The 140,858-nt window shown below is 38.8% G+C and overlaps 2 protein-coding genes across 5 annotated transcripts; one reads left to right on the top strand and one right to left on the bottom strand.

Annotated features, from left to right (window-relative positions):
- Window positions 1–25,022: 25,022 nt before the first annotated feature.
- LACTB2 (lactamase beta 2) lies at window positions 25,023–59,356 on the bottom strand. Of its 2 annotated transcripts, XM_030937529.1 has the most exons (8): window positions 59,135–59,356; window positions 51,896–52,059; window positions 47,850–47,976; window positions 35,274–35,452; window positions 32,475–32,623; window positions 30,425–30,506; window positions 29,691–29,779; window positions 25,023–25,210 (listed from the first exon to the last, which is right to left on the bottom strand). In XM_030937529.1, exons 1-7 carry the CDS (start codon window positions 59,254–59,256, stop codon window positions 29,736–29,738), a joined length of 867 nt encoding a protein of 288 aa, XP_030793389.1. In that variant the 5' UTR covers window positions 59,257–59,356; the 3' UTR covers window positions 25,023–25,210; window positions 29,691–29,735. The 2 variants fall into 2 exon arrangements, with proteins under 2 accessions (XP_030793389.1, XP_030793388.1); XM_030937528.1 differs by lacking the exon at window positions 25,023–25,210 and having other exon boundaries at window positions 29,141–29,779.
- A 180-nt stretch (window positions 59,357–59,536) lies between these two features.
- On the top strand, window positions 59,537–123,656 carry XKR9 (XK related 9). Of its 3 annotated transcripts, XM_010384246.1 has the most exons (6): window positions 59,537–59,677; window positions 63,484–63,565; window positions 66,758–66,868; window positions 69,831–70,380; window positions 100,627–100,847; window positions 122,789–123,484. In XM_010384246.1, exons 4-6 carry the CDS (start codon window positions 70,109–70,111, stop codon window positions 123,415–123,417), a joined length of 1,122 nt encoding a protein of 373 aa, XP_010382548.1. In that variant the 5' UTR covers window positions 59,537–59,677; window positions 63,484–63,565; window positions 66,758–66,868; window positions 69,831–70,108; the 3' UTR covers window positions 123,418–123,484. The 3 variants fall into 3 exon arrangements, with proteins under 3 accessions (XP_010382548.1, XP_010382530.1, XP_010382539.1); XM_010384228.2 differs by lacking the exon at window positions 66,758–66,868 and having other exon boundaries at window positions 59,579–59,677; window positions 122,789–123,656; XM_010384237.1 differs by lacking the exon at window positions 66,758–66,868 and having other exon boundaries at window positions 59,586–59,613; window positions 122,789–123,656.
- Window positions 123,657–140,858: the final 17,202 nt, after the last annotated feature.

Raw genomic sequence — 140,858 nt, 5'->3', positions numbered from 1 at the left:
TTATATTCTTTTTCCTGAAGAATTGCTCTCCTGTTTACCCATGAGCCAAATGTAGAAACCAAAGTCATGCTAGATTGAGCCCGTTCAGGGCCCTTCCGCATCCGGTCATCACCAACCCGGGGCAGTCCTATCACCCGGCTTCTCCACTGCCACAGTCCGAGGGGACTTGCCTCTTGCCTACAATATTACAACTCTGGTGTAACCACTTAGTGGTTTAAGAATGTGGCTTGTTAAATCAGAATTCTGCCACTTATTACTTGTATGATCAAGGACAAGTTACTTAATCTCTATAGGACCCCATTTCCTCATTTTAAAAAACGTATTCATTTATGTACTTACTGGGGGTTGACTATGCCCTGGGCACTGAGGATATAGAACTGAAATACAAATTAATTTATTCTTATGGGGGAGAGAATCTTTAAACAAGATTTCAAAAGTGAAACAGATGTTAAATTGAGTTGAGCATCCAGGAGAAAAATAAAGCAAGGGGAATAGGAAAGTGTGAGGCACTTACACTTGCCTGAAGACCTGCAGGAGGTGAGGGAGCAAGCCCTGTGGATATCATCTGTAAAGTGGGGATAACTATAGTGCTCATTTTAGCAATTAAATGAGATGATTAAAGGAAACTGCTTAGCTGGGAGTTAGGGCTTTGTAAATTTAGTCAGTGATTATTATTTTCCTCCTTCTGGGCAATCACTGGTTTCACTTCCCTTCAGATCACCTTTCAACGTTTATGCTAGAATGATGCTTCTAACTGACAGAAAGTTTTTCCTTTTCCTTCATGGAAAGCTAGCATGATGAAGTAGCCCTTTCTGATTTGGTCCTTGCCTACCCTGACAGACTGGAGCCCTGCATCTGCAGGCCATAATCTCTGTACCAGCATTATTGACTACACACACTATACAGTTGCCTCTCTGTATCTGTGGATGCTGCATACACTGTGGATTCAACCAACCTGGAGTAAAAAATATTCAAGAAAAGAACTGTATTTGTACTGAACATCTACAGACTTCCACCCCATGATTATTCCCTAAACAATATAGTACAGCCAACTATTTATGTAGCAGTTATGTTGGGTTCGATATTATATGTAATCTAGAAATGATTGGAGGTCTATGGGAGGATTTAGGATATTTCTCATCAGAATATTACATCATCTTATATAAGGCATCTGAGCACGGGTGGATTTTGGTATCTGCGTGGGTCCTGGAACCAATCCCCTGTGAAGACTGAGGGACGACTGTACATGCCATGGCATGCTCTCTTCCCATGCTCTCCCCTGCCTTTGCGTGTGCTGCTGTCTCTGGAATGTTTTCTCCTCTCCTCTCATAGACACAGCAGGCTCCTGCTCTTCCTTCATATCTCATTTACATATAACCTCTTCAAAACCTTCACTGAATTCTGTGAGCTAAGCAATTTATCTTTTATGATTCAATTGCATTTTTGAAATAGTTTTATTGTAGTACAATTTGTGTCATATACTTCAGCTATTTGAGATATTCAATTCTGGTTTTTAGTATATTTACAAAGTTGTGCAACAATCACCATAATATAACTTTAGAACATTCTTGTAATCTCTAAAAGAAACCTTGTACACATTACCAGTAACTCTCCATTTCCCCTCATAGTCTTGGCAGCCCTTGGCAACAACTGATCTATTTTCTACCTTTCTATATTTGCTTTTTGTGGGCATTTCTTTTTGTTCTTTCTTTGTTTCTTTTCTTTCTTTTTTTGAGATGGGGTCTTGCTCTGTTGCCTAGGCTGGTGTACAGTGTTGTGATCATAGCTCACTGCAACCTTGGACTCCTGGCCTCAAGAAATTCTCCCCCCTCCCAAAGTACTGGGATTACAGGTGTGAGCCACCACGGCCAGCTTGGACATTACGTGTAAATGGAATCATGGTCTTTTGTGACTGATTTCTTTCACTGAAGATAATATTTCCAAGGTTCATCCATGTTGTAACATGTATCAGTGCTTCATTCCTTTTTATGGCCAAATAATATTCCATTGTATGGATATAGCATATCTTACTCATCAGTTGAACATTTGTGTACAAGTTTTTGCCTGAACTCAATTCCTTTGGGTGTATACCTAGCAGTGGAATTGCTGATCATAAGGCAACTTTATGTTTGACCTTTTGAGGAACTCTCACACTGATTTCCATAGTGAATGCACCATTTCCCACCCTATTAGCAACGTGTAGGGGTTCCAACTTCTTCCCATCCTTGCCAATACTTGTTATTTTCTGTCTTTTAATCTTATCTATCCTAGTGGGTGTGAAGTAGTATCTCATTGTGATTTTGCTTTGCATTTCCCTGAGCACTAATGATGTTGACTACTAGCCTGTCAGGTGCTCGGGAGCCATTGTATATCTTTTTTTTGAAGAAATGTCTATTCAAATCCTTTACCATTTCTAAGTTGGATTAATTTTTTAAAGTTTATTGAGTTGTAAGGGTTTAAAAATATCTATTCTATATGTCCATGTTGTTCTGTATTTTAAAAAATAAAAATAGATTCTAGATCTTAGCAGATATATGATTTGAAAATATTTTTTCCAGTCTGTCTTTTTACTTTCTTGATGGTTTTCTTTGAAGCACAAAAGTTGTTAATTCAGTGAAGTCCAACTTATCTGTTTTCTCTTTAATCACTTGCTATTATTGTCCTATATAAGAAATCAGTGCCTAACCCAAGATTCCAAAGATTTACTCCTGTGTTTTCTTCTAAGAGTTTTATAGTTTTAGCTCTTGCACTTGGGTCTATGAGGACTCACTTGTCTTTTGTGCATAATTTCATTTTAGCAGTAATCATACTATCTTCTATTGTTTGCAAGTCTGTGTTCCCACTAGACTGGTGCTCCTCAGGAACTGGGAGTCGTTTCATTTTTCCAGCTCCTACTACCTAGTGCTATACTGTCAAATATTTAGTGGTCAATATTTATTGAGGGAATGAGAAGAAAAAATACCACACATAAACGAGAATAAAACCTTAAGATAGTTTAACCAAGAAACAAATATAAAAATGATATATGACTCTACAAAGTTACTCATTTTAAATATATTTTAAGAAGATTTGCAATGCACCAAGCAAGTCCTGAGTTGTAGGATATAATTATTAACAAGACAGACTTAGTCTTTGTTCTTGAAACTCATGCCTGAATAGAAGACAGACAATAAACAATGACCAATGTGGTGGATATTTACAGAGACAGTGCAAGGTGCAATAGAAGTGTTCTAGGGCATTTGGAAATGAATTGCTGTACTAATGTCAGTTTTTAAACTGAAATTGGTCCTTTCAAACCTTAAAATCTAGTGATTTTTCACTCCTTTGTGAGAAGATCAAATTGGTCTTCTTTCAACTGCTTAAACATATCACACTCTGGCCAGCCATAGGACTTGAGATGACCATTGGGTTTTTTTGTTCATTTGTTTATTTGTTTTTGAGATGGAGTCTTGCTCTGTTGCCCAGGCTGGAGTTCAGTGGCATGATCTCAGCTCACTGCAACCTCCACCTCCCAGGTTCAAGTGATTCTCCTGCCTCAGCCTCCTGAGTGGCTGGGATTACAGGCAGGCGCCACCAGGCCTGGCTAATTTTTGTATTTTTAGGAGAGATGGGGTGTCACCATGTTGGTCAGGCTGGTCTTGAACTTCTGACCTCGTGATCCACCTGCCTCAGCCTCCCAAAGTGCTGGGACATCTAGCATTACAGGCATGAGCCACTGTGCCCAGTGATCACTGGGTTTGGTAAGATGCAGGTTGTTTGGTTATGTTAGTTTGGGTTGTCCAGGAAATAGATGCCAAGACAGAGTTAGAAGCATAAGAGACTTATTGGCAATAACATTTGTGAAAATTAAAGGGGAGGAGAGTCAACAGGGAAAGCCTTCAGACTGTAATGTAGATCTGATCCCTGTGAAAGGAAGGAAGAAGGATCAGGCAGGAAGAGCCTCAGACTGAGGTGCCGCTGAGAAAGTTTTGGCCAGCCTTGTGTGTGGAGCTCCAGCACAGAGACTACCCATTGAGGATTTCCACATTGGATGGAGATGATGAGTCCTTGGACTGCGACAGTGCCTTCATGCACTGTGGGCTCCTACCCTGCACTCTTGCCATCTTTTGCAGAAGGTCCTTGCTTCTGTCAGGAGACCCTCTCTCCACAAATCTCTCTTGAGCTTTGGTAATTATCCTTCTGGCTCCTTCAGGGACCCTATTGTTTATAACCTTGGGGTGCTGCACTATCATTCATCGTTTTCTTACCTGTACCCACGTACCCACACCATTGAAGGGAGTGCCTTTATACAAATTTCCCCAGATCACCCAATTTAAACGTGCCATTTGCTTCTGCTAGGACCCTAACTCTTATGGAGTCACTAGTGACCTTGAAGAGAGTGTTTTCTGTGGAAATGGTAGAAACAAATGGCTGACTGGAGTGGGTTGAAGAGAGAATGGGAAATGGCAAGATGGAGGCATAAGTATAAGCAACTCATCTGAGGGGATTTCCCTGCAAGGGAAGGCAGAGTAATGGGCACATGGTGAAGAGAGGTCTAGGGAAGGGTTTTGCTTTTCTTTTTGGATGAGCTACATTATGATGTATTTGCATGCAGGTGAGAATGAACTATAAGAAATATTTATTCTACAGGAGTTCCTTGCAGAAGCAAAGTCCTTGAGCAGCTCGGAGTTGATGGCATCTAGTGCACAGCTGACCACAGTGACAAGATAGGGTGCCCAGAGCAACCAGAGAGAGGGCAGAATTTAGGGGTAGGCTGATAACGGCAAGATGAAGTTGTCTGCTTCTGATTGTTTCTACTTTCTCAGTAAAGTAGGAAACAAAATCATCAGGAGTGGAGATAGTGTGATGATATTTGAAAAGAGAATGGAGTAAAACTGTGGTGGGTGAGTGGATTAAAGGGATGTAATCAGACAGCAGGGCCCACTTGAGATTTGGGGCCATACATTTAAAGTGAGACTAGTAAGCAGAGCCACATAATTTCCTCTAGGCATATCTCCCTGTTTGGATACAGGTATGGAGAAGGCAGAGTTGGGCTTTGCCAGGCCAGTATGACAAAGGATGTGGAGGATGTGCAAGGGTGAGGGCAGGGGTGATGAAGTGAAGGCCATGAGGTGGTGGTCGTGCTTGTTATACTGTCACCCTCTGCCCTGAGAGTCCACCCTTTGCTGCTGTGAAAGGCAAATGTCTGCAGACTGCAATACTGGGACTCCCTTGCCCTTGACTTCCCATTGGAATGGGACTGGAAGTCTGTGGAAGACACTAGCCAAAAATCAGTGGGTTTGGGGATTTCTTTATACTCCCATCATCCCTCCTTGCCTTACTGTGTTTCCAACAGTGACTATGTTTGTTCTCCTGTGGTCACTGCCGCTGTCAGGTAGCTTTTCTGTTACTGTTTCAGCTCTAAGTGGGCTCCAGGGACCTCATTCTCTCCCCCGCCACTTCAGGCTGTTGGTTGTAATAGCTTTCCATGCTCTTACTCCCCAGATACTTCACCATCCCTTGTTGGTTCATTCAACCTGCTACTCCTCTGTGAATAAGCCCTTCATTAAACGCTCTCCAGCTAAATTCTTTTGAATGGGCTATCTATTCCTTGCCAGTTCTCTGACAGAGACAGAGGACAGAGAAATAGTGCTAGGGCCTCTGAATTGGAGGCACCTATGGGGCTGAAGAAGTGTTGTGGAGGCTAGCTGGCTGAGGAGGAAGTGATGAGAGAGTGGGATGCTGGAAATGATTTCAGAGGTTGTGCAGTCACTGGCAATGAGATGCACAGGGTAGAAAGGTGGGAGTGGTAGCTGAGGTGGATGGAGAAGGAGAGCTTTGAGAGTAAGAAGTCGAGACAGTAGGAGGCTAAGGTGCTCAGCACACACTTCACATGGATGCTAAATCACCAAGAATGACTGAAGGAGAAGAGTGGAAAGGGAGCCACTGAGGGAGCTGGGCACTAACATCTGCTGCAAATGAGGAAAAGCCTGAGAGACTGGCAGATGATTGCCACAGGAGGGTAGTGGGTAGTATTGTTTCAGGGCATGGACTTCCAGAAAAGCTGAGGTTTTTGAGCAAGGGAGGAGAATTGTCTGTCAGCAGCATTGAGGACTATGAAAGACACCCACTCCAGCCCTAGGCTCTGTGGTATGTGGTGCGTGGGAGGGAAGAAACAGCCACCTCTTGAGAAGGCTGGGGAAGCAGGTTTCAGTTTTCAGTTAGAGCTGCCTCCAGGTTTCTGAGCGAGAAGGTGAAGAAAACATTCAGAAAGAGGCAGAGGGTGTTGGGGATTTGGTAGATGGCACACCTGGAGCTTTGGGGGATACAGTGTAAGAGTTTGGGGACTGGAAAGGGGCTTTTGGCTTAAGCAAAATAAGGGGATGAACAGAGCCTTGTGGGGAGGAGATTGTGGTGATGATGGATAACAATGGAGGTTTGACTCTGGAGGTGACAAAGGTGGAAAGTTTTGAAGCATTGTGGAATGATCCTGAGGTCTTTTAGGGGAAAGTGAAGGTTTAATAATAATTTTTGCTTCTTTTTTAGGATTGGCCTTTTAAGTTTATAGTGAAAGGCGGCTGCCATTACCTTCTCCAAGGGTGGATCATGGTGGTGGGGAAAGTGGTCCTACCAAGACACATGGGTTCTGGAGGCCTCCCTCAAGCAGACTTTTTGTTTTGTTTTCTTTTAGAGATGGGGGCCAGGCTGGTCTGAAAATCCTGGCCTCAGGCAATCCTCTTGCCTCAGCATCCCAAAATGCTGGGATTACAGGTGAACCACCCCACCAGGGACCCCTCAAGCAGATCGATTGCTTATGTGTGTTCAGCTCTGGAGGCCACATTCTAAGTAAGTGAGACTTTGGCAAACATAGCCTGAATCCTGAAATTGTCAGGATTCTTTTAATGATTTTAGGATAGAAGGCAGTTTATTTGGGATTAGGTCTATCCAGGAAAATTTGTGGTACAAGGTTGCTGTAATTATGAGAAATATAAAAGAACAGAAATATGATCTTTGCCCTCAATGAGGTTGTGTTTAGTTGGCCTTACAAGACATGTATAAGAATCAAAAACCTGTTCTGAGATGATGTGAAAGTAGGTACAAGAAATTACCTAATAGAAATAAGTTAGAACTAAAATGGGGCTGTTTGATTTCAACCTCTCCTTGGGGACAAATTGATGAAAAGTAAGAAACAAATGTTTGTTGCATGCTTATTAAATTCCAGGCATTTTGCTTTCACATATATCATTTGGTTTTCACATAAATCTTATAAAATAGGTGTTGTTATCTTTATTTAAAGATAGAGAAGCTGAGGCTCAGAGATGTTAAGTAATTTGCCCAAGGTCATAGGTGCAGGTGTCTGTGTGCCTGCCAAGCCCATTCTTTTTAATGTTTTTTTGAGACAGGGCCTTGCTATGTTGTCTAGGCTGGCCTCAAACCCTTGGGTTCAAGAGAACCTCCCAAATAGCTGGAACTACAAGTGTGCACCACTGTGAAGCAAAAAAACCCATTCTTGTTTCATGTAAACAGTCCTGCAGTGTGTGTACTTGCCAGAAAGACTCTGACTTTTCAGACAGCAGTGATTCTCAATCTTATCTCATTCCTGATCTGTTCAAGAGACTGGTTGGTGCCTACGTAGAAACATAAAGCCCATGAAAAAGACCCCAACAGATCATTTTTCTGTTTACATGTTATTGCTATATCATGCTATTGTTATATCATGCTAATGTTATATCATGAGTTTAAAAACATAAAACTGTACTCATCTAGTGAGGAGGAAATTGTATTTTCATGAGGAAGCAAAACCACTGCATTAATATTTAGAAATTATGTGATTTCCTTGAGTATAAATTTGCTGCTATGGAAACGAGAAAACAAATTTATAATACAGTGTTGCTACTAGTACGTAAGACTGGCAGGAGATGGCATGTCACATTTAGAGGTAGATCTGGCAACTGGGAGAGAGCTGTTTGATAACGGCTATGAAGATTCTGTGACCCATCCTGACCACTACCTAGGTGTCTCTCTAGGGGTAGAATGTAATCCTGTGACCTATAGAAGCTTAAGGAGCCCAAGCACAAGGTGGACTTTCTCACCCTATTTACCAAGCACATCAGGGCCTGAGTAATACTTCTCTGATAAAAGAGAGCTCAGTTTCAGTAAGTGGTGAATGTAAAGTGAAAAATGGAAACAGGAAGTAGAATATTTTCAAGAAGTTTAACTTTGAAGGGGAGAAGAGAGCAGGGTATGTAAATAAAGAAGAATAAGGGAGTCAAGGTAGGTTTTGTTTTTGTGTTTTGAGTGATATCACAGTTGAGCATGTTTATTAACAGATGGTAAGGAGGGGAGAGATGAACAGGCTGAAGACAGGGGGAAGAGGTGGGCAAAATGATGGACAGAGGTCTCTAAAGTTTGGAATCCACTAGAACTTTACATAGGAAGGGACACTTCTTTTTACACCGAAAGGATGGAGGGAGGAGGAAAGGCTAGTAGAGACAGCGCAGTCACAGAATGACAGTGGATGTTCTTCCATGTGGATGGTGAACTCAGGAAGGGCACTGCAAAGAGAACTGTGAGCCAAGTTTCTGTTTTGAATTGTTAAAAACCACAGGCAAAATACATTTAACAGAGTTTACCTGAACATTAAAGGATTCATGAAGTAGGCAGCACTCAAAACCAGAAGAGGTTCACAGAATTGTGTTTCAGCTATGTGAGCAGCAGGCTTTTATAGGTGGAACAGGTAAAGAAATTACCTGACCAGGCACAATGGTTCACACCTGTAATCTCAGCACTTTGGGAGGCTGAGGCAGGCGAATCACCTGAGGTCAGGAGTTCGAGACCAGTCTGGCCAACATGGTGAAACCCCATCTCTGTTAAAAATACAGAAACTAGCTGGGTGTGGTGGAGCACACCTGTAATCCCAGCTACATGGGAGGCTGAGGCAGGAGAATCACCTGAACCTTGGAGGCAGAGGTTGCAGTGAGCCAAGATTGCGCCACAGCATTCCAGCTGGGCGACAGAGTGAGACTCGGACTAAAAAAAAAAAAAAGAAAAAAATGAATTACTTGATTGGGTCCAGCTAAACATTTCCATTATTTGGGTACAATCTGATGGAAGTCCTTAGAGGTAAGTTGGTGGTTTGTGACTGGTTAAGCTTAAGTGTCCTTTTACTGTTTATATGGAATTGGGTTTTAGTTCATTTGTGTAGGAGCCTAAGGTGCTCATTGGCCTTGTTGATGCCCAGTTACATATTTTTAAAAAATTTTATTTATTTTTGAGACAGATTCTCGCTCTGTCGCCCAGGCTGGAGTGCAATGGTATGATCTTGGCCCACTGCAACCTCCGCCTCCCGGGTTCAAGTGATTCCCCTGCCTCAGTCTCCCAAGTGGTTGGGATTACAGGCACCCACCACCATGCCCGGCTAATTTTCATATTTTTAGTAGAGATGGAGTTTTGCCATGTTGGTCAGGCTGGTCTTGAACGCCTAACCTCAGGTGGTCCACCTGCCTTGGTCTCCCAAAGTGCTGGGATCACAGGTGTGAGCCAGCGTGCCCGGCCAATTACTTATTTTAACAGAATGATTGAATAATAAGGGCAGAAGGAAACATGTCAGCAGGAACAGGGATTTTTCAGGCATAGGGAGCACTGAATGGTTTGTAGAGGGAGAAGGCTATTAGCCCCACCTCAAGACATACAATGTATGACAGAAGAAAGATGTTCATTCAAGAGGGCTGAAGGGGACTGGTGTTTTGAGGGGAGAGCCTGGTATATAGTTAAAACAACCGGTCACAGGGAATGTTTGGTGCAGTGGCAGAAGTTGTAGATAGTTTATATATAATGGAATTAATTATATTAGTTATAACTCTTTTAGTTGCAAGTGACTGAAATGGGAATATAGTGAACCAAAAGTTAAGAGAGTCAAAAGAAAAGCTTCAGGAGCCAGGGCGCGTTGTGGATCTTAGGAACTAGAACCAGGCACTTGACTTCATTAGATTCTTTCTCTACCTTTCTCTCTCTCTCTTTATTTTTCTTCTGTCTTCTGTTTCAGCTTGGCTTCACTTTTTCCAGACTTTATTTACATGGCAGAGAACATGGTCACTTGCTGGTTCTATCAGAACAATTCCAAGGAAAGACCTAAAGTAGGCTAGTTTAGGTTGAATGATCATTTCTGGGTCAAAAATTGTGGCCCATTTTGGCCACATGCTTTTTCCCCTGTGGGTAGGGTGAGTTTAGTACCAGAAGATGTGGAGGAGCAAGTACTAGACAAGTAAGAACACAAACCACTATTGGTGTCCTAGAGAACATGGTAGAAAGGATCTGGAGGTAGAGGAACAGTGGGAGGTGGTTTGATCAGGGAAGAAAAATCCAGCGGTAATGTGAATGTGAGTGAATGAGAAGAATGGATGGAGTGACTTGTGTTTGAGGCACTGGCCAAGGACTGTGGGGATATCTAGTAGGGTGATTTCTAAAATAATTTCAGCGATCACAGATAGAGGAAAGACTTGAGTTTGAATTTGTTGTGTTTTCAAGAGGGTTCTAGATCTTAGGAACAGACAGGAAAATGGTGTCAGGTAATTGGTTCCTGGAGGCTGGCACATTCTGGAGACAGCAGCAGCTTCTAGGGGTGCTTCATAAGGTTATTATGCACTGACATCTGCCAGGAGTAGATCATTTTCACCTCATGAGAATTAAACATTGAGAGCATCATTTTGTGCAAAATGCCTTCCCCAAATTAGAAGGACTTATGCCTCAGGGACTTTGTGACGGATGGAACTGAATAGATATCTTGTAGCCATCAAAGACTGGTGTGTGGCTCAGTGCCCAGTAGAACCCAGGTCTTAGGGTGATGGCCAAGGATTCTTTGGAGCTCCTTCCTTGTTTGCATCAGTCCATGTGCTCCAAGACAAAGCTTATGGCACAAATAAAAACAACTACAATGTATACAATTCTTTGCAGTCCTCCAAGCACTTCTGATATACATTACTAATTTTAGCATTATCTAAACCCAGAACGTAATGTTATCTCTGTTTCAAATGAGGAGATAGAGGCTCAGAAAAATAACTTAAGCTTTCACAACTAAGTTTTAACTCCCAGGATGAAGAATGTGAATTTTAGCTTATAAAATTATGGTAAGATTATACTAAAGACTAAATATGGTACTTTGTGGCAATTAGTTGGTATAAGTCAAAGTGAAATAATCATAAGGGAATATGTGAATGTACTGTTAATAACATCAAAATAAAATTAATATTTATTGGATGCCAAGTGCTATGCTAAACACTACAAACTACTCATTTAATAGTGACAACTCATTGAGTCAGATCCTATCACCATTCCTTTTCTACAGATAAAGATTGATTAGACGAATATTACTAAACTGTTAATATCACCACCATGATAAGTGGAAATAGGAATAGGCTGCATACAGGGAAATCAACTAATAGTAGTTGATTTTAATTAGGAAATGAGCACTAGGCTAGGGAAAGAAGAGAAAGGAATAAATCCTTGAGTCTGTCCAAGACAAATGATAGGTTTTCTCCCTGTGAAGCAAGCCACTTTTATTTCTTAGGCCATTTATTCCTCCTTCTGAGTACACTTATACCAATCAGCATTTTCTTTGGTTCTCAATCTGCCTTCAAACTACCTCCTCAAATTATAGCATAAATATTTCCCAGTTAAGTGGAGTGGGGCTAAAAAGAAACAAAGGTGACAAAGGACTAATTCAGCTTGGGACATGGGAGAATGGTAATGCCATTTACCCACATGGTGTGTAGGGAAAGGGAGGTAATCAGGAAATTGTGCAGTAAGCTGAAAAGTTTGGTTTTAGATGCATTGGGTTTCTTCAACACATGGATGTCTGCTCTTTGGGAGACAGCCAAATAAAGGATCCTTACAGACAGCAAAAGATTCAGGCCTGGGGCTTTGGTGAGTGATTCAAACTAATCACACATTTGGAAATTATTCAGCATGGTGGTAATGTTAACAACACCAAAATGGATTAGCTTGTTGAGGTGGTGAATAAAAAGAAAAGAACAATGCATTTAGTCTTGGGGGTGTCCATATGAAAGAGGCTTAAGGGGGATCAGGAATTTAATTATGTATATGTCATTTTAATAGCAAATTTCAGAGTCCTTTTCAAATGATAAGTTTCTCACAGTCTCCATAAAACTGAATGAGGAAATTTAAAAAAGTCCATAATATTCTTTCACTGTATAATCCTAGTAACTGATTTATTTTAGGCTTAAATGCTATTGCAAGGAATGTGCTCGTCTAAAAGACAGTACTATTAGGTTATTTCCTCCCATGTTGAAATGTATTAAAAACATACTAAATGAGTCAAGTAATATAATAGGGAAAGAAATGGAGAATAGTTACATTAAATAACTGAATTCCAAGAATAATTGCTCTAAGACTAGCTTCCAGGAAGCCAAAGCAAAAACTGATCATGGCGAATTCACTAGATAATATCCCATGTAGAGTTTTGGAAACATGGCTAACTATCATTATTGCAAGGGCCGTCCCTCACCATGAGAGTCCAGTGAATGGTCTTACAGCTGAGAAGCTGTGTTGTTTTAATTTAAAAAGTCCCCAGGAAATTCTGAGAATTAATCAAATTTGACAAGCACTGCTCCAATAAAGGAAACATACAAGTTCACAGGAGAGACAAACATTTTTTCTAGCTCTGAAATGAGAAAAGATTTTGTTCCATTGACATTGAAGAACATTCAATAATAAAACAGACAATGTCTTCAATTGAATTTAAAAAAACAGGTAAGATTTTATCTATTTTTTTTTTGTTTGTTTTTTTTTTTAATAGAGACAAGGTGTTAGTGTCACCTGGGCTGGAGTTCAGTGTTTCTAATCATGGTTCACTGTAACGAACTCCTGGGCTGAAGTGATCCTCCTGCCTCAGCCTCCCAAGTAGCTAGGACTATTGGTACACCACCATGCCCAGCTAATAATTTTTAATTTTTTTTAGAGACCAGTATCACAATGTTGTCCAAGCTAGCCTCGAATTCTTGGCCTCAATCCATCCTCCTGCCTTTTGCCTTCTAAAAGTCTGGGATTGCAGGTGTGTACCGCCACACTTGGACTTTTATGTCTGTGTCTTTATACTGACTTTTGACAAAATAAAAACCACCAACATAATATTAAATTACAATTCTGTTGCTGTAGTAAATAATCATCTGGGTCAGTTGAAAAAATCTATACTCCTTTGGGGTCCAGAAATTTGCATTTGTAATAAGTCACCAGATGATACAAATGGTCCAGGAATGCATTTTTACACTGAGAGAATGGATGGTTAACAACAGTCCTTAGCATTTTAGGTTTAGATATCAAATATTAAGGTGTACTATTTGTAATAGACATTTTCACCATTTTTGAAAACTGAAGCAGGGTTAATCTACTTCTATAAGCTGGAAAGACGTCTGTGGTATAAAACCAGAACACTTCTAGTAAGACTTTTCTTCAACACTCAGGAAAATATTAAAAGCATGGTTTGCTTTATATGCCAATAGAGTAGATGTTAATCTCACACTAAAAAGAAGAAATTCATACTCAATGGATTAAAACCTTTTAACCTCATGGCATAAAAACATGGGAAAACGAATTTCCTAGTCTTTTAGTAGAGATGCACTTCACTCAAAACATTAAAGAGCCAAAGACATCACTGTGTTGATACAACCATACATAATATAAGATCATATATACGGTCCTGAATTGCTGCAGCCCAATATATTTGGAAACATCTGATTTGTAGCAACACAATTTTCAAGATTGGTCTTTATTTTCAAAACATCAGGAAAAAATATTCTTAAGGGGAGTGCTTCTTTATGGTCATAGTCATCCCACACTTCTTAAAAACACTAGTAAAAATAAGTAAGGGAATCTGCCATATAAATGTTAGCATTCATACAGATTTAGTAGTAACTTGACCACACACAGAGAAAATGTGGTGTTGGCTGAAGACTAAGGGATAGAGGCAGGGACCTTTTTCTCTTTACTAGTTATTGAATCTAGTTACTAGTTATTGAATCCTAAATTCAATTCAACTCTCAGTGAGAGCAACTTGAACTGTCATAGATTTTTAATACTCTAATATATTGTGACTAAAAAACAAAGTTGGGATCTACCATAGACATATAAATAGCACCCTGCTGGATTCAGGTAACTTTGGATCTAGTTATCTTTAGATGGTTTTCATACTGCAGTAAACAAAGATCATAAAGGTCTGACTCCAATTCACCTTAATTCTCTAGGTCCTTAAGTCTAGATACTAGGTGCAGGATTTATTTTTAGGGAAAACTTTGTGCTTCAGAACAGTATCTATGAAATAATATGAATTTGAAAATTCCTATTTTTAAACCTAAGTGAGCAATAAATAAGCATATACCTTTCATTGTTTCTGATTCCTGATAGGTTTTGCAGAATAAGAATTCTAGGACAAAAATGCTTATTCCACTGAACTAAAAAGTTGGAACCCATCCATTGCATACTATCAGTATTTTGACATTAAAAATTTAAATTTATACCAAACTAATAAATAGAGCTAATTTAAATATTAAATAGTAACAGCAGGAAAAATATTTCTCCATTCTCTCTCCTCCCACTCCCACACTTCCCAAAGGCAACGACTAAACTCTTTTAGACATTTTTGTTCTAGTATTAACCAATAAAACACTTCTACTACTTCTTGATTTGCCAATTTTAGGCTTTATTGACTTTCTATTATCATAGGTGATGATTTAGTATTCTTAACCTCCCACTTCCTATCTTCTGTTATCCTATATCACTATTTTTTGGTCAGTGTTTACACTATTTCCTACAAAAAAATGCAGAGGCAGAAAATATTTCATGATTATTTCCTTCCTTGCACTACTTTAGTTTTTTGGAATAAACAATTGTCTCATATTTTCTACTTGCATAGTTTTCTATGAACTCATTATTTCAGTTGTCCAACTAGAGCTGTTGTATGACTAACAGCAGTTTTTTTAACCCCAGTGCTCAAATATATCAGATAATGTATTGGTTCGTTTTTTCCCCCTGGATATCTCTCTCTCTGAAGCTCTTCCTTCTTCCTGCTCCAATCTGGAGAAGGCTTTGGGCACACCTTTGTCTTATAACTTCCTTTTGGCATTTTTCTGTGGTGGATTTACTATTTCAATTTTGTGCTTTCCTTTTTCCCATTTTTCTAGAGTATATTATCCTGTAGTTCTCTAAAGAGAGTTGTATGGCAGATACACTTTTTAAGTCCTTACATTCACACATGATTTATTGGTTGGTTATGCATTTCTAGGATGCAAATAATTTCTCCCTCAGATTTTTAAAATTTATTAGTTATTTGAGATGGGGTCTTGCTATGTTGGCCAGGCTGGTCTCAAACTCCTGGCTTCAAGCAGTCTTCCCATCTCGGCCTCCCAAAGTGCTGGGATTACAGTTGTGAGCCACTGTACCCACCCCTCCCTCAGATTTTTGAAGGCCTTCTGTCCTGATACCTACTCAGCACTGAAAAAGTGAGTGCCATTTTGATTTGTGTTCCCTTCTAAGTGATTACAAATTCCTAATCCTACCACCACACCTACAACCTACAATCTCTTAAGAGCTTCTCCTTATTTCTAATGTTCTGAAATTTGACAATAGTATGTCTTGCTTTGGGTTGTTGTATCTTTTTTACATTGTTGAGTATTAAGTAGACCCTTTCAATTTAGACTCATCTTGCAGGTCTGGGAAATTTTCTTATATTTCTTCTTTGATAATTTCTGCCTATTTTCAGTTCTTTTTTTAGGGGGACTCACTACGTTAATATTGTACTTCCAGCTTGCCTCCTAAATTCTTCTATCTTTTCTATTTTCCATTTTGGTTTTTTGTTGTTCTATTTCTAAAAAATGTCTCAACTTTGTTTTTCAAATTTCTATTTATTTTGGTTATATATGTTTTTATTTTCCAAAGCTTTTTCATAGAGCTATTTTTCTTTTCCTTTTTTTTTTCTGCTTTGAGACAGTTTCACTCTGTTGCCCAGGCAGGAGTGCAGTGGCATGATCACAGCTCCCTGTAGCCTCAACCTTCCAGGCTCAAGGGATCCTCCCACCTTAGCCCCCGCAGTAGCTGGGATTACAGGTGTGCCACCATGCCCACCTAATTTTTTTTTTTGAATTTTAGTAGAGAGGAGGTCTCACAATGTTGCCCAGGCCTCTTGTGAACGTCTGAGTTCAAGTGATCCTCCTGCTTCACCCTCCCAAAGTGCTGGAATTACAGGTGTGAGCTACCATGCCAGCCTCTTTTACTATTATTTTAATATATACCCCTATATACTTATTATTTTTTATTGGGTTTGGGAAAGGAGTAGCAATAATAATATGCATTATTTCAAAGAATAATGCTTAATGTTTTAAAAAACTGTACATAATGTTAATGGCTTTTAATGTGGATTGTTGGGGATTCAGACTGCTTAAAATTTAGCATTATGAGTAATTTATCTGGATAAAACTGGTAACAAGCACTTTGTTGATCATTTATTGTTATATCATCCAATAATGGACAAAATAAGCTTAAGCAGCACATAAAATAGAGTCCTCATTTACTACTGTTGACCTTCCTTTTTCAGACACCTCTCTTGGCTGGTAAACACTACTCCCCCAGTGACTGTCCTGTCCTTGATTCAATCTTTCTAACCTTTGGCAGCTTCTTTTCCTGTATACAGTAGTCCTCCCTTAACTGTTGGGGATACATTCCAAGATCCCCAGTGGATACCTGAAACTGCATAGCAAATAACACCAAACCTTATATATACATTGCTGTTTTTTCCTATACATACATGCATACCTATGATAAAGTTTAATTTATAAATTAGGCACAGTAAGAGATTAACAATACAGTAGAACAATTAAAACAGTATCCTGTAATAAAAGTTATGTGAATGTGGTCTGTCTCTCTCAAAAAATATCTTATTGTTCTGTACTTACCTATTTTCAGACCCAGTTGACTGTGGGTAACTGAAATTGCAGAAAGTGAAACTGCAGATAATGGGGGACTACTGTATCCACCCCTTGGTTGTCCACACACTCACTCATTGCTTCAATTGCAACCTCAGTGCTGATGACTTCCCAATCTCTATCTCTAACCCAGACCTCTATCATACACTCCTCACTGCAGACTAGTTCTCATTAGTTCCCAGATTACTTTAATATCTTAATCCTGTTATCTTCGTAAACTGAGAATGTACATCACCTCAGGACCACTATTGCATGAATTGATTGTAAAATATGTGTGTTTGAACAATATGAAATCAGTGCACCCTGAAAAAGAAAAGAATAACAGTGATTTTCAGGGAACAAGGGAAGATAACCATAAGGTCTGAATGCCTGTGGGGTCAGGCAGTATTCAACCATATTTTTCTTCTTGCAGAAAGCCTATAGATGAATGAGCGAGTAGGAGAAACATTGCTGAATTCTTTTCCCAGCGAGGAATAACCCTGGGGAAGGAATGCACTCCTGGGGGGAGGTCTATGACCGGCCACTCTGGGAGTGTCTGTCTTATGTGGTTGAAATAAGGACTGAAATATGCCCTGGTCTCCTGCAGTACCCTCAGGCTTACTAGGATTGGGAAATTCCAGCCTGGTAAATTCTAGTCAGACCAGTTGTCTGCTCTTGAACCCTGTTTCCTGTTAAGATGTTTATCAAGACAATGTATGCCCAGCAGGACATAGACCCTCATCACTAATTCTAATTTTGCCTTGCCTTGTGATCTTTATTGTCCTTTAAAGCATGTGATTCTTGTGACCTACTCTCTGTTCATACACCCCCTCCCCTTTTAAAATCCCTAATAAAAACTTGCTGGTTTTGTGTCTCGGGGTTGTCATCACGGTCCTACCAATATGTGATGTCACAAATTTCTCTCTTCGTACTCTTCCTCTTTATTTCTCAGACTGGCCGACACTTAGGGAAAATAGAAAGAACCCACGTTGATATATTGCAGGCTGGTTCCCCTGATACCTTTAATTTTCATTAAAATGTTTTATTATTTATACTTTAAATAGGCAATACATTCAAATAATTCAATTCCAAAAGATATAAATGGGTATACTGTAAAATTTCCAGTCCTATCCTCCATCCCTTAGCCACTTATAAATTCTCCTCCTGGGAGGGAACCAATATTATTGATCTTTTAATATTTATGATATCTTTTCTGCATACACAAGTAAGTCCACTTGTATGTGTCCCCTCCCCCACTACTCACTTTAATTCCAAATTTGTTTTGCAAGGCACCAATGCAGGTGGAACCAAGACTTTCACAACCAATATTTCTTTTTTTATTATTATTATACTTTTAAGTTCTAGGGTACATGTGCACAACATGCAGATTTGATACATAGGTATACATGTGCCATGTTGGTTTGCTGCACCTATCAACTTGTCATTTACATTAGGTATTTCTCCTAATGCTATCCCTCCCCCAGCTCCCCACCCTCTGACAGGCCCCAGTGTGTGATGTTCCCCACCCTATGTCCAAGTGAGCTTGTTCAATTGTTGAGTTGAACAATTCCCACCTATGAGTGAGAACATGTGGTGTTTGGTTTTCTGTCTTTGTGATAGTTTGCTGACAATGATGGTTTCCAGCTTTATCCATGTCCCTGCACAGGACATGAACTCATGGATTTTTATGGCTGCATAGTATTCCATGGTGTGTATGTGCCACATTTTCTTAACCCACTCTATCATTGATGGACATGTGGGTTGGTTCCAAGTCTTTGTTATTGTGAATAGTGCTGCAATAAACATACGTGTGCATGTGTCTTTAGTAGAATGATTTATAATCCTTTGGGTATATGCCCAGTAATGGGATTGCTGGGTCAAATGGTATTTCTAATTCTAGATCCTTGAGATATCGCCACAATGTCTTCCACAATGGTTGAACTAATTTACACTCCCACCAACAGTGTAAAAGTATTCCTATTTCCCCACATCCTCTCTAGCATCTATTGTTTCCTGACTTTTTAATGATTGCCATTCTAACTGGCATGAGATGGTATCTCATTGTGGTTTTGATTTACATTTCTCTGATGACCAGTGATGATGAGCATTTTATCATGTGTCTGTTGGCTGCATAGATGTCTTCTTTTGAGAATTGTCTGTTCATATCCTTTGCCCACTTTTTGATGGGGTTGTTTTTTCTTGTAAATTTGTTTGAGTTATTTGTAGATTCTGGATATTAGCCCTTTGTCAAATGGGTAGATTGCAAAACCTTTCTCCCATTCTGTAGGTTGCCTGTTCATCTGATGGTAGTTTCTTTTGCTGTGCAGAAGCTCTTTATTTTAATTAGATCCCATTTGTCTATTTTGGCTTTTGTTGCCATTGCTTTTGGTGTTTTAGTCAGGGAGTCCTTGCCCATGCCTATGTCCTGAATGGTATTGCCTAGGTTTTCTTCTAGAGTTTTTATGGTTTTAGGTCTAACATTTAAGTCATTAATGCATCTTGAATTAATTTTTGTATAAGGTGTAAGGAAGGGATCCAGTTTCAGCTTTCTAAATATGGCTAGCCAGTTTTCTCAGCACCATTTATTAAATAGGGAATCCTTTCCTCATTGCTTGTTTTTGTCAGGTTTGTCAAAGATCAGATGGTTGTAGATGTGTGGTGTTATTTCTGAGGCCTCAGTTGTGTTCCATTGGTCTATATCTCTGTTTTGGTACCAGTACCATGCTGTTTTGGTTACTGTAGTCTTTTAGTATAGTTTGAAGTCAGGTAGCGTGATGCCTCCAGCTTTGTTCTTTTTGCTTAGGATTGTCTTGGCAATGCGGGCTCTTTTTTGGTTCCAAATGAAGTTTAGTTTTTTCCAATTCTGTGAAGAAAGTCATTGGTAGCTTGATGGGGATGGCATTGAATCTATAAATTACCTTGTGCAGTATGGCCAATTTCATATTGATTCTTCCTATCCATGAGCATGGAATGTTCTTCCATTTGTTTGTGTCCTCTTTTATTTCATTGAGCACTGGTTTGTAGTTCTCCTTGAAGAGGTCCTTTACATCCCTTGGAAGTTGGATTCCTAGGTATTTTACTTTCTTTGTAGCAATTGTGAATGGGTGTTCACTCATGATTTGGCTGTGTTTGTCTGTTACTTGTGTATAGGAATGCTTGTGATTTTTGCACATTGATTTTGTATCCTGAAACTTTGCTGAAGTTGCTTATCAGCTTAAGGAGATGGGGTTTTCTAAATATACAATCATGTCATCTGCAAACAGGGACAATTTGACTTCCTCTTTTCCTGACTGAATACCCTTTATTTCTTTCTCTTGCCTGATTGCCCTGGCCAGAACTTCCAACACTATGTTGAATAGGAGTGATGAGAGAGGGTATCCTTGTCTTGTGCTGGTTTTCAAAGGAAATGCTTCCAGTTTTTGTCCATTCAGTATGATATTGGCTGTGCATTTGTCATAAATGGCTCTTATTATTTTGAGATATGTTCCATCAATACCTAGTTTACTGAGAGTTTTTAGCATGAAGGGCTGTTGAATTTTGTCGAAGGCCTTTTCTGCATCTATTCAGATAATCATGTGGTTTTTGTCTTTGGTTCTGTTTATGTGATGGATTATGTTTATTGATTTGCATGTGTTGAACCAGCCTTCCATCCCAGGGATGAAGCCATCCTGATCGTGGTGGATACGCTTTTGATGTGCTGCTGGATTCAGTTTGCCAGTATTTTATTGAGGATTTTCAAATCGATGTTCATCAGGGATATTGGTCTAAAATTCTCTTTTTTTATTATGTCTCTAACCAGGCTTTTGTATCAGGATGATGCTGGCCTCATAAAATGAGTTAGGGAGGATTCCCTCTTTTTCTATTGATTGGAATAGTTTCAGAAGGAATGGTACCAGCTCCTCTTTGTACCTCTGGTAGAATTAGGCTATGAATCTGTCTGGTCCTGGACGTTTTTTGATTGGTAGGCTATTAATTATTGCCTCAATTTCAGAGTCTGCTATTGGTCTATTCAGAGATTCAACCTCTTCCTGGTTAAGTCTTGGGAAGGTGTATGTGTCCAGGAATTTATCCATTTCTCCTAGATTTTCTAGTTTTTTTTTTTTTTTTTTTTTTTTTTTTTTTTGCGTAGAGGTGTTTATAGTATTCTCTGATGGTAGTTTGTATTTCTGTGGGTTCAGTGGTGATATCCCCTTTATCATTTTTTATTGCATCTCTTTGATTCTTCTTTTCTTCTTTATTAGTCTTCCTAATGGTCTATCAATTTTGTTGATTTTTTCAAAAAACCAGCTCCTGGATTCATTAATTTTTTGAAGGGTTTTTTGTGTCACTATCTCTTTCAGTTCTGCTCTGATCTTAGTTATTTCTTGTCTTCTGCTAGCTTTTGAATGTGTTTGCTCTTGCTTCTCTAGTTCTTTTAATTGTGATGTTAGGGTGTCGATTTTAGATCTTTTCTGCTTTCTCTTGTGGGCATTTAGTGCTATAAATTTCCCTCTACACAATGCTTTAAATGTGTCCCAGAGATTCTGGTATGTTGTGTCTTTGTTCTCACTGGTTTCAAAGAACATCTTTATTTTGGACTTCATTTCGTTATTTACCCAGTAGTCATTCAGGAGCAAGTTGTTCAGTTTCCATGTAGTTGTGCGATTTTGAGTGAGTTTCTTAATCTTGAGTTCTAATTTGATTGCACTGTGGTCTGAGAGACAGTTTGTTGTGATTTCTGTTCTTTTACATTTGCTGAGGAGTGCTTTACTTCCAATTATGTTGTCAGTTTTGGAATAAGTGTGATATGGTGCTGAGAAGAATGTATATTCTGTTGATTTGGGGTGGACAGTTCTGTAGATGTCTATTAGGTCTGCTTGATGCAGAGCTGAGTTTAAGTCCTGGATATCCTCGTTAATCCTCTGTCTCCTTGATCTGTCTAATATTGACCGTGGGGTGTTAAAATCTCCCATTATTATTGTGTGGGAGTCTAAGTCTCTTTGTAGTTCACTAAGAACTTGCTTTATGAATCTGGGTGCTCCTGTATTGGGTGCATATATATTTAGGATAGTTAGTTCTTCTTGTTGAATTGATCCCTGTACCATTATCTAACGGTCTTCTGTGTCTCTTGGGGAAGTTCTCCTGGATAATTTCCTGAAGAGTGTTTTCCAACTTGGTTCCATTCTCCCCATCACTTTCAGGTACACCAGTGAAACACAGATTTGGTCTTTTCACATAGTCCCATATTTCTTGGAGGCTTTGTTCATTTCTTTTTACTCTTTTTTCTCTAACCTTGTCTTCTCGCTTTATTTCATTAATTTGATCTTCAATCACTGATACCCTTTCTTCCACTTGATTGAATAGGCCACTGAAGCTTGTGCAAGTGTCACGAAGTTATCTTGCCATGGTTTTCAGCTCCATCAGGTAATTAAGGTCTTCTCTACACTGTTTATTCTAGTTATCCATTCATCTAACCTTTTTTCAAGGTTTATACCTTCCTTGTGATGGGTTCGAACATGTTCCTTTAGCTCAGAGAAGTTTGTTATTACCGACTTTCTGAAGCCTACTTCTGTCAACTCATCAAAGTCATTCTCTGTCCAGCTTTGTTCTGTTGCTGGTGAGGAGCTGGATCCTTTGTAGGAGAATAGGTGCTCTGATTTTTAGAATTTTCAGCTTTTCTGCTCTAGTTTCTCCCCATCTTTGTGGTTTTTACCTACCTTTGGTCTTTGATGTTGGTGACCTACAGATGGGGTTTTGGTGTAGATGTTGTTTTTGTTGATGTTGATGCTATTCCTTTGTGTTTTTTAGTTTTCCTTGTAAGAGTCAAGTCCCTCAGCTGTAGGTCTTTTCGAGTTTGCTGGGGGTCCACTCCAGATCCTGTTTGCCTGGGTATCAGCAACGGAGGCTGCAGAACAGCACATATTGCAGAACAGCAAATATTGCTGCCTGATCCTTCCTCTGGAAGCTTCATCCCAGAAGGTCACCTGCCTATATGAGGTGTCTGTTGGCCCCTACTGGGAGGTGTCTCCCAGTTAGGCTACATGGACCCACTTGAAGAGGCAGTCTGTCCACTCTCAGAGCTCATATGCCATGTTGGGAGAACCACTGTCTCTTCAGAGCTGTCAGAGCTGCAGAAGTTTAAGTCTGCAGAAGTTGTCTGCTGCCTTTTGTTCAATTAAGCCCTGCCCACAGAGGTGGAGTTTAGAGGCAGTAGGTCTTGCTGAGCTGTGGTGGGCTCTGCCCAGTTCGGGCTTCTTGGCTGCTTTGTTTACCTAATCAAGCCTCAGCAATGGCAGATGCCCCTCCCCCAGCAAGGCTGCCACCTTGCTGTTTGATCTCAGACTGCTGCGCCAGCAGTGAGCAAGGTTCCGTGGGCATGGGACCCGCCGAGCCAGGCACGAGAGAGAATCTCCTTGTCTGGCAGTTGCTAAGTCCTTGGGAAAATTGCAGTATTTGGGTGGGAGTGTCCCATTTTTCCAGGTACAGTCTGTCATAGCTTCCTTTGGCTAGGAAAGGGAAATCCCCTGACCCCTTGTGCTTCCCATGTGAGGTGATGCCCCACCCTGCTTCAGCTTGCCCTCTGTGGGTTTTACCCACTGTCCAACCAGTCCCAATGAGATGAACCAGGTACCTCAGTTGGAAATGCGGAAATCACCTGTCCTCTACATCAATCATGCTGGGAGCTGCAGACCAGAGCTGTTCCTATTCAGTCATCTTGGAACGGATCCCCCAATATTTCAAATACTGAACATATATCCCCTAACAAAACACAAGTATTGGCTGGGTGTAGTGGCTTGTGCCTATAATGCTAGCACTTTGGGGGGCTGACGCTGGTGGACTGCTTGAGTCTAGGAGTTCTATTTTTTTTTTTTTTTTTTTTTTTTGAGATGGCGTCTCGCTCTGTCGCCCAGGCTGGAGTGCAGTGGTGCAATCTTGGCTCACTGCAAGCTCTGCCTCCTGGGTTCACGCCATTCTCCTGCCTCAGCCTCCCAAGTAGCTGGGACTACAGGTGCCCGCCACCACGCCCAGCTAATTTTTTGTATTTTTTAAGAAGAGATGGGGTTTTATGGTGTTAGCCAGGATGGTCTTGATCTCCTGACCTCATGATGCCCCCCTGTGCCTCCCAAAGTGCTGGGATTACAGGCGTGAGCCACTGTGCCCAGTCTCTATTTTTTAAAACAAAAATTAAAGCAAAAGTCTTTCCAAAGATAAAGCTATCTTCCCAAGCACCCCCAAAAATAGAATAGGAGGGAAAGACTGATAATAATGAGAGTCCTCCTTCTCCACCATTCCCTGGAAATTGGCGGCAGGTCTCATTTTGATGTGTGTTGCATTATTATAAGCACAGACTTCGGAGGGGGCACTGATAAACAGCACTAGCAGAAATAAGACTATCTGCCCTTGAATCTTTTCACATGTTCTCCAGGATTCTACCTTCCCTGCTACCAGCCACTTCACCAACTTTTTCTTGAAGTGACAATCTGGAGAGATGACTTCAAAATACTCAAAGTCTCAAGAGAAATACACAGAAACGATTAAGGTTGCACAGAGATGACCCAGTCATTCTTTGAGTTGCTGCAGAAAAATTGGATTTATTTATTATATATTTTACACAAATTGGAAAGAAGGCAAAGTTATTCAGTAAGGTAACTATATTGGTCCAGAATCTTCCTGTTACAGTCTTCTTCTGGAAACAGATTTCACTCACTCCAGCCACAGGAGTAGCTAGGCTAAATACAGAACCTAATGTTTCCTTGACCACAGGGACTGGTCTAAGGGATGGGTAATGAACCAGTATAAATCACTGAATTCTTCCCCTAGGATTTTTCATGTCGAAGCTAGACAAATCAGCTTTTTCTGCTGGTTATAGAGTGGTGAGAATACGAGCCTAGAGGCCAGGTATGGGGGCTCATGACTGTAATCCCAGCACTTTGGGAGACTGAAGCAGGAGGACTGCTTGAGCTCAGTTCAAGACCAGCCTGGGCAACATGGCAAGACTTTATCTCTACAAAAAACAAATACATAAATAAATATTAGCCAGGCATGGTAGCCTGCACCTGTGGTCCCAGCTACTGGGGCAGTTAAGGTGGGAGGATCACTTAAGCCTGGGAGGTGGAGGTTGCAGTGAGCCATGTTTGTGCCACTGCACTCCAGCCTGGGTGATATAGCAAGATCTCATCTCCCCCCCGGCCAAAAAAAAGGTAGTGGGAGCCCAGAGGTCCCATAACCATGTCCATGTCCTTCATCATGTGAAGAACCCAGTTGAATGTAGGGTCTCTTACCTGCAAAGATAAATAGAGGTGAGAGGTTTGGGGTTGTATTGATGGGAATGTAAACATCTGTTCTTGTTCACAGGCTTGGCTTTGCTCTACCCTTATTCTTCTCAGGTTGGTTACATGTGCCAACCAACTTCCCCCTTTGCTTAAGCTTGTTGAAATAAGTTTCTGTTACCTGTAACAAAATATATCTTATCTACTTAGGTCCAGTTCCATATATCTGAGTGCCTACTAGGTGTCTCCCTTTGGATGTTTCCTGGTACTTCAAACTTGTATCTGTAGTAAAACGCACCTTTCTTCTCTTCTGTACTCTACCTGTCCCATTTCTTCTATTCTCTCAATCTGGTTACCAACATCTACCCAGCTGCCCAAGCCAGAAATCTATAGCTCTTCTAGACTTCTCTCTGTCTACCTGATCCCCCATCTCTCAATAACTAAGAGGTTTCTAAGTGCTATTCCTCTTCTTTAATATTTATCCTGCATCTTACCCCCCATTCTAGTATCCTTGATACCCCTTCTGTTTTTTTCCTTCCCCCATGATACTGAAAACATCAAATCTCAGAATGCTTATGCTCCCCACTGCCTCTGTTCAATGGGGTCCCTGTCCCCTTCTGATAAAACTTCTGGTCCCTGATGATTGGTCCAGAGCAGTCAGCATAAAGGCTGGTCAGTAACATATAAGAAAGTGTGGCAAGAAAATTCTCTCAAACAGAGAACAAATACACCAATCAGATAATTTTCTATGAGGAGATCAGTACCTGAGACATGAAGAGGGCTACTCAGTTGCCAAACAGAGGCTGAAGATATGCAGAGAGAAGGCAGAGGTGACAACAAGCAGGCTTTGGAAACTCTTGAATAAACAGAACATGAGTAAGCAAAAACTTCCGGGTGCTGTGAATGGAAGGTAAAGTGATTGTCTGAAGTACTGGAAATGAATAGAGGAATGAAATCACCATAATAGAAGAGGACCAACTCTTGCTGTGAGGATACAACAAAACAATACTAGAACTGCCCCAGAACCTGAACTGCTTTCCAATTCCTAAAGTATACATACCCAACCTGTATGAAACACGGCTGGATAACAATACGTTGCTTCCTGTGTGATTTCTGTGTTCCCCTGAGATTCTTGTTATCCCTATGGCCTCAACACACAATAACATAAATTCTAGTTGTATAAATTAGTTCCCCAACCAAATGATGCTCTGCCATATCTATGTGCATACATGATTTCCCCCAATTGGAATAATTCTCCCATCTCCCATATAAAAACCCCTAACTTTGCCTACCATGTACCCATCTTTTAAGACTGAGCTCAAGGTCCTCTAAGCAGCTTTCTATAACTCAGCCAGGTAAGCTCCTCTTCCTTTACTCTAGCACATGGTAATTGTATGTCTTCATAAATAAAATATGAGCTTCTTTTGTTTACCTTTGTATCCCCGGGCCTGGCCCAGTACCCAGGACAAAGCAGACATTTAATGAATGCCATTGTTTTGGTTAAAGCTCTCAGTTGCTAGACTCTTTCAATAAACAATAAATGTACTAGCCTTCCATTATCACCCCTCTTCCAATATATCTAATTACAGTCTGCAGTATCTGAAGTGGGCCACGGTACTAAAAAAAGACAATGATTCCATGGCTTTTATGTAAGATTTCCTCAGCTCAGAATGCCCTTCTCATCCCTGTTCCCCAACTTCTTCCAAGAATAGAAGTAGGAAGTCCAGAATTAATTGCACTAGTTCAGGCAAGAGAGGATGATGGCCTGGACTAAGGAGTATTGGTGGGGTAAGAGGTAGTGATACATTCTGGAGGTGGAATAGGCATTAAGTACTTGGTGAAGATTTGGTTATAAGAGGAGGAAGAGAAGCATATCAAAAACGAATCCTGGAGTTTGAGACCAGCCTGGCCAACATGGTAAAACCCTGTTTCTACTAAAAATACAAAAATTAGCTGGGGCTATAATCCTAGTTATTCGGGAGGCTGAGGCAGAAGAATCGCTTGAATCCAGGAGGCAGAGGTTGCAGTAAGCCAAAATCGCACCACTGCACTCTAGCCTGGGCAACACAGTGAGATTCTGTCGTGCAAAAAAAAAAAAAAAAAGAATAAATCCTTTGACCTCAGCCTTGGCTGCACTGTTGGCTTCCCTGGTTTTGAGGCTTTTGGACTTGGATTGAGCCATGCTACCAGCTTCTCTTTTTCCCCAGCTTGTAGATAGCCTATTGTGGGATTTTGTCTTGTAACCATGTAAGCCAATTCTCCCTAATAAACTCCCTTTTAGATATACATTTGTATTATCGGTTCTGCTCCTCTGGAGAACGCTAACACAGTATCATTCAGTGATATTAAGTACATTGACAGTGTTTTGCAATCACCACTACCACCTATCCCCAGAACTCTTTTCATCTACCCAAACTGCAAAACTTCTTACATGAAACACTAACTTCCCATTTCCCCTTCCTCCTAGTCCCTGCTATCCACCATTCTTCTTTCTGTCTGTATGAATTTGATCACTCTAGGCACCTCCTATAAGTACTATTGTATAGTATTTATCCTTTTGTGACAGGCTAGTGTCACTTAGCATAACGTCTTCAAGGTTCATCCATGTTGTAGCACATGTCAGAATTTCCCTCCTTTGTAAGAAGAAATATATTCCGCTATATGTATATAGCATATTTTATTTATCCAGTTGTCCTTCAACAGACATTTAGGTTGCTTCCACCTTTTGGCTATTGTGAATAAAGTTGCTGTGAACATGGATGTACAAATGCCTGTTGAAGTCCCTGCTTTTAATTTTTTGGGTATATAGTCAGAAGAGAAATTGCTGACCCTATGGTAATTCTAAAGGTTTTTTGAGGAAGTACCATACTGTTTTCCATAGTGGCTACACGATTTTATGTTCATATCAGCAATGCACAAGGATTCCTCCACATTCTTGCCAACACTTGTTATTTATTTATTTATTTATTTATTTATTTTTAATTTTTAATTTTTAATAACAGCTATCCCAATGGGCCTGAAGTGGTATCTCAGGGTTTTAACATTTATCTAATGATGAGTGATGATGAATATCTTTTCATGTGTTATGGGCCACTTGTATATCTTTTGTGGAGAAATGTCTATTCAAGTTCTTTGCCTATTTTTCAATTAGGATGATTTTGTTTTTGAGTTTATAGTTATTTTGTAATAAGAACCAGTTCTAGGAATACGGGTCTAGGTCTTCAAAGCATGAGAATAAGTGTATTAGAATGGCATGAAAATTCTAGGGACCTTGGGAAAAGAGGCAGAAAGAGATGAAGCTGCCAAAGAAAATTAAAAAAATGTTAAGTCTGGCTGGGTATGGTAGCTCATGCCTATCATCCCAGCACTCTGGAAGGTTGAGGCAGTAGGAATGCTTGAGCCAGGAGTTCAAGACTAGCCTAGGCAACATAGTGAGATTCTGTCTGTATAAAAAATAAAAACATTAGCCAGGTGTGGTGCTGTGTGCCTGTAGTCCCAGCTATTCAGGAGGCTGAGGTGGGAGGATTGCTTGAGCTTGGGAGGTAGAGACTGCAGTGAGCTGAGATTGCGCAATTGCACTCCAGCCTAGGTGACAGAGAGAGACTGTCTCAAAAACAAACAAACAAAAAAACTTTTTAAAGTCTCACTCTTTAGAGAAGAGTAAACAAAATACACTCAGAATTCTGGGCTTATTTTAGTATTGTAGTTTGAGAACTGTATAAGTAAGCACTGGTGGACTGCCTTGTGAACCTAACCACTATATAAGAACACTACTTATATAAAAATATAAAAAACGCCCTATGTTATAATCCTTTAATTTAAATGTAAACTTTTGATATATAATTCATGTATAAGCTGATGACTATTTACATACTAAAATTTAAACTTGGAAAGTATGTTGGTTGCATTAATGGATTACCGAAATAATTACTCATCATATAATACTTTAGATTAGGAATTTAATATTTTTCAATCACCAAAAATTCATTTGCATGAATCATTTGTGGTATACCAAAATAAGAAAATACACATGATACAGAGTTATGGAACCAATAGATAGTCACGATATAGTTGATAGAAACATCAAGACAAAGCAATTATGTACAGATAGAGACAAGGGTTGAGGAAAGAGTAAGGGTGCATAGAAATCTGTGCTGTTAAATAAAGTAGCTATAGAAAACAGTATTACTGATCACTAATAATAGATAACTGACCACCAAAAATAACATCAAGTTTAAATTGGATAAATTTTATTATTTTTAAAGTAACCATTTTATTGAATCTATTGAAAACTGATAAACTATTAGATTCTGAATTTTTAGTAAAACGTTATAAGACCAAGGTTAGAGAAATAACCTATCATATGGTTGTATAGTGTAATTCATATATTTTAGCACAAATATAACATTATTTTAAAGCATATCTAGGGTTATTTTCAATGTTTTATACTTTTATACTCTCTATAAAATAACCTATAGTTAAGAAAACATACCATTCTCTCAAAGCAAAATAAAACAAAGCTTTCTTTAATCTGAAACTAAAGATGAGCTTTCCATTTCTTGTCAGGATCTGTGCTGCTAACTGTAGAAAGAAAATCAGAGAGTAAAAATTTAACAATAGATAAGTAAATGCACTGGATTTTAAGTTACCTTGTGGCTAGAAAAAGCACTAATTCTTAAAATAATTTTGTTGCTCAATATAAAGTTGGGTATTTTTGGTACATGTAAAAACATTGCTAAGGCTTCCATATCAAATTCAAGCTTAGAATTCTGGCTTTTAAGGATTACATTTCTATAAATTATTAGTTTGACAAACTAACACTAGAAAATAATTACATAATTACTGCTTTAACATCTCTGAGTTTACTACCTTTACCACTGTTTAAAACCTTTGGCTGTTCCCAAATCTACCACATGTAAAATTCTTCGTGGTTTTCGGGTCTGGGAGAATAGAAGTTATCTTCCTACTACATGTCTGTGATTGCCATTCTGGTGGGTAAGGATTGGAATTCCAACTGAGATTTTAATTCCCATGGGAGCCTTTGGTTCCAACTTGTGGTCAACTGGCCCTGTGCTACTGACCTTCCTAGCGCCTGTCTCTCTCCAATTTAAAGTGATATTCATGGGAGAACTCTGATGGGTATTATTTTTCCTCAAAGGAAACTAAGGCATTCTGTAAAAATATTTTAAATGCTGGTAATAGAAGAAAATTTGGAAGCATACTCACATATTTTTCCTTCTTTTTCTAGTTTTTTCAAATGAAGCAAGAGATTACGTTTAGCCATTTCATGTAAATTCTCAGGAGTATTCTAAAAGAAAAATGAAGGTGAAAAACATTCCTTTTTTTTAAAAAAAAAAACAGTTAATTTTTTTGAAAGCTTTGAAGAAAAGCAAAATGTAACAAAAGTTTATCTTAAACACATTTTTAACTTAACATTTTTCACAATTTCACTTTGTATACATCTTGTTTTATATTCTATCTATACTCCTATAGATACAATAGGTTGTAAGCGCCATAAAGACAGTAGCAGTATCTGTTCTTTTTTTTGAGACAGAGTTTCACTCTTGTTGCCCAGGCTGGAGTACAATGGCATGATCTCAGCTCACTGCAACCTCCGCCTCCCAGGTTCAAACTATTCTCGTGCCTTAGCCTCCCAAGTAGCTAGGATTACAGGCGTGTGCCAGCATGCCTGGCTAATTTTTGTATTTTTAGTAGAGATAGGGTTTCACCACATTGGCCAGGCTTGTCTTGAACTCCTGACCTCGGGTGATCCACCCGCCTTGGCCTCCTAAAGTGCTGGGATCACAGGCGTGAGCCACCATGCCCGGCCCAGCAGCAGTATCTGTTTTGTTCATTACTGAATATTCAGTGTTTAGCATAATAATACATAGCAGAAACACATTAATATTTTATGAATGAATAAATGTAAAAATTATTCTTAGAACGTTTTCATGATGCTACAGACAGTTGGCCCTATAATTTATTTATTAGGTTACAGGGCAATATCTTTGTATAGTTTAATTTAAATTTAATTTTTTTAAAAAAGTTTTTGGGCTGGGCGCAGTGACTCACACCTGTAATCCCAGCACTTTAGGAGGCCGAGGCAGGCGGATCACCTGAGGTCAGGAGTTCAAGACCAGCCTGACCAACACTGAGAAACCCTGTCTCTACTAAAAATATAAAATTAGCCAGGTGTGGTGGCACATGCCTGTAATCCCAGCTACTTGGGAGGCTGAGGCAGGAGAATTGCTTCAACCTGGGAGGCGGAGGTTGCAGTGAGCTGAGATGGCACCATGCACTCCAGCCTGGGCAACAAGAGAGAAACTCTGTCTCAAAAAAAAAAAAGTTTTTGAGATACAGTCTTGCACTGTCACCAAGGTTGGTGTGCAATGGTACGACATCGGCTCACTGCAGCCTTTACTTCCCAGGCTCATGTGATCCTCCCATCTCAGCCACCCGAGTAGCTGGGATCACAGGCATGTGCCACCACGCCCGGCTCATTTAAAAAATTTTTTGTAGAGTTGAGGTCTCACTATGTTGCCCAAGCTTGTCACGAACTCCTGGGCTGAAGCAACCCTTCCACTTAGCCTCCCAAAACGCTGGGATTACAGGGGTGAGCCACCATGCCTGGCCACAAAAGCTTACATTTTTAACCTCTAAGCTATGCTACCTAGACAGCAGACACCTAATAAACATGTGCTGAAAAACTGAATTATACTGAATGCCATATAGTGCTGTCAATACAGTGATATTCTCAGAGGCCACTGAGGTGTAAGGCTCTTTCCCTACATACTACTTTACTCATGTTCTTTGATTTTTTTTCCTTTTTCTCCATTGTTTGGCATTGCTACTACTTCTCACTGCTTTGCTACTACTTCTCACTGTTACCATCCCAATATCTGTGTCTAGCAGGCCACCCCTCCTTTCTTGGTGCAGGCTAGGACACGAGATAATCAAGATGGCTAGAATAATGCAAAAATTATTACAAAATGTAATCATCAGGCTCTTGGTAGTTTCTCCTACATAGTTAGGCAGTTTCTCCTACATAGTTAAGTATATAAAGTTCAATGATGGCTCAAAATGGCTATCTTTGTTCTCTAAGGCCAGTTTTTGTTTAATTTTAGCGCTGTAGAAAGTTTAGGCTGCTGGTCTCACATCTAGAAAAGTGGCATAACTTCTGATCTGTGATATGATAAGTTTACCATTTCTATAGTCTACTAAATAGATAATTCTAATAAATCTGTGGCTACATACAAATAAGAAAACTGAAAATTACCTTGTAAATAATTTTTACAAGTTCCATTACTGTAAATGATTTCTCAAAGTTCTCACGAAATAATGTAAGAATTTGCTGCTCTCGAATATTTCTGTGAGAAATGTATTGTTGAATTTTAGCTTCAGCATTATGAATTACTGGGCCATGTCCTGAATTAAAATAATTATAAGAGTTACTTCAGCCAGATAAAAAAATACTAAGTACAACAGAAGCTAACTCACTCTATTTAAAAATAATTCATATGATATATTGAAAAAGCATACTAAATGTCAAATATGAACTATTTGGAAAGCTATATAGGTGAAAAAGATTTAAAAATTATGTACAATGCCCCCCAATTAGAAAATTATAGCAAATAGAATCTATAGAAAATATTGTGTACATTAAAAATAGGAATACAAATTTAACAATAAAACATAGCAATAAAAACAGCAACTACAATAATAACAATAGGTAATGTTTATGAAGTGCTCACTATGTGCTAGGCACTGCCCTAAATGATTAACATACATTATTCTTACAAGAATCCCATGAAGTAGGTACAATTATTATACCTTTCTTATGGCAGAAACTGAGGCATATGAAGGGTAAATAATCGGTCCACAGTTACACAGCTAAGAAGGGGTGGAGTTAGGATTCTGATGGGATCTCTTAACCACTCTGTGCTCTTGACCATTAGGCTAAGCTTATAAAATACTGCAAAAGGAGAATATAAAAAGCAGTTTCATGTACATAACCAAGCTCTATTAAAAATTCACAAGACCCACAGAACTTTAAGAATCCTATGTATAAGCTTATGTATGTCAGAAATTTTGACAACCCAGATTAAGTTATACTATAATTTACCTCCCCTTTAAGATATTATACAAGTCTGGAAGAACGTTGTTCTCAAATATTTGAGAACAAAATATTCAGAAGCAGGCTAACCTGTTACGGGATCTGGTTAGACACAGACCTATCATTTATTCGCTGTGTGGCTAATAAATAAGTATCTGAATCTCTCTAAGCTGTTTCTTCTGTTGTGTGGTGAGGAAACCACTACCTACTTTACAGGGTTTTGGTGAGTATGACAACTGTAAAGGCCCTTGCACAAAACCTGATGGCTAGAAGGCTTTAATATTATGGTAGCTATGGCTACAGAGCATAATTTACATATAAACAACTGCTGTGCTAGTAAGCCAGTTCACTGGATTCATTAAAGCACTCTAGAATCTTTACTAGGCAGCCTCTCATTAGCTTAGCCTGAATGTGAATTCACTGAATGTCTGCCCTCTTCTCTTTAAAAATAGCTGTCTTTAGCAAAAACAAAGCAAAACAAACAAAACCCCCAAAGCTATCAGCCTGCAATCCTTTAACGTCATCATATTAATCTAAAAGCCCAGCTCTACTGTATGTTTTTTATTTCTCCAGCAGTAGGAACTCATCACAGAGTATAAATGTGTTGAAGATACTGGATGGATGGATCTTTCAATGGGTTAGGAGCAAGTTAGAAGAACTTAGAAAATTAAGTGACCTAGTCCCTTTTCCTTTTGGGCCTTTTTGTTGGGTTCTTTCTTAGCTTTTTTTTTTTTTTTTTTTTTGAGAAGGAGTCTCACTCTGTTGCATGATCTCTGCTCACTGCAACCTCCGCCTCCCATGTTCAAGTGATTTTCCTGCCTCAGCCTCTTGAGAAGCTGGGATTACAGGTGCCCGCCACGACGCTTGGCTAATTTTTGTATTTTTAGTAGGGATGGGGTTTCACCATGTTGACTAGGCTGGTCTTGAACTCCTGACCTCAGGTGATCTGCCTGCCTTGGCCTCCCAAAGTGCTGGGATTACAGGCATGAACCACTGCGCCTGGCCATTTCTTAGCTCTTAAGATGAAGGAGAGATTGATATTGTAGAATAGTCCAGTGAGATCTGAGATATTAATATGTTTCTTTTTCTGGAGAATGGAAATAAGGATTACCATTTTATAGTTGATATAGAAGCTACTGGTATTTCAACATTGTAAATTAAAAAAACTAAAGCTCAGAGGTCAAACATTACCCAAAGTTACACAGCTAAAATGTGGTCCAAATACAAATCAAGTTAACAAAAATGATGGTGGCTTATGGAATGAAAGTATTTTCCCATTTCAATGTAAGCTTATTTCTTTGAACAGTTCTATTAATAACTATGTTGAAAAATAATCCTCATATCTTTATCAAAAGTTATTAATATGGCTCTCGGCCTTCTCTTTAACTGCACAGCTAGACAGGACTTAGGGGTGTATTTTTTTCCTTTTTTTTTTTCTTGAGACAGAGTCTCACTCTGTTGCCCAGGCTGGAGTGCAATGGCGGATCTTGGCTCATTGCAACCTCCACCTCCCAGGTTCAAGCAATTCTCCCGCCTCAGCCTCCCGAGTAGCTGGGATTATAGGTGCCTGCCACCATGCCCGGGTAATTTTTTTATTATTAGTAGAGACAGGGTTTCACCATGTTGGCCAGGCTGGTCTTGAACTCCTGACCTCGTGATCTGCCCGCCTTGGCCTTCCAAGTGCTGGGATTACAGGTGTGAGCCACTGAGCCTGGCCTTATATGTTATCTCTTCAAGGCCAAATACATACAGAGACAAGCCAAAATGAACCTTCCTCATCATCTGACACAAATGGTTTGCTAGGTTTGAAAAACTACCCACTTTGGCATGCCTGTAAACCCAGCACTTTGGGAGGTTGAGGTGGGAAGACTGCTTGAGGTCAGGAGTTTGAGAACAACCTGGAAAACACAGCAAGACCTTGTCTCTATTTAAAAATACAAAAAAATTAAAAAAATTACCCACCTGGATATATAATATCAGCTTTAATTTTCAATAACTCTTTTAAAGAGTTCATATAATCATAGAGGTCTTCAAATATTGTTGTTCCTTCCCCTAGGATGCAGTCTCCAGAAAAGATAGCATTTTCCTCCTCTAAGAGTAGAGCCATATGATCATCAGTGTGGCCAGGTGTATATAGAACTCTGGTTGAAAGAAGAAATAAGGAATAATAACAATTATGAACTCAGGCTTAGAAGAAATTTTGAGAAGTAAATTATTCTCTATCCTTATCTTTAGACACAAATAAACAGATGAGTTAAAAAGTTTCTTTTTTTTTTCTTGCACCCACTGAAAATTATCATTAGAAAATGCTCTCCTTCAACTAAACGAAGATTCTCACTCTGAAGTAAAATTTAATACTCTGCCCACCCTTTTTTCTCTTTTTTTTTTTGAGACAGGGTTTCACTCTCTTACCTAGGCTGCAGTTCAGAGGCACAATCACAGGTCACTGCAGGCTCAATCTTCCAGGCTCAAGTGATCCTCCCACCTCAGCCTCCTGAGTAGCTGGAACCACAGGTGCGGGCCACCAAGCCTGGCTAATTTATTTTTATTTTTTGTAGAGACAGGATCTCACAAAATTGACATGCTGGTCTTGAACTCTTAGACTCAAGCAATCCTACCACCTCGGCCTCCCAAAGTACTGGAATTATAGGCATGAGATACCTCATCTGGCCTCCTACCTTTTTTCTTATTTTGTAAGTAATAAGCACTGATTATAACAAATTTGGAAAATAGAAAAGGAAAGTATTTAAAAGAAATGAACATCAACAACCACTTCTATTCCTCAGAGGGAGTGCTTTTATTATTATAGAATATATATTTATTTTCTATGCATATTTATATTTTAAAAACAAAACTGTGATATTGTTTTAATACCTGATTTTTGAATTCTTAACTTACTATATTGTATTTTCCTACATCATTATATGTTTACATCATTTTATACACACACACACACACACACACACACACACACACACACACACACATATATATGTTTATTTTTGAAATAGGTCAAGGTCCTGCTATGTTTTCCAAGCTGTTCTCACCCAGGCTGAAGTATGGTGGCGTGATCCTGGCTCACTGCAGCCCTGACCTCCTGGGCTCAAGCAATTCTCCCACTTCAGCCTCCCGAGTAGTTGGGAGCACAGGTATGTGCCACCACGCTTGGCTAATTTATTTTTATTTTTTGTAAAGACAAGGTCTCTCTATGTTGCCTAGGCTGGCATCAGTATATACTTTTCAAAGACAAGTATTTAAGCACTTAGCACAGTAGGTGGCACAAAGTTGCATGCTTAATAAATGGTAAAAAATTTATTTTAGTAGTGATTATCTAAAAGCTTAAAAGAAACTTTCTTAACAGGCAGCAGGTGGTCAGAAAAAGACTCTTTAATCTATTTTTTTGCTAATTAAAAATTTTAAGAACAGAGCTTTTTTTTTTTTTTTAATAAATTTTACCCTACATAAGAAATTTAGCATGCTTTTGTTTCCTTTTTCCTTTCCTCCAATTTTCAGTTTTTGTTGACAAAACTGATTATAATACTTTTAAAGTATGACAGGTATTTTATTTCAAAATTTCTTATTTACATTGTTTTGTAACTATGCCGACAAGAAACCAGGTAAACAAAAAGCTGAGTTCAAATTATCTGTTCTGCAAAGCACCCCCTGACTTCTCAGCAATATACAGACTTAATTCTCTGTACTGGTCACCCTTGCCTCTACATTATTATTCTACTTTGAATTATATATTATTCTATAGGCTTCAGATTGTTTTGTTTACTATTCTACCTCACAAGATTATGAGTTCCAGAAGGGCAGGACTCTCATCTCATTTTCGTTTTTATATACCCAGTACTTGGCACTTAGTAGTAGCTAATTTTAGTAATAGATTGCTTTCCATGTGCCAGGCACTGTCTTCAGGGATTTACACATATTACACATTTAATCCTTACATTACTTTGGGTTAGGCATTATTAACCTCTCTATTTTACATTTTACATAAATAAATCACAGCAAATAGCAATAAATGTCTAAAGGAATATGGTTTAAATTATATTTTATTTAGTTTAAGAGGATAATTACCTGTCTATTCTAGTCAGTATTGAGTTATTGTGTGCTTGGAATAGATATCTATTTCTCTATCTGTATATATAATTTTTTGTTTTTATTTTTTTGAGACAGGGACTCGCTCTGTCACCCAGACTGGAGTGCAGTGGTGCAATCTTGGCTCACTGCAACCTCTGCCTCTCAGGTTCAAGCAATTCTTCTGCCTCAGCCTCCCAAGTAGTGGGACTACAGGTGCTCGCCACCACGCCTGGCTAATTTTTGTATTTTTAGTAGAGATGGGGTTTCACCATGTTGGCCAGGGTGGTCTCAAACACCTGACCTCAAGTGGTCTGCCCGCCTTGGCCTCCCAAAGTGCTGGGATTACAGGCATGAGCCACTGTACCCAGCCATGCTTGGAATATACTTAATAAATCTTCACAATAACGGAATATTTTGTGGGAACAGGGTAAATGTGACGACATATAGATGAGTGATAAGTGACTTATCAGACAGGAGAAAACGGAAGCCTAAATAAGCAGTGGGGAAAGCTGAGAACCAATCAGATTTGCACTGCAGAATTCCTCAAAGTCTAAGGATTTGGGAAATCTGGAAGTGGAGGGTGAAGTGGAAGGAAGGTGGCTAAAATAAGAAGTCTATTGAAAGTCTTTTTAACAAACATTCAGATCCTCAGAGTCTCTTCCCACTTTGAGTTGAGAAGTGCCCCAATCTCACTAAGGGAAACGCTGGAGGTTTAATCTTTGAAGAGGGTAAAACAAGGCACAGATGGAGGAAGAGACAATATACTAAAAAAAAAAGGAAGATTACAAGAATATATGTAGATTCCTATGCCTTCTTTCCACACTCAGCTTCTATAATTCTTGCAGCCAGGCCTTTACCCTACATGAAGATTAGAAGAGTCTTTTTCTAAGTTATTTTACCAGCTCAGGAAGAAAGACTCTATGATACCAATGATGGAAGGTCCCCAACTGAAGAGTCATCCAGATTATCCTACAGCGAGGCTTAAAGCGTACAGAAGACTCCCCCTCACATTCTCAGAGCTCCCAAATAGCTCTGTAGTTTCCATTAGAACACAATTAGTAAACATCAGAAGATAATCAGGATTATTAGTCATCTAAGGAAAGTCATGTTGAAGACAGTGAATAAAAACGAACAAGTAAAGGCAGTTATGAAGAAAATTTCCAAAAGAATCTAACCCCATAGAATATAATATCCTCAGCAAAAAGAGAAGAAATTGCAACTATGAAACAAGAATAGGGTAGTATAAAAGGAACATTTCAGAAACAAAAAGGGTTCCTGAAAATTACAAATCTGAGAACAGAAATAAAAACATGTAGTAAGATTAGGTGATAAAGTTAACAAAAATCTCCCAGAAAGTGTAGTAAAAAGGCAAAAAGATGAAAAATGAGAGAGAAAAAAAATAGAGTAGTACAGGAGTTCTAACAAAATAATAGGAATTTTAGTAAATGAAACAGCACAAAAGAGATGACAGAAAATATGCACCTCAAGAAAAGTTTTGGAACTGAAGGACATGTTTCCAGACTGAAAAGGCCTATCACGGATTGACAAATACTCCACTTTGACTAAAACTATAGTCAACTCCTCTGAGTTTTTTCTGATGATGGGACTCAGAACACACCACCGCCAAAATATGGCACCTTTGCATGCTGAGTATTTTAAGATGAAGGAATCACTGTGAAATTTCAGGATACAGTGGACAAGAAGGAAAAAAGCAAAAGCCAGGGACCAAAAAAGTTAGCAACAGAAGGGCTTTAGCTTTCTCTATTGCAATATTGAAACCAGAAGGAAATGAAACCTTGCAGACAATACTGAGAAGGAAAAAGACGTTCAACTTAGAATCTATACTCATAAATACCTTAAATCAAGTTAGATGAAAAAAGGCTACTTTTAGACATCTAAGGTCTCAAAAATTCACCATTTCTCAGGAAGCTATTGGAGGTGGGTTCCTCTAAAACAGAGGGGGTTTTAAGAAAGTTATGGGACACTGGAGAGAGGCAAAGTTCCAGAAGCCCCAGGTGAGAGTGCAGGGAATTCTGAGATGACACCAGCACCAGGCCTGGAGGAAAACAAGCTGAGACAGGAGCAAGTTATTAGCTGGGAGGCTTAAAGGGAAGGTTCTTTCAGAAGATGAAATTGAGAGAATCCATGATACATTTAAACACCCTAAGGGAAGATTTATATACTCAGAGTTAAATTAGTGATAAATACACAGAAAACTATCCAAAATAACAAAGCAAACACAATGACTAATTGCAGGAAAGCGGGAAAAGTAAGCATAGTTTACTACACGGTTCAGCTGTAAAGTGTCTACAGTCATAACAACATCAACATCAAATGCTGATCTAACCAGCATCATGAGAGGTTAGAGGACAGGAATGGTGCTCAAAAGTGGGAGAAGAGGAAAACCTAATTCTAATTTTTTCATAGCGGAAAGTTAATACATATCTCAAATTGAAAAATAAGATGTAGCAAAGAATCAAATAGTCCTCTAAGATTTGTAACTGTTACTGCTCCACTGTATAATTTCTTTCTCCCTAGAGGCAACCACTTTCACCTCTTAACTAATCATTTATGTCATTTGTCTGTATGTTCCTATACAACAAAAAAGGTAATTATGTGTGTCTCTCTTCCTTGGGACCTTGATGAGCCTAGTCATGATATGTAAATGTTTTCAAGTTTGGATTTTAGATTCTAGAAGCCACACTAATAAGTAAACCTTTTGAAACATGTTTTTTTAAAAATTGTATTATTATTTTTAAGAGATGAGGTCTCACCCTGTCACCTAGTCTGGAGTGCAGTGGAGTGATCATGGCTCACTGCAGCCTTGAACTCCTGGCATCAAGGGATCCTCTGGGATTACAGGTGTGAGCCATCATGTAAACCTGTCTTTTTACAAAACTATCTGATTATAGTTTAATTTAGAATACAAAGCTCGTTTAGGCCAACCTTATATTAAAAAATAATCTATAAAAAGTAGTATACAGAAATAAGTATAAAGCTATTTGTGTTAAGCTTAACTCACAGGACCACATTATTAATTAATAAGCAACAGTGAAGCTCTAGTAAAAAGATGTGTGACTGTCATTAGAGCTAAAGGTTCAGTATTTTCACAGGATAATTCTACCAAACATTTAAAGGTCAGATAATTTCACTACTATGTACTTAAACTCTCCTGAAGCATAGAAAAAGGCCAGGTGCGGTAGCTCACACCTGTAATCCCAGCACTTTGGGAGGCTGAGGCCTGAGGTCAGGAGTTTGAAATCAACCTGGCCAACATGGCGAAACCCCGCCTCTACTAAAAATACAAAAATTAGCTGGGCGTGGTGGCAGATGCCTGTAATCCCAGCTACTCAGGAGGCTGAGGTAGGAGAATTGCTTGAACCCAGGAGGTGGATGTTGCAGTGAGCCAACATCGCACCACTGCACTCCAGCCCGGGTGACAGTGAGACTCTGTCTCAAAAAAAAAAAAAAAAAAAAAAAAAGAAACAGATAAAGCCCCAAACTGACAAAGGTACAAAAAGAAAACTATCCAATTTTATTAATATTCTAAAAATAATAATCAAAATATTAACAAAGAGAATCTAAAAGCACATTGAAAGATCATGACCAAATAAGGTTTATTAAAAAATGCAAGAATGCTCCAATATTATAAGACGCCTGAAAATCATAGTAAAGATATGGAGGAAACTAATAAGTTCATCTCCCTAGACAGTGAAAAGACATTTGATAAAATTCAACTCTTAAATAAAAGTATTTAAGAGAACTGAAATGACTATAACTTAGGGAAGTTTCTCCTTTGGCATATATATAAAAATCAATCAAATCCTTAATATTAAATACTGAAACTGTAAAGTCTTTAAAAAAATCTAATAATATAATAGATATAAGATATTAGATACTAATGGGAGCAATTATTTTTGAAAGGCCAATGTCTGACATTAAGAACTATTATGCTTTTACAGTTTCCAAGTGTATATTTCATATATTGCAAACAATTACTATATTACAGTTGATCCAATGGCAAGGTATTAAAGAGCTGTTAGAAATCATCTCTTTTGTCTGGTTAAACCTGCTGCAAGCTGTTAATAGAAGTATTCAATGTTATATGAAAATAATTTCAAGGGGTGTATTTCCAGTCAACTATATAAATATGTGTCTGTGTGTGGGGATGTGTCATATTTTGTGAACAATCTTATGAACACATATAATGCATTAACAAACAGAACCCCAATCTTTCTCTTTTTAATCTACAAAAACTCACTTGGAGAACCACTCTTCATCTGAAAACTGTCTTGCTTGCAATGCCTCCTTCATTATCAGCCCTCCCTGACCCCCTAACACACCAGAACTTAATTGTTTTCGGTGCTATAAACAGAAAACAAGCAGCAGGGTTTCTTGAATTGGGGAATCAGTAATCTCAATTCTCCAGTCACCTGGGTGGCTGCTGTAATTTGCATAAACCTGTTAAAATTCACTTCACACAGTCAGGAGAAAAGGAAATGACATCAGAGGTGCTTTGCTAAAGATCACAGGAACTGCAGCTGTGGCCTTCCTATTTGGCAGGTAGAAAATTTATCTAGTTTTGTTACTTCTGTGATAGAGTGGACTTTGTAAGGATGACTCTCTTAGAGAATTCAGGACAGTGATCAAAAACTGTCAGACTGACTTTTCTTCAAGAAATTTAACTTAGCTTGGTAGTTTACATCCAGAATCAAATTCTTACTGAAAAACCTTTCTAGTTTTCTACTTTTTACTGCAAGGGTCTTGGTGGATATTATCTCTGTCCCTACTACATTTTATTTTATTTTTTTCAAAGTTGGCAAGGAGGCAAGATCAACTGGCCAATGAATACATGAGGACTGAGGCAGATTTTAACCTTCTACTTATGCAACTTTCACTGAACAAAACTCTTAAGTGCTGTTATTTATATAGAGTTGAACTCTTGTCAAATGTCTTTTCACTAGCTAGCTTAACAGAGGTTTTGCTTAAAATATTACATGTTAATATTGAAAACAATTGGGCTTTTCTGACTTCATAAAAGTGAAAATTGAAAACCACGGTCATCAGGAAATTAAATGTTTTATCCAGGCTTTAGCATAATGAAAATTTATATTTTGAGAAAAGATTATTTACAACTAGTCATCTTTAAAATGTGTCTGTTTTTGATTCTTTTTGTCGGTTTTCCCCTTAAATCTTTACATAGATTCCCATGAGAGTACAGTAAAACAGAAATTAAATAGAATTCATATAATATTTGAAATCTTTGGCATCAATTCACTCCAGGAATCCAAGACAGTACTCAACTGAAGGGGAAGCAAGCATAAGGGAGATTTCTGGGACACTGATACTGTTCTGTTTCTTCATCTGAATGCTGCTTACGGGCCTTGTTGAATTTGTGAAAATGCATTACTTTGTACATTTATGCTATGTGATCTTTCCTGTTTATATATTATACTTTGTTAAGAAGTTAAAAAAAAAAATGTCCTGTTCCACCTGGATGGCAGTTAACATCCAACAGCGGCATATGTTTAATCTGGAAAATTAGGTATAGCTCTAATGAATACCCATGATTCTATGATAACTGTGATAAACCAGTACTGTGATTTCCAAATGTTTGAGACAGAAGAGTCAATAAACCATCTCTACCCCTTTCATTAACTTGGCCTAGGGCTGGAGTGCTTTGGAGGAAATTTCAGTACTGTCAAGAATACTTTTTGAGAAGTAGTAATATAACGTTTGTTTTCCTTTGATGTCATGGGCAAATTATATAACATGTTATTATATTTTCTTTTTGTTTTTGGAGACAGAGTCTCGCTCTGTCACCAGGCTGGAGTGTAGTGGCACTATCTCAGTTCACTGCAACCTCTGCCCTCACAGGCTCAAACAATCCTCTCATCTCAGCCTTCCAAGTAGCTAGGACTACAGGCACACAACACCATGCCTGGCTATTTTTTTTGTATTTTTGGTAGAGATGGGGTTTTGCCATGTTACCCAGGCTAGTCTCAAACCACCTGCCTTGGCCTCCCAAAGTACTGGGATTACAGGTGTGAGCCAACACACCTGGTTATATTTTCAATAACAGCATTGTAAGGAAACTGCCCAGAAACTAGCAGGTTTCTAAACTACATTTTGAAAACCACAGCAAGTAGAAAAAAGGGGGCACCAGTTTAAAAGAGGACATGGACATCTACTACTTCATTTTCTCTTACTCATCTGTTCATCTATTTGCCTCTTTAAAGATACTAACTATATGTAAGATAAATATTCAGTGCCTTCTGTGTGCTAGAGGCGAGGATGTAAGGATGAACCTGGTATCTGCCTGTATCAGAGAATGGCTATCTAGTTACTAAACCCATTTCCTCTATTTTGCTGGGCATACAGTTAAAGTATATTTCCCAGACTCCCTACAGTTAGGGGTGGCTTATGACTGAATTAACAGGCAATGCAACAGAAGACTTGGTCCATGAAAACCTCCCATGCAATATGCCTTCCATGCTTTTCTACCTGCTGGATTAAGCTGCGCATGGCAACCTTGAAAAAAAGTCTTGAGGAGAGTAGAATCACAAGATGGAAGGAGCATAAATCATTACTTGCAGAGGGCCACTGGCTAACTGGGAACCTTTTTGGGACTTTATGGGACCAAGAAATAAATTTGTTTCCTATTTGAGCCATTAAACATTTCTGAGTTGTTTTGCTATCGCAACTGACATTAATATTGTGAACTTAAGGAGCTGATTCCTTTTTAAGGAGACACTTACCCTCCTCCACAAAACCATAATACAACTTAGTAAATGCTATTATAGAATAACATTTATACAAAAGCGGGATAAGAGCAGTTAATTTTGCCCAGAAAGTGTTTTTGATATAAGTAACATGTGAACTGGGCTCTGAAGAATAGATAAGAATTTACCAGGGAGACAAGTAGTGGAAAGGGGTGATATAAACAAAGGCATAAACAGGCATAATATGCCCAGGAGTATTTCTATATTGGCTAAGTGTTTTTGTGAGGGGAGTGGGAACTAAGACCAGAAAAGTGGCCTGGGGTCAGACTGCGGTATGGTAAAGAGAACAAACATTATCTTGTATGTGGCGAGAGTCACTAAAAATTTCAAGTAGCACAATGTAGGATGGTAGGCTAAAGGGGAGAGCTGGAGACAGTAAGATAAAGGAGGAAGTACTGGTAGTGGATGTGAAGAAGGGATAGCACTGACAAATACGTGTGTGCGTGTGTGTGTTTGTGTGTGTATTTACCTATTTTTTTTTTTTTAGAGATGGGTTTCTACTTTGTTGTCCAGGCTGAAGTGCAGTGGCTATTTACAGACTCGATCCCAGTACTGATCAGCATGGGAGTTCTGACCTGCTGTTTCCTATCTGGGCCAGTTCACCTCTTCCTAGGCAACCTGGTGGTCCCCAGCTCCTAAGGTCTGAGAAGTCACCATATTGATGTTGAACTTAACATGGACATGTGATTGCATACTGCACTACAGCTGAGAATTCCTGGACTCAAGTGATCTTCCTGCCTAAGCCCCTGTGTGGCTGGGACTACAGGCATGTGCCACTGTGCTCAGCTGACAAATATATTTTTTCCATAAGTTATTGGGGTATAGGTGTTATCTGGTTACATAAGTCCTTTAGTGGTGATTTGTGAGATTTTAGTGCACTCATCATCTGAGCAACATACACTGTACCCTATTTGTAGTCTTTTATCCCTCACCTCCCTCCCACCCTTCCCCACAAGGCCCCAAAGTCCATTGTATCATTCTTATGCCTTTGTGTCCTCATAGCTTAGCTCCCACCTATCAGTGAGGACAAACAATGTTTGGTTTTCCATTCCTGAGTTACTTCACTTAGAAGAATAGTCTCCAATTTCATCCAGGTCACTACAAATGCTGTTAATTAATTCCTTTTTTTTTTTTTGAGAGGGAGTTTCGCTCTTGTTGCCCAAGCTGAAGTGCAATGGCACAATTTCGGCTCACTGCAACCTCTGCCTCCCGGATTCAAGCGATTCTCCCACCTCAGCCTCCCAAGTAGCTGGGATTACAGCCATGCAACACTAGGCCTGGCTAATTTTTGTATTTTTTTTTAGTAGAGATGGGGTTTCATCACGTTGGGCAGGCTGCTCTCAGACTCCTGACCTCAGGTGATCTACCTGCCTTGGCTTCCCAAAGTGCTGGGATTACAGGCATGAGCCACCATGCCTGGCCCGTCATTCCTTTCTATGGCTGAGTAGTATTCCATCATATAAATATACCAGTTTCTTTATCTACTCGTTGATGGATGGGCATTTGACTTGGTTCCATGATTTTACAATTGCAAACTGTGCTGCTATGAACATGTGTATGCAAGTATCTTTTTTGTATAATGACTTCTTTTCCTCTGGGTAGATACCCAGTAGCGGGATTGCTAGATCAAATGGTAGTTCCACTTTTAGTTCTTTAAGGAAATCTCCACATTGTTTTCCATAGTGGTTGTACTAGTTTACATTCCCACCAGCAGTGTACAAAGTATTCCCTGTTCATCGTATCCACATCAACATTTACTGTTTTTTGATTTTTTGATTATGGCCATTCTTGCAGGAGTAAGGTGGTATTGCATTGTGGTTTTGATTTGTATGTCTCTGATCACTAGTGAGGTTGAGCATTTTTTCATGTTTGTTGGCCATTTGTATATCTTCTTTTGAGAACTGTCTATTCATGTCCTTAGCCTACTTTTTGATGGCCTTGTTTTTTCTTACTGATTTGTGTTCATTGTAGATTCTAGATATTAGTCCTTTGTCAGATGTATAGATTATGAAGATTTTCTCCCACTCTGTGGGTTGTCTGTTTACTCTGCTGTTTGTTCCTTTTGCCATGCAAAAGCTTGTCAGTTTAATTAAGTCCCAACTATTTATCTTTGTTTTTAATACATTTGCTTTTGGGTTCTTGGTCATAAAATCTTGCCTAAGCCAGTGTCTAGAAGGGTTTTTCCAATGTTATCTTCTAGAATTTTTATAGTTTCAGATCTTAGATTTAAGTTCTTAATCCATCTTGAGTTGATTTTTGTATAAGGTGAGAGATGAGGATCCAGTTTCATTCTCCTATATGTGGCTAGCCAATTATGCCAGCACCATTTATTGAAAACGGTGTCCTTTCCCCACTTTATGGTTTTGTTTGCTTTGTCAAAGATCAGTTGGCTGTAAGCATTTAGGTTTATTTTTGGGTTTTCTATTCTGTTCCATTGGTGTATGTGACTGTTTTATATTGGTACCATGCTGTTTTGGTGACTATGGCCTTACAGTATAGTTTGAAATCAGGTAGTGTGATGCCTCCAGATTTGTTCTTTTTGCTTGGTCTTGCTTTGGCTATGCGGGCTCTTCTTTGGTTTCATGTGAATTTTAGAATTGTTTTTTCTAATTCTGTGAAGAATGATGGTAGTATTTTGATGGGGATTGTGTTGCATTTGTAGATTGCTTTTGGCAGTATGATATTCACAATATTGATCCTACACAAACATGAGCTTGGGATATGTTTCCATTTGTTTGTGTCAGCTGACAAATATTTTTGAGGTAAAAACTAACCTGATCAGTGTAGTGGGCAAGGCGAGGGGGATGGTAAAGGTCAAGAGCAGTGCAAGGTAATCCTGAAGCCTCTGTCTTAGAAGAATGAGTAAAGTCTTACATACTGAGAAAAGTGGATGTTCTGAGATCAGAAAACAGGTACAGATTGTGGGGGAGAGAGGAGTTCAGTTTTAAAATAACTGAGTTTAAAATACCATTTTGAAGCCCTCAGATAGGTCATGAGGTATGATTGGTCAGGCCTAAAACTTATTTAATTTTGGTATGGGTCATCTTTTGGAAGTGAGAATATGGGAAAGCCCTGAATTGAATTGATAGGTAGATCCTTAAGCCTCCTTAGAAGACAACGCTAATTTTTTAAAGTGTAAATTCCATTTTTCAAAAAAATGGTAATCATATGATTCAAATAAACAATTTAATAAAGAGTGAAGTCTTTTTTTTTCTCATTTCTCAAGCAACTCATTTTCTCTGCCCAGAGTAAGCAATGTTATTGGGTTTCTTTTGTATCCTTCCTGATGTACTCTTTACACATACCAGCACATATGCATAAATCTTCTGTCCTTTTTTTTTTTTTTTTTTTTGAGACAGGGTTTCACTCGGTTGCACAGGCTGGAGTATAGTGGTACAATCTTGACTGCAGCCTCCGCCTCCTGGGTTCAAGCGATCATCCCATCTCAGCCTCCTGAATAGCGAGGATTACAGGCATATGCCACCATGCTCAGCTAATTAAATTTTTTTTGGTAGAGACAAGGTCTCAGTATATTGCCTACGCTGGTCTTGAACTCCTGGGCTCAAACAATCTTCCCATCTCAGCCTCCCAAAGTGCTGGGATCCTTCCATCCTTTTTTACGACACATATACACAGACCCTTCACCTTCCCTGGCTAAGGGACATTTACTTACCTTAGAGTGGCTCCCTCAGTCTTAATCACATCTCCATCTTTCAGATAAACATATTGTTGCTCTCCATTTCCTATAATTTCTTCTCTCTGAGGATTCCGTGGGAGTTTTTTAATGCAATAGGTAGTGTCTAGTCATAAAACATATAAAATATATTGATTCACACTTTCAATTATAATTAAGCCTTTTAAGAGATCAACTTTCACTTTTCAACTTTTAAGAGATCATTTCACAAGCTAACACTTGTGAATGACTGCATAAAATATTAACATTAAGAGACAACAGAAAATGGGATGAATTACAGCAGGTTATCTCTGGGATGTAACTATTTCATATCTTTCAACCAAACAGCTCTTCATTCTTTCATGCCCCTCTAGGTTTACATGAAAGCCTCTATATTTTTCAAGTCACTCCTAGTTTACATAAAACATTTAAAAGTAGTTCTTCATAATCTCAGCTAGCTTTGGCATCCCGACAAGTGTTGAAGAGGCAGTAATACAGAACCTGGAAACTTTTCTCTATCCAGGTGCCTAACATGTAGCAAAGGTGTCATACAGTAATTAATAACAAAAGGATGATAGCATGAGGTCCTTGCTATGAGTACTGAAATGAAGCCCCAAACCAGTGGCTAAGATATTAAACCTTTAAAATAAGCTTAATCTATACCACTCCTCACTGACACAAAGAAAATAAATTAATTAACCAATTAACAATTGAGTGCCAATTAACTAACCAGTATACTAGGTACACTGAATACAATCACTGTGATATCAAAGTTCTTAAAAGTTGCCCTGATTGGGAAACCAAAACTTACAAACACGAAACAAACAACTATATTTGGTCCCATTGAATGAATATTAAATGGACAATTTGGCTAATAAAGGCAGCAGGAGTTCAGAGAAAGGAGAGTTAGGAAAGGATTTATAAATATGATAGAACTTGAGGTGTGACTTACAGGAGGAGCAGGATGGGTAAAGGTACAGAGAAGGAGTTGTAGGTAAGGGGAACTGCATTAGAAAAGGCATTAAGTCCAGGCATGGTGGCTCACACCTGTAATCCCAGCACTTTGGGAGGCCAAGGCGGGCGGATCACGAGGTCAGGAGTTCGAGACCAGTCTGGCCAATGCAGTGAAACCCCATCTCTACTAAACATACAAAAAAAATTAGCCAGGTGTGGTAGTGTGTGCCTGTAGTCCCAGATACTAGGGAGGCTGAGGCAGGGGAATTGAGTGAGCCGGGGAGGCAGAGGTTGCAGTGAGCCAAGATCGTGCCATTGCATTCCAGGCAGAGCAGCAGTGTGAGACTGTCTCAAAAAGAAAAAAAAACCAACCAACCAACCAACCAACCAACCAAACAAAAGCATTAACATGAGAATGAACATGACATATGTCTGACAACATAATGCTATCAATTTTTCTACTGCAAAATACTGGCTGGGAAGAGTGGAGATAAAGTTGGATAGGTAAGATGAGCTCAGATCAGAAAGGGTCTTAAATTACCTTTTACAAAATAGAAGAATATAAACTTTACCATGTGTAATCACTACACATTCTTTAGTAAGATAATGAAATAGTGTTAACTCATGATAAATATGGCGGCTGTGGGTAAGGAGACCAAAAGGAGATCAGAGAGCCCAGGAGGGGAATGACTGCAATTTCCCAGCTGGAAGGTAATGAATATTAGGGTTAAGATGGTAGCACTGGAAATATAAAGGCAGAAAGAGATACTTCAAAGAAAAATGGACAAGGTACAGGAATCTGCTAGTTTGAGGATAAAGGAGACAAACACTGAAATAAAAAGAAAAGAAACAACAACAAATACCACTTCCCCTTCCAACCCCAAACTCTATTATTTTGAATCTTGGAGGCCAAAGGAAAATAATGATATGCTTTTCTGGGAACTGACATCATATAACAAGATTGAGATATTGAGTTTTTTTTGTTTTTTGTTTATAAGCTGTATAATTTTATCTTTCAGCAAAGAAATGGAGGCGTTACATTTCTGCTTATGAGACCTTTAGTAGACAATTTAAAAAAATCGCAATTATATCAAAATTACAAAATGAATGTCATACTATAACTTTGTATCTGTTTTCAAACTTATGTGCAAATATAAATGATAACACTTAACCTATTTGAGTGGTTGTTGGAGCCTGGGGATGGGGGAAATAACTGCAAAGCAGCACCAGGGGACTGTTTTTGGAATGGAGGAAGTGTTCCATATCTTGACTGGAATGGTCACGTAGGTATTCATGTTTGTTAAAACTCACCAAACTGTTCACTTAAAATGGGCATATTTTATGTACGTAAATTAAAGCTCAATAAAATTGATTTATGAAGGAAAAAAGTGGGCTACAAATATTTTAATTTTTCAACCGGAAAAATCTGAAGAGTTGGCTGAGGTGACAAAGCTAATGAAGAAATCACAGAATAGTTTTTTTTTCCCCGCAAACAGGGTTTCACTTTGTAGCTCAGGCTGGTCTTGAACTGCTGGGCTCAAACTATCCTCCTGCCTCAGTCTCCTGAGTAGCTGGGATTATAAGCACACACCACCGTCTCTGGCATAAAATAGTTTTTTAATTAACAAGATTTAATAGGTAGATTAAAAGAAGAGATAAGACAAGATTAAAAGAGGTAAGACAAGAGAAGGAAAAGTCAGACTGAGAGATTATAAGTTCCTGTGGTATACAGTCCCCTTAGATTGGAAGAAAGGAGCTAAGAGGGTAAGGAAGCTTGTTTGCTAGTTTTTTTTATAACTGGCCGCCTGGTGATATTGGGTGTGGTAGCTGACATGTCCCAATTATTGTCACAAGGCCTAAAAAAGCAGATCTTTACAAATGTTTAAAAATACTAGCTCAATGTAAACGAGCATGAATGTTCTTGACCTCCTTACTATGCCCTGAATGTGCCAACCACACTCTCATTCCAGCATCTTTGCTCTTGCAATGCTGTTTGCCTGGCAGGCCTTCCTGCCGGGAGCTTGCTCCTTCTCTCTGTCCACTCTGGATGTAACAGCCCTTGCCCTTCTCCACTTTACTCTCTCTTCCCTTTCTCTTCTTATACCTTTATTTTCCTGCATAGCATCCACGATGATCTGATCTATTTTTTTCTCTTTTTTTTTCATTCTGGTGCCCAGGCTGGAGTGCAGTGGCACAATGATGGCTTACTGCAGCCTCAGCTTCCCTGGCTCAAGCAATCGGTCCACCTTGGCTTCCCGAGTAGCTGGGACTTCAGGTGCATGCCACCATACCAGGGAAACTTTTGTACTTTTTTTGGAGAGACAGGGTCTTGCTATGTTTCCCAAGCTGGTCTTTAACTCCTAAGCTCAAGCAATCCACCCACCTTGATCTCCCAAAGTGTTGGGATTACAGGCATGAGCCACTGCACCCAGACTGATCTATTATTTATTTACCATTAACGTCCCTACTGGAATAAAGCTCCATGAGAACACTGTCTGTTTTGTTCAGTGCCATACCCCTTGTGCCAACAACACTGTCTGACATACAACAGTAAAAGGAATATTTGTTTAATGAATTAATGAACGAATCTAGGTATATGACGGTGGGATGAGGAAATAAAGAGATGGAAAATATCAGTACTGTATAGGTTTCAGGGACAATGAATTATCAATACAATGATATCTTCCCTGAATTTCAGCATATCTTAGTAATTGCCTTAAAGTTACAGAAGGCCTGAGATAATCTGTTAGAATGTGAACAATAAGAGCACCTACCTCACAGTATCCACATAAATTGTTTAGTGCAGTGTCCGGCACAGGGTAAATGCTCAACAGTTGTTGGTTATGATTGAGTCTGAATAGTAACTCACAGACTAAAGTAAAATTGAGGATTTGAAACAGAAATCAGGACTTTCCGTTCCTCCTTTGTTAAAACTAGGCACAATATTCAACAGTCTCATCAATTTCTAAAAGTACCATTTAAAACTGAGGCATTTAGTAAATGGTTTATAGACTACTTAGCTCTGTAACTGAAATAAATTATTCTCCAAACATGGCTTTCCTCAATGAGCTTAATGAATGTTTTCTGTTTACCATTACTGATGCTTTTACAAATATCTCCTATGCCTCCAGAATGATCGTGGTGCCAGTGAGTCACTACAATTTCCTGGATTGCTGTGTTAAATTCAGTTAGAGCCTGCTTTAAACAGCTGATATATTCTGGAATTGCTGGTTCTCCAGTGTCAATGAGGATTCTCCTGAAAATTAAATGGAAGATAATCACACAATTGGAACGCTGAGTTGATATTAGCATTATTTTGTACACAGATAATTTACATTAAAGAAACTGCAAAAATTATTTTACTTTCAACATGCTCAAAAACCAGCTATGTCACTTCAGCTTAACTACAGTAATCTCACCCTAAGTTTTCTGAAAAAAATTAGAGCTAAATATAAGTCTAAACAAGGAATAATAGCAATAATCTTGAACATTTACATAGCAATTAAAGAAAACATGGCATCATTCCAAGAACCTTACATATTTTAACAATTTCATTCCTCATAACAACTGGTTAACATAGATATTTTATCATTATATTTAGAAGTAACTTGCCTAGGTTACTCTACAGATAAATGGCAGAAACATCTTTCAAACCCAGGTATTCTGATGCCAGAATATGTGCTCTTATCTATCTGCCTTTGAGATCTCATATCTCAGTATATTTCAAAAGTTTTATAGATATAAAAGATTTTGATTCAATGGCATCCCTAAAGGAACTAGTCTTTGGCACTATATATAGAACTTATCACTGAAGTTTTACATTAGCACCCTGACACATGAAAATGAAGGCTTTAGTGAAGCATGGGAAAAACGTGAGCTATTTTCATTCTTTACTTAGACAACCCAATTAGCTGTTTTTTTTTTTGCTTGTGGTTCTGAATCTTCCTTATATTTTGTTTGCCCTTCCTCATGATTTCATGAAGTGGCCTTTATGAAGTTTTGCTGAACTAAGGACATCGGGGTGACATGTGCCTCAAGATCCATTTTGTTTTTTTTTTTGGAGTCAGTGTCTTGCTCTGTCACCCAGGCTGGAGTGCAGTGATGTGATCTCGGCTCATTGCAGCCTTGACCTCCTGGGTGCAAGCAATTCTCCCACATCCACCTCCTGAGTAGCTGGGACTCAGGTATGCGCCATCAAGCCCGGCTCATTTTTGCAGAGATGGTATTTCGTCATATTGCCCAGGCTGGTCTCTTAACTCCTGGGGTCAAGCAATCCTCCCACCTTAGCCTCCCAAAGTGCTGGGATTATAGGCGTTGAGCCACCATGCCCAGCTCAAGATCCAATTCACAAACTTCTTTACTCGTGGTGTTTCACAGTAACACCTCACTAATTCATGGTGGCTGACAGATTAGCCTCGATGAAAAGTATGAGTTATTCATTCATTGATCAATAACTGTTTATGGATTACATAATGTGTGCTACAACTTTGTTCCTGCAGTAAGCAGGACAAAACAACCCTGCTTACATTCAACTGTTGGTGAGAAGGGGAACTGCATATGACTGGAAATAAACAATAAAAGTAACACACAATAGAAAGCATTTTGCAAAGCATTAAAATTAAACAGTGAGTAACTGGATGGCTATTTTTTATTGGTTGGTTTGTTTCCCTAACCCTACTCCCTGAGACCCAGAGCCAACAAAAACAAACTGGCCTCTCATAAGGGAGGAGGGCAATGGCCTCATAGCCCATTGGCTTCTATCTGCACCCTATGTTCTGTAGCACAGTAGATGTCCTTCAGAAACACAGTGTTGAACTGTCCCATCCGCAGACAGGAGCCCAGGTGGTTACATTGGACCAAGGGGGCATTTATTATAGGGTTCTGTTGGTAGTTGAAATATAAGGAAGAGATGGCTTAAAGAACATTTAGAAGGTACAATCAACCAACCAACAGGATATTTGTTAAACAACTAGATGTGGAAGGAGGGAAACAGTTGGCGATTCTGAGGTTTCTAGGTGGGAGGATTGGTGTGCCATTAATCAAGAAGGTAAACCCTGGAGGGAGCAAATTTGAGATGAGTTTGACTTGGGTCAGAGAGAATTCTGATGCTATTCCTAGCCATCTTACCTCGCTTTTTTTCCATAGCAAAAAAATGTTATTACACATTATTACCATGTAACATATTATGTATTTACATATTTACTTGTTTATTGTCTATTTCCACACCCAATACCACCCTACAAATTTGAGTCCCTTCAGGGCAGAAAGCTTGTCTGTTTGGTTCAAGGAATTTATGGATTTATTTGTTTATCTATAATACATTGTACTGCACTTAGCACTGTGGATATTTAGTCATGCTAAATTTAAAATACACAAGACTATAATACTATGATACCTCCAATAACACTCTCTAGCCCACCCATCCTAGATTTTGGCTGCCTCCATGCTTTTGGGGTTATTTACCACAAATTCCTACTGCTCCTAGAGTCACTGGGACTATTTTTGTGGGTCTTCTGGTCCTCAAAAAGAATCCTTCCATGCTTCAGGTAAGACTCAAATTTTTTCAATCCGTCAAGGCCCCACCACTTTTAAAATTATTTCTTAATCCTTGCCTTCCCGTCCTTCCAAGAAACTCTGTTTTGAAATATCTCATAATCTAAAAATGAATATAAATCTCTGTAATTTAAAGACCAGATCACATCACACTGACCAAAAGTCATGACAAAATTAACAGGGTTGATACACAAATTTGATAAAATCTAGTAGCAAAGAAAACAGATCTTTTAGAATGCCTGTGCTGGTTGTTTGCAGGTGAAAGTTTGAGTGACCATATGACTGTGGTACTGAAGAACATGTTTCTGGGCCTCCAGTTTTAGATCTCTTAATGGCCCTGTCTTTGTCTAACAAAATTGGAATTGACAAAAGAAGGGCTCTCAAAAGAAAGAAAACAGAAAAAAGTTCTGGAATTAATATAATCTATTCAGAACAAAGGAGGGGTGTCTAGATGCTATCAAACCTAAAACATGAGTTTGCACCAAGCTTTGAGGGAAAAAAAAAAAGTCACACTGATAACATATTACATTGACACAGCAATTTAAACCATTTGGAGCTTTCATATTTACTATTTCTTTTGATCCTCATATCAACTCTAGGGAGGAATTATTACTTTATTAATTATTTATTTTAAGAAAACTAGTCTTCAGAAAGGCTAAGTGATTTGCTCCAGGTCATATAACCAGCAAGAGGCAGTGCCAGGAAGCACTAGATGTTCAGATACAAGGTCCCCATTGAAAACACTGCCTCTCTAGCAGAAGGGGATTGCTTAGGTTAAGTGCTTAGAATCATTCTTTATGTGGAATAAATAAAACTTCAGCTGTACATTTGAAAAAACTGTTAACAGTTTTGACATTGAAAAAAATGTTATTAGTTTCTCCCTTAGCAAACAGTTACTCTAACCATGATGTCTGTGAATAGTTATAATAGATGATTGGATAGTATCATCTCCACATGGGCTAGCTGACTTTGTTCTTTTTGGTCAAGACAATAATATCCTATATCTTAGGAAGTCATTTTGCAAATGCAAATTATGCTAATCAAGGGCTCAAGAGAAGAGTATAGATGAATCTGTATAGGTCTATGAACGATTTATTCACTAGAGCAAAGTGTCTGGCACACAGTAGGCACACAATAACTATTTGCTACACAAATGGAGAAAAAAATTTTCAATTGATGGAAAATTAGTAGAATCAAATTCCTTGTTATAGGTATTTTATATCAATATTAAGATAGGTATTAACTGGTCTCTATTTGCTGTCACTCTTACAAAATCATTAGATATTTTCTGAACACTTACTATGAGCCCAGTGTTGTCTAGATGTTATGAGGAAAGCAGAAGTGATAAAAATATTAGCTAACACGGTATGTTTTCCATGTGCTAGAACTTAAGTACTTTTCATATATGTTTTTTCACTTAAATTTCACTGAATCCTCATAACATCTAATGAGGTAGATACTATACAACATTCACTGGGTTGTATCACACACCTGAAGCTTAGAACTGTCTTGTTCAAAGTCATATGGCTAGTAAATGGCACCAGGATTCTAACCTAGGTAACCAGAGTCCAGAGTTTTAATTCTATTCCACTTGACTGCCTTTTTCTATTATCAGCCACGCTATCTGCCCACAAAGTATGTACAATTTTGACAGGAAAGGTTAAAATTGCAGCTTTTAGAGGTTCTTGAGCAGAGGAGGAAAGTGAAAATACTGGACAATTTGGCTGTCATTTGTTATTCAAATGCTTATGGAGTGCCTATGTACTAAGCATCACAGTTAGGTCTAGCAGTGTTTTAGTGAAATTCATTTGGCATTCATGGGCTGATCAGATGAGAAAGGAAGACCAGCTAAAACTATAGTTATCCAGCAGTCTTGGAGTCATTACAGTGAAAATTAAGAGAACATGTGCAGAATGCTCATTCATTCAGCAACTATTTAGTGTTCTACCTGTACTATGTATAAGGCTCTGTGCTAGGTGCTGGGGATATAGCCATGAATACGCTTTCACTGAACTGATGTTATAGTGGGGTATGAAGGTGTGGAAAGACACTAAGCTTCTTGCACAAAAAAATCATTTCATTATCATTGAGATAAGGACCACGAAAAGTATGGAGTGCTTCTAATACAGTCTGATGCATCAGGGAAGACTTCCATGAGGGAATGGTATTTCAGCTGTGCTCTAAAGGATGAATGAGATTAGCTGGATAAAGAAGGGAGGGAAGAGTGGAAGAAAGAGGAAAGCATGCATGAAGGCCCTGAGACAGGGTACCATAAACCTCATCTGAAACACTCTAAGGCCAGCATGGCTGGAATGGGAGAGGTTTGACAGGAGCCTGATAAGACTGATGGAGGTCAGAATACATAAGGCCTTCCAATTTTCATTCCTAACATACCACTCAGGCTACATAGGGAAGATTGGATTGGAGAGAGACAGAAGTAGTCGTACAGAAGCCAGTTAGGAGGCTATTACAGTAGCCTAAGCAAGAGTTGTGCTGGCTTGGACTGAGTGGTAGCAGGGGACATGAACAGATCTTCATAATGGCTTGGATATGCAGTAGGAAGCAAATAAATGTCTGGGAGGGTATTTAGGCATTTCCTTTGATGGTTTTGTTTACCAAGATATGAACAACTGGAGGAGGACCTGGCAGTTTTCTGGGAAAAGTTATGAGTTCAGTATGGAAAACACTGAGTTCCAGACAGCAGTGAGTTATGCAAATAGATTTAAAAGTTGGCTACTTAGTCTGAAGATCAAGTTTGGAATTTGAACTGGAGCTATATATTTGGTAGTTAATAATAAACAGATAATAAAGGTAAAGCCAAAGAAGTAGATGAGATCACCTAGAGAAAACAGTAGAAGGACATGAGAGATGAGGATTACATCTTGAATAACTAAAATCATTAAAGATTTGGTAAAGAAGGTGACTCTATCAAGGTGAAAGAGAAAGAGCAGCTCTAGAGGTAAGAGGAAATCTGAAGAATGTGGTGTTGGCAAATTAAGGAGGGAGTGGTCAATGGTATCAAAGCACTGAAGTTCAAGGAAGATGAGAACAGAAAAATACCATTGAGGTTAGTGATACAAAAGCCGCTTGTGATCTTAGAACTGTCTTGTGAAGCGGAATGGGTGGATACCAATCTCAGAACATCTGACAAGAGGTCAATTAATATTAATTTCTAGCCACCTTTTACTGTACAAGTTTTACTTTATACAGTAGCATCATCTACACTTATTTCTAGCTCAACTATACAGACTCTCTAGTTCAACTATATGGAGAAATAATTTACATAGTGCAAGTAATTCCACTGGCCATTCCACTCCATTAATTTATGTGAGCAACAGTGTTAAGTAATTTAAGACGGGCGACTATAAATCTGTTTTTCCCTCAGTTAGTCTTTAAGTCTCTTTTAGCACTAGCACTTTGCTATGTTGAGTGTGATTCTAGTGTTTAAAGATACAGTGTGTATTTTTCGTACAACATAGCCCCTAAACACAAGCCAATTTCTTCATCTGGTTTTCAAACAGAATCAGCCATCTGTTTCAACGCTGGAAAAAAGGCAGGTTGTGCTGAACTTACTGAGACAATACACTGATCTCCAACATGGTGTTCTTGTAAGAGACTTTCCAGGGTAATTCTGATAATATGCATCTTTTGTCTGAGGTATTGACTAGTTTAAGATGACACACCGAAGAGAGACCGCCTATGAATTTACTTGGTTGAGGGACTCCCAGCCAAGACAGACTGTAACCTAGAGATCTGGCATTTTTCCTGCTTAATTCTCTATCCTCCTAGATTCTGGTGGTAGCCTAAACCTTTGGTAACTACCTGACCCTGCCTTGTTTACTCTGAGCTTAATCTTTTACCTGCCCACCTTGCAGGTCTGCTGCTTCTAAAATTCTTATTTACTGGAAAAACGCCAAACAGTAGACACTTCCAAGGAAAACTCAATTAACTGTACTCACTAAATCGTTTTTAGTAATCAATTATATTTTAAAAATTATTTATGTCTTGACTGCACAATTAAATTCTATGCTCAAGAGACTACATTTTCTTGGTTCATCCAGTAAAGACTACAAAACTTGCTAAATGCCTAAGACTTACTATGCAGTAAACCAAATCTCCCATTCCTGTATAATTTCACTAAAACAGAATGCAGTTAAACAAGAGCAAAAGTATCTTCTTAGAAATACAGGTGTGTTACTGTGTCTGCAAATTAAACTCAAACAAGGTCATACACAATTGAAACAAAAAACTTCTCCAAATTAGTTACGTCAGCTCCTCTTAGGATCCCACAGGCTACAGACAACCAATTTGGAAGCCAAGAGAATCCTGCCCTCTGCTGCTGAGTTGAGGAAATCGCCTTAACATAATTAATCGCTTTTGAGAAGGGAAGTTACACTCTGGGCAAAACACCAGTTAAAGTCAAGCGAGCAGAGTAAACGCTTTCTTGGACTCTTGACATCCGAATTTTCTCAAGTTTAAACACGCACACTCTGGCATTCAAACATCAAGCAGAGTAAATCGGGTTTCAAAACAGGAAGTTTCTTTCTTTCTTTTTTTTTTTTTCCATTTCTCGCTAGAGAGCTATCACCCGGGGTGGTCGTATTTTAGCTAGCTTCGAGATCCGAGTGTCTTGCGTGCAGTCCCGGCGGGCCGCTAGGCGCGGGGCTGCCCTACTAGGGACAGGACGCGGCGCTCTCCACTGCCCGCACACCCGCGATCAGTCACAGCCCGGGCTCCGCGGCCTGCCGCGTACGTTGGGGAGGTTGAAGAACGTTTACCTGGGGCCGGTCCCCACTAGGTAGGTGTTAGTGCCCTGGAGGGTCATGGGACCCGGGTTACAGCCCAACACACGCACGACTCGATTGGACAGCCGCTCGACGCGCTGCAGTATAGCAGCCATTCCCGCCTCAGCCGGCGCCGCAGTGTTACCTATCTGGATACTCCACTGCGGAACAAAACAACGGGCCGGGGACAGCGAGTAGCGTCCATGTGACGCCGCGCAAGCCGGGAGGGAGGGGATTGGCTAGCGGGGACGGGGGGCGGGGGAGGGGGGGGCAGGTATCATGTGACACCGCGGGCGAGGTGGGGCGGGGATCCCGCAGCACGGCCGGGGGCGGAACCAGAGGTCACGTGACGCCGCGCGGGCCGCGCGGGCAGTGGTGGGAAGGCTGGCGCGAGGCGTGAGGTGGAGTGAGGCGAAGCGGGAATCTGGCTCTGTCACGGGGGCTGGTGCTTCACGGGTTTGTGTCCTAGACAGGCGAGTGGATCCAAGTGGGCGAGAGAAATTTTAATCTGGAAGAGTCTTGTGATGGGGCACACAGGTTTGGTAACTGTTCGTTATTCAGTAATAAATCCCAGGAAGGATTGCCAGTCAGACTTTTAGGCAGTGGCTGTGTGTGTGTGTGTATGTGTGTAGTAGTGGTAGCCTGTTCATCTTTTTTTTTTTTTTTTTTTTTGAGACGGAGTCTCGCTCTGCCGCCCAGGCTGGAGTGCAGTGGCGCTGTTTTGGCTCACTGCGAGCTCCGTCTCCCGGGTTCACGCCATTCTCCTGCCTCAGCCTCCTGAGTAGCTGGGACTACAGGCACCTGCCACCACGCCCGGCTAATTTTTTGTATTTTTAGTAGAGATGGGGTTTCAGTGTGTTAGCCAGGATGGTCTCGATCTCCTGACCTCAGGTGATCCACCCGCCTCGGCCTCCCAAAGTGCTGGGATTAGAGGTGTGAGCCACCATGCCTGGCCATCCTGTTCATCTTTTATAATAAATACTGGTAAGACATATTTACTTAGTACTTCCTACTGTGCCTAAGTGCTTTCTACAAACATCCCACTTAACTCCTTTAATCCTCAAAACATTATTAAGAGGTGGACACTATTTTTGTTACAAATGATAAACGGGAATTGGGCGGCTGCCCAGGTGACAGATTCTGCGTGTGCAGCCTTGCTCCTACCTGCCTCGTACTAACACTTGACCCCCTCTGTGCGATTCAAGGAGCATGCCTCTGCCTCCCAGTGTTACCCGCCTGCCCAGAGAGCTAGGCTGGTCTTGTGGAGCTGTTTTATGTCCAAGATGGCAGGGACTCATTTTGTAACAAGTTGGTTTCTAATCAGCCAAGTATTAACTATCCAGTGTTAACTACCGCTTCCCATTAAAAAAGTTGAGTTATAAATTACCTAAAAGAAAATACACAGATCCTGTAGTCAGTTCATCGAGTTCATTCTCCTACATCAGGCATTTCAATCTGTCAGTATGTATTTACTATAGCCACCAATTAATGGCTATTCAGGCAGGAAGCTATGCACATCTTCCCTTTTTAAGAACTCTGCTGAAAAGTCCTCCTGAGAATCGGGGCACACCCATTCTTTTATCCTTTAGCTTAATTAATTTCCTTACTTAACTTATTTACTTACAGGGTCTGGCTTTCACCCAGGCTGTAGTGCAGTGGCACTATCATAGCTCACTGTAACCTTGAACTCCTGAACTCAAGCGATTCAGGTGATCCTCCTGCTTTGGTCTCCCAAAGCACTAGGATTACAGGCTTGAGCCACCATGCCTGGCTGAAATAAACTTTTTAGCTCCCACATATGAATGAGAATATGTGGTATTTGTCTTTCTATGCTTGAATTATTTCACTTAGCATAGTAACCTCTAGTTCCATCCATGTTGCTGCAAATGACATGATTTCATTATTTTTTATGGCTAAATAGTATTTTATTATGTGTATATATCACATTATCCATTTGTTTGTTGATGGACTTTTAGGTTGATTTCATATCTTTCCTATGGTGAATAATGCTGCGATAAACATGCAGGTGCAGTTCTCCCTTTGATATACAAATAGTAGTGGGATTGCTAGATGATATGATAGTTCTATTTGTGTGTGTGTGTGTGTGTGTGTGTATTTTATAAATCTCTGTACTGTTTTCCATAGCGGTTGTACTAATTTACATTTCCACCAACTGTGTATGAGAGTTCCTTTTTCTCTACATCCTCTCCAGCATTTGTTATTGTCTTTTTAATAACAGCTATTCTAACTGGCGTAAGATGATATCTCATTATGGTTTTGATTTGCATTTCCCTGATGATTAGTGATGCTGAGCATTTTTTTCATATATTTGTTGGCCATTTGTATGTCTTCTTTTGAGAATTGTCTATTCATGTTCTTTACCCTCTTTTTGATGGGATTATTTGTGTTTTGTCGAGTTGTTTGAGTTTCTTGTATGTTCTGGATATTAGTCCTTTGTCAGATGAATAGTTTGCAGATACTTTCTTCTGTTCAGCAGATGTCTCTGCACCCTGTTCATTGTTTCCTTTGCTGTGCAGAAGCTTTTTCATTTAATAGAGTCAAATTTGTCTGTTTTTATTTTAGTTGTATGTGCTTTCGAGGTCTTAGCCACGAAATCTTTGCCTGAACCAATGTCCTTATGTATTTTACCGATATTTTCTTCTAGTAGTTTTATAGTTTAAGGTCTTACGTTTAATCCTTCTTGAGTTGGCTTTTGCGTATGTTGAGAGACAGGGTCCAGTTTTTTTAGCTTTTTTTAAAAATTAAACTTTCACCTGCACTTTCCTTTTGGATTCCATTTAATCAATTGCCAAGCTCCTCATTTGGCAGATGAAGAAATAGGCCAAATGATTTAAAAGTAAGGCAACTTGCATAGGGTCATACCAGGAGATACTAGAAGAAGAGTACAAATAGAGGGTAGATAGTAGCTATGTTTTAGATGAGATAAAATTGAGGTAATTGTGGTATATCCAGATGAAGAAACCTATAGACAGGTAGATACATTTTTTGGTTGGGTACAGTGGCTCACGCCTGTAATCCCAGCACTTTCAGAGGCTGAGGCAGAAGGATCACTTGAGGTCAGGAGTTCGAGACCAGCCTGACCAACATGGCAAAACCCTGTCTCTGCTAAAAATACAAAAATTAGCTGGGCATGGTGGCAGGTACCTGCAATCCCAGCTGCTTGGGAGACTGAGGCAGGAGAATCACTTGAACCCAGGAGGCGGAGGTTGCAGTGAGCTGAGATCGCGGCACTGCATTCCAGCCTGGGCGACAGAGACTTTGTCTCAAAAAAAAAAAAAGATACAAAGTTAAGTCTTTGTGAATGTGTTTAGAAATGTGACTTGAAGTTTAAGTTCCTCTCCAAGAAATCAGATCAAAGATTTTTTACGTTCTGTTCAGTCACATTTACAATAGTTTATTATCTACTTACAACATGCAAAGTAATGTTGTAGACGTATTGAGGGTATGTTAAAAATGAATAAGATAGTCTTTGCTTTCTAGAGGGTCATAACCATGAAGGAGATACTTTTAAAGTATATGTGGGTTCAGGTATGGTGGCTCATGCCTGTAATCCTAGCACTGTTGGGAGGCTGAGTCTGGAGGAGTACTTGGGCCCAGGAGTTCGAGGTTATAGTGAGCTATGATTGTGCCACTGTACTCCAGCCTGAGTGATGGAACAAGACCTTGTCTCTTAAAAAAAAGCATATATGGGTAAATACTAGAAGAGATGTACAGCTGAAGTAATGAGATTGCAAGGAGAAAGGCGAGAAACATATTTATTGGGATGATCTGGGAAAGCATAAAGATGGTGAGTTTTGAGCTGATTCTTAAAGGATTGACAGAATTTCGTCAGATAGATGGCAGTTATTCTAGACAGCAGAAAATAACCTTGAGCAAAGGCTTGGAAATAGAAGGAAAGCAGCGCTTATTTGGGAATACAGACCAACAATCATATGCTCTTGGGGGCATACGATTTGAGAATGTATAAGGTTGAAAAGTAGGTAGGGCTAAGTTAATGATACTTTGTTAGAGTACTTCAAATTTAAGAACCTCCTTTTCAAACATGACATGTTATCCATTTGGATATGTTATGAGGCAAATTGTATTTTCTAGACTTATTTGACAAATACAGTGAAAGCTTGGAACCTAGTCAGCCCATGAAAGGACCTATGCTATTTCTTCCCCTCAATGAGATAGTTATAAAAGGGTGTACTGAATTCATAATGACACAGACTCTTATCACTAGATTAGAAAATGCCACATGTGACTAACAGGTGATTTCAGTTTCATTTTAGTATTGAATCTTAAAGGTTTACACATCCTTTAATTATACTTGTTTTTAGTGAAGAAGAAGTAAAACATTCACAAGATGAAGATTTTTCCAGAAGGGACTTTGAATCAAAGATGGCTTTTTATATTTGACAAGTAAGTCTGTATTTTATATGTGTTAAATTTGGTTGACAAGGGAAAATTTCCTAGTTTTAATTTCTTTAAATAGCTGCCTTATCTCAGATAGTTGTACAGTGGGCAAAAGTTGTGTATTTTGACTGGCAACCAGGTAGCCACATAGCTAGGTTGATATTTGGAATTGGATTGAAACTGTCTGTATTAAACCATTCTTGCATTGCTGTAAAGCAATGCTTGAGACTAGGTAATTTATAAGAAAAGAGGGCCAGGTGCAGTGGCCCATGGCTGTAACCACAGCACTTTGGGAGGCCAGCGTGGGTGGGTCACTTGAGGTCAGGAGTTCGAAATCAGCCTGCCCAATATGGCAAAACCCTATCTCTAATAAAAATACAAAAATTAGCCAGGTGTGGTAGCGTGCGCCTATAGTCCCAGCTAGTTGGGGAGGCTGAAGCAGGAGAATCACTTGAACCCATTGTCTTTGATATTAGCACTTGACTCCTTTTTAGTTATGCAAGTATCTTTAGCAAGTGGTTGCTCTACAGCTTGCTTGGAGTCCTCTTCTGAAGAAGCTTTTTCTTTCTTTTTTTACCTAACCAGGCTGCACATTTTTCACACTTTTATGCTCTGCTTCCTGTTTAAATATAAATTCAAATTTTAAGTCATTTCCTTGCTCCCACATCTGGGCATAGGTTGTTAGAAGCAGCCAGTGCACATCACGAATGCTTTGCTACTTAGAAATTTCTTCTGCCAGATACCCTAAATCATCACTCTGAAGTTCAAACTTCCATAGATCTCTAGGGCACAAATACAATCCAACCACGCTTTTTGCTGAGGCATAACGTGGGTGATCTTTGCTTCACTTCTGAATAAGTTCTTCATTTCCATCTGAGACATCAGCAGCCTGGACTTGACTGTCCATATCATTATCGACATTTGGCTCACAACTTTTAACCAGTCTCTAAGAAGGTCCAAACTTTCCCTCATCTTCCCACCTTCCTCTGAGTCTTACGAACTCTTTCAGTCTCTGCCTATCACTCTGTTCCAACACTGTTTCCATGTTTTCAGGTATCTTTATACCACAACTTTACTACTGGTGCCAATTTTCTGTGTTAGGCCATTCTTGCACTGCTGTAAAGAAATACCTGAGACTGGGTAATTTATAAGAAAAGAAGTTTAATTGGCTTATGGTTCTTCAGGCTGTACAGGAAGCAAAATGCCAGAATCTGCTTTTGGGGAGGCCTCAGGAAGCTTACAATCATGGCAGAAGGTGAAGAGGGAGCAGGTGTCTCACATGGTGAGAGCAGGAGCAAGAAAGAGAGTAGTGGGGGAGACGCAACGCTTTACAACAACCAAATCTCACTCACTATCATGAGGACAGCACCAAACCATGAGGGATCCACCCCTATGACCCAAAACCTCCCACCAGGCCCCACCTCCAACATGGGGGATTACAATTCAACATGAGATTTGGTAGGGACATATATTCAGACTGTATCATTGTCCTATTAAGTCAGTAAGTGTAGGAAGTCCCCTATGAAGCCAAACTTTGTAGGTGGCATTATTTTACCTAAAGTGGTACCGGAATAGTGATCAACCATAGAGATAGAGATGAACTATTCTTAATACAAGTTATACAACTGTGGTTATTGAAAGACCTGCAGGCTCTCTTTATCAGATCTGCTATATGTATTAGCTTGCTGTGTAGGTTTCCTTCTACTTGGTGTTATGTTCTGTCTGACTAAATTAGGAATATGGATCTTACCATATTAGATTAATCTATTGCATCTAATGTTCTGCCAGTAACAGTTTCTGTTTCTTGGAAATTATTCTTTCCATCTTGTAAAAGTTGACTCAAAACTGCTAGTGTTGGCCAGGTATGGAACCTGTGGTGATAGTCCCAGCTACTCAGGAGGCTAAGGTGGGTGTATCATTTGAGCACAGGAGTTCAAGACCAGCCTGGGTAATATAGAGAGACCCTGTCTCTTAAAACAAGCAAACAAACAAACCAACAAACAACCCAAACCTGCTACTAAATTTTTGTTACTCATGCCAGGTGAAGGAAACTCTCTTTATGGGTTGAGAGATTAAGAAATGCACATATGGAATACTGAAGTATTATAGTCTGTAATTTTAAGGAAATTATCTACATTTAAAATCACTTAAAGCAAAATTTTAGCTTAACTATTGTGTTTTAGTCAACTTTTATTCTTTTGAACATGTTCTCAGACTATAAAGTTTTGCTGAGAAGAGGCAGTGGAAAATAAGTTAAAGAAAAAGAAAATTAACAAAAAATCTTTTTTTTGTTTTGTTTTGTGACAGGGTCTCACTTTGTTGCCAGACTAGAGTGCAGTGATGCTGTGTCAGTTCACTGCAACCCCCACTTCTTGGGCTAAAATGATCTTCCCACCTCAGCCTCCCAAGTAGCTGACACTACAGGAACACACTACCATGCTTGGCTAATTTTTGTATTTTTTTTTTTTTTTTTTTTTGTAGAGGCGGGGTTTTACCATGTTGCCCAGCCTGGTCTTGAACTCCTGGACTCAAGTGATCCTCCTGGCTCAGCCTCCCAAAGTGCTGAGATTACAAGCATGAGCTACTGCACCTGGCCAAGATTTTTGTTTAGAAAGGCTTAGATCACATCATTTGCAATTCTAACTATATTCCCCTCTCCCTTTAATTTCACTACAGAAAAGAATAATATACGATAATAATAATAATAATAGTAATAATAATGTGTAGTCTATCTCAAATCTATGGACTGCTATGCCTAAGTGTTATACTCACACAACTATAAATGTTTTCTGTTTTCTTTTCAGATACTGTGTAAAAGTATATTGTGGGTAGGACCTAAGCATTGGAGGCAAACAGATTTTACTCATTAGAGATAACTCACCTAAATACCGAACACCTCTATGCCTCAGTTTTCTGGTTTGCAAAATAGAGTCAATAATACTGTTTTCAAAGGGATTTGTGAGGATTAAATGAAATAATTTATGCCAAAAAACTTCACTTTTAGTAAACACCTAGCGGTAGTAGCTATTATTACTACCATCTGTTCTTTTATATATGCAATTTTTTTCTTAGTATAAAGCTTAGGAAATTATGTTTTGAAGAATGATATTAGAACAGGATTTGTATACACATTAAACATATCCAATAGAACCATGCTGAGGAATTTCTGACAATATTTTATGAAACTTATTTTTGGAGGATTCAAAATCTAGTGCATTAGACTTTTGAACTAGCTGTTCCTTCAAGCTGGAAAGCTTTTCCATCTCATATTCACATGGCCAATTTCACTACTCAGATGCCACCTTCTCAGTGAGTCCTGCCCTGACCAGTCTAATTAATGTCGCAGCCCATGATATGCACATCTCTACTGTAATTGCTGATCTTCCTTACTATGCTTTTTTTTCCATAGCACTTACCACCTTCTAATATAATATTTGATTTATTTATTCATTATTTTTATTGTTAATTGACTATATTTCAAATTTTAGGTTTAAAAATGATACATAATGTAAATATTTTTGAGGTGCATGTGATAATTTAATACATTAATATTATTTATAAAGATCAAATCATTGTAATTGAGATACTCCTCAATTATCTTTCTGTGCTAGGATCTAAGTTCCACAGGGGCAGGAATACTTCACTTGATATATCCAGAAGAGCCTAAAACAGCACATGGTAGGTTCTTTTTTTTTTTTTTTTTTTTTTTTGAGGCGGAGTCTCGCTCTGTCGCCCGGACTGGAGTGCAGTGGCCGGATCTCAGCTCACTGCAAGCTCCGCCTCCTGGGTTTACGCCATTCTCCTGCCTCAGCCTCCCGAGTAGCTGGGACTACAGGCGCCCGCCACCTCGCCCGGCTAGTTTTTGTATTTTTAGTAGAGAGGGGGTTTCACCGTGTTAGCCAGGATGGTCTCGATCTCCTGACCTTGTGATCCGCCCGTCTCGGCCTCCCAAAGTGCTGGGATTACAGGCTTGAGCCACCGCGCCCGGCCCCAGCACATGGTAGGTTCTAAGTAAATATTTAATTAGTTCAATTGAGCAGAACCTCCCAATTAACCTCATCTTCCTAAACCCCATGTATATGTTGGCTTGAGGTCTTTCATTTTAACATAAGAAACCTACTGCAGGGAAATTCATGGCCCACTAGATTTTAAAAACTCAATTTTTAAACTGTTTTTTTTTTTTTTTTTCTGTCCTGTTGGTCACAATGTTCTTGACAGGAGAAGCAGTGATCATAACTGTTGCTTTATTCTGTGAGAAGAATGAAATACCTTTTAATATTATTCTGAAGACTTTTAAAGTAAATACTTGTAAGTGATAAAATGATGAGAACACAGTAAATATTAGTTTGTGTGTGTATTTTTTAGTAAACATTCACCTTGGTGTGTTTAAAGTAATAAATATTTTTTGTAGAAATATAGTGTGTTAATTGGTCTGGCTGCCATAGCAGAATACCACAGACTTGTTAGCTTAAACAATAGAAATTTATTTTTTGACAGTTCTGGACACTGGAAGTCCAAGATCAATGTGCCAGCAGGGTTGGTTTCTGGTGAAGTTCTCTCTCCTTGGGTTACATATGGCTGCCTACTTGTGTCCTCACGTGGCCTTTTCTCTGGTGTTGCTTCCTCTTCTTGTAAGAACACCAGTCCTGTTGCATCAGGGCCTCAGAGCTCATTTCTCCCTCCTTACCTTTGAGATCATACCATAGTACTTTTTCACAAAACATTATATGATGTAAAGTCAGAGATTGCAAACTCATATGCTTACAGAGGCCAGGCAAGGGGTCAGCAAGGTCATAATGATAACTTAGCATTTATTGAGCCCTAACTGTGTGCCAAGTACTTTTCTAGGGGTTTGTTTATATGTATTACATGTATTATATTTCTTGACCTTCACAACAACCCTATAAGGTATATACCATTATTCTCTCCACATTTTAGATGAAGAAAATAAGGTATAAGGCTGAAAAGAACACATTCAAGGACACACAGCTAGTAGGTAACTGTATTAACATTGAAATCCAGCTGTTGAAATGCCTGAAATGGGCCAGATGACTACTGTGATGAACAGGAGAGAGCATGCCCCATCTAAAGGGGCAGCCCTTGCTCATGAAGGAGTAATCTAGTATAGAGGATCTTTCTGTTTTTTTGATAGCAGTTAAACATTTGCATTTTTTGTGAAATGTTGGCAATTAATTAGGAAAACAAACCAAAAAACCACCAATGAGTCAGACAAATCTTGTATACAGATTGCATTCATTCAGACTGTTTATAAAATAGTGATAATAGTAGAATCTACATTTTAAGTGATAGAATAATTAAATTGGGGCGTTTTATATACAACATTTTGCTCAGTGCTTGGCACGTAGTGGTAAGTAAATGTTAACTTTTATTAGTAGCATAAACATTTTCTCCAGTCATTGAGATTCTGCGTAAGTATCATTTACTATTGTTTTTATTTAAAAAAATTATATACCTAGCAACATCAGTACAGGTCTGTTGTTAAAAAAAAATGAAAAAAATATAGCAATATAGAGAGAAAACAACTGAAGTTGCATGTGCTTCCTTCTCTCAACCCTCTTCCTCTCTCCATATATAATTAAAAACCATAAATAGTGTACAGTATTTATCTTTCTGGGATTTGCTTTTTTCACTTAAAACATCTTGAAGATCTTCCAAAGTGAGTTCATACAAAGCTGCTTTACTCTTTTTAAAAGCTGCATGGTGTATCCTTTAGTATGGATGTATCTGTTGAACTAGGCCTCTCAATTGTCATTTAGGTAGTTTTCAGTATTTCGCTCTTATAAAAAAGGCTCTGCAAAGATTATCTTTTTGCACATTTTTGAATATTTCCCTAGGATAGAATCCTAGATGGAATTGCTGGGCCAAAAGCATATTAAGAATTGTTACAACTATTGCACCTTTGTTACATATATTTTAGTAGTTTTGTAATATTCTGTTTTATGAATCTACCTTTATTTACTTTAGCATTTCCTTATGTTGAAATATTTAGGTTGTTTCCAATTTGCCACTATAAATAGTCATGTGATAAATATCTTTGTGGGTAGGTCATATTTTCAAAAGATAAATAGTCTGAGAGGAAGTTATCAACTATCAAGTATATTTTTGAGACTTTCCCAAAGTTGTTACAAGAACTGTATTTACTGGCAATATGTTATTTTTAGAAAAAGTAGAGCTTTGATGAAATCATTGCCAAGCATTTTTAATATTATACTTAAGATATTTTGGAACTTAAATATCTGTTTTATTTTAGGTCTTGTCATCTGTAATGAAGATCATTGTGAAACAGAAGATTGATTAAAGCCTTGTAACATTGGACCTAGATTGGAGATTTAGAAAAGAAAGTCAAAATTAGTCACTTTGGTGTTAGTGTTCCCATTTCATAATATTTATTCTTTCTTCTAAATAGATTTAGGGAGTAGAAATTAAAATTCAATGCTATACCAAAGGATATACTAATATTTGTTTGGCTTTTTTTCTCTTTTTGTGAGGGAGAAAAAAGTAGATAACAAAAAGCTATAGTCATTCATAATGAAATATACTAAACAGAATTTTATGATGTCAGTTCTTGGCATTATAATCTACATAACTGATTTAATTGTGGACATATGGGTATCTGTCAGATTTTTCCATGAAGGACAGTATGTTTTTAGTGTTTTAGCATTAAGCTTTATGCTTTTTGGAACACTTGTGGTTCAGTGTTTCAGTTATTCTTGGTTCAAGGCTGATTTAAAGAAAGCAGGCCAAGAAAGTCAGCATTGTTTTCTTCTACTTCATTGCTTGCAAGGAGGAATTTTTACAAGGTAAGCATACATGTTTAATCATTACCACTGTTTTTCTTTTATCCAAACAGAAGCTACCTTTATGTATCTGGATAGTCAAATGTACAAAGATCCCTTATTTGCAAATAAGTGAGGAGCAAAGGTTACTTGCTCCTCACTATTGTGCTTATGTAAGTCATTGCCATACTGTCAGAATTTTCCAGGTTCATTAATAAAAATGTTTAAATTTATCTAATTAGGTTACTTTTTCTGATATGAACTCAGTTTTCACGAGAAGGAAAAAGACATTTCTGTGTCGTACAGAACTTTTATCTTCTCTGTATATTCTAAGTCTGATTGTGTAAATATGACATTTCACTTCTAACTGAGAGAGTACTCACTTTTTCATACTTATCATTGATTTAACTAAATGAAATTTTTGCTGCAATAATGCAGTAGCTATGTGGTTAGCTAGGTACAGAGTCATAGAACTAAAGCAGCCTTAAGAATCATCTTGTTATAGGTAGAGAAACTAGACTCTAAATAGGCCCTCAGAATTCCATGATTCTCTGTATATTTCATTTTATATGACCTCTCCATTATTCCTTTAAGTGATTCTACTTTTGATTCTGTCCTGTCAAAAAGCAACAAATTCATGACCCTTAGTTGAATGTATTAAAAAAATTCCAGGCTTTTCTTATATTAATTAATGGGAATAATGTCATTGTATATATGTGGAGACTTATAATTTTCAAAGTATCTTCACATATTTTGCCTTTTTGAAACTGTAGTTATTATGTTTTTAATAAGTAAAAGAAACAGAATGTGCAATGAGAAAGAAGTTTACAGGTTTTAGGAAAAGCTGGAAAGAAAGTGCTTTAGTTGTTGGTATTAGAAGTCAATTTTTGAACTGCACATTCTCAGTAAGATGCAAATGTTTAAAGAAATACAGTAAAAGTGCTGATGAACAAATACATATGTAATAGGTAAGATTAAATGAGTATTCTGTATGAGAAATATTGAGAATTATGTAGTTGTAATATTGAAGAAAGACAAAAGTTGCTTTTGCAAGGAATTTAGAAATATGGTAAATTCTCTGTTATTTGCCATTCTAATAATGGAAAATTTGCACATCTGCAGAACTATTTTCATCAGCATTCAAATTAGGACCTTAAGGTACATTGTGTTATAAATTATAAATTGTATTATAAAAGAAAGGTCAAATTGCCTTGATTTCCAGGGTCTCTTGATACACCTAGTAATTTTTGATTGAATATTACACATTGTATACAAAAGATGATAGAAGTTCCAAATGCTGCTATTTTGCTTTTTCTCTGGTAGGCATTTAGACTAAGGTTCAGTCTGCTTTTGGTTTGCAGTCTCTAGGGAACTGAGAGTATGGTGTGGTCATCGCACCTCCTCAAGTCCTGAACGCTGATTTTTATCTTGGCACCACAAGACTACCAGAAAGCCTGTTTTGCTTTTTCAAGACTTTCTGCTTAGCTTTTAGCCTCTATGGTGTAGTTTCAAAATTTGGCACATATGTTGGGGGAAAAATTGATTGAGTTGAGGTCCCTCAGTAACAGACCTCTAAAACCTAGCCTTAAACATCTTGAAGATCTTCTGGAGTGAGTTCATACAAAGCTGCTTTACTTTTTTTAAAGGCTGCATGGTGTATCCTTTAGTATGGATGTACCATAATCTATTGAACTAGGCCTCTCTTCTTGCCTAACAACAGCCCTTTGCTTGGGCAAAATCCAGGTTTTCAACCTCTTGTTCTGAGTAATAGAATCAGCAAGTATTTCCAAGCAATAAGCGTTTGTAGATATATCAGCCCAGTTTATAGTTTCTCTAGTTGCTTTGGCAGGAGCATTGGTCTGTTCCAATATACTGGATCCTCCCTAGAAGTATAGTGCATAATGTGTGGTCTTAAATTGTTCTGAGTATAAAGTAAAACAAAACCTTTGCTGTTAACATTGATAATTTAAAAACCTCAAAACACTAGAATTCGATTTGCTATGCTCCCAACTAATATATTTATATTCTTGTCATTTTAATGCCTGTTGTTAATCCCACTAGATGATATTATTATGTATTTTTCTACTTTATGTAGTTAAATTCTACTAAATTTTATTTATGTTTACCCATATATTTACTATTCTCTTTTTTATTTCTTCTTGAATCTCAGGACTTCTACCTAGAATTACTTTTCCTTTCTTTTCTTTCTTTTTTTTTTTTTTTTTGAGACAGGGCCTTGTTCTCTCACCCAGGCTGACCTGCAGTGGCGCCTTCCTGGCTCTTTGCAGCCTCCGCCTCCTGGGTTCAAGAGATTCTCTTGCATCAGCTTCCCGAGTAACTGGGATTACAGGCATGCGCCATGACACTTGGTTAATTTTTGTATTTTTAGTAGAAATGGGGTTTCGTCATGTTGGCCAGGCTGGTCTCGAACTCCTGACCTCAAGTGATCCACCCACCTCTGCCTCCCAAAGTGTTGGGATTATAGGCATGAGCCACTACGTTCGGCCCTAGAATGAATTTACTTCTGCTTTCCCGAGGTCTGCCTTTTAGAATTTCATCTATTGAGGGGCTGTTGGTGACATCATCTCTCAATTTTTGGTTGTTTGAAAATATCTTTATTTCATTATCTTTCTTGAGAGATATTTTAGTGGCTATAGAATTCTAGATGAGTAGTTATTTTCTCTCTGCATATTATATTTGATTGTTTGTTGGATTCTATTGTTGCTCTGGAGGAGTTAGATTTTAGTCTCATTGCTGCTCTTTTGAAAGTGTTTTGTCTTCCTCCTCTGGCTGCTCTTAAGATTTTTCTCTTTATCTGTGGGTTTCTGCAGTTTAATTACATGTTTAGATGTAGATTTTATTTATCTTGCTTAGGATTTGTTGGTCTTCTTGATTCTGTGGATTATTATCTTCTATTAATTCTATACAATTGTCAGCCATTATCTTTTTAAACATTTTCTTTACTATGTTTTGTGTTTCTTTCCCTTCTGGGATGCCAATCAAACATAACTATTAAATGTTAGATTTTAAAAATTCTTATTTTTTAACTCTCTCTGATACATTCTGTGGAATGTTATAATCCAAATTCCCCTCTCTCATTCCTTATATCATTGCTGTCATTCATTTCACTTATAGTAAGTATACATAAGTATATAAATATATACACACAAGCATACATAATCAAATATATTGTCATATTATTTTGAACTGTTATCTGGATCAGTTAAAATTAAGATCAATTAAATGTAAGAATTATATTTAAATAATTTAAAATTAGATCAATTAAAAATCAGAAAAATAAGTTTTTGTTTATCTTCAATTATTCCTTCTTCAGTGCTCTTCCTTTCTTTATATATTTTAATAGATCCAAGTTTCTGACCTGTAACATTTTCCTTTTCTTTGAAGAGTCTATTTTAACATTTCTTGCAAGGCAAGTCTACTGGCAACAAGTTTCCCCAGTGTTTGTGGAAATCTTTATTCTTCACTTTCGAAGTATAATTTCACAGGGTACAGAATTCAGAGTGGTGTTTTCTTTCTTCTTTTTTTTCCTCTCAACACTTTAAGTATTTCACTCCATTTTTTTTTAAATTTTATTTTTTATTTTTTATTTTTTTAGACAGAATCTCACTCTGTTGCTCAGGCTGGAGTGCTGCAGTGGTACGGTCACAGATAACTGCAACCTCTAACTCCCTGGGCTCAGGTGATCCTCCCACTTCAGCCCCACAAGTAGCTGGGACTACAGGTGTGTGCCACCACACAGAGCTAATTTTTATATATATTTTTTGGTAGAGACAGAGTTCTTTTTTCTAGATGGATTCTTGCTCTGTTGCCCAGGCTGGAGTGCCGTGGGCGATCTTGGCTCACTGCAACCTCCGCCTCCTGGGTTCAAGCAATTCTCCTTTCTTAGCCTCCTCAGTAGCTGGGACTATAGGCATGTGCCACCACGCCTGGCTACTTTTTGTATGTTTTGTAGAGACAGGGTTTCACCATGTTGCCCAGGCTGGTTTTGAACTCTTAGGCTCAAGTGATCCGTCTCCTTCGGCCTCTCAAATCCATTCTCTTCTTGCTTGAATGGTTTCTGAGGAGAAAGTGCATGTAATTTTTACCTTTACTCCTTTAGGTGTTTTTTCCTCTTTGGCTTCTTTTAAAAATTTTTTTCAGTTTTAATTATTATGGGTACATAATAGGTGTATGTATTTATGGAGTACATGTAATGTTTTGATACAGACATACACAATATGTGATAATCACATAAGGGTAATTGGGGTATTTATCACCTCAAATATTCATTTATTTTTTTGTGTTAGGGACATTCCAATTTCACTGTTAGTTATTTAAAAATATACAGTAAATTATCATTGACTTTAGTCACCCTGTTGTGTTATCAAATGCTAGAGCCTATTCATTCTAACTACATTTTTGCACCCATTAACCGTCCCTACTTCTATCTGACTCCCTGCTACCCTTCCCAGACTCTGGTAACTATTATTCTACTCTTTAACTCCATGAGTTTGTTTCAATTTTTAGCTCCCATGTATGAGTGAGAACATGTGAAATTTGTCTTTCTGTGCCTGGCCTGGCTTTTTTCACTTAATATAATGTTCTCCAGTTTCATCCACGTTGTTGCAAATGAAAATGACAGGATTTCTTTCTTTCCTCTCTCTTTCTTTATTTATTTTAAAATAGAGACAGGGTCATCATAGCTCATTATAACCTTGAACTCCTGGGCTCAGGTGATCCTCCCATCTCAGCAACCTGAGTTGCTAGCATCACAGGCATGTGCCATCAGGTCTGGCTAGTTTTTAATTTTTTTGTACAGATGGGGTCTTAGTATATTGCCCAGGCTGGTCTCGAACTCCTGGCCTCAAGTAGTCTTCCTGCCTTGGCCTCCCAAAGTGCTGGGATTGCAAGCATGAGCCACTGTGCCCAGTCCAGTTCAAAATATTTTTTAGCTTCCTTGTGATTTTGTCTTTTACTCAAGGGTTAGACTAATAAATGTTTTTTCAAATATTTGGGTCTTTTGTGGTTATTTTAATGTTGATTTTTAATTTAATTCTTTTGTGTTCAGATAACATACTCTTATGTTTTCAGTCTTCTGAAATTTATTCAGACTTGTTTTATTGTCTAACATATGGTTCATCTTTATGAATGTTTCATGTACATTTGAAACATATGTGTTTCTGCAGTTATTCTGGTATTCTATAAATGAAATTTAGTAAGTGTAGTTGATAGTGCCATTCAGACATTGTAGAGTTTTACTGATATTATGCTTAGTTGTTATAAGTGTTGGGGAAACTGGGTAACCATTTAGAAGGAAACAAAATATGTAAATTTTATTTGGCGATAATAGTTTTCACACAAAGGTCAGTCTTAGGCTATGCCCTACCATGGCACATGATCTAGAAAAGAGGTCTCTTCTGTGGAGATGAAATCTTCATTCTGTGGAAGTGGTGGTGAAATCTTCAGAAGTGTATTAGTAGAAACATAGAGGTAGACACTGGGAGAAATGTGCAATGTTGTATGTGTCTTTGGCATGTCACAGTTTTTGATGTGACAAAATATGGGTTCTAATTCTTCCAAGCCAGGAGAAAGTTTGAAAGGATAATCTGCAAGAGTTCTCATCACCCATCCAAACCACAAGGGCAATAAACGAATTTTTCTCTGTATGGCATATGAATACACAGACCATAGATTTTTTTTTTTTTTTTTTTTTTTTTTTTTGAAATGGAGTCTTGCTCTGTTATCCAGGCTGGAATGCAGTGGTGCAATCTCGGCTTACTGCAAGCTCCACCTCCCGTGTTCACGCCATTCTCCTGCCTCAGCCTCCTGAGTAGCTGGGACTACAGGCGCCCGCCACCATGCCTGGCTAATTTTTTTGTATTTTTAGTAGAGATGGAGTTTCATCATGTTAGCCAGGATGGTCTCGATCTCCTGACTTTGTGATCCGCCTGCCTCAGCCTCCCAAAGTGCTGGGATTACAGGCATGAGCCACTGCTCCCGGTCTTTTTTTTTTTTGAAATTGATTGGAAAAAAAGGAAATAATAGCCAGTATATGCAGCATGAGAACAGTAAAAACTTTGTTAACTTATAAAGTTGGTATACTTTAAGATAGCATGTTGTACTTCTAGGTAGGATACCAGATAGCAGGATAAATTTCTAATGAATCAAATATTAGTGTAAAACACTATGAAAGAAAACATCGGAGAAATCCTTTATAACTTTGAAATGGGGAAAGCCTTTGTAACCATGACTCAAAATCCAGAAGATATTAACAATTGTAGATTTGACTATAAAAATGCATGCTAATAAACAAAAGCAAAAATCCCAACACACACACAACAAAAGCATAACAAAGAAAAACAACATTAACAGGGAAGAATAATTGTAAACTTATAACAGTAAAAGGGCTAGTCCTCTGATATTTAAAGAACTTCTGGAAATCAAAAAGTAAAAGACCATCTACCCAACAGAAAAATGGAAAGAGAAAAAGGATAGTTCATAGAAAAGGAAATACAAATGGGCCTTAAGTTGTTTAAAAGATGCTAAGCCTCATTCATGAAAAATTTCAATTAAAACTACATTGAGGGGGCGGAGCAAGATGGCCGAATAGGAACAGCTCCAGTCTCCAACTCCCAGCGCGAGCGACACAGAAGACCAGTGATTTCTGCATTTTCAACTGAGGTACTGGGGTCATCTCACTAGGGAGTGCCAGACAATCGGTGCTGGTCAGCTGCTGTAGCCTGACCAGCGAGAGCTGAAGCAGGGCGAGGCATCGCCTCACCTGAGAAGCGCAAGGGGGAAGGGAATCCCTTTTCCTAGCCAGGGGAACTGAGACACACAACACCTGGAAAATCGGGTAACTCCCACCCCAATACTGCGCTTTAAGCCAACTGGCACACCAGGAGAATATATCCCACACCTGGCCGGGAGGGTCCCACACCCACGGAGCCTCCCTCATTGCTAACACAGCAGTCTGCGGCGATCTATCCGCAAGGCAGCAGGGAGGCTGGGGGAGGGGCGCCCGCCATTGCTGAGGCTTAAGTAGGTAAACAAAGCTGCTGGGAAGCTCAAACTGGGTGGAGCTCACAGCAGCTCAAGGAAACCTGTCTGTCTCTGTAGACTCCACCTCTGGGGACAGGGCACAACAGGGGAAGCAGCAGAGGCCTGTGCAGACGCCAATGACTGTCCGACAGCTTTGAAGAGAGCAGAGGATCTCCCAACACGGAGGTTGAGATCTAAGAACGGACAGACTGCCTGCTCAAGTGGGTCCCTCACCCCTGAGTAGCCTAACTGGGAGACATCCCCCACTAGGGGCAGTCTGACACCCAACACCTCACAGGGTGGAGTACACCCCTGAGAGGAAGCTTCCAAAGTAAGAATCAGACAGGTACACTCGCTGTTCAGCAATATTCTATCTTCTGCAAACTCTGCTGCTGATACCGAGGCAAACAGGGTCTGGAGTGAACCTCAAGCAATCTCTAACAGACCTATAGCTGAGGGTCCTGACTGTCAGAAGGAAAACTATCAAACAGGAAGGACACCTATACCAAAACCCCATCAGTATGTCACCATCATCAAAGACCAGAGGCAGATAAAACCACAAAGATGGGGAAAAAGCAGGGCAGAAAAGCTGGAAATTCAAAAAATAAGAGCGCATCTCCCCCTGCAAAGGAGCGCAGCCCATCGCCAGCAACGGATCAAAGCTGGTCAGAGAATGACTGACGAGATGAGAGAAGAAGGCTTCAGTCCATCAAACTTCTCAGAGCTAAAGGAGGAATTACGTACCCAGCGCAAAGAAACTAAAAATCTTGAAAAAAGAGTGGAAGAATTGACAGCTAGACTAATTAATGCAGAGAAGGTCATAAACGAAATGACAGAGATTAAAACCATGACACAAGAAATACGTGACAAATGCACAAGCTTCAGTAACCGACTCGATCAACTGGAAGAAAGAGTATCAGCGATTGAGGATCAAATGAATGAAATGAAACGAGAAGAGAAACCAAAAGAAAAAAGAAGAAAAAGAAATGAACAAAGCCTGCAAGAAGTATGGGATTACGTAAAAAGACCAAATCTACGTCTGATTGGGGTGCCTGAAAGTGAGGGGGAAAATGGAACCAAGTTGGAAAACACCCTTCAGGATATCATCCAGGAGAACTTCCCCAACCTAGTAGGGCAGGCCAACATTCAAATTCAGGAAATACAGAGAACGCCACAAAGATACTCCTCGAGAAGAGCAACTCCAAGACACATAATTGCCAGATTCACCAAAGTTGAAATGAAGGAAAAGATGTTAAGGGCAGCCAGAGAGAAAGGTCGGGTTACCCACAAAGGGAAGCCCATCAGACTAACAGCAGATCTCTCGGCAGAAACTCTACAAGCCAGAAGAGAGTGGGGGCCAATATTCAATGTTCTTAAAGAAAAGAATTTTAAACCCAGAATTTCATATCCAGCCAAACTAAGTTTCATAAGTGAAGGAGAAATAAAATCCTTTACAGATAAGCAAATGCTTAGAGATTTTGTCACCACCAGGCCTGCCTTACAAGAGACCCTGAAGGAAGCCCTAAACATGGAAAGGAACAACCGGTACCAGCCATTGCAAAAACATGCCAAAATGTAAAGACCATCGAGGCTAGGAAGAAACTGCATCAACTAACGAGCAAAATAACCAGTTAATATCATAATGGCAGGATCAAGTTCACACATAACAATATTAACCTTAAATGTTAATGGACTAAATGCTCCAATTAAAAGACACAGACTGGCAAACTGGATAGTCAAGACCCATCTCACATGCAGAGACATACATAGGCTCAAAATAAAGGGATGGAGGAAGATCTACCAAGCAAATGGAGAACAAAAAAAAGCAGGGGTTGCAATCCTAGTCTCTGATAAAACAGACTTTAAACCATCAAAGATCAAAAGAGACAAAGAAGGCCATTACATAATGGTAAAGGGATCAATTCAACAGGAAGAGCTAACTATCCTAAATATATATGCACCCAATACAGGAACACCCAGATTCATAAAGCAAGTCCTTAGAGACTTACAACGGGACTTAGACTCCCATACAATAATAATGGGAGACTTCAACACTCCACTGTCAACATTAGACAGATCAACGAGACAGAAAGTTAACAAGGATATCCAGGAATTGAACTCATCTCTGCACCAAGCGGACCTAATAGACATCTATAGAACTCTCCACCCCAAATCAACAGAATATACATTCTTCTCAGCACCACATCACACTTATTCCAAAATTGACCACATAATTGGAAGTAAAGCACTCCTCAGCAAATGTGAAAGAACAGAAATTATAACAAACTGTCTCTCAGACCACAGTGCAATCAAACTAGAACTCAGGACTAAGAAACTCAATCAAAACCGCTCAACTACATGGAAACTGAACAACCTGCTCCTGAATGACTACTGGGTATATAACGAAATGAAGGCAGAAATAAAGATGTTCTTTGAAACCAATGAGAACAAAGATACAACATACCAGAATCTCTGGGACACATTTAAAGCAGTGTGTAGAGGGAAATTTATAGCATTAAATGCCCACAAGAGAAAGCAGGAAAGATCTAAAATTGACACTTTAACATCACAATTAAAAGAACTAGAGAGGCAAGAGCAAACACATTCAAAAGCTAGCAGAAGGCAAGAAAGAACTAAGATCAGAGCAGAACTGAAGGAGATAGAGACACAAAAAACCCTCCAAAAAATGAATGAATCCAGGAGTTGGTTTTTTGAAAAGATCAACAAAATTGACAGACTGCTAGCAAGACTAATAAAGAAGAAAAGAGAGAGGAATCAAATAGATGCAATAAAAAATGATAAAGGGGATATCACCACCGACCCCACAGAAATACAGACTACCATCAGAGAATACTATAAACACCTCTATGCAAATCAACTAGAAAATCTAGAAGAAATGGATAATTTCCTGGACACTTACACTCTCCCAAGACTAAACCAGGAAGAAGTTGAATCCCTGAATAGATCAATAGTAGGCTCTGAAATTGAGGCAACAATTAATAGCCTACCCACCAAAAAAAGTCCAGGACCAGATGGATTCACAGCTGAATTCTACCAGAGGTACAAGGAGGAGTTGGTACCATTCCTTCTGAAACTATTTCAATCAATAGAAAAAGAGGGAATCCTCCCTAACTCATTTTATGAGGCCAACATCATCCTGATACAAAAGCCTGGCAGAGACACAGCAAAAAAAGAGAATTTTAGACCAATATCCCTGATGAACATTGATGCAAAAATTCTCAATAAAATACTGGCAAACCGGATTCAGCAGCACATCAAAAAGCTTATCCACCATGATCAAGTGGGCTTCATCCCTGGGATGCAAGGCTGGTTCAACATTCACAAATCAACAAACGTAATCCAGCATATAAACAGAACCAAAGACAAGAACCACATGATTATCTCAATAGATGCAGAAAAGGCTTTTGACAAAATTCAACAGCCCTTCATGCTAAAAACGCTCAATAAATTCGGTATTGATGGAACGTACCTCAAAATAATAAGAGCTATTTATGACAAACCCACAGCTAATATCATACTGAATGGGCAAAAACTGGAAAAATTCCCTTTGAAAACTGGCACAAAACAGGGATGCCCTCTCTCACCACTCCTATTCAACATAGTGTTGGAAGTTCTGGCTAGGGCAATCAGGCAAGAGAAAGAAATCAAGGGTATCCAGTTAGGAAAAGAAGAAGTCAAATTGTCCTTGTTTGCAGATGACATGATTGTATATTTAGAAAACCCCATTGTCTCAGCCCAAAATCTCCTTAAGCTGATAAGCAACTTCAGCAAAGTCTCAGGATACAAAATTAATGTGCAAAAATCACAAGCATTCTTATACACCAGTAACAGACAAGCAGAGAGCCAAATCAGGAATGAACTTCCATTCACAATTGCTTCAAAGAGAAGAAAATACCTAGGAATCCAACTTACAAGGGATGTAAAGGACCTCTTCAAGGAGAACTACAAACCACTGCTCAGTGAAATCAAAGAGGACACAAACAAATGGAAGAACATACCATGCTCATGGATAGGAAGAATCAATATCGTGAAAATGGCCATACTGCCCAAGGTTATTTATAGATTCAATGCCATCCCCATCAAGCTACCAATGAGTTTCTTCACAGAATTGGAAAAAGCTGCTTTAAAGTTCATATGGAACCAAAAAAGAGCCCGCATTGCCAAGACAATCCTAAGTCAAAAGGACAAAGCTGGAGGCGTCACGCTACCTGACTTCAAACTATACTACAAGGCTACAGTAACCAAAACAGCATGGTACTGGTACCAAAACAGAGCTATAGACCAATGGAACAGAACAGAGTCCTCAGAAATAATACCACACATCTACAGCCATCTGATCTTTGACAAACCTGAGAGAAACAAGAAATGGGGAAAGGATTCCCTATTTAATAAATGGTGCTGGGAAAATTGGCTAGCCATAAGTAGAAAGCTGAAACTGGATCCTTTCCTTACTCCTTATACGAAGATTAATTCAAGATGGATTAGAGACTTAAATGTTAGACCTAATACCATAAAAACCCTAGAAGAAAATCTAGGTAGTACCATTCAGGACATAGGCATAGGCAAGGACTTCATGTCTAAAACACCAAAAGCAACGGCAGCAAAAGCCAAAATTGACAAATGGGATCTAATTAAACTAAAGAGCTTCTGCACAGCAAAAGAAACTGCCAGCAGAGTGAACAGGCAACCTACAGAATGGGAGAAAATTTTTGCAACCTACTCATCTGACAAAGGGCTAATATCCAGAATCTACAAAGAACTCAAACAAATATATAAGAAAAAAACAAGCAACCCCATCAAAAAGTGGGCAAAGGATATGAACAGACATTTCTCAAAAGAAGACATTCATACAGCCAACAGACACATGAAAAAATGCTCATCATCACTCGTCATCAGAGAAATGCAAATCAAAACCACAATGAGATACCATCTCACACCAGTTAGAATGGCAATCATTAAAAAATCAGGAAACAACAGGTGTTGGAGAGGATGTGGAGAAATAGGAACACTTTTACACTGTTGGTGGGATTGTAAACTAGTTCAACCATTATGGAAAACAGTATGGCAATTCCTCAAGGATCTAGAACTAGATGTACCATATGACCCAGCCATCCCACTACTGGGTATATACCCAAAGGATTATAAATTATTCTACTACAAAGACACATGCACACGTATGTTTATTGTGGCACTATTCACAATAGCAAAGACTTGGAATCAACCCAAATGTCCATCTGTGACAGACTGGATTAAGAAAATGTGGCACATATACACCATGGAATATTATGCAGCCATAAAAAAGGATGAGTTTGTGTCCTTTGTAGGGACATGGATGCAGCTGGAAACCATCATTCTTAGCAAACTATCACAAGAAGAGAAAACCAAACACCGCATGTTCTCACTCATAGGTGGGAACTGAACAGTGAGGAAACTTGGACTCGGGAAGGGGAACATCACACACTGGGGCCTATCATGGGGCGGGGGGAGGGGGGAGGAATTGCATTGGGGAGTTATACATGATATAAATGATGACTTGATTGGTGCTGATGAGTTGATGGGTGCAGCACACCAACATGGCACAAGTATACGTATGTAACAAACCTGCACGTTATGCACATGTACCCTAGAACTTAAAGTAAAAAAAAAAAAAAAAAAAAAACTACATTGAGATATTCCTCATTTACTAGATTGACAAAAATCTGAATGACTATACTCTCTTGGTAAAGTATGGGAAAACAGATACTTTCATACCTTGTTCATCAGAGTATGGATTGGTATAATTTCTGTGGAAAGTAGCTTGACCATATTGCAAATATATACACACACACACACACACACATATATATATATATTATATATATATGTATATTGGCCCTAGAGCTTCCTCTTCTAGTAATTTATCATACTTGCATACATGTAAAGTGATATCTGCACACAATTTTTAAGTGTAGCATTGTTTGTAATATAAAAATATTAACAATTTTAGTGTCTTTTGATAGAGTTTGTATTATACTATGCAATGGTATACTACATAACTATCATAAAGAATGTTAAAGTACTTTATATAGTGAAATGAAAAGATATACAGAATTTATTTTTGGGTGAAAAGACAAGGTGCAGACAGGAGGTTTAGTATGATACAATATTCCTGTGTAACAAAAGATGGTGAAAACTAATCGATATTTATGTTTGCTTGTATCTGCATGAAGAAACTCTAGACGAGTACACATGAAACTAATAACTGAATTCCTGTGGTCATGGGGAAGGGTAAAAGCTGGATAGTGGGTTATAGGAGTAGGATAGAGTTTTCTCACTGATAACTTTCTAATTTTTTGAATTATTTAAATATTTTGTCCATTTAAAAAGGAAGAAAAAGAAAATTGAATTAGGTTGGGCATTAGTGGAAGATGCCAGATAGATAAACAAACACATTACTCTTTTTTTGTTTTTCTTTCTTTTTCTTTTTGAGAATTTTTGTTTTAGGTTTAGGGATACATGTGAAGGTTTGTTACATAAACACGTGTCACGGGGGTTTGTTATTACATATTATTATATCACTCAGGTATTAAGCTCAGTACCAAATAGTTATCTTTTCTGTTCCACTCCCTCCTTCCACCCTCCCCCTCAAGTAGATGCCAGTGTCTGTTGTTTCCTTCTTTGTGTTCATAAGTTCTTACAATTTAGCTCCCACTTGTTTTTTTATTTTTTTTGGAGATGGAGTCTCACTCTGTCACTAGGCTGGAGTGCAGTGGTGCGATCTCAGATGACTGCAACCTCCGCCTCCTGGATTCAAGCAATTCTTTCTCCTGCCTCAGTCTCCTGAGTGGCTGGGACTACAAGCACACACTGCTATGCCCAGCTAGTTTTTTTTTTTTTTTTTTTTCTGTTTTGTTTTGTTTTGTTTTGTTTTAGTAGAAATGGGTGGAGGGAGGCATCTCACCATGTTGCCCAGGCTGGTTTCGAACGCCTGAGCTCAGGCAATCAGCCCACCTCGGCCTTCCAAAGTGTTGGGATTACAGGCATGAGCCACTGCGCCTGGCCAGCTCCCACTTGTAAATGAGAACATGCAGTATTTGGTTTTCTAGTCCTATGTTAATTTGCTAAGGATGATAACCTCCAGCTCCTTCCATGTTCTGGCAAAAGACATGATCTTGCTTTTTTTATGGCTGCCTAATATTCCATGGTGTGTATATATATGCCACATTTTCTTTATCCAGTCTGTCATTGTTTGGTATTTAGGTGATTCTATGTCTTTGCTATTGTGAACAGTACTGTGATGAACACTTATGTGCATGTGTCTTTATGGTAGAATGCTCTGGGTATATACCCAATAATGGAATTACTGGGTCGAATGGTAGTTCTTTTAACTCTTTCAGGAATTGTCATACAGTTCCTCAATGGTTGAACTAATTTACATTCCCACCAGCAGTGTATAAGGGTTCCCTTTTCTCTGCAACTTCACCAGCATCTGTTATTTTTTGACATTTTAGTAATAGCCATTCTGATTGTTGTGAGATGGTATCTCATTGGGGTTTTGATTTGCATTTCTCTAATGATCAGTGGTATTGAGCTTTTTGCCATAAGCTTGTTTGCCACATGTATGTCTTCTTTTGAGAAGTGTCTTTTCATGTCCTTTGCCCACTTTTTAATGGGGTTGTTTGTTTTTCTTTTGTAAAGTTGTTTAAGTTCCTTATAGATGGGTATTAGACCTTCGTCATATGCCTAGTTTGCAAATTCTTTCTCCCATTTTGTAGATTGTTTACTTTGTTGATAGTTTCTTTTGCTGTACAGAGCTTTTAAGTTTAGTTAGATCCCATTTGTCAATTTTTGCTTTTGTTGCAATTGCTTTTGGTGTCTTCATCGTGAAATATTTGCCTGTTCCTAGATCCAGCATGGTATTGCCTAGGTGTCTTCCAGAGTATTTTACAGTTTTGGGTTTTACATTTAAGTCTTTAATCTGTATTCAGTTGATTTTTGTATATGGTGTAAGGAAGAGGTCCAACTTCAATCTTCTGCATATGGCTAGTCAGTTATTCTAGCACCATTTATTGCACAGGAAAATTTTTTTCCCATTGGTTGTTTTGGTCAGCTTTGTCAAAGATCAGATAGTCAAAGATATGTGTCCTTATTTTGGGCTCCTTATTCTGTTCCATTGGTCTATGTGTCTGTTTTTGCACCAGTACCATATTGCTTTGGTCACCAGTACCATATTGTTTTGGTCACTATAGCCCCATAGTATAGTTTGGAGTAAAATAACATGATGCCTCCAGCTTTGATCTTTTTGCTGAGGATTGCCTTGACTATTTGGGCTCTTTTTTGGTTCCATATAAATTTTAAAATAATTTTTTCTAGTTTTGTGAAGAATGTCATTGGTAGTTTAACAGGTATAGCATTGAATTTGTAAATTGATTTGGGCACTATAGCCATTTTAATGATATTGATTCTTCCTATTTATGATGATGGGATGTTTTTTCATTTCCTTGTGTCTTCTTTGATTTCTTTGAGCAGTGTTTTGTCATTCTCACTGTAGAGATTTTTTACCTGCCTGGTTAGCTGTATTCCTAGGTGTTTTATTTTATTTTTTTTTGTGGCAACTGTGAATGGGATTGCCCTTCTTATTTGGCTCTCAGTTTGGTTGTTGTTGGTGCATAGGAATGCTAGTGAGTTTTGTACATTGATTTTATATCCCGTAACTTTGCTGAAGTTGTTTATCAGCTAAAGGAGCTTTTGGGCCAAAACACTGGGATTTTCTAGATATAGAATCATGTCATCTGCAAAGAGAGATAATTTGACTCCCTCTCTTACTATTTGGATGCCCTTTATTTTATTTTTTCTCTCTTGACTCATGGCTCTGGCTAGGACTTCCAATACTATGTTGAATAGAAGTGGAGAGAGAGGGCATCCTTGTCTTGTACCAGTTTTCAAGGGGAATGCTTCCAGCTTTTGCCCATTCAGTATGATGTTGGCTGTGCATTTGTCATAGATGGCTCTTCTTCTTCTTATTATTATTTTGAGACAGAATTTTGCTCTTGTTTCCCAGGCTGGAATGCAATGGTGTGATCTCGGCTTACTGCAACCTCTGCCTCCCAGGTTCAAGCGATTCTCCTGCTTCAGCCTCCTGAGTAGCTTGGATTACAGGTGCCCGCCACCACACCCGGCTAATTTTTTGTATTTTTAGTAGAGACGGGGTTTCACCATGTTGGCCAGGGTGGTCTCGAACTCCCAACCTCAGGTGGGCTGCCCGCCTTAGCCTCCCAAAGTGCTGGGATTACAAGTGTGAGTCACCACACCTGGCCATGGCTCTTACTATTTTGAGGTATGTTCCTTCAATACCTAGGTTATTGGGAGTTTTTAACATGAAAGAATGTTCAGTTTTATCAAAAGCCCTTTCCATATCTGTTGAGATGATTGTGTGGTTTTTGTCTTTAGTTCTGTTTATGTGATGAATCACATTTATTGATTTTTGTATGTTGAATCAACCTTGCATCCCAGGGATGAAGCCTACTTGATCATGGTAGATTAGCTTTTTGATGATGCTCAGCATTTGAGTTACTAGAGTTCTTGTATTGGCTCTTTCTCATCTCTGCATGTGCGTATTTCTTTAACTGCAGTGTAGATTGATTATGGTCAATAGACTTCTTTTCTGGATGTTTTCACCTGGCTGAGGCTTTGTGTAGGGTCTTTATTTGAAGCTGACTTCTTGTCTCTGGTTTCAGTGGGGGTATATTAGTGAGATATTTTTGGTGTTGAAGCTTTGGGGGTATGATCCAGCAGGTGACATTTAGGCTTATCAATCAGTTGGTAGACTCTTGCTTGGTTGTGTGGCTTCCCTATGTTTCCTCACAGTTGCAGCTGTGTTCCCTGTCAGTGCTCTGAAAGTGTAGGTTCCTCTCTCCCTTGAGTGCTGGCTGTAGTTCACAACTTGTCACTCCTGGGCTGCCCACTGCAGCTCTGGGACAGTCTTAGTGTTTATATTCCTTCTCCAGGTTAGAGGCAGCAGAGGAAAAAGATCATAGTAGTGATTGTGGTCAAGGGTCATTTGCTTGACTCCTGGGGGCTCCACCCCAGAGAGATGCAGGTCAGCATTACTCAGTGCAGTCAGCCCAAGATGGAGGGTTTGTGCTATGGGTCCAAGCCAGGGGTTTTCTGTCTGGTGACAAGCTAGGTAGGGTATGGGGGACATGTGGGAAATTGGTTGGCCTCTTCTCCTTAGGTTGACTGCAGCTCATCGGAGGTGTGGATAAGGCACTTGGGATCTTTGCTCCTTTGTTAGTCCGAGGGTGGCAAGGCATGTTCCACTGCAGAGGCAGTGGCAAAGAGGCTTTCATTTGCCCCCGGAGGCTCTGTCTATGGAGTTACTGAGTTGGTACTGACTTGGTAGCTCTGGCAGGGGTGGTTGGAGGCCCAGGGCTGGAGGACCTGCCCAGTGAGGAGATACAGGAATGCGTACCCATTTAGCAGTCTGGGCACTTTTCTGTAGGGCTGCTGTGGTATGCTTGGGGCCTGGTCCAGTCCTAGTCACCTCAGATTTTCCAGAACCTGGAGGTGTTACCATGAAGGCTGTGAAACAGCAAAGCTGTTGCCAGCTTAAAGGCACCTGTAGGAAGTGGCTGGAGACCCTGGTTGCGAGGTCCCACCCAGTGAGGAGGAACAGAATTGACACCCACTTAAAACAGTCTGGCCATATTTTAGTAGAGCAGCTGGGCTGTGCTGGGGGTCCACTTCAGCCCTTGGTTGCCTCAGACACTCTGAAGTCCAAAGGCTGGAATGGCTAAGTTGCCCAAACAACAAGGTGGCCTGCCCCTCCCTCTAGGAGTGCCGTTCCAGGGGGAATTCAGATCTGTGTCAGCTGGAAAGCTCTGTTGGGGGTGGCTGGAGGCCCTGGTTGGGAGGTCCTGCCCAGTGAAAAAGAATGAGATCAGGTACCTGCTAAAGGCAGCAGTCTGGCCATGTTTTGATAGAGCGGCTGTGCCGTGCTGTGGGAATCCCTTCTGCCTTGGGTGGACTCAGACTCTCCGAAGCCTGAAGGCTAGAATGGCTAAGGTGCCTGAATAGCAAAGATGGCAGCCTGCCCCTCCTCCTAGGAGTGCCCCCTTAGGGAGGTGCAATGCCACTATTGGTAGCTGGCTAGAATTCCAAGTAAGTGGGTCTTAACTTGTGAGGTGCTGTGGAAATGAGGCCTGTGGGCTGTTGCTGTTCAGCCTGGTAGATTCAGCCTCTTTTCTAGGGGTATGTACAGGAGTCTAACATCCTACTTTGCCACAGCTGCAGCTACTTTTGCTGGAAAGCCCTAGTATCTAAGCTTCCAGGGTCTCCATGCATGCCTGCGTGGCTGCTCTGCTGAGACTCTACATAGCTCTGTCTGTCAGACTGAAGACCGAAGGCCCTGGTGGAGTGGGTTCACAAGATCCGACCTGAGGGTTGCAAAGATCTGTGGGAGAATCATGATTTCCCTGGGTTGCTCTTTGACTCACCACTTCCCTAGGTTGGGGAGAATCCCCTGGCTCTGTGTTGTTCCCAGGTGGCTGTTGTCCTGCCTTGTTTTTCTTTGTTCTCTGTGGGTCAGGTTGTTTCCTTGATTAATCCCAATGTAAATAGCTGGGTGTTTCAGTTGAAGATGTTGTATTTACTTGCCCCTTCTGTTTCTCTCTGAGAGCCAGGCACACTAACTGCTTCTAGTCAGCCATCTTGGCCACTTCATATCCCAACCCTTTTCCTTTCTCTTTGTATATTTTTAGTTCAGGAAGAGGCAGAATACTGAGATAGATAGTGAGAAATGAGCAAAAATTAGAACAGTTCATAAAAATGGGCCAAATTGTCCAAAGGTTTGTCCAGGCTAAGTATTGTAAAACCTGAGATTTGCTGAATTGTGGGTTTGTTTCCCTAAGGAATAGAAAAATTGAATTCGTGTTGGTAGATGAAAGACAAGGGATAGCAACATGAATTATTTATTAGGTATGTGTGCCTCTTACTACTATGTATGCCATTACTGTTCAGGGGTGTGTGGTGTGGGATGTTTCATTTTCCAGAATATAAATTAAATGACAGTTTTGCATTTCTGTTTTATGTGTGATTTGTGGTAAAAACCTCTCTCTGCCAAAGGAGAGTTTTCTTTTGATGGGTATATGGAAGGCATTTGAATTATTTAAAATATGGAAATGACTTTTGCTCTTTTTAGTACATATGAAAAAGTTTAAATTATATAAAAATGAATACAATGGGAGTTGAATCTCCCTCCTCCCACAGATTCTTAGGCCCTTCTATGGAGTTAAATGGGCATTAAATAGTTGCACTCTCCTTCTTACCTATTTTTCAATTTAAATATCCTTAGAGAGAGGTCATGTAGTCATGTTCAAATTTATTAGGGTTCAATATTTATAAAACTTTAGGGTAAATTTTACTTCAGTCTCCAACTCTTTGGGGATTTAAAAAATATGTTGGTTATTGATTTCACACTTAAATTTATTATGATAACATACTTCATAGGATTACAGTCTTTTTACTTTTATTAAGACTTGTTTTTATAGCCCAACATGTAGTCTAACTTGGTGAATATTCCATGTGCATTTGAAAAGAATTTCTATATTTTCAGTTACTGAATGTAATGTTCTATAAATGTCAATTAGGTCAATTAGGCAGATAATGTTAAATTATATCCTTACTGATTTTTTTAAGGTCTCCTTTTCCTCTCAAGTACTGAGAGTCAGGTGATAAAATCCTCAACTGAGAATGTGGATTTATCTTTTTCTCACTTTACCTTTGACAATTTTTGCTTTGTGTATCTTAAAGCTCTATTAGGTGCATACAGATTTTAAAATATTATGTATTCATGATGAATTTATTCTTATATTATTATGACATGTTGATCCTCTTTATCTCTGGTAGTATTCCTTGATTTGAAGTCTGTTTTGTCTGGGATATTAATATAGCCATATCAAGTTTTTTTTTGGTGATTTCCTTTCAAACTATCTGAGTCTTTATGTTTAAAGAGAGTCTCTTGCAAAACACATGAATTTGTATCTGTCTTTTTAAAAATCCAGGTTGTTAATCTCTTTTAATTGGAGTGTTTAATCCATTTACATTTAGGGTAATTATTAATATGGTTGTTTTCTGACTTTGGTTCTTTCTGGTGAGAAGTCAGCCAACATTCTCATTGTTTCTCTGTGAGGAATATGTCTTTTTTCTCTGTGTATTTTTCAGGTTTTCTTTTTACATTTGATTTTCAGCAATTTGAGTAAGATGTGCCTATGTAGGGTGTTTGGGTATTTATTTTGCTTGGGTTCATTGAGCCTTTTGAGTCTGTATGTTACTGGTTTTGATTAAGTTTAACAAATGTTTTGGGTTAATATTTTGTCAAGTATTTTTTTTCCCCCTCTATCTTTTCTTCTAGGACTTCAATTTTACCTGTTACTGTTGTTCTGTTCATTTTTTCTTCTCCTAAGTTTTTCCCCTTTGTGCTTTAGTTTGGGTGATTTCTTTTGACCCTTAGTCATAGTCTAGTGAGATCTTCAGTCTCTTGAGTGTTAGTCTAGTGAGATGGCTATAAAACAAAATACAGGTTTTAAACAACAAAAATTTATTTCTCAGTTCTGGTGGCTGAGAAATCCAAGAGCAAGGTGCTGGAAAATTTGGTGTCATAGATGGTGCCTTCTTGTGGTGTTCTCACATGGTGGATGGGCAAGGCAGCTCTCTAGGGCCTCTTTTATAAGTACACTAATACCATTCATTTTATCATCTTCCAAAGGCTCTCCACCTCAAATACCATCACATTGGGGATTAGGTTTCAACAAATGAATTTTGAGGTAACACAGACATTTAATCTATTGCACCTATCTTCATGTTCACCAATCCTACTTTTGTTGCTCTTTTCTGCCTTGTTTTCTTTTATATTTTGTGTGGAATTTATATTTGTAATCAGTAGGGGAGTCAGCCTGATACAATGTAATTCATCATTACTGGAAGCTGGTGGCTTTTTATTTCAAATAAAAGAACATATAGGGATAAAAATATGGGAATACACTATGTTAAGAAAGCCCTCTCTGCTTTTTCCTTTTTTTGGCCTATTTGTCATTTGTTTCATAAAAGTGAAGCAGGCTGGGCATGGTGGCTCACGCCTGTAATCCCAGCACTTTGGGAGGCTGAGGCGGGCGGATCACGAGGTCAGGAGATTGAAACTATCCTGGCTAACACGATGAAGCCCTGTCTCTACTAAAAATACGAAAAGTTAGCCGGGCATGGTGGCAGGCGCCTGTAGTCCCAGCTACTCAGGAGGCTGAGGCAGGAGAATGGCGTGAACCCAGGAGGCGGAGCTTGCAGTGAGCAGAGATCATGCCACTGCACTCCAGCCTGGGTGACAGAGGGAGACTCCATTTCAAAAAATAAATAAATAAATAAAAAAGTGAAACAGTGTCCTATTGATTAAAAATTATATTCATATTCCCTTTTTGACGAAATTACCCTCAGATAAGCAGAACTTTGTATATATTTGCCATTAATTGTTTCAGAATTAGAAAATATTTCTACCTAAAGACACTGGAAATTAAAATGTGTACATTTGTAGGCAGCACTATCTGTTTTGTTTTTAACAGACACTTAACATGTGCCAGGTCCTGGTCTAAGCATTTTACGTATATTAACTCATTTAATTCTCACAACAACCCAATGAGGGAGGTGTGATGATTGGCCCTATTTTCCAGATGAGGAAACCGAAGCACAGAGAGATTAAATCAGGAAGTAGCAGAGCCAGAATTTGAACCATGGCATTCTGGCATTATTAGAGTCTGCATTCTTAACTACTTTGCTCTGCTACCTCTCTCAGTTTCTACTGCGTGTAATAATTATGCTCTGGGTATGATTATACTTGTGAATTTCTCAAGTTTTTCAATAGTATCTGCCCTATTGGATTATAAACCACTTGAAGAACAGGAATCACATACTCTCTACTATGTCAGATACCCAGAAAAGGCTAAAACACAACTTTTCTTAGAAATCTTGCTTATAAATCCTAGGCAGTATTAATCATTTTTTCTTCAGTACTTACAGTTCAGTGTTTGCCTTTCTGATGAATGACTATTGTTTTTCTGCCTTATACTGCAGCTAGTAGTTTATAGGCTTGGCCCTCCCATTAGGTTGTGAGGTCATTGAGGGTAGAGACCATGCCTTCATCGTTTTTGTTGACACTCTTCCCTACCCTGGCATCAGTCCACATTGAGTATAATAGATCATGTTATTCCAGAACTGTGATGGTAAAAATATGCTTCTTTTTGCCAGATGAAGAATCTTTGTATATCCATATATTTGTCTTGTTTACAATGGGAATACTTATATTTGTGTTTTACTTTCAGCTTTCCAAAGTCCTTTCATATCTACCATCTATTTATCTTTATGGAAAAAAATGTCATGAGCTTTCATGTATTACTTCAGTAAATATTTCTTGAGCTCCTATTATGTGCCGATACTGTTCTGGTTGTTTAGGATATAGCAATGGACAAAACAAAGTCTGTCCTTTCATGTAGATTACATTCTTGTGAGAAAGTAAAGATAATAAACCAAAATAAATAATGTGCTAGGTGGTGATAAGTACTTCAAAGAAAAATAATATGGGATAAAGGGATAGAATATGGTAGAGAGTACTACTTTAGATGGTATGATCTGGAAGGCATCTATAAGTAAGTATAATTTGAGTAGAGACCTGAATGAAGTTAAGGAGCAAACTGAAAATATATGGAGTTTAGAAGAGTTCTAGACAGAAGAATTAGCAAAGACAAAGGCCTTTAAGTTGAGAAAAACAGCAAGGAGGCCATACTGGAAGTGGGAGAGAAATGAGATGGAAAGGTGGTTGTGGTGGTAGCATATGTGGGAGATAGATCATGGAGGGCCTTGTAACATATGGTAAGGACTTCGGATTTCATTCTAAGTTTGATGGAAATCATTGAAACATTTTCTACCCCAATGAGGAGTGACATCTGAATTATGTTTAAAAAGTTTAATCTGAACGCTGTGTAGGGAATAACTTATATGGGGAGCAAGAGTAGAATCAGAGAGACCAATTATGAGGCTGTCGAAATAACAGGCCAGAGAGTTGGCTGCTTAAACAAGGGTGGTACTAGTGGAAGTGGTAAGAAGTGTTTAGATTCTGGATATATTTGAAGTTAGAACCAAGAGCCAAGCGAACTTGCTGGGGAATTTTTATAGCGCATGAAAAAAGAGGAGTTGGAACTATTCCCACATTTTTGGTCTGAGCAATATTGTGAATATTATTACCATTTACTGAAATGGGAAACGTTGGCAGAAGGAACAGGTTGAAACAGGGCATATGTCATTGCCTTTATTTTATACATGAGGAAACTGAGACATAGATAAAGACTTTTGATAAGCTTTGGGGGTAGAATACTGGTTGCCTTACTGCTAGCCTCAGATTTCTTCTAAATAAACGTTTCAATTTTTTTTGTTATCGATATTATCTATGGGATGATAACTTGTGGTTACTTTACAATTCTTTCAAAACAAGAGCCTGAACAGGGATATTTCAAGAGTCTTTGAAGTTTTATATATTTTCTGGGATGGTAATGGTCAAAGAGCCTAGCACCTTGTAGGTATTGAGTAATTGCTTTCTAGATTAAATTAAGGGATGATTCAATCTCATCTTCAACCTTGATATTCTCATAATGGAAATTATCTGTGTTGTAGTTCAGATCAATTGCATGAATGGATAATTGCAGTTTGTCTTTCAGAAAGTAGTGATTAAGACTGGAAATAATAAGATCTGGGTTTGGACCCTGTGTCTACCCCTTACTATCTGTGTAACTTTCAGCACATCACTCTATCTTTCTCAGCTTTAGTTTTTCCATCTGTGAAATGGAATAATGCCTACTTTTCTCACATAATTATGTAAAGATGAAATGAGATTATGTATACTTAATAGAACTATCACACAACCGGCACATCAAACATGCAATAAAGGTTTACAGGGTCTGAATCTCAATAAAGCCACTGAGATATTCACAAAAAATCTGTAGTAGAGAGAATTTGTGGAAGAATTGTGTACTTAAAACACATATTCCTGAGGTGGGGTGCCAACATGGCCGAATAGGAACAGCTCCAGCCTGCAACTCCCAGCGTGAGCGACAGAAGACGGGTGATTTCTGCATTTCCAACTGAGGTACTGGGTTCATCTCACTGGGGTGTGTCAGACAGACGGTGCAGGACAGTGAGTGCAGCCCAGTGAGCGAGAGCTGAAGCAGGGTGAGGCATCACCTCATCCAGGAAGCGCAAGGGGAAAGGGAATTCCTTTTCCTAGCCAAGGGAAACTGTGACACACAACACCTGGAAAATCGGATCACTCCCACCCTAATACTGCACTTTACCAAAGGTCTTAGCAAACGGCACACCAGGAGATTATATCCAACGCCTAACTCGGAGGATCCCATGCCCACAGAGCCTCCCTCATTGCTAGCACAGCAATCTGAAATCTAACTGCAGGGTGGCATCAAGGCTGGGGGAGGGGTGCCTGCCATTGCTGAGGCTTAAGTAGGTAAACAAAGCTGCTGGGAAGCTTGAACTGGGTGGAGCCCACCGCAGCTCAAGGAGGCCTTTCTGCCTCTGTACACTCCACCTCTGGGGACAGGGCGTAGCTAAACAAAAAGCAGCAGAAACCTCTGCAGATTTAAATGTCCCTGTCTGACAGCTTTGAAGAGAGTAGTGATTCTCCCAGCACGGAGGTTGAGATCTGAGAATGGACAGACTACCTGCTCAAGTGGGTCCCTGACCCCCTGAGTAGCCTAACTGGGAGAGCCTAACTGGGTGTAGCCTAACTGGAGTGAACCTCAAGCAAACTCCAGCAGACCTGCAGCTGAGGGTCCTGACAGAAGGAAAACTAACAAACAGAAAGGACATCCACACCAAAACCCCATCTGTATGTCACCATCATCAAAGACCAAAGGTAGATAAAACCACAAAGATGGGTAAAAAGTAGTACAGAAAAGCTGAAAATTCAAAAAATCAGAGTGCCTCTCCCCCTTAAAGGAACGCAGCTCCTCACCAGCAACGGAACAAAGCTGAACAGAGAATGACTTTGATGAGCTGAGAGAAGGCTTCAGCCGATCAAACTTCTCAGAGCTAAAGGAGGAACTACGAACCCAGTGCAAAGAAATCAAGAACCTCGAAAAAAGGTTTGATGAATGAATAACTAGAATAACCAAAGCAGAGAAGTCCATAAACGACCTGATAGAGATGAAAACCACGACACGAGAACTACGTGACAAATGCACAAGCTTCAGTAACTGACTCGATCAACTGAAAGAAAGAGTATCAGTGATTGAAGATCAAATGAATGAAATGAAGTGAGAAGAGAAGTTTAGAGAAAAAAAGAGTAAAAAGAAATGAACAAAGCCTCCAAGAAATATGGGACTAAGTGAAAAGACCAAGTCTACATCTGATTGGTGTACCTGAAAGTGCTGGGGAGAATGGAACCAAGTTGGAAAACACTCTGCAGGATGTTATCCAGGAGAACTTTCCCAACCTAGCAAGGCAGGCCAACATTCAAATTCAGGAAATACAGAGAACGCCACAAAGATACTCCTCAAGGAGAGCAACTCCAAGACACGTAATTGTCAGATTCACCAAAGTTGAAATGAAGGAAAAAATGTTAAGGGGAGCCAGAGAGAAAGGTCGGGTTACCCACAAAGGGAAGCCCATCAGACTAACAGCAGATCTTTTGGCAGAAACTCTACAAGCCAGAATAGAATGGGTGCCAATATTCAACATTCTTAAAGAAAAGAACTTTCACCCCAGATTTTCATATCCAGCCAAAGTAAGTTCCATATGTGAAGGAGAAATAAAATCCTTTACAGACAAGCAAATGCTGAGAGATTTTGTCACCACCAGGCCTGCCCTACAAGAGATCCTGAAGGAAGCACTAAACTTGGAAAGGAACAACAGGTACCAGCCATTGCAAAAACATGCAAAATTGTAAAGACCATCAATGCTAGGAAGAAACTGCAACTAACGAGCAAAATGACCAGCTAACATCATAATGACAGGATCAAGTTCACACATAACAATATTAACCTTAAATGTAAATGGGCTAAATGCTTCAATTAAAAGACACAGACTGGCAAATTGGATAAAGAGTCAAGACCCATCAGTTTGCTGTATTCAGGAGACCCATGTCATGTGCAGAGACAGACATAGCTCAAAACAAAGGGATGGAGGAAGATTTACCAAGCAAATGGAAAACAAAAAAAGGCAAGAGTTGCAGTCCTAGTCTCTGATAAAACAGACTTTAAACCAACAAAAATCAAAAGAGACAAAGAAGGCCATTACATAATGGTAAAGGGATCAATTCAACAAGAAGAGCGAACTGTCCTAAATATATATGCACCCAATACAGGAGCAGCAAGATTCATAAAGCAGGTCCTTAGAGGCTTACAAAGAGACTTAGACTCCCACATAATAATAATGGGAGACTTTAACACCCCACTGTCAACATTAGACAGATCAACGAGACAGAAAGTTAACAAGGATATCCAGGAACTGAACTCATCTCTGCACCAAGCGAACCTAATAGACATCTACAGAACTCTCCACCACAAATCAACAGAATATACATTCTTCTCAGCACCACATCTCACTTATTCCAAAATTGACCACATAGTTGGAAGTAAAGCACTCCTCAGCAAATGTGAAAGAACAGAAATTATAACAAACTGTCTCTCAGACCACAGTGCAATCAAACTAGAACTCAACTAAGAAACTCAGTCAAAACCACTCAACTACGTGGAAACTGAACAACCTGCTCCTGAATGACTACTGGTACATAACGAAATTAGGGCAGAAATAAAGATGTTCTTTGAAACCAGTGAGAACAAAGATACAACATACCAGAATCTCTGGGACACATTTAAAGAGGTGTGTAGAGGGAAATTTATAGCACTGAATGCCCACAAGAGAAAGCAGGAAAGATCTAAAATTGACATCCTAACACCACAATTAAAAGAACTAGAGAAGCAAGAGCAAACACGTTCAAAACCTAGCAGAAGGCAAGAAATAACCAAGATCAGAGCAGAATTGAAGGAGATAGAGACACAAAAAACCCTTCAAAAAATCAATGAATCCAGGAGTTGGTTTTTTGAAAAGATCAACAAAGTTGATAGACCACTAGCAAGACTAATAAAGAAGAAAAGAGAGAAGAATCAAATAGACGCAATAAAAAATGATAAAGGGGATATCACCACCGAACCCACAGAAATACAAACTACCATCAGAGAATACTAAACAACTCTATGCAAAAAAAAAAAAAAAAAAAAAAAAAAAAAAAAAAAAAAAGAAAAAAAAAAAAAAAACTAGAAAACCTAGGAGAAATGGATAAATTCCTGGACACATATACCTTCCCAAGACTTAACCAGGAAGAAGTTGAATCTCTGAATAGACCAATAGCAGACTCTGAAATTAAGGCAGTAATTAATAGCCTACCAACCAAAAAAAGTCCAGGACCAGACAGATTCACAGCCTAATTCTACCAGAGGTACAAAGAGGAGCTGGTACCATTCCTTCTGAAACTATTCCAATCAATAGAAAAAGAGCGAATCCTCCCTAACTCATTTTATGAGGCCAGGATCATCCTGATACCAAAGCCTGGCAGAGACACAACAAAAAAAGAGAATTTTAGACCAATATCCCTGATGAACATCGATTTGAAAATTCTCAATAAAATACTGGCAAACCAAATCCAGCAGCACATCAAAAACCGTATCCACCACGATCAGGATGACTTCATCCCTGGGATGGAAGGCTGGTTCAACACACGCAAATCAATAAACATAATCCATCACATAAGCAGAACCAAAGACAAAAACCACATGATTATCTCAATAGATGCAGAAAAGGCCTTTGACAAAATTCAACAGCCCTTCATGCTAAAAACTCTCAGTAAACTAGGTATTGATGGAAAGTATCTCAAAGTAATAAGAGCTATTTATGACAAACCCACAGTCAATATCAACTGGAAGCATTCCCCTTAAAAACTGGCACAAGACAGGGATGCCCTATCTCACCACTCCTATTCAACATAGTGTTGGAAGTTCTGGCCAGGGCAATCAGGCAAGAGAAAGAAATAAAGGGTATTCAGTTAGGAAAAGAAGAAGTCAAATTGTCCCTGTTTGCAGATGACAGGATTGTATATTTAGAAAACCCCATATTCTCAGCCCAAAATCTCATCAAGCTGGTAAGCAACTCCAGCAAAGTCTCAGAATACAAAACCAATGTGCAAAAATCACAAGCATTCGTATACACCAATAACAGAAAAACAGAGAGCCAAATCATGAATGAACTCCCAGTCACAATTGCTTCAAAGAGAATAAAATACCTATACCTAGGAATCCAACTTACAAGGGATGTGAAGGATCTCTTCAAGGAGAACTACAAACCACTGCTCAATGAAATGAAAGAGGACACAAGCAGATGGAAGAACATTCTGTGCTCTTGGATAGGAAGAATCAATATCATGAAAATGGCCATATTGCCCAAGGTAATTTATAGATTCAATGCCATCCCCATTAAGCTACCAATGACTTTCTTCACAGAATTGGAAAAAACTACTTTAAAGTTCATATGGAACCAAAAAAGAGCCCTCATTGCCAAGACAATCCTAACCCAAAAGAACAAAGCTGGAGGCATCATGCTACCTGACTTCAAACTATACTACAAGGCTACAGTAACCAAAACAGCATGGTACTGGTACCAAAACAGAGATATAGACCAATGGAACAGAACAGAGCCCTCAGAAATAATACCACACATCTACAGCCATCTGGTCTTTGACAAACCTGAGAGAAACAAGAAATGGGGAAAGGATTCCCTATTTAATAAATGGTGCTGGGAAAACTGGCTAGCCATAAGTAGAAAGCTGAAACTGGATCCCTTCCTTATTCCTTATACAAAAATTAATTCAAGATGGATTCATGACTTAAATGTTAGACCTAAAACCATAAAAACCCTAGAAGAAAACCTAGGCAATACCATTCAGGACATAGGCATGGGCAAGGACTTTATGTCTAAAACACCAAAAGCAATGGCAACAAAAGCCAAAATAGACAAATGGGATCTAATTAAACCAAAGAGCTTCTGCACAGCAAAAGAAACTACCATCAGAGTGAACAGGCAACCTACAGAATGGAAGAAAATTTTTGCAATCTACTCATCTGACAAAGGCCTAATATCCAGAACCTACAAAGAACTCAAACAAATTTACAAGAGAAAAACAACCCCATCAAAAAGTGGGCAAAGGATATGAACAGACACTTCTCAAAAGAAGACATTTATGCAGTCAAGAGAGACCTGAAGAAATGCTCATCATCACTGGCCATCAGAGAAATGCAAATCAAAACCACAATGAGATACCATCTTATACCAGTTAGAATGGCGATCATTAAAAAGTCAGGAAACAACAGGTGTTGGAGAGGATGTGGAGAAATAGGAACACTTTTACACTGTTCGTGGGAGTGTAAACTAGTTCAACCATTGTGGAAGACAGTGTGGCGATTCCTCAAGGATCTAGAACTAGAAATACCATTTGACCCAGCCATCCCATTACTGGGTATATACCCAAAGGATTATAAATCATACTGCTATAAAGACACATGCACACGTATGTTTATTGTGGCACTATTCCCAATAGCAAAGACTTGGAATCAACCCAAATGTCCATCAATGACAGACTGGATTAAGAAAATGTGGCACATATACACCATGGAATACTATGCAGCCATAAAAAGGATGAGTTCATGTCCTTTGTAGGGACATGGGTGCAGCTGTAAACCATCATTCTCAGCAAACTATCGCAAGAACGAAAACCAAACACCGCATGTTCTCACTCATAGGTGGGAACTGAGCAATGAGATCACTTGGACACAGGAAGGGGAACATCACACACTGGGGCCTGTTGTGGGGTGGGGGGTGGGGGGAGGGATAGCATTAGGAGATATACCTAATGTAAATGATGAGTTAATGGGTGCAGCACACCAACATGGCACATGTATACATGTGTAACAAACCTGCACGTTGTGCACATGTATGTGCACATGTACCCTAGAACATAAAGTATAATAATAAAAAACCCCACATATTCCTTTTCCCAAATTATTATGTGTATTAACAGACATGTTATAAAGAATATAAGACTAAAGAGAAATGTTTATGTTTACTTTATAGGTATTGGTTTGCCTTGAAAAGGGGTTACCATGCAGCTTTTACGTATGACAGCAATACTAGTAACTTCATGGAAGAACAAATTGATCTACATAAAGAAGTTATAGATAGAGTGACTGATTTGAGCATGCTCAGACTATTTGAGACCTACCTGGAAGGCTGCCCACAACTTATTCTTCAACTCTACATTCTTCTGGGGCGTGGACAAGCGAATTTCAGTCAGTGTAAGTTTTTCTTAACACCTTGTGTTAGATGGATGCCACTGAGACCTTATGTCAACTATATAAATCTTTGACTGACTTTAGAAATTTTTAACACTTTAAAAATCATTTATTCTTTTGAAAAGGAAGCACGGTAATATGGTTGAAATATCAAGAAGTATATGGATATATACTGTATCCATCTGCCCAGAAAGAAAACTACTATTGTTAGTTATTTGATGATTCCTTCAGAAACGTTTTTAAAGCATGTGTCCTTTTTTTTCTTTTTTCCTTAACACAAATGGTAACATAAAATTAAAACTGTCTTCATTTTTTGTGCCTCGTAGTGTATCTTGGAGATCCGTTCATATTAGTACAGAAAAATTTCCCACATTCATTTTTATTTTCTGCATAGTATTGCAAATTATGAATGTACCATAATTTATTTAACAAGCTCCCTATTTATGTTAATTTAGGTTGTTTCTTATATTTAACCATTGAAAAAATGCTGCAACGAGTAATCTTATGCATAAATCACTTGCATGTAAAAAGTATATCCATTGGGTAAATTCCCAGAAGTGGAATTACTGGGTAAAAGTGTAAATGCTAAAAAACTAATGAATGTTTTGCAAGTTGGCCAATGTGTTTGCTGTTTTACAGTAGATTTGCTCGTTAAGGTAAAAATGTTCATTTTTTAAAGAAAAGTTTATTTCCATCTTCCTTTTTGAAAAGTCCTTACATAATCTGTTCCAATCAACATTTTGCAAATATTTGCTCATCACTGCACTGAGAAATCCCTATACTTTCTTATCATTGAGCTTTTACTCATGGAATTCTCTCTCCCTTGACATTTATCTCTCTCCCCATCTCTGCTCCCTACAGATAATCAAAGACTCAATTATTCTTCAATCATTGCAGTGGAATGACTATTGAACTTTGTATCTCTTTAGTGACACATGTTACATCTTTCCTTCTATTTTACTTTTTCTCTGTGTATCTTATATACCAGATCCTCTCCCTGAAAGCTGGAATGGATTTTCTACATCTTTGTATACCTCCCAGTGCCTAAAAGAATGTGTTGTTTATACTGAGGGCTCAATAAACAGTTGTTGAATAGAAAAAAAAAAAAAAAAAAAGAAAAGTCCTTTTGTAGGTAATTAACTTAAGATGTTAAAAAACAATTTATTTGCTAAATAATAGTCCCAAATTGCATTAATGACTAGAGTTCCATGTATTCTCAGATTCATTTCAGGGAGTAAGATTTGTATCTTCCCTGGAGTTCTTGCTGTCCTAGACTCACATGTGATATCAGTTAAACAGTGTCTCTGTTCCCATTTTCTTGTAAACCTCTAGAACATAGCCCCTTCTAATATTTTTACCTTTACTTTGATTGTTAGGAAGACACAAAATGATTGTGTGTATGAGATCTCTATTGTGTATGAGATCTTTTTTTTTTGATGCAAATAATTCATGGGTTGGGTTCTATGTGATGCAGAACCCTTAACAGTTCTGTATTATATGGTTCTGAAGTTAGAAGTTCAAAATTTAGATCTTACAGCCTGTATTATGGGAGATCTCATGATGATTCCCAAGGATACATAGCATCTGGACTACCTATGAGATCCAGTGATAGCTATCTTTATGTTCAGTTTTCATCTATATAGTTTCTTATTGAAGTAGGAAATTGAGAATTTATTCAAAAATAGCATAAAATGAGATATAATTCAATTGTCTAACAATAGAGGAATTGGTAAATAAATTATTGTAGGCTGTTAATATGGAAGATTATGTAGCCACTAGAGTGTTTACAAAGAACTTTTAATGACACAAGAAAGCGATTATAACATAGAATGTAGGCAAAAAACAGTTTATAAAATTTTCTGCTAGCACATTTTTAAGGTTACAAAGAGATTATTATATAGAAAAATATCTGGAAGAAAATATGCAAAATGTTAAGTGTGTCTGATTCTGGGTGGAGGAATTATGAATGATTGTTTTCATTTAAAAAGTACTTTTCTGAATTTCCAAATTTTCTATAGTAACTATGTACAAAATTATGTTACATGAATTCTGAAATTAAATCAGTAACAAAAGACCTACCAACCAGAAAAAACCTTAGACCAAATGGATTCATAGCTGAATGCTATCAGATGTATAAAAAAGAGCTGATATCAATTCTACTGAAACTATTCCAAAAAATTGAGGCGGGAATCTTCCCTAATTTATTCTCTGAGGTCAGCATCATTTTGATGCCAAAACCTGGCAGTGACACAAGAAAAAAAGAAACTCCAGGCCAGTATCCTTGATGAACAGAGACACAAAATTCCTCAACAAAGTGCTGTGATTATGGCGTGAGCCACCGCACGCAACCTACAATCATTTTGTAGTCTTTGTCATGAGATCTTTGCCAAGGCCTATGTCCAGAATGGTATTTCCTAGATTTTCTTCTAGAGTTTTTATAATTTTACATTTTATGTTTAAGTTTCTAATCCATCTTGAGTTGATTTTGTATATGGTAAAAGCAAGCGGTCCAGTTTCAATGTTCTAAATATGGCTAACCTGTTATCCCAGTATCATTTATTGAATAGACAGTCCTTTCCCTGTTGATGTCTTGTTTAGGGAACATGGGAGTTCTCTATTTTCTTCACTGATGTCAGTATTTAATGCCAAATAAATTAATAAAAATCTCTGAATTAATAAGTACAGAATTAAGAATAATGTCATTGGACAAAGTTATTTTAGACTGAGGAAAAGGCATAACAAAGGCATAGTTTGACAATGACACATTTAGTTTGAACAGAGTGTAAGATACAGGTTAGGGCAGCAATATGATAGAAAAAAATGTTAGAAGCAGGTAGGAAAGTGGGAAATTGGCAAAAATGTCAAATAATAGTGTCAACTAGATGAGAATAGACTATCGTGCCCTCACATTAGGAATGAAAGACCTGTTGACATCTGAAAGACAATTTAGTGAATAAATGTTAAGATCAGGTACACTGCCTTGGAATCCTAGCTCCGCCACTCACTAATCTTACATATTGAAGCAAATCATGTAAACTTTTCCCCTATGCTTAAACTAAATGTAGTCTCAACTTAATTTCCCTTAGCCACATCCCCAAAATGCCCACAGCCACTTGAACATACTAGGGGAATATGTGAGAGAAAGTAAGCAAGAGTAGAAAGAGACAGGGAATTTAATCAACTGCAATTAAAATGTCTTATTTTTGCAAATTTTATAAAAATATGTGACAAGGTGAACACATGAGTCTTTGCTAGGGTTGGAAGGAGACTGGGCAAGTAAGAGTCCCTGAAATTTTAGCTTCACCATCTTATTGATATATTCATCTTTGAGGTAACAATATTGATTAGCCTTAAACTTTGATATGCTTAATATTCATGTTATGATTTCTAGAGAAATCACCAAAGAATAAAAACAGGGCATATCATTAAAGGATATGAGTTACTAGATTGAAAGAGTGAAGAAAAATAGCTCACATCAAGCACATCATTATATCATTTCAGAGAAGCAAAGATGATTCTCGAAGATTTGAGAGGAAAAAAAAGTAATGTACTAAAGATAGAAAAACTGAATGGCATGAAATTTTTAACCATAACAGTGAAATTAAAACATAATAGAACAGTGAGTTTAAGGTTTCAATGGAAAACATTTTTTTTTAAAATTTTGAATTCTATTTCTAGCAAAACTGTATATCAAGTATGAGGGTAGAATTAGGATGTTTTGAGATATACAAGGTCTCAAAACATTTTGCTTCTGAGAAATTTTTTTCTGGAAGGCCTGGCAAAAGTTGAATCAAAACATGAGGGTAAACCAAGAAAGATGATAGGAGAACAAGGAAACAGGAAGGCAATGTAGAAGAGAGGTGAAGGGAAGTTGCGGGAAGATTGGAAACAAGACTTAAGAGCAACTGGCTTAGAGCGGGAAGATAGTGTTCTAAAAAACCAGAAAAATAAAGAACGTGTAGATGTATATAGAGAAGTTTTATTAATTAATTTGAAGATTTTGCTAAGAAATAATTACAGGGTTATGGAAACTAACCAAGTAGTGAAACAAGGCAATTGTCAACTCCAGGAATAATGAAACATTTTAAAAGAAAGGAAATATAGTGTGTTTTTTTTTCTTTGTTTTGAAAAGTAAGCAATAAAAACACTCACTTATGTAGTTATAATAATGTGTATTAGTTCATTCTCATGTTGCTATCAAGAACTGCCTGAGACTGGGTAATTTATAAAGGAAAGAGGTTTAATTGACTCACAGTTCTGCAGTGCTGTGGTGGGGGGCCTCAGGAAACTTACAAACATGGCAGAAGGGAAGCAAACACATCCTTTTTCACATGGTGACAGGAAGAATGAGAGCCAAATAAAGGGGGAAGCCCCTTATAAAACCATCAGATCTTGTGAGAACTTACTATCATGAGAATAGCATGGGGGAAACTGCCCCTGTGATTCAGTTACCTCTACTGTGTCGCTTCCATGACATGTGGCGCTTACAGGATTACAATTCAAGATGAGATTTGGATGGGGACACAAAGCCAAACCATATCATTCCTCTCCTGGCATCTTCCAAATCTCATGTCCTCATACTTAAAAACAATCCTGCCCTTTCCAGCAGTCCTTCAAAATGTTAGCTCATCCCCGCTTTAACCTAAAAATCCAAGTCTGAAGTCTCATTTGAGACAAGGCAAGTCCCTTCCACCTATGATCCTGTGAAATCAACAGCAAGTTAGTTACTTCCTAGATACAATGTGGGTACAGGCATTGAGTAAATACACCCATTCCAAATGGGAGAATTTGGCCAAAACAAAGGGGCAGCAGTCCCCATGCAAGTCTGAAATCCAGTGGGGCAGTCAAATCTTCAAGCTCTGAAGTGATCCCCTTTGACTTCATGTCTCACATTCAGGTCAAGCTGATGCAAGAGGTGGACTCCTATGGCCTTTGGCAGCTCTGCCCCTGTGGCTTTGCAGGGTACGTCCCCACTCCAGGCTGCTTTCCTGGGCTGGCATTGAGCGTCTGTGGCTTTTCCAGGTGCCCTGTGCAAGCTGTTGGTGGAGATACCATTCTGAGGTCTGGAGGATGGTGGCCCTCTTCTCACAGCTCCATTAGGCAGTGCCTCAGTGGGGACCCTGTGTGTGGGCTCCAACCCCACATTTCCCTTCTGTACTGCCCTAGCAGTGGTTCTCAGTTAGGGATCCACCCCTGCAGCAAACTTCTGCCTGGAAACCAAGGCATTTCCATACATCCTCTAAAATCTAGGTGGAGGTTCCCAAATCTCACTTCTTGACTTCTGTGCTTCTGCAGGCCCAGTACCACTTGTAAGGTGCCAAGGCCTGGGACTTGCACCCTCTGAAGCAATGGCTTAAGCTTTACATTGGCCCCTTTTAGCCATAGCTAGAGCTGAAACAACTGGGATGCAGGAAACCATGTCCTGAGGCTGCACAGAGCAGGGGGGTCCTGGGTCCAGCCCACAAAACCATTTTTTCATCTTAGGCCTCCAGGTCTGTGATAGAAGGAACTGCAGTAAAGGTCTTTGGAATGCCCTGGAGACATTTTTCCCATTGTCTTGGTGATTAACATTTGACTGCCTATTACTTATGCAAATTCTGCAGTGTGCTTGAATGTCTGTTCAGAAAATGGATTTTTCTTTTTTTACAGCATTGTCAGGCTGCAAATTTTCCAAACTTTTATGCTCTGTCACCTCTTGAATGCTTTGCTGCTTAGAAATTTCTTCTACCAGAAACCCTAAATCATCTCTCTGAAGTTCAAAATCCCACAGATCTCTAGGACAGGGGCAAAATGCCGCCAGTCTCTTTGCAAAGCAAGAGTAATCTTTATTCCAGTTCCCTCCAAATTCCTCATCTCCATCTGAGACCACCTCATCCTGGACTTTATTGTCCATATCACTATCAGAATTTTGGTCAAAGGCATTCAACAAGTCTCTAGGAAGTTCCAAACTTTCCCACATCTGCCAGTTTTCTGAGTCCTTCAATTCTCCAGGAAGTTGCAAACTATGCCACATTTTCCTGTCTTCTTCTGAGCCCTCCAAACTGTTCCAACCTCAGCCTGTTACCCAGTTCCAAAGTCGCTTCCACATTTTTGGGTATCTTTGTTTATTTTATTTATTTATTTATTTATTTTTATTATTTTTTTTTTTGTTTTACTTTAAGTTCTGGGGTACTTGTGCAGAATGTGCAGGTTTGTTACGTAGGTATACATGTGCCATGTTGGTTTGCTGCACCTATTATCCTATCATCTAGGTTTTAAGCCCCGCATGCATTAGCTGTTTGTCCTAATGCTCTCACCCCCTTGCCCCTGACACCCCAACAGGCCCTAGTGTGTGATGGTCCCCTCCCTGTGTCCATGTGTTCTCATTGTTCAACTCCCAATTATGAGTGAGAACATGGGGTGTTTGGATTTCCCTTCCTGTGTTAGTTTGCTGAGAATGATGGTTGTTAGTTTGCTGAGAATGATGGTTTCCAGCTTCATCCATGTCCCTGCAAAGGACATGAACTCATTCTTTTTTACGGCTGCATAGTATTCCATGGCATATATGGGCCACATTTTCTTTATCCAGTCTATCATTGATGAGCATTTGGGTTGGTTCCAAGTTTTTGCTGTAGGAAATAGTGCTGCAATAAACATACATGTGCATGTCTTTATAGTAGAATGATTTATAATCCTTTGGGTATATACCTAGTAATGGGATTGCTGGGTCAAATGATATTTCTAGTTCTAGATCCTTGAGGAATCACCACACTGTCCAAAGTAGTTGAACTAATTTAGACTCCCACCAGCAGTGTAAAAGTGTTCCTATTTCTCCACATCCTCTCCAGCATCTGTTGTTTCTTGACTTTTTAATGGTCACCATTCTAGTGGTGTGAGTTGGTATCTCATTGTGGCTTTGATTTGCACTTCTCTAATGACCAGTTATGATGAGTTTTTTTTTCATATGTTTGTTGGCCACATAAATGTCTTCTTTTGAGAAGTGTCTGTTCATATCCTTCACCCACTTTTTGATGGGGTTGTTTTTTTTTTCTTGTAAATTTAAGTTTCTTGTAGATTCTGGATGTTAGCCCTTTGTCAGATGGATAGATTGCAAAAATTTTCTCCCATTCTGTAGGTTTCTTGTTCACTCTGATGATAGTTTCTTTTGTTGTGCAGAGCCTCTTTAGTTTAATTAGATCCCATTTGTCAATTTTGGCTTTTATAGCAATTGCTTTTGGTGTTTTAGTCATGAAGACTTTGTCCATGCCTATGTCCTGAATGATATTGCCTAGGTTTTCTTCTGGGGTTTTTATGGTTTTAGATTTTAGGTTTAAGTCTTTAATCCATCTTGAGTTAATTTTTGTATAACATTTAAGGAAGAGATCCAGTTTCAATTTTCTGAATAAGACTAGCCAGTTTTCCCAACACCATTTATTAAATAGGGAATCCTTTCCTCTTTGCTTGTTTTTGTCAAAGATCAGATGGTTGTAGATGGTTGTAGACCTGTGGTGTTATTTCTGAGGCCTCTGTTCTGATCCATTGTTCTATATATCTGTTTTGGTATCAGTCATGTTGTTTTGGTTACTGTAGCCTTGTAATATCCTTTGAAGCCAGGTAGCATTATGTCTCCAGCTTTGTTCTTTTTGCTTAGGATTGTCTTGGCTATATGGGCTTTTTAAAAATTCCATATGAAATTTCAAGTAGATTTTCTAATTCTGTGAAGAAAGTCAGTTGTAGCTTGATGGGAATAGCATTGAATCTATAAATTACTTTGGGCAGTATGGCCATTTTCATAATACTGATTCTTCCTATCCATGAGTATGGAGTGTTTTTTTCCATTTGTTTGTGTCCTCTTTTATTTCCTTGAGCAGTGGTTTGTAGTTCTTTTTGAAGAGGTCCTTTGCATCCCTTGTAAATTGTATTCCTAGGTATTTTATTCTCTTTGTAGCAATTGTGAATGGGAGTTCACTCATGATTGGGCTCTCTGTTTGTCTATTATTGGTGTACAGGAATGCTTGTAATTTTTGCACATTGATTTTGTATCCTGAGACTTTGCTGAAGTTGCTTATCAGCTTAAGTTTTTGGGCTGAGATGAGGGATTTTCTAAATATACAATCATGTCACCTGCGAAACAAAGACAATTTGACTTCCTGTCTTCCTATTTGAATACCTTTATTTCTTTCTCTTGCCTGATTGCTCTGGCCAGAACTTCTAATACCATGCTGAATAGGAGTGGTGAGAGAAGGCACCCTTTTCTTCTGCTGGTTTTCAAAGGGAATGCTTCCAGCTTTTGCCCATTCAGTATGATATTGGCTATGGATTTGCCATAAATAGTTCTTATTATTTTGAGATACGTTCCATCAATACTTAGTTTATTGAGTGTTTTTAGCATGAAGGAGTGTTGAATTGTATTAAAGACCTTTTCTGCATCTATTGAGGTAATCATGTGGTTTTTGTCTTTGGTTCCATTTATGTGATGGATTACGTTTATTGGTTTGCCTATGTTGAACCAGCTGTGCATTCCAGGGATGAAGCTGACTTGATCGTGGTAGATAAGCTTTTAGATATGCTGCTGGATACAGTTTGGCAGTATTTTATTGAGGGTTTCTGCATCTATGTTCATCAGGGATATTGGCCTGAAATTTTCTTTTCTTTTTTTTTTTTTTTTTTTTTTTTTTGTGTCTCTGCCATGTTTTGGTGACAGGATGATGCTGGCCTATAAAATTAGTTAGGGAGGAGTCCTTCTTTTTCTGTTGTTTGGAATAGTTTCCCAAGGAATGGTACCAGCTCCTCTTTGTACCTCTGGTAGAATTCAACTGCAAATCCCTCTGGTCCTGGGCTTTGTTTGGTTGGTAGGCTCTTAATTACTGCCTCAACTTCAAAACTTGTTATTGGTCTATTCAGGGATTTGACTTCTTCCTAGTTTAGTCTTGGGAGGGTGTATGTGTCCAGGAATTTATCCATTTCTTCAAGATTTTCTAGTTTATTTGTATAGAGGTGTTTATAATACTCTCTGAGGGAAGTTTGTATTTGTGCCATCAGTGGTGATATCCCCTTTAATTTTTTATTGTGTCTATTTGATTCTTCTATCTTTTCTTCTTTATTAGTCTTGCTATGGTCTATTTTGTTAATCTTTTTAAAAACCCACCGTCTGGATTCAATGATTTTTTGAAGGGTTTTTCGTTTCTCTATCTCCTTCAGTTCTTCTCTGAGCTTAGTTGTTTCTTGTCATCTGCTAGCTTTTGAATTTGTTTGCTCTTGCTTCTCTAGTTCTTTTAATTGTGATGTTAGGGTGTTGATTTTAGCTTTTTCTTGGTTTCTGATGTGAGCATTTAGTGCTATAAATTTCCCTCGAAACACTGCTTTAGCAGTGTCCCAGAGATTCTGGTACGTTGTGTCTTTGTTCTCGTTGGTTTCAAAGAACTTATTTATTTCTGACTTTATTTTGTTATTTACCCCATAGTCATTTGGGAGCAGGTTGTTCAGTTTCCATGTAGTTGTGCAGTTTTGAGTGAGTTTCTTAATTCTGAGTTCTAATTTGATTGCACTGTGGTCTGAGAGACTGTTTGTTATGATTTTCATTCTTTTGCATGTCCTGAGGAGGGTTTTACTTCCAATTATGTGGTCAATTTTAGAATAAGTGCTATGTGGCACTGAGAAGAATGTATATTCTGTTGATTTGGGATAGAGAGTTCTGTAGATGTCTATTAGGTCCTCTTGGTCCAGAGCTGAGTTCAAGTCCTGATTATCCTTGTTAATTTTCTGTCTCATTGATCTAATATTGACAGTGGGGTGTAAAGTCTCCCACTGTTATTGTGTGGGAGTCTAAGTCTCTTTGTATATCTCTAAGAACTTGCTTTATGAATCTGGGTATTCCTGAGTTGGATGCATATATACTTAGGATAGTTAGCTCTTCTTGTTGCATTGATCCCTTTACCAATATGTAATGCCCTTCTTTGTCTTTTTTTGATATTTGTTGGCTTAAAGTCTGTTTTATCAGAGACTAACATTGCAACTCCTGATTTTTTTTTTTTTTTGCTTTCCTTTTGCTTGGTAAATATTCCTCCATCCCTTTATTTTGAGCCTATGTGTGTCTTTGCATGTGAGATGGGTCTCCTGAATACGGCACATCAATGGGTCTTGATTCTTTATCCAACTTGCCAGTTTGTGTCTTTTAATTGGGGCATTTGGCCCATTTACATTTAAGGTTAATACTGTTATGTGTGAATTTGATACTGTCATCATGATGCTTGCTAGTTATTTTGTACATTAGTTGATGCAGTTTCTGCATAGTGTCATAGGTCTTTATATTTTCATGTGTTTTTGCAGTGGCTGGTACCAGTTTTTCCTTTCCATATTTAGTGCTTCCTTCAGGAGCTCTTGTAATGTATGCCTGGTGGTGACAAAATCCCTCAGCATTTGCCTGTCTGTAAAGAATTTTATTTCTTCTTTACTTATGAAACTTAGTTTGGCTGCGTATGAAATACTGAGTTGAAAGTTCTTTTGTTTAAAATGTTGAATATTGGCTCCCACTCTGTTCTGGCTTGTAGAGTTTCTGCAGAGAGATCTGCTGTTAGTCTGATGGGCTTCCCTTTGTAGATGACCTGACCTTTCTCTCTGGCTACCCTTAACATTTTTTCCTTCATTTCAGCCTTGGAGAATCTGATGGTTATGTGTCTTGTGGTTGCTCTTCTCGAGGATTATCTTAGTCATGTTCTCTGTATTTCCTGAATTTGAATGTTGGCCTGTCTTGCTAGGTTGGGGAAGTTCTCCTGGATAATACCGTGAATTATTATTATTTTTTTTTTACTTTGCTTCCATTCTCTTCATCATTTTCAGATACACCAATCAATCATAGGTTTGGTCTTTCCATAGAGTCCCATATTTCTTGGAGGCTTTGTTCATTCCTTTTCATTCTGTTTTCTCTAATCTTGTCTTCAAGCCTGATTTCATTAAGTTGATCTTTAAATTCTGATATTTTTCCTGCTGCTTGATTGATTTGGCTATTGATACTTGTGTATACTGCACAAAGTTCTCGTGCTGTGTTTTTCAGCTCCATCAGTTCATTTATGTTCTTCTCTAAACTGATTATTCTAGTTAGCAGTTCCTGTAACCTGTTATCAAGGTTCTTAGCTTCCTTGCATTGCATTAAAACATGCTTCTTTAGCTCAGAGGAGTTTGTTGTTACCCACCTTCTGAAGCCTACTTCTGTCAATTCGTCAAACTCATTCTCATTCTCTATCCTGTTTTGTGCCCTTGCTGGAGAGGAGCCACGATCCTTTGTAGGAGAAGAGATATTCTGGCTTTTGGAATTGTCAGCATTTTTGTGCTGGTTATTCCTCATCTTTGTGGATTTATCTACCTTTGATCTTTGATGCTGATGACCTTTGGATGTGGTTTTTTGGGTGGGTGTCCTTTTTGTTGATGTTGATGTTGATGTTGCTTTCAGTTTGTTAGTTTTTCTTTTAACAGTCAGGCCCCTCTTCTGTAGATCTACTGGTGTTTTCTGGTGGTCCAATCCAGACCCTGTTTTCCTGGGTATCACCAGCAGAGGCTGCAGAACAGCAAAGATTGCTGCCTGCTCCTTCCTCTGGAAGCTTCATCCCAGAGGGCACCGGCCTTATGCCAGTTGGAGCTCTACTGTATGAGGTGTCTGTCAATCCCTGCTGGGAGGTACCCCCTAGTTAGGAGGCATGGGAGTCAGGGACCCACTTGAGGAGGCAGTCTATCCCTTAGCAGAGCTTGAATGTTGTCCTGGGAGATCCACTGCTCTCTTCAGAACCAGCAGGTGGGAATGTTTAAGTCTGCTGAAACTGCACCCACAACCACCCCTTCCCTCAGGTGTTCTGTCCCAGGGACATGGGAATTTTATCCTCAAGCCCCTGACTGGGGCTGCTGCATTTTCTTCAGAGATGCCCTGCCCAGTGAGAAGGAATCTAGAGAGGCACTCTGGTCATAGCCATTTTACCGTGTTGTGGTGAGTTCTGCCCAATCTGAACTTCTGGGCTTCCTCAACACTCTCAGGGGAAAACCGCCTACTGAAGCCTCAGTAATGGTGCACACCCCTCCCCGTACTGATCATCCAAGTTGCTCATCCAAGTCGACTTCAGACTGCTATGCTGGCAGCGAGAATTTCAAGCCAGTGATTCTTAGCTGGCTGGGCTCCCTGGGTGTAGGACCCACTGAGTGAGACCACTTGGCTCCCTGGCTTCAGTTGCCTTTCCAGGGGAGTGAACAGTTCTGTCTTGCTGGGGTTCCAAGTGTCACTGGGCTAGGAAAAAGAAAACCTCCTGCAGCTAGCTTGGTGTCTGCCCAAACAGCTGCCCAGTTTTGTGTTTGAAACCCAGAGCCCTGGTGGTGCAGGCACATGAAGGTTCTCCTGCTCTGTGGGTTGCAAAACCCATGGGAAAAGCATAGTATCTGGACCTGGTAGCACAGTCCCTCATGACTTCCCTTGGCTAGGTGAGGGAGGTCCCTGGCCCCTTGCACTTCATGGGTGAGGTGACACCCCACCCTGCTTCTTCTCACCCTCCATGGTCTGCACCCACTGTCTAACCAGTCCCAATGAGATGAACTGGTATCTCAGTTGGAAATGCAGAAATCACCCACCTTCTGTGTTGGTCTTGCTGGGAACTGCAGACCGGAGCTTTTCATATCTGGCCATCTTAGTCTGGGTTCTCTGTTTTTGGGTATCTTTATAGCAGAACTCCACTTCTGTTACCAATTTACTGTATTAGTATATTCTCATGCTGCTATAAAGAACTGGCTGAGATTGGGTAATTTATAAAGAGAAGTTTAATTGACACACAGTTCTGCAGTGCTGGTAGGGGCCTCAGGAAACTTACAATCATGGCAGAAGGGGAAGCAAACACATCCTTCTTTACATAGCAGCAGGAGGAAGAATGAGAGCAAAATGAAGGCAGAGACCCTTTATAAAACCATCAGATCTCATGAGAACTTACTATCATGAGAATAGCATGGGGGAAATTTCCCCTATGATTCAATTACCTCCCACCGGGTCCCTCCCATGACATGTGGGAATTATGGGATTACAATTCAAGATGAGATTTGGGTGGGGACACAAAGCCAAACCATATCATAAGGCAAACACCAAATATTTACCAAAAATTTTGATGTTGCTCTTTTGGGTGGATGGGGGAGGGAGAGGAAAATGGAAGAAGTGTGTGTATATATGTGTGTATGTGTTAACATTTCCTCTTCCAAATAGAAAATCAATAAACAGTGTACAAAATAAATTAAGCACTATATATTTTATTTATAAATATGACAATAGATGTCAGGAGAAAAGCTAGAAGAGTTAATAGTGATTTCTTCTGGGGGTTACAATTGAGGGATGAGGAGATGTAGAGCAAGGCACCATTTTTCATATATACTTTGTAGAACTTTTTGACTTTTAAAAACGATGTACGAGAGGACTTAAAAAAGTTCATGGGGCTGGGTGTGGTGGCTCATGGCTGTAATCCCAGCACTTTGGGACGCTTAGGCAGGCAGATCACTTGAGGTCAGGAGTTCAAGACCAGCCTGGCCAGCACTGGAAAACCCTGTCTCTACTAAAAATACAAAAATTAGCTGGGCATGGTAGTGGGCACCTGTAATACCGGCTACTCAGGAGGCTGAAGCAGGAGAGTCAATTGAACCCAGGAGGCGGAGGTTGTAGTGAGCCTAGATTGTATCACTGTACTCCAGCCTGGGTGACACAGTGAGACTCCATCTCAACAACAACAAAACAACAGCAACAACAACAAAACAACAAAATGTTCATGGAAAATGCATATTATGAAAAAAACTATGAATGGATTTTACATTTTCCTTCTCCCCAGATAAACTCAGTCTAACTTATTATAATGTGTCTGGGCAGAATCCAATTTGAGGCACTAAGAAGGACAAGATAGCAGTTTGAAAAGTGCCCCATCACAACAATATGAATTCTGTTAATATTCAAATTGAAGCAAGAACACACATCAAATTTATGGTTAAGCTTGGTTGGAAGAATAGTGAAATCATTGATACTTTATGAATACTTTATGGGGACAATGCCCCAAAGAAATCAGCAGCTTACAAATAGATAACTCATTTTAAGAATGGATGAAACAATGTTGAACACCTTAGTGGCAGATCATCCACGTCAGTACATGAAGAAAAAATTAATTTTGTTTGTTCCTGAATTGCAGAGGACTGACAACAGCAGAAACATTTATAGCCCACACCACAGACATCTCACTTGGTTCAGCACACAGAGTTCTGAATGACAAATTACAGTTGAGCAAACTTTTCACTCAGTGGGTGCCCAAACTGTTGCACCCAGATTAGCTGCAGGTAAGAATAGAGCATTCAATGAAAATTTTAAACAAATGGTATTAAGATCCTGAAGCATTTCTTTGAAGAATTGTAATAGTAGATGAAACATGGCTTTACCAGTATGATTCTAAGGACAAATTACAATAAAAGTAATCGCTACTAAGAGGTGGAAGTGGTCCAGTCAAAGCAAGAGTGGATTGGTCAAGAGCAAAGGTGCCAAAGGTTTTTGGGATGCTCAAGACATTTAGCTTGTTGACTTTCTGGAGGGCCAAAGAACAATAACATCTGCTTATGGTGAGTATTCTGAGAAAGTTAGCTAAAGCTTTAGCAGAAAAATGCCCAAGGAAGCTTCGCCAGAGAGTCCATCTCCATCATAGCAATGCTCCTGCTCCTCCTCTCATCAAACAAAGGCAATTTTGTGAGAGTTTTGATGGGAAATCATTAGACATCCACCTTACAGTCCTGATTTGGCTTTTTTTTTTCTTTTTTCTTTTTTTTTTTTGAGACAGTCTGCTCTGTTGCATGGGCTGGCATGCAGTGGCGCAATCTTGGCTGACTGCAAGCTCCGCCTCCCAGGATCACACCATTCTCCTGCCTCAGCCTCCTGAGTAGCTGGGACTACAGGTGCCCACCACCATGCCCGGCTAATTTTTTTGTATTTTTAGTAGAGACGGGGTTTCACCGTGTTAGCCAGGATGGTCTCGATCTCCTGACCTGGTGATCAATCGGCCTTGGCCTCCCAAAATGCTGGGATTACAGGTGTGAGCCACCATGCCCGTCCTGATTTGGCTTTTTCTGACTTCTTTTTGTTTCCTTAAAAAATCTGTTAAAAGATACTCATTTTTCTTGAGTTAATAATGTAAAAAAAGACTGCATTGACATGGTTAAATTTCCAGGACCCTCAGTTCTTTAGGGATGAACTATGTGGCTGGTATCATGGTTTATAGAAATGTCTTGATCTTGATGGAGCTTATGTTAAAAAATAAAGTTTATATATTTTGTTTTTATCTTTTAGTTCCATTTTCCATGAACTTTTGGAAGTCCCTTTGTGTATGTGTTAATTTGATAAAAATTAAAACTGATTATAAAAAAGATATCATGGGGCAATTTAGGGGAAAATTATGTTTTAACTAAAATGTTTTTGAATTAAAAAGACAAGTTTTTTTTTTTTTCAGGACTTCAGAGTTTTATTATTACTCAAGTCAGTCTTCCCCAGCATTTGGGGATCAGAGTTTTTTGTTTGTTTGTTTTGAGACCGAGTCTCTCTCTGTCACCCAGGCTGGAGTGCAGTGGCATGATCTTGGCTCACTGCAACCTCCGCCTCCCGGGTTCGATTGATTCTTCTTCCTCAGCCTCCTGAGTAGCTGGGACTACAGGCGCACACCCCATGCCTGGCTAATTTTTATATTTTTAGTAGAGATGGGGTTTCACCATATTGGCCAGGCTGGTCTCGAACTCCTGACCTCATGATCTGCCCGCCTTGGCCTCCCAAAGTGCGGGGATTACAGGCGTGAGCCACCATGCCTGGCCTGGGCATCAGGGTTTTTAAGGACAACTTAGTGGGTAGGGGAAGCCCGTGAGCTGGGAGTGCTGATTGGTCAGGTCAGTGATGAAATCATAGGGAGTAGAAGCTGTCTTCTTGTGCTGAATCAGTTCTTGGGTGGGGACTACAAGATCAGATGAGCCAGTATATTGATCTGGGTAGTGCCACTTGATCCATCAAGTGTAGGGTCTGCAAAATATCTCAAGCACTGATCTTAGCAGCACTTCAGGTAGGGTCAGAATCTTGTCGCCTTCAGCTGCATGACTCCTAAACCATAATTTCTAATCTCATGGCTAATTTGTTAGTCTTACAAAGGCTGTTTAGTCCCCAGGCAAGAAAGAGGCTTGTTTTGGGAAAGGCCTGTTATCTTTTTTTAAACTAAAAACTAGAAACTATGCTTCTCCCAAAGTTAGATCAACCTATACCTAGGAATGAACAAGGAGAGCTTGGAGGTTAGAAGCAAGATGGAGTTGGTTACGTCAGGTCTCTTGCACTGTCTAAGGTGTAATTTTGCAATGGCAGTTTCAGTCCCTCTCTTTAGGTTTTATACCTCTTAATCTTAAGGTGTTGGGTAATGAAGATGGAAAAAGGGCAAAGACTTCTCTAACTTCTTCCTGCTGATCAGGGGCATAGTGGTGGTAGGTGTTGACCCCAAGGTGAGAGGAGTGGAACCACTTTGCAACTGTCTGATCATATTCACACAGGGTAGGCTGGGCTTCCAAGGCTTGCATGTTAAAGGTGTTAGTATTGTCATCTATAGTTTTAGTACAGCATTTAAGGGAATAGCATACTATAAGGTAAATGATGAACTCTAAGATAAGGAGTGCAATTCCCAGTTTTAAAAGTAAAAATCTGAGAGCATTAGTTTGGAAACTTGTAGCCCACAAAGAATTTAGGATTTTGTCCAAACTGCAGAAAAAAACCTCAAGAACAGTTAACAACAAGTGTTCTATAGTTTTTTCTTTTGAAGCATAATTTTTCTCTCTCCAGTCCCCATTTTTATGAAAAACAAATCATGATAGAACTAATTTGTTTACAAAATGAACTTTAGTCTTATTGTAATTGGTCTGATTATTGCATACAGTGCAGCAAGATTATTTTTCACATAGGCTTTTTAAAATTGGCTTTGGTGGAACTCTGTTCCATAGAGAATCTCAGATAAGATTTTTTTAAAGCCGAGCCCAGCCATGGGCTTGTACCTCAAATACCTATGAGCTGGGAAAATTCCTCTCCTCTTGAGGTCCCAGGATAACTTGGGGCTCCTAGGGCTGTTAGAAAGTGACATTCTTTACTTACCGCAGGTCAGGAACCTTGTACAGGGACTGTGTAGACAGAGTATGAGGCCAGATTTCCCTAGGGGCTGTTATTGGCTCTGTAAGTCAACCTTCATTATTTAAAGAAAGTATGCCATTCTAGTCAAAGTCTTGGTAAAATAACCAGTTTCTCCAATTGTGTCCTGTTACAAAAGAAAACAGATTCTTATTGCACTTATGCAAATAACTATATTGCTATAAGTTGAGAATACTCACAAATAGTTTCCAAATTCTGGATAAATTAGGTAGAGAAACAAATATGCTCCAAATTTTGTTCATAGGAATGTATTTTACTAAATTGTTAAAAGCTGTAAATAGCTCAAAAGTTTTCTTGGCTCTGGAAACAAAAAGGATCAGCAATGTTTTATGCAAAAAAGTCAGAAAAAGATTACTTTAGTCTTCTAATAGTTCAGTTAACTCCTGTTCTGCTTGATGTTCATGAATATTTCAGCTCTCCATGGGAGTCTTGGAAGTTTTTTCTCTTTATTCTAATGTCATAATCCCCAAAGTTATAAGAAACTTGCATTCAGGAGCACCTGTCAATGTTTTATAGCTGATTAGGAAACCACCATTTAAAGAGGATCAAAATAAGGCAACAATTGCCTATGGATAACAAAAAATCTTAAGGTAGCCATAGTTAAAGACACAATTGACAAGAAAATGTGTTACCTCTGTGGCACACAATAATTTAACATAATTATAATTCTTAATGATATCATATACTAAGTCATATCAGAAGTGTAAGAGTTTCACATAATTTTGGAGCATATACCTAGAACACATTTACACAAATATAGCCCAAAGAAAGCCAAACACCGTTTTAAATTTGACAGTGCTTCCTGTATGATTTTTATACCAAATAAGCCAACACATCATTTTTGGACTTCAGGGGCCTAATGTCCAAAGGATTAATTAGGTCAGAAAGTGACATACTTTATAATTTGATTTTGGAAAGTTTGTTAGATATCAAAGGCATAAAACACTGGATATCACAAAATGGGATCACAGTTTATTTACTTATCTGAGGTGGTAACTCAAAAAAAATATTTTTAAGGCAAAACCCTTTACTCTGATAGAAGAGTTTTAGTTTTCCAAACAAGACCCAATGGAGATAGCATGAGGCCAACTGATATCTTATCCTTCCTCCCCCTTTTCCCCTGCCATTTACCCAAAGGGGCAAAAACCCCCCTTTCATTATCTTTTAATATTACATAAAAATCTTTTTCAAATGAGAAAACCAAATTTCATGTTTGCATTAGTGCATCTTCAATGTTAAAGCTAGTTTTTTAAATAAAATATTATAAATCTGTATAGTTTAAATTAGTTTGACCATAAGGTAATATTTTTATAAACTTTTTTAGAACCCTTTACAGTTTTCTCCATAGAGCTCTCTTTTTTCTAAAGAAAAATTCTTTTAAATTTCTTGTTACCAGACTCTAGCCAGAAGAGCCAATATTTCTGGCTTTTGAATTCTACCACAAGTAACTTTCCACATGAAATTAATAACTTTTAACTAAGGTTATAACTTAACCATGGATGCATAAAGTGTTTTAAAGAGATGGTAAGCATTTTTTTAAAAAAAGAAGATTTATGATCTCCCCAAGGGTAGTTCAGAGAAAGGAAAATTCAAGACAGGAAATCAGAAGTGATTGTTGAGGGGAAAAAAACCTTAATATGTGGCAAAGTTACACACATAATAAACCAGAGAGAAATTATTCCGGAAGCCAAGAATTGAATCTGGACTACCATTGTCAAAAAACAAAGCCTTAGCTACTGAGCTACACAGCATCGAGCGGTTTCTACTCCTCTTCCCAGAAGAAGTCTAGAGCAGCCAATTTCAAGCTTGCAAAGGCTCTTGACTGCTTAAGATAATTTTAGGGCTATGATATGAACCGTAAAATTTCTGTCCTCTGGATGGCAGAAACCAAGGGAAAGTATCCCCACATGGTTGCAAGGTTTAAGTTCTTAAGGACACAAAACAAGATAGAGAAATTTCATCCAGTATTGGTTTCAGGGACCCACAGCAAAGTTTGTAACTGACCAGCCTGCTGGGGCTGGCTTGAAAAGCAGTCTTATAGGGGCCCTAAACCCTCATTGTATCCTGTGATACCTATTACAGAATAACACAGAAAGACAAATTCTTAGCACAAAGCACACCAGATTTGCTACAGCCTAAAGCTAGTTTCACAAATCCTTTTTTCTATCAATCAGACTCATGCAGAGGAGACAAATAGTGATGTCTACCATTTACATACACACACAGAGAAGGAGCGAGAAAGAGACCAGAAACTTGGCTAGTAAGAATTTCATATGCTTTTTTTTTTTTTTTTGCTGGCATACCAGGTTTCCAGGTTCCTTTTCTCTGCAGCTTCCAGAAGAATGGAGCAACTTTTGATGATCCTGCTTGATGTGCCATAGCTGTGGGGTTCAAGCCACTTTACAAAAGCCACTTTTTCTGTTTTATGGACTCATAGACAAAAGATTCTCAATTGTGCAAGATGTTGCCTAATGGGCTGCATGGGGAACCAAATTAACATTTTCCATTCTAGCAAAATACACATAACAAAACAGACACCAGTCACCTCATTCAGCATCCAATATCAACCTGTCAAAGCTCAAACTTTCTCCTGTTGGTCCCCTGTTGACTTTGATCTACTCCAGGTGGGGAAGGATGACCTCTGAATGGTAATTCACAACGGGTGGTCTCTGGGCAAGGTGAAGAGTGGATAGTCACCTTGAGACAGGCCTGTTGAGCATTCTTTCAGGCTCATGGAATGTAACTAGACAAGGAAAGTTCTCTGAGTTAGGACTGTGGAACTTCTGTAGACAATTCCTTCTGAGATCCCCTCCACATGTACAAACATACACTAAGACAAGAAGGACAGAAGGCCTTCCAAATCAGATTCCTAATCAAGAACTCCAAGAGTATCTCATCCAAACTATCCTCCTATTCTCAGTCTGAGAAATCTCCCTGAAATCTTCCTGATTGAGGAGAAGTCTCCTGAACCAAGACTTCCTACTAGTTAGGGAGAGCCAACCTTGACTCCCCAGGAGCTGAACTGAGACAGACACTCCCCAGTGGGGCTATAGACAAACCAAGACCCCCAAAGGAGCTGAACTGAGATAGACACCCCATGGTGGAGCTACAAACAGATACCCCGCAATGGGGCTGTGGACAGACACCCCATCATGGGGCTACAGAACCATTTGGGAGAAGGAAGGAGGCATTGGCCGTGCCTAGGATACTCATCAAACCAGACACCTTGTAATGGGGTTACAGCTACAGACACTCTGCCATGGAGCTATAGATACCCTGTGAGGGGGCTACAGTAACGGGATGTCTCACCAGGACTATTTCTTTATTATCGTTAAATCCATGCACATTGGGTGGGCAGCACTGCCAAGAGTAGCAGAGTCAGCCCTCAGTCCGAGAGAACTAGGCAGCCACTTGGGCTGGCCTCTGGATCCATTGCCAGAGTGGGACTACTGAACCATGGGCTGGTAGTCACAAGGGCATTCCTGGATGATCCCGCAGATTTTGTAACCACCCCATGGGTTCACCTTGCCGCTGCATGGACAGAACCAATTTATCATGATGGGAATTACAATAGAGAAAGAGTAATTCATGCAGAGCCTTCTTTGCAGTAGACTGGAGTTTTATTGTTACTCACATCAGTCTCCAAAAAAGTTTGACTAATGAGGTACAGTGGTGTATGCTAAAACCAAGAAAGCATGCAAATGCATTTATAAAGGTCCTGTCCTCATTTTCTTCATCAATAGATAAATTTTTGTAAGTCTGCCTTTCAATCATATTATATAGAAAGTGGTAGGCGAGGTGCAGTGGCTCATGCCTGTAATCCCAGCACTTTGGGAGGCTGAACTGGGTGGATCACTTGAGGTCAAGAGTTCGAGACCAGCTTGGCCAACATGATGAAACCCCATCTGTACTAAAAATACAAAAATTAGCTGGGTGTGGTGATGTGGGCCTGTAGTCCCAGCTACTCAGGAGGCTGAGGCAGGTGAATTACTTGAACCCAGGAGGTGGAGGTCGATATTGCACCACTGCACTCCAGCCATAGTGACAGAGCGAGACTCCATCTCAAAAAGAAGGAAAGAAAGAAACGAAGTGGCAATTAACTTACTTTTCTGTTATTTGTTGAGAAAAAATGGGGTGGAGATGTAAATCCTACAGAAATTTGTAAGTTTTAGAACATACTCATTCACTTGTTTCAATATCTTCAGGATATGGGAAGTTGGGCTTGTTTAATATCTCATATTAAATTTTCTGTTTAACCCTCTTTCTCTCTGTCTACCCCTCCTCCTCCCCTTCCCTTACCCCTGCTTGAAGCTATTATCTCTTAGTGAATTGGGTGTATGCCTAAAATCGCAGCCAAAAAACCTAGAAAAACTAGGATTATAAGTGTAGTCTCTTAACTCACAGAGTATATCAGTTGCTCAATAAAATTTTTCCCATGAATTAAAAAAAAATCATAATAAAGCAGTCTAATATAGTGGATGAATCTATCCATTTTGGAATCAGGTTCAAATCTCAGTTCTGCAACTTGCTAGCGTCGCAGCTTGGGTCAAGCAGTGTATCTCTCCAAGCCTCAGTTCCCTCATATGTAATATATGACATATTAATGTCTACTTCAGAAGATTAGATGAGATGAGTAAAGTACCTGACGTGTTTGTGGGTGTCTGTATGTAGATATAGCATGTATGGGATATAGTAATTTAATATTTTATTGTTATTCCTATAACAATATCTTTTTTATTTTTTTGTTTTGTAGATGCAGCTATCATGGTCTCTTGCTGTGCTATTTCTTGGTCAACTGTTGATTATCAAGTAGCTTTAAGAAAATCCTTACCTGACAAAAAGCTTCTTAATGGATTATGTCCCAAAATCACATATCTCTTTTACAAGTTTTTTACATTATTATCATGGATGCTGAGCGTTGTACTTCTACTATTCGTAAATGTTAAGATTGCTTTATTTATGTTGTTATTTCTTTGGTTGTTAGGTGTAATATGGGCATTTAAAAAGAACACCCAGTTTTGTACTTCTGTAAGTATGGAATTCTTATATAGGATTGTTGTTGGATTCATTCTTATCTTTACATTTTTTAATATTAAGGGACAGAATACCAAGTGTCCAATGTCTTGTTATTATATTGTTAGGGTACTGGGCACTTTGGGGATATTGATTGTATTCTGGGTTTGCCCTCTCACTATTTTTAATTCAGACTATTTTATGCCTATCAGTATCACTATAGTTCTTACTCTTCTTCTTGGAATTCTTTTTCTTATTGTTTATTATGGGACTTTTCACCCCAACAGAAGTGAAGAAACAAAATGTGATGAAATTGATGGAAAACCAGTTATAAGAGAATGTAGAATGAGATATTTCCTAATGGAATAAGCCATTCATTTATGATATATATTTTCTTATATTTTATTTCATTGGTTAGTAAAGAAAATGTGTGTTATGTGAGTGTATTGTCTCTTATTTTTGCCACCTTTAATTTGAAATTAATTATGTGAAATAGGAGGTACATAATAGTATTTTATTTTTAAAATTAATTTCTCATTTGGTTTTGAAGATCTTGGGTACTCAGATATCTTTCTACTGCCTGGTAGAGCTGCCATCTTGAGCCTGAAATGTAAGAAATGGTCTGGTTTTCATAATGAGAAGGCTGGAATTGAGCTTCCTTCCCATTTTTCTTCCTTGTTCCTGAACTAATACTACTGTACCTGTTATGGAGGACTGCAAAGGGAAGAGAAAAGCAGAACACTTTATGAGTTTTTCCTTTATTGTCTTCAGTGCATATATTTGCAGTTGGGGACAGCTTGAGTAGAGGAAAAGGGAAGGAAGGGAAAGAAGAAAACAAATTTTTAGCATCTGCTATGCTTTCATCCATGAAATCTCCAATTCATAAGTACAAAAGAGAGTTGGTATGCATTTGAGAGGTTTGACATTTCATTATTTACTGATTTCCTAGCTTTTCTGAATTAATGTACTCTTAACATAATTATATTAATCCTATTTGTGCTAAAATAGTTGTATCTAAGTCATATTTTTAAATTGTTTATATTTTTAAAAAATTATGGTAAAAACATATAAAATTTACCATCTTAATCACTTTTGTGTGTACAGCTCACCAGTGTTAACTGTATTCACCTCGTGCAACAGATCTCAAGAACTTTTTCATCTTGTAAAGCTAAGACTCTATTTATTGAACAAATCCCCATTTCCTCCTTTCCCAAGTCCCTGGCAACCACAATTATAATTTTTTGTTTCTATGAGTTTGACTACTTTAGATACCTTATTGCTATGGTTTGAATGTGCCCCCAAAATTTCATGTGTTTGAAACTTAATCTCCAAATATGTATGTTGATGGCATTTGGAAATGGTGGAGACTTTGGGCAGTATTTAAGATTAGATTAGATAAGGTTATCAGGATGGGTTCCCCATGATGGGACTGGTGGTTTTATAGGAAGAGGAAGAGAGACCTGAGCTAGCACACTCTTGCCCTCACTATTTGATGCCCTCTGCCGTGTTATGATACAACAAAGAGGCCCTCACCAGATGCCAGTGCGATGCTCTTGGCCTTCCCAGGCTCTAAAACCACAAGTAAAGTAAACTTTTCTTTATAAATTGCCCAGTCCCTGGTATTCAGCAGAAAACACACTAAGACACATATAAGTGTAGTCATATTATATTTGTCTTTTGTTACTGGCCTATTTCATTGAGCATAATGTCTCTGAGCTTCATATTTTAGCATGTGACAAGATTTACTTTTTTTTTTTTAAGGCTGATAGTATTCCATTGTATGTATATGCCACATTTTCTTTATCCATTCATTCACTGATGAATGGATTGATGAATGGATATTTGGGTTGCTTCCACCTCTTGGCTATTGTGAATAGTGCAACAGTGAACTTGGGTTTACAAATACTTCTTTGAGATTCTGCTTTCAGTTCTTTTGGATATATACTCAGAAGTGGGATTACTTGATCACATGGTAATTCTGTTTTAAATCCTATTCAGAAGTAGGATTTCTTGATCATATGGTAGTTGTTTTGAGGAACCTTCATACTGTTTCCATAATGGCTGCACTATTTTACAATCCCACCGATAGTGCATAAATGCCCCAGTTTCTCTATGTCCTCACCAACACATGTTGTATTCTCTTTTTTTTTCTTTTGATAATGGTCACCCTAATGAATATGAGATGATATTTCTTTGTAGTTTTGATTTGGATTTCTTTAATGATTGGTGATGTTAAGCATCTTTTTATTTGGTTATTGGCCATTCATATATCTTCTTTGAGAACTGTCTATTTCTAAGAGTATATAAATAACTTCTATAACTGGACAACGACAAAAAAGCCTAAATAACCTGATTAAAACTGGGCAAAAACTCAGTAATATGTCCCCTATGCTACTCTTTGAGAAAGTTAATCAGTGTGAACCATTTACTCTTGTCGGAGGCAGGAAATCTTCGGTTTACCTTGGGCACATAATTCTTGTATAATTACATAGCTCCCTGTTTCTGCATGTTTGGTGTATATGTTTGCATGTATGTTTGTGGGGTGAAGGTGAGAAAAGAAGTTAAGCTGCTTGGCAGCGTCTGAGTCAGAATCTCTGAGTAATAAAGAGCCAAAAGACTTTGAATCATAAAGTGAAAGTGTTCTTCGTTTGTTTTCAAATATTTAAATGTCTATGAGTTATTATTTCCCTTCAGCCTGGATAATTTATTATGGATTTTTCTATAGTTTAGGTTTGCTAGTGATGAATTCTTTTTTTATTTTTTTAAATCTGAACATATCTTTATTTATCTTTCATTCTTGTAGGATATTTTTGTTGGATATAGAGTTCTGAGTTGACAGGGTTTTTCCTTCCTTTAAGCGTTTTTAAAGACATCACTCCACTATTGTCTGGTCTCCATTGTTTCTGATAAAAAGTTAGTGATCATTTACATCATTATTCCCCGGTGTGTAATTTGTTGTTTTTCTCTAGCTGTTCTTGAGATTTTTACCTTTAGCTGTTGGTTGCAGTTGTATGACTACTGTGTTCATGTGTATAGTATTTTCTTTCTAGTTTTTTCTTTGTATTTCTCCTACATAGGGTTCTCCAAGTTTCTTGAACCTGTAAATTTTTGTCTTCTCTTATATTTAGGAATTTTCTGGCCATTATTATTCTCATACTTTTTCTGCCCCTTTATCTTCTTGGACTCCACTTCCACGTGTGTTAGACCTATTGATATTCTCCCACATATTCCTGAGGCTCTGTTCATTTTTTTCCAGTTTGTTTCTCTGTTCTTTAGATTGGATTTGTCTTCAGATTGACTTTCCCCCTATCTTCAATCTGCTGTTAAGTTCATATAATGAATTTTTAACATTTTTCAGATATTGTATTTTTATGTTCTTGAAATTTCCTTGGGTTCTTTTTATGGTTTCTATTTATTTGCTAAAATTTTATGTATTTTTATTTATCATAAGCATATTTTTCTTTATATCCTTGATCATATTTAAAATAGCTGCTTTAAAATCTGTCCACTAATTTCAGTACCTGGGTCATCGTGAGATTGGTTTCCATTGATTGCCTTTTCTCTTGAGTATGGGTTACATTTTCACGTTTGCTCATATGGCTACTATTTTTGAATTGTGTCCTTGATGGTATGACTGATACATTTTATATCCTCTTGATTATTTTTGTTCTTCAGAGGAACATTTTTTTTCTTTTCAGCAGGCAGTAACTTGAACTTTAAGCTCTGAACTCTAAACAATCTTTATTTAACCTTCAGTGGGCTGCATAGGGTGTTCCCCTTATATGCATAGTTCAAGGTCAGCCTAAAATTTGGGCAGAATTAATATATGAAGTGAGACTTCCTTTCTGTTGGTTCTATTTTTCTCCTAGATTTTCCACCTCATTTTTCAGCAGTTGTGGTCATTGCATACTCTGTTCTCTGGGCCTTAAAACCACTAAAACTGTAGTTTTTTAAATTTGGATTTTGTGTAATTGATGTGCTGAGTGGGGTCTGCTCTCACTCAGTGCCATTCCTTCTTCCAGATGTCGACCACTCTCCAGTGTCTGCTTGCTTTTTTTTTGCTGTCAAGTGCTTTCAGGGAATTGTCAGTATTTTGTCCAGAGTTCATAGTGGTTATTTGTGAGAGGATTTGTGCAATAAGAGATATACCCACCTTCTTATTAATCTATAACATTTTCAGTAATCTTTCTGTAATATTTGCCAGTCTTTCTGCCAGCATTTTGGGAGGCTGAGGCAGGTGGATCATCTGATGTCAGGAGTTCAAGACCACCCTGACCAACATGGTGAAACCCTATCTCTACTAAAAATACAAAAATTAGCTGGGCTACCTCTAATCCCAGCTACTTGGGAGGCTGAGGAAGGAGAATCACTCGAACTCGGTAGGCAGAAGCTGCAGCAAGCAGAGATCATGCTATTGCACTCCAGCCTGGGTGACAGAGCGAGACTTTGCCTCAAAAATAAAATCTTTCTGTAATATTTACTTGGACAAGATGTGTAAAGCTTTTTACATTTAACATTTAGTTCTCTCTCATCTCTAATGACCCTGATAAAAACTGCAATATAGATATTATTATCATCACTACCCTTTAACTGGGAGAACCAAGGTTCATAGAGTTTAAGTAATTTGCCAAAGTTCACACAGATCAAATCTCAGGATTTTTCACCTCAAATCCAGTTTATTTTTTGTGAAACCATGCTGTCTTTATCTGATGAATAGGTTACCTAGAGCTATGCTTAAGTTATGCATGATTTAAAAATTACTATTTTTGTGTTAGAGTCTTGCTCTGTCACCCAGGCTGGAGTGCAGTGGTGCGATCGTGGCTCACCACAACCTCCACCTCCTGGGTTCAAGTGATTCTCGTGCCTCAGCCACCCAGGTAGGTGGGACTACAGGTGTGCACCACCACGCCTGGCTAATTTTTGTATTTTTAGTAGAGATTGGATTTTGCCATGTTGGCCAGGCTGGTCTTAAACTCTTGGCCTCAAGTGATCCACCTGCCTCGGCCTCCCAAAGTGCTGGGATTACAGGCATGAGTTACCATGCCAGGCCTAAATTATTTATTTGCCTATGATACAATTTTTTAAAAAGTTTAGCCTAAATATTTTTCAGCTTTAGCTCAAGGTAGAGCTGGAATTGTGTCTCTGTTAGCTTGAACAATCCCGTTAACAATATATGTAATGGGAAAAAGGGTAGGAAATAATATACATCTACTAAGGAGTTTGAATGCTAAGTATCCCACAGAAACATAGATTAAGTATTCATTCCATCCAACAAACGTTTTCTTATTGGTTTTATAGCCAAGAAATAAAGGGGAAGATCCTGGTCAGATATTGTGGCTAAATAGTAAGCTTTTAAAATGAATTTTTAATATAGAATGAACTTAATTAATTTTATCCTCTTATGTTCTATATGGTTCGGTCATGGCTTTACAACACTTAAATTTCCACAACTAAATTATGAGGTTTTTCTAGATTGTTATGTGCATATAAAAGGCCTTTTGAAATTTAAAAAAGCAGAAAAATAATTATGAGCAATACTTTCATAAAAGAATACTCATATGCACCTATATACATTCACATCTTCAGATATGAATACTATCCTCATAGACTAGTGGTTCTCAACCTTTAGTGTGCATCAGAATCACCTGGAATGCTTATTGAAACACATTGCTGGCCCCTATCCCGAGTTTCTTTTTAGCAGGCATTAGGTAGGACTTGAAATTTGCATGTTTAAAAAAGTTCCCGGATGTTGCTGATGCTGGTGTTCTCCCCTCCCTTCTTTGAGAATCCCCGTTGACTTTTGAAGGCTATCAGTTAATAACTAGTTTCAAAACAGCCACTAGAGGGCAGTAGAACCACAGAGAAATTGGACGTGCTACTTAATTTGTTCCCTGGTTTATATGATCAACTATATATTGCTGCAAGCCAGGAGAACACCAAAGCCAAACATTAATTTCTAGCACAATATCTTTATGCTCATTTCCAATTGTAAATCTTGTCCTTGTAATTGTGGGGGTCAGAGATATATAATGCATCTCTAACTCTGCTGGCTGATGCCCTACTTAATGATTACAATAAATTCAAAGTTGGACTTTTCTAGGTGAGCATTTGCACATATACATAGTAGTCTTTGGAGTTAACATGAACCATTTGTGGTTTCCCAAAGAGGCTATATTTTGCTATTAGATCTAGTTTGTTATAGAGATGATTATGTAGTTAAATGGTATCCTTCATTTTAAGATTTGTGCCTTTTATTTTGTGAAAGTGGGACTTAAGTACTTTTAAAAAATGTTAAACAGAATATAATACATAATTATATGTTATATACAGTAAAATAAACAGCATGTAATATATAATTATATTCCATAAAGAATATGATTATACATTCATATCTTCAAATATGAATACTATGCTTCTCATAGACTAGTGGTTCTCAACCTTTAGTGTGCATCAGAATCACCTGAAGTGCTTATTGAAACAGAATAAAGAATGTAGAATATAAAGAATATAATTATATATAATATAAAATATAATTATATATAAAACATAAAGTAAAATATATTATAAATATATGTTATATACAAATATATAATAAAATATATAAAATACAATAATATATAAAATATAATTATATATTTTAATTATATTCTTCATGGAATATAAAGATCACAGAGTATAGGGAATTTGCAGTTTCTTTCTTTTAGATATATTGCTTTGATAGTAGGAAAGGACTAGAGGAAAATGAAAAGATGTAGTTTGCAGAAATGTTGTATTTTCTTTTTGCCTAGACTGGTACAGAACTTGAAAGTTTCTTCACTGCTGTTGTTGCTGCACTTTAAAAACTCTCTCTTGATAGTCCTACGATTTGAATGTTTGTCCTCTCCAAAACTCATGCTTAAACTTAATCCCCAATGTGGCAGTACTGAGAGGTGGGGCCGGGTTTTTTTTTTTTTTTTTCCAGATTCAGGAGTATATGTGCAGATTTGTTACGTGGGTATATTGTGTGATGCTGAGGTTTTAGTGTCTATTGATCCCATTGTCCAAGTAGTAAACATAGTACCTGATAGGTAAATTTTCAACGCTTGCCCTCCTCCCTGTCTTCTCCCTTTTGGAATCCCCAGTGTTTATTGTTCCCATCTCTGTCTCCATGTGTACACATTGTTTAGCTCCCACTGATAAGTGAGAACATGTGGTTTTCTGTTTCTGTGTTAATTCACTTAGGATAATGGCCTCCAGCTATCCATGGTTCTGCAGAGGACATGATTTTGTTCTTTTTTATGGTGTGTAGTATTCTGTGGTGTGTATTTACCACATTTTCTTTATTCAGTCCACCATTGATAAACACCTGGGTTGAGGCCATGTCTTTGTTATTGTGAATAGTGCTGAGATAAACATGAGTGCAGGTGACTTTTTGGTAGAATGGCTTATTTTCCTTTGGATATGTACCCAGTAATGGGATTGCTGGGTTGAATGGTAATTCTGTTTTTAGTTCTTTGAGAAATCTCCAAACTGCTTTCCACAGGGGATTTGGTCATGAAGGCACTGCCTCATGAATGGATTTATCCATTCATGGATTAGTGGATTAATAGGTTAATACGTTAATGGGTTATCATGGGAGTGGTACTGGTGACTTTATAAGAAGTAGAAGAGAGACCTGAGCTAGCATAGTCAGCACCCTTCCTATGGGATGCCTGTATGACCTTGAGACTCTGCAGAGAGTTCCCACCATCTAGAAGGGCCTCACCAGATGTGGCCCCTTGACCTTAGACTTCCCAGCCTCCTGAACTGTGAGAAATACATTTGTTTCTTTATAAATTACCCAGTTTCAGGTATTCTGTTATAATCAACAGAAAACAGATTAAGATAGATAGGTAGAGTCTTAGACACCTTTCTGAGTAGTGTTAATTCTTGGCTTGAGGCAACAATTACTTTCAATTGCAATGTAGAAATTTTTATTTAAAGTCCAAAGACTGGAGTTTGATTCCTAGACTTGACATTATTTTTTGGATGATGAGTCATTTAAGACCCAGTTTCTGCATATGTAAAATAAGAATTACATATTTAATAATAATAATAATGTCTCCAAGGGCTGTTGTGAAAAATCAGTGAGATACTATATGTGATGGTGTTTTGTAGACTGTTACTATCCCTAAAATTTTATGTTTTTGATATTCTTTCACCAAGATAGTATTAGTGAACTTGATTTTGATGCTGTTATTATATCTTTGTAAAATTACTTCCACATGTACGAGATAGCAATAATTATATAAAAAATTTTAGAATTATATTAATGACAGCGGCAGCCCATCTGGAATGGCCTCTGTGAAGATGTGGGCTGCAGCGGGGGAGGTGTGGCTGGGGCTGCCCTGTTCTGCAGAGCCAGTGGGGGCGGGAGCAGGTGAGAGCCCTACCCTCTACTGAGTCAGTGGGGCAGGAGACCTGTGCTCCTGGGTGCAGCTGTAGCTTCCCAGCTGCGGCTCTAGACCTGGGGATCCCTGCACTCTCAGGGGCCCAGGAAGCCCCCTTCCCCCCACAGGCTTGGAAGTGCCCGCTCCTGCTTCCTTGTCTCTCCCCACTCCTGGCACCTTCTCTGGTGTGGAGCAAAGTTGTAGCCAAGCCTGGGTGCTATTGTGACCTGGCTGGGTGTGTGAGCACTCAGAGAGGCACTAACATGCCAGCCCCCTGCAACCTTGGCTCCCTCTAGACTTTGGGTGCAGACAAGCATTGGAGGGAGGCTGGTAGGGGCTAAGGGTGGCTCTGTGCAGGCCTGCAGGTACCCCTTGGCATGAGGAGCCTGGGCACTGTGGATGGCATGTCGATGGTGGCAGGAGGCAGACAGGTTCCTGGTGGAAAAGGGCAAGTCCCCAGTGAAGCCCCGCCATTTAACCAGGGACAGCTTGAAGCCTGGAGGCCAGGCTGTGAGTTCTGGGTAGAATCCACTGCCCAGATGAGAACTTTATGGTGCTTTTTTCCATGGCTGCCCATGAACCAATCAGCATGCACTTCCTCCCTTCTGAGCCCACAAAAACCCCAGACTCAGCCAGACTAACAGACATTGGGAATAAGCTGTGAGAAGGAGCTACCTACTTCAGGTCTCCTCAACTCTTCAGGATGACCTGCCTGCATAAAGGAGCTACCCACCATAGTTCTGCTCTCTGCTGAGAGCTGGACACTTACCTGGATGACCTGCCTATGGAAAGGAGCCACCCACCATAGGTCTCCTCTCTGCTGAGAGCTGGACATTCATCGGGATGACCTGACTACAGAAAGGAGCTACCCAAAGGAGTGACCCACTTCAGGTCTCCTGAGAGTTTTTCTGTTGCTCAATGAAGATCCTCTCTGCATTGCTCACCCTCCAGTTGTTTGTGTATCTCCTTCTTCCTGAATGTGGGACAAAAACTTGGGGCCTGCTGAATGGTGGGACTGAAAGAGCTGTAATACAAACGGGGCTGAAACATGCTCCATGCTTGCAACATTGTGGGTGATGAGAAGGAGAGAAGAGCTGTGGCCCTTCTGGGAGTCCAGACCTCAGGGCTCCCCAATCTAGAGCTGTGACACACTGTAACGCCCTCTTTGGAGTTCTGTGGTTACTTGTGCCTCCAAGCTTTCAGGTGCACCACATTTCCTTTATCTAGATGTTCTGCCTGCAGCAGAAGCCATTTGTGTTACATTTGGTCCAGTCACAGCCTCACATGGAGCCAGCATCTATGCCAGTGCCTGGAGCTGCCCCCCTGCCACAGCTGGCTTGCCTGGCTGTGCACAGTGGCTGGACTCATGCTTGCTCACTCACACACCTCTCACCACTCAATGCCTGACTCACCCTTGGCAGGCATTGGATCCAGGCCAGTAGTGCGAGTTGAGCGCAGCCTGCCAGGCCATTTGGGTGGAATGAGCCCAGCAGGTGCAAGCAAACCTGAAGCAGAGGCATCACTGGCCACAGAGGTTTCTGGCTGGTGACAGACCAGTCACCCTAGGGTGTCACTGTGACTATATAACAAATAAGCTGAATTCTTTTGCGTATAACATCTTAGTTTTTCATTAGACTGTTGTGTGTTGTATTTATTCCTGATATTTAGAAAATATAATCTACAGAGACTGTTAAATACAAGTAGTGATTAGATCAGGAATAAGGCTTAAATTGCAAATTATTTTCTGGGCGTTGGAAGTATGTATAAATGCGTGCGTGTGTATGGTGTGTGTTTGCATGAATGCACTTATGTGCATGGTAGGATTTCATGAAGTATTTATTGATAAATATTATTTCTCTTATTTTTTTCTAGACTAGAGCCCCTCTAGCTATGGTTGCTTTAAGGTTAAACAATGGTTTTATTTACAGTTTTGTTTTGTGTCTGGTAGTGTGTCTTGCTAACTAGAATATGAGCTCATATAGATTAGGGATTGCATTTCTGTGTTGCTCAGTGAACTTTGCATGGAATTTTCAGGAGTTACTATTAGCAGCAGAATACTGTTACTTTTTCTGAGCTCCTAGAGAAGTGAATGGAGTATATTTTTTCCCTAGGAAAATCATCCAATTCCACTATGGGAGCAATTCATCAATCCATCAGCATGTGCTTTGGAGGGCTGTCTATGTATTCAGCAATGTTCTGGGATAAGTCTTAATAGCTACCTGTTAAATAACTGATTGGTTACCATTCCAGAGGAATAATTTAGGTTTTCTTGGTATCTGTAGATGTGTAGCTTTTTAAAAAAAATGCAGGTAAAATAACTTTTTTTCATTCTCCAAGGATATGAAGATTGCCATTGGAGTCTGCTCTTCCTTTTAGAAAACAGCTTTCTTGATATATAATTAATACAATTCAACTGTTTAAAGTATTTAATACAATGGTTTTTAGCCTAGTCATTAAAATAGACTAAAACCATTAAACTTTTCTAATCTCTATCACCACAATCAACTTTAGAACATTTTCATCACCTAAAAAAATAAACTCTTACTTTTATCCTTTGTGTGATGGTTAATTTTATGTGTCTATTTGGCTGGGTCATGGTGCCCAGGTAAGTGGTCAAAAATGTTATTATGGATATTTCTGTGTAGATGTTTTTGGATGAGATTAATATTTAAACGAATGGACTTGGAGCAAAACATATTGCCTTCCATAGTGTGGTTGGGCCTCATCGAATCAGTTGAACACCTGAATAGAACAGATGACTTATCTCCCTCAAGCAAGAGAGAATTCTGGCCTTCAGACTTGAACTGCAGTATTGGCTCATGCTGTGTATAGCCTGCTGGCCCACCCTGCTGATTTTGGGCTTGCCAGCCTCCATAATTGTGATAGTTATTGTTATTATTATTTTTGAGACGGAGTCTCACTCTGTCGCCCAGGCTGGAGTACAGTGGCACAATTCAGCTCACTGCAACCTCCACCTCCCGGGGGTTTAAGGGATTCTCCTGCTTCAGCCTCCCAAGTTGCTGGAATTACAGGCACCTGCCACCATTTTCTACTAATTTTTCTACTTTTAGTAGAGATGGGGTTTCACCATGTTGGCCAGGCTGTCTTGAACTCCTGACCTCAAGTGATCTACCCAACTCAGCCTCCCAAATTTCTTGGATTACAGGTGTGAGCCACTGTGCCTGGCCTGTGATAGTTAATTTTAGGTATCAACTTGACTGGGTAAAGGGATACCCAGATACTTTGTATAGCATTATTTCTGGGTATGGTTGTGAGGATACTTCTTGAAGAGATTGACATTTGAATCAGTGGACTAAGTAAGGATGATGTGCCCTCACCCAATATGGGTAGGTATCATACGATCATTTGAGGGCCTGAATGGAACAAAAAGGCAGAGGAAAGGTGATTTGCCGTTTCTTCTGGGGCTGAGACATCTATCTTCTCCTGTCCTTGGGCACCAGAACTTCAAGTTCTCTGGCCTTTGGACTCTGAGAATTGTAACAAAACCTCCACACCTGCTCTGTCACCCCATAGTCTCGAAGTAAAAATTATACCACCCATTTCCCTTGTTCTCACACCTTTGAACTTGGACTGAGCTGTGCCACCAGCTTCCCTGATTTTCCAGTTTGCAGACACAATATTGTGGGACTTCTCGGCTTCCATAATCACATGAACCAATTCCCATAATAAAGATGGGCTTTATCTGTCTTTATATCATATTGGTTCTGTTTCCTTGGAGAACCCTGACTAATACAATCGTGTAAGTCAATTCCTTGAAGCAAATCTCTCTATATATTCATCCCATTGATTTTTTTGTCTTTGGAGAACCATGATTAATACAACTCTTGCTCCTCCACCCCATTTTCCCTCTCACCGATTCCAGTCCTAGGCAACCACAATCCGCCTTCTGTCTATAGATTTCCCTATTCTGGACTTTCATATGAATACAGTCATATAGGATGTGGTCTTTTGTGACTGGCTTCTTTAAAACACAACATTTAAAAATTTTGATGAAGTCTGTTTTAATCTGTTTTCTGTTGTTATATCTGAATACCCGAGTCTTGGTAATTTATAAAGGAAGGAGGTTTATTTATCTTACAGTTTTAGAGGCTGGATGGTTCAAGATTGAGTGGCCACATCTGGCTGGCTTCTGGTGAGGGTCTCATGATGCATCATAATGTGGCAGATAAGTTGAAGGGGAAGTGAGCATGTGCAGAGACCAAACATGAGAGGCGACCTCACTTTACAATTCACTCTCATGATAACTAATCCAGTCCTGTGAGAGTGAGAATTTACCTCTAAAAGGCATTAATCCCTCTTAAGGACCTAATCACCTCTTAAAGGCACAAGCTCCCAACATAGCTACAATGAGGACCATGCCTCCACATGAGTTTTGGTGGGGACAAACCATAGCAAAGTCCAATTTATCAGTTTTTTTTCATGTGCTGCTCAAGATTTTGGTTTCATATGAAAAAAGGTCATAAGGATTTGCTCCTATGTTTTCTTCTAAGACTTTTATAATTATATGCCCTTACATTTAGGTCTTTGATCAATTTGGAGTTGATTTGAGTGTGAGATAAGTGTTTATTCTTTATTCCTTTGCCTATGGCTATCCAATTACTCCAGTACCATTTGTTGAAAAGACTATTCTTTATTCATTGACTAGTCTTGGTACCCTTATTGAATATCAGTTGACCATAGATACATGGATTTATTTCTGGCCTCTCAATTCTGTTCGAGTACTCTATATATCTATTCTTTTGTCAGTACTATACTATTTTGATTACTGTTGCTTTATACTAAGTTTTGAAATTGGGATGTGTGATTCCTCAGTTTCTTTATTAATTTTCAGCATTATTTTAACTGTTCAGAGTCCCTTGCAATTTCATATGAATTTTAGAATCAGTCACTTCCTGCATAGAAATTAGCTAGGATTCTGATAGGGTTTGCATTGAATCTATGGATCAGTTTGGGGAATATTGCCATTTAAGCAGTGTTGAATATTTTGGTCCGTGAACATAAAATGTCTTTTCCATTTATTTAGACGTTTTATTTCTTTCAACAATGTTTTTATAGATTTCAGAGTATAAGTTTTGTACTTCTATTAAATTTATTCCTAAGTGTTACATCCTTTTTGATGCTACTGTGAATAGAATTGTTTTCTTAATTTCATTTTTGGATTGCTCATTGCAAATGTATAGAGATACTATTGATTTTTGTATATTAATCTTGAAGTCTTGCTGAACTTATTCACTAGCTCCGATAGTTTTTTGGGCTACTTTAAGATTTCTGCATATAAGATCATGTCATCTGCAAATAGAGATCATTTGCCTCCTCTTCCAATTTGTGTACCTATTATTTCTTTTCCTTTTTTAATGCCGTGTCTAGAACATAAGTACAATGTCAAATAGAAGTGGTGAGGGTTGACATCCTTGTCTTGTGGCTTATCTTAAGGGGAACCATCCAGTCTTGCACCACTAAGTATGATGTTAACTGTGGATATTTATAGATGCTCTTTATTAGGTTGAGGAAATTTCCTCCTATTCCTATTTGTTCAATGTTTTTATCATGAAAGGGTATAGATTTTTTTTCAAATTCTTTTTCTGTGTCTATTGAGACAATCATGTGAATTTTGTTTCTTAGCTTACTTATGTGACATACTACATTATTTGAGTTTTGGATATTTAACTTTGAATTCTTTGTGAAATCTCATTTGGTTATGAATTTTCTCATTTCTCATCTCCTTCTGATAGTCCCTTTTTGTGCATGTTGGTGCATTTAATGGTGTCCCATATTTCTGTGAGGGCCTGTTTATTTTTTCCTTATCATTTTTTTCTCTCTCTGTTCCTTTGCTGTCATAATCTCTGTCAATTTATCTTCCAGTTTACGAGTTCCTTTTTCTTTCAGTTCAAACATCCTGTTGAGACCTTCTAGCAAATACATTATTTCAGTCATTACACTTTTCAACTCCAGAATTTTGATTTGGTTCCTTTTTTTAAAAAATTTATATTTATTGGTATTCTCTATTTGGTATAGTATTGTCAATATATCTTTCTTTACTTCTTTAATCATGCTTTTATTTGTTTATTTATTTATTTATGATGGACTCTTGCTCTGTCACCCAGGCTGGCGTGTGGTGCTGCGATCTCGGCTCACTGCAACTTCTGCCTCTGGGTTCAAGTGATTCTCCTGCCCCAGCCTCCTCAAGTAGCTGGGACTATAGGCGCATGCCACCACGCCTGACTAATTTTTGTATTTTTAGTAGAGACAGGATTTCTCCATGTTGGCCAGGCTGGTCTCAAACTCCTCACCTCAGTTAATCCACCAACCTCAGCCTCCCGAAGTGCTGGGATTACAGGTGTGAGCCACCGTGCCCGGCCGCTTTCCTTTATTTCTGTAATGGCTACTTTGAACTATTTTTCTGTTAAATCTGACATCTGGTTGTTTTGACAGGAAATTTAGGTTGTTTGCTCTCCCACCTCCCAGAGAATGGATCTTACTTTCCTGTTTCTTTGCTTGCCTCGTCATTTTTTGTTGGTAACTATTTTTGATAATATAGCTACTCTGGGCACTACTCTGGGGCTGGTTATTGTTATTTTCTTATTTATTTGTTTAGCGATTGGCTAGATTATTAAAGTCTCTCCCTTGTTCTCTCTGCTATATGTCCCTCACCCCTACGTTGTTAAGCCTATGTTGTTCCTTAGGGAGACACAGCTTTGAGTATGCCCACAATTAGCTTGGGATGACAGCAGCACCGGTAGGGCTCTCTCTCACTCTTTCCCTGACCACACTTAGCTGTTAAACTCCAATAGTTGCCGGATGACTATTGCTGTATTGTTTATAATAATGCCTTGGAATATAAATTTCTCTATACACTAATCTCATCAAATTGTGGTTCTTTGGACAGAAAAGTTTCTGAGGTCAATGTATAATATTTGTTTTGATGTTGACAGGGCTCATTCCGGCTGTCTTATTCCCCAGTTCTTTCTTGCAAATGAGCTGTCTTTATAGTTTAGGCACCCATTTAATAAGAACTTTTTAAAAAATATGGAATTACCCAGATAATGTGGAATCAGAGATGCTCTGGAAGATCCAGGTCCCGGTTCAGTTCTTCCTAAACATTGTCCTATGATATAATGGCAACATTTTTGTCGTTCACAAGTAACAGCTGTATTTAGACATTGCTCTTTTAAGTCAGTCTTGATGACATAATTTCTTTGGTTTAAGATTAGAGTAGTTCAATAGGTAGCATTTTAAATTGTCACTCACTGTCTATTTATATTATCATCAATAGTGAAGCCAGCAGGCATGGGCAGTGAAGTTATAGAGTAATAGCAAAGCTCTCCTTATATGGCCTTACCATACTGGCCCTTTAAATGGAGGTGCCTGGTCAGTTTAGAGGCAATCTCTAATGTGCTGGCTGTGTTACTTGTGACTGTTTAGGATGAATTATGCAGAGGTCTACCTATCATTCCGACAGACAGGGATCCTTCAAGAAAATTTCCCACCGTAAGCTATATTATGCAAATGACTATTTTAATTAAAAGCCTTGTTCCCCTTCCTTTTCATGGCTGGTAGTACCAGGACTGTACAGAGAGTTTCAAAAGTCTCCAGAGTAAAAGGTCTTTCCAGTTTTTAGTCATAAATGGGTTTGGTGTTTTGCTAGAATTTTCTTGACAAATGTTTTCTATTTGATAGAAAAGAATGCAAACTTTTAATCATGGAATTTTTTAAAACAATTCAGGCCCATACAATATGCAACTGGATGTGCATTGGGCCAGGTACATTAGGTATTATTAATAGGACTCACTTTTCAGGAAATAAGAGCTATTTTGAAAAGCGGGTAGAGAGAAAGGAAGGAAAGAGAAGGAAGAAAAAAAGAGGAATAATTTTTCTAAGGATATAGTTTAGTTACTGCATGCAGATGATTTTCCTCCTTTTTATTGTGAGATAGGTTTGGAAATAATCTGTCTGACAGATCATGCATCATGCTTGACCTTGTCATTTTAATACAATAGTAAATAGAAAACAAATGTTTTTTTTCTTTGAAGGTATGGTTATGACATCTTGCAGAAGTATTTTCAGTAGGTTAAATTAAAGATAATAAGCTATTTCTTCTTGTTTTGACTACTGTCATTGTGTAGGAGAGGGACTGCATTCCATGGACTTGTTTTAATTACCCTATTGGTATTTGCCGTGACATCTGGTGGCATTGCTGAGCTCACCTGATGGACCACAAAGAACTCTGATTTATGAACCCATAACTGGGGTTCCAATAAACATTTGTCAAAATAATGTATTAGTTCAAACCAAAGCCTTTTTTATTTATTCATATAAAAGAGCACTTAACTTTCAACAAAGAATTGCCTATCATCAAAAACACTCTATAAATGAATCAAATTTATGAAGACATGGTTCTAGAGGGTGATTGGTCAAAGACTACAGCTTATTTTAACCCTTTGGAGGACTTAGAGTTCTAACTTCTCTGTTTCGACCATATTCTTTATATTTTTGTTTTCAAATAATGTAGATTTTAATACTCACATGTGACTTGTTACAGAATGAATCTAATGACCTTTAAAAATATTTGTTCAATTATCAAATTAGCAATCTTTAGCAGTCATTATTCTATAGCTATTTCAAATTCTGTTAGGACAACATATTTTTTACCCATTCTTATTCAGTTTACTTGTAAGTAAGAATAAAACACACAGTGCTCTCAAACTACTTTGTAAAGTGGTAAGGCTACTGATAAGGAAATTGTAGTCCATCTTTATTTTTAATATTCAGCTATTTTACTTATTTGCTCATTAACTGATTAGTATTTGTTTCTTTTGGGGTAAATAAGATAGGTAATTTATACAGTATGTACACCTTAGAGTCTTCACACTTGTAGAGTGAATTGTTACACAGCACTTTGTGAGGTATTATTTTAATATTTAGTAGTCACTAGGCCTTTTTTTATTGTGGTAAAATATATGCAACTAAAACTTACCGTTTTAACAATTTTTGAAGGGTTTTGCTATGTTTCCCAGGCTAGCCTCAAATGATCCTCCTGCCACACAGCCTTCCCCATAGCTGGGAGTACAGGGAAATGCCACCATGCCATTTTAGCCATTTTTAAGTGTATAATTCAAGTACATTCACAATTATACAACCACCACCACTATCTATTTCCTGAGCTTTTAAAAAAATTTATTTTAAGTTCAGGGGTACATGTGCAGGATGTGCAGGTTTGTTACATAGGTAAATGTGTGTCATGGGGGCTTGTTGTACAGATTATTTAATCACCCAGGTATTAAGGCTAGTATCCGGTTAGTTATTTTTCCTGATCCTCTTCTTCCTCCCACCCTCTGCCTTCCAGTAGGCCCAGTGTGCATTGTTCCCCCTGTGTGTCCATGT

The sequence above is a fragment of the Rhinopithecus roxellana genome, chromosome 9 (assembly GCF_007565055.1).
Source record: "Rhinopithecus roxellana isolate Shanxi Qingling chromosome 9, ASM756505v1, whole genome shotgun sequence".
In the NCBI taxonomy this organism is placed as follows: domain Eukaryota; kingdom Metazoa; phylum Chordata; class Mammalia; order Primates; family Cercopithecidae; genus Rhinopithecus; species Rhinopithecus roxellana.
This window is presented reverse-complemented; position numbering and strand designations above follow the sequence as displayed.

Bases quoted from the DNA above. Each gene is read 5' to 3' on its own strand.
- XKR9 (XM_010384228.2), top strand. From the start codon at position 70,109: ATGAAATATACTAAACAGAATTTTATGATGTCAGTTCTTGGCATTATA. The intron at 70,381-100,626 runs GTAAGCATACAT...TTTACTTTATAG, and splicing joins CAAGGAGGAATTTTTACAAG to GTATTGGTTTGCCTTGAAAA. The intron at 100,848-122,788 runs GTAAGTTTTTCT...TTTGTTTTGTAG, and splicing joins ACAAGCGAATTTCAGTCAGT to ATGCAGCTATCATGGTCTCT.
- LACTB2 (XM_030937529.1), bottom strand. From the start codon at position 59,256: ATGGCTGCTATACTGCAGCGCGTCGAGCGGCTGTCCAATCGAGTCGTG. The intron at 47,977-51,895 runs GTAAACAGAAAA...TTTTATGACTAG, and splicing joins TTGTAAAAGCATCAGTAATG to ACACTACCTATTGCATTAAA. The intron at 30,507-32,474 runs GTAATTTTCAGT...TTTTTCTTTTAG, and splicing joins TTGTAAAAATTATTTACAAG to AATACTCCTGAGAATTTACA.